The 112,270-nt window shown below is 40.1% G+C and overlaps 1 protein-coding gene and 2 long non-coding RNA genes across 3 annotated transcripts; all 3 read left to right on the forward strand.

Annotated features, from left to right (window-relative positions):
• Positions 1 to 7,639: 7,639 nt before the first annotated feature.
• BCAT1 (branched chain amino acid transaminase 1) lies at positions 7,640 to 72,664 on the forward strand. Its single transcript, XM_031597785.2, has 11 exons — positions 7,640 to 7,814; positions 27,593 to 27,664; positions 42,361 to 42,561; positions 45,776 to 45,886; positions 46,739 to 46,858; positions 49,136 to 49,299; positions 50,122 to 50,264; positions 56,332 to 56,417; positions 58,176 to 58,316; positions 59,512 to 59,586; positions 65,574 to 72,664. Exons 1-11 carry the CDS (start codon positions 7,809 to 7,811, stop codon positions 65,613 to 65,615), a joined length of 1,161 nt encoding a protein of 386 aa, XP_031453645.1. The 5' UTR covers positions 7,640 to 7,808; the 3' UTR covers positions 65,616 to 72,664.
• A 294-nt stretch (positions 72,665 to 72,958) lies between these two features.
• On the forward strand, positions 72,959 to 79,869 carry LOC149919676 (uncharacterized). Its single transcript, XR_016469123.1, has 3 exons — positions 72,959 to 73,492; positions 75,659 to 75,766; positions 79,715 to 79,869. It is a non-coding gene; the product is annotated as an uncharacterized LOC149919676 (long non-coding RNA).
• A 12,317-nt stretch (positions 79,870 to 92,186) lies between these two features.
• On the forward strand, positions 92,187 to 97,615 carry LOC149919677 (uncharacterized). Its single transcript, XR_016463671.1, has 4 exons — positions 92,187 to 92,612; positions 94,230 to 94,346; positions 96,403 to 96,541; positions 97,564 to 97,615. It is a non-coding gene; the product is annotated as an uncharacterized LOC149919677 (long non-coding RNA).
• The last annotated feature ends 14,655 nt before the right edge of the window (positions 97,616 to 112,270 follow it).

Below are 112,270 nucleotides of genomic sequence, written 5' to 3' on the forward strand. Positions count from 1 at the left end.
AGACATTTTTGGTTAAAAAAAAAAAAAATGTCCCCCTCCTTCCATCTCATTATGTCTGTCTTTAAAAGTATGCATCATTTTCCTCTTCAAACAGAATCACAGAATTGGTTAGAAGGTATTTCTGGAGATCATCCAGCACAAACCCTCTGCAAAAAAAGGTTCCCTACCGTAGATTGCACAGGAAACTGTCCAGGAGGATTTAGACTTTCTCCAGAGAAGATGATCCCACTACCTCTTTGGGCAGCCTGTTCCAGTGCTCTGTCATCCTCAAAGTAAAGAATTTCTTACTCGTGCTCAGCTGAAACTTCTTCTGTTCCAGTTTGTGCCCATTGCCCCTTGTCCCGTCACTGGCCACCACCAAGAGCCTGGCTCTATTCACCTGACTCCCACCCATTAGATATTTGTAAGCATTGATAAAATCCCCTTCTCTGTCTTCTCCAGTCTGAACAGCCCCAGGTCTCTCAGCCTTTCCTCAAAAGCAGATGATCCAGGCTCCTCATGATCTTTGTGGCTCTCCCCTGGACTCTCCCCAGCAGTTCCCTGTTTTTCTTGAACAGGGGAGTCCAGAACTGGACTTCAGACATGGCCTCAGCAGTATCATAGAGGGGGAGGGCCTCCCTTGACCTGCTGGCCACACTCTTTTCAAGGCACCCCAGGATACCACTGGTATTCTTAGCCATACGAGCACACTGCTGTATCAGCATCACTGTTGTGTGCATGCATGAGGATGTGCACACGTGTCTCCATGGGACATATGTCATGCCTTGCTACCGGCTGAACTTGGAAAGGTGGGAGCTGCACTTGCACCTATAAGTGTGGGACAGAGACATCCAGGTCTCCAGGGGGAACCAAGCTGGGTTCCAGCAGACAAGCGACAGCAATCGAATCCCCATGTTCTTGAGCTTATCAAAGGCACCAGCATTATAATATCCCTTAATCCTGTCCCTCTAGTATCAGGAAATGCAGGAACTACTGAGTCTTCCTGTGGCCTGGCTGTCTGGCTTTTATGTTGAACTATCTAGTGTATGTAAAAGATGATCCTAAAATTGCAGCCTCCCTTCTTTCCCAACCTCACAAAATAAAAAGACAATAGCTTCGTTTCCCTTCTTCCATTTCTTCCAGCAGCCGTGGCAAGGGAAGAAGCAGCTCAGCAGTTGTGGCATCTTAGGAATTACATCAGATAGAGGAAAATGAGCTGACAGGGAATCATCTCCCTTCTCTGAAAAGGTGGAAGAGTGGATCAGTTTTGACAAACGCTCTGGAATCACTTGGTAAGGATGCATTCAGTGGAACCAGATGAGGTGGGTTCTGCTGCATGCTGGGCCTCTGCCCCACTGCACAGCTTGCAGCTGCTCCCACACCAAGCTTTCTGCCTCCAGTAACACCTAACCTCCACCAAAAAGTTTCCTTGAAGCCCTCAGTCCATCAGCATTGTGGACATTTTCTCTCCTAAGGTGTGGAGGGTGCTGGCCCCAGCCAGCAAAGCCGCATGGCAGGCAGCAGCTTAGGCAGGGTGGTCAGAACCTTCTGGAAGAGGCAGGAGGAACCTGCAAGCCATCATAGCCATGGCTGGGGAGGCTGTGAAGAGAGAGGCAGGAAGGTGAGTGGCTGTAAAATGAGCTGAAATCAACTTTGGGAGCAAACTCTGTTCCTGATTAACTCTTGGGTTGTTTTTCTTGCCTCTCAGAGTAGAAATAAGTGACAGGCTCACAAAGTGCTTATTGTGTAAAAATGCTGTTTTCCCAATGGGTGGGAATGAAGCAGCAGGAGGCATCGTGTTTGTTCCCAATTTCCATTACCCTTGCACATAAAAACCTTTCTCCTTCAGCCTTTTTCTTGGTGTTCTCCTGGTTGTCAGGTGCTCTGTTACCATGTTCCCCTTCATCTTTTTTCATGGTATTTTTAGATGTTTCTCTCTCTGAATTGATTGTGCAATCTGTAGTCCTTTACTGTGATGCCAGCTTAAGCACTTTTCACCCTTCAGCACCTACAACAATTACTTCCTCCTCCTACGCTTTTTATCAGGGATTTTTTAAACCCAGATCGCACCAGTAATCCATTTTACACAACACAGCCCACACACAGTCAAGTTGGTGCATCTGACGAGGTGGCAGAACGACATGAGGATAGGCACGAGGAAGCAAGCACTGGGGAAAGGTGCTACTACAAATAGATCTTCTCTGCAGATTACGCTGAAACCTTACATCTCACTCAAGCACTTCTTCAGAGTGGTGACATAAGCTTGTAACTGAGAGAGGCTCCTGTGCCTTCATCTTCTCAAGAACCCTGTTTGTTTCTTTTCCAAAATGGAGACCAGGAGTTGGTACCACCTGTTTCTTCTGTTTATTATTTCAGCTTCTCTTCTTATTTGATTGTATGCCCAAGATACTAAACAACCTATCCACTGAAATACAAGGACTGCTCTGAAAGGAATGCCTCCTATTTTATTATGTTAGTCCATGATGTCAGAGGCAGATACTGGTGGTATGGCAATGGAAGTTGAACCTTCCCACCAATATCCCATTGCATTTTGTTGCTGTGTGAAAGATGGCAGCAAAGAGGCAGTCTGACAGTATGGCATCTGACATGGAAGTGCATATGAAGAAAAAGTGTGGCACTGAATTCCTCTGCATGCAAAAAACGGCACCTACTGACATTCCTTCACACTTACTGAACATTAATGGAGACCAAACAGTGGCTGCAAACATAGTGAGACAGTGGGTGGTGCATTTCAGCAGTGGTGACAGAGTAGTGAAAGACAAGAAACATTCTGGATGGAAATGCATAGTTGTCACACCACAAAATGAAGAGCTCTTGTTCATCAGTGGCCAAAATGCATACCTAATGGTGGTGACTGTGTGGAAAAATAGCATCTTGTAGCTGAGAATTTGTTCTATCAAATAGTTTTATTGTGCACTTTGTATCTATTGTAGTGTCAGACAGAAATAAATAGGAGGCATTACTTCTGGTGCAACCTATCTAATTTAACCAACAAAATTTTTTACTCTAATGTCTTGTATATATGCAAACATTCACACGTGCACACACACAAATTACAATTTGTATAATACATGGTTGTTTTCTGCTAGGAAACTTCTGCAGCACCAGCCTTATTTGCATCCAGAGGTTTGTCTTTCCCTCAGTAACTTCAGAATTTTAAGAGCTTTCCAGAGCCATACTTACAGTCCTGCAAGGTAGCTATACTGAAACTGCGTCCTGCAGTTACTCGCTTAAATCTTAATGGATTTAGTTTTGTGACTGAAATCAGCCATAGATCTTCCCTGACACATATATTTTAGATGGAAGATTATTGGGGGGGGGAGGGAAGTAGTGAGAAGCAGTAGAGGGACTTTCCTGCAACTACAGAAACTGAGGAAGCTTTATTAGAACAGCTAAGCAGAAGAAAAGTATTTAGAAAGATCAAAATATATCATTCTGGTATTTTTGAAAGTGATGCATTTTGGCATTTGGAATAGCTTTGGAACATATTTCAAAAGAGCTTAATTTACAAAAAACAAAAACAAAAACAAAAAAACAAAAAAACCTTCCAAAATTGAAGAAGTTCAAATTCAAATTGAAACAGTGATTTTGTCAAAATTACACCTTTTGATTGGATAATAATTTCCCCACACTTTACCATAGAAATTTTTAAAATCTTTTGCTCTCATTCCATCTCAAAAGGAAGAAAAAAAAAACAAACACCAAAAAAAAACAAAAAAACACAGAATCCCAGAATTCTGTTAAATGAAAAAACCACAATTTCTACCCATCTGTACCCTATCTTCTTTGGGCAGACATGAGTTATAAAAGGAAACCTTTGAGAATGTATCAGGCTATGGGTTTCTGCTCTTCATTCATTGTAGAACTATGCAATTACATAAGCTGCCTCTTTCAGATTTTCCCATATGGTTTTTATAAAGCTTTTTCATTTTCCAGACAGTAGTTCCTCATATTTCTGTGTCTAAAATGTAAGTTTATTCAGTTCTCATTTAAATAATGTGCATGAGTGAAACCCCTTTGGCCAACTGCAAAACAAAATCTACTCATGAACCCAAAGCAAACAGGAGGAATGCTGTGCTCATCTGCCCACCAACAAAATAAGTGGGATGTACTAATTGCAGGGTTTTGTGGCTGTTCTACATACATCATCTGCACGTAGGGACCCAGGTCTCATAGCTCATGTTCACCTTGTGGATGTCTCGAACTTGTGAAAACTCTTTGGAATGGAAGCATATAAATTACTGAATTCTATCATAGCTGTGAACAACTTATTCATTAAAACTTCTAAAGTTTAACAGCACTGTCATGCATTCACAGAATGCTTTGCGTTAATGGAAAATCTAGCATAGAAATGAACAATGTCCTCAATCGATGTTTGAGGGAAGCTGTATAGCTTCTCTGTGTTTTGGTCTCATTTTTCTGATTTTTATTTCAGTTCAGGGCCATCTCAACTATAAATAAAAATAACACTTTTTCATCATATAGTCTGAAGAATTTGATGTTTTGACTTTGCAGTAGCAAACACTGTCTGCAGCTCAGATAACATTTATCTTTTCCCTTTATTTTCTGGAGGAACAGTAGAAGTTGTAATAAGGAATGGAAAAAGATGTTTGGGTAAATACACATCGAAGGGCAAACTCAGTGTGACTTGTGTAAAAGGAAGTCCTGCCTAGCTAGTCCAGGAATTTCTTTAAAAGGTTCCATGAGTGTGCAGACAGTAGAGGTCTCATTGGTTGAATTTACAAAAGACTTGACAAGGATCCTTACCAAAGCATTCAGGAAGATAAGCTCTCAGGAAAAGGATGCTCTAGTGGCTCCCCTCGTTGATTGGTTAAAAGATGAGAAATAGATGAAAAGGTACGATTGAGAAAATGATATGGAAATGGAGGCAAATAGAGTAGAAACAACGTTTGCTGATGAAATTAAATCCTTCAGGTTAATAGTCTTAAAGAATTCAACAAGACAAGATTTATTTGCAAAGAGATACAGGACTTTCTGGAGCTGAGTACAGGTATGTCAAAATAGCAGGTAATTATGTCTGTAAATATCACGGAATCATAGAATCCTTAGAGTTGCAAGGGACCTTTAAAGGTCATCTAGTCCAACTCCCCTGCAGTGAACAGGGACACCCACAGCTAGATCAGGTTGTCCAAGGTCTGATCCAGCCTTGCCTTGAAAGTCTCCAGGGGTGGGGCACCAACCACATCTTTGGGCAACATGTTCCAGTGCCTCACTGCCCTCACTGTTAAAGACTTCTTCCTTGTATCCAAAGATATAACAAAAGGATATAAGGATACAAAGGAAGTAAGGATATAAAAGGATGCACATAGTTTAAAAAAAAAAAAAGAAAAGCAAAAGCTAAGTTTATAGAAACAGTGATGGATTATGAATGATCTTAGATGACCTTGGAATTATTTTTGTAAAAATATCAGTTCAGCTCAGTGCTCAGGAACAGTTGGATTAGGAAACAGAACATCAGGCACTATTAGGAAAATAAATAGAAAGGAAAATGTGAAGAGGAAACCTGGTGACCTGCAATTTCAATTTGCATCTAGTTCATGTGCCCAACCTAAGGAAAGATCAAAGGCATGTAACTATTCTTATATTTAGACTAAAATGATTGGGACACTTCATCTGGGAAAAGAGATGACTAACAGTGGATTCAAGAGCAGTCTGTAAAATCACAAATGGCACCGAGCAAATGAATATTTTCAGCTTCTTTTCTGTTGATAGTATTTCTCACAATATCAGAAGGGAGAAGGGAATTTTTCATGTGAAATTTTCCAGTGGGTAGTTGAAAACAAAGCAAAATGAGGTATTTTTTTCCACAGAACAGAGGTAAGCTGTGAAACTCATTAACACTAGATATCGTAGATATCAAAATTTACATGTGTTCAAAGAAAAATGGATAAATTAACAGAAGGAAAACCCATGTGCAACCATTAAGCATGAATCCGTCTTTTAGAAAACTGCTGTGGCACAAACATCTTGAGGCTAGGAGACTATCAGGAAATACCCCTAGTTGCCTGTTCTGTTCATGTAGCTTCTGTAGGCCTTGATCCTGCGCATCACCAGAGGCAGCATACTGGGTTAAACGCACTTTTGGACTGTCACAGTATTGCTGTTTTTACGTCGTGCTTGGAATCTGAAGTTAATTGATGGTGAATGGATTGAATTGCCTCATGAGCACTGAACAACAGTTATCACAGAATCATAGAATCGTTTGAGTTGGAAGGGACTTTCAAAGGCCATCCAGTCCAACTCCCCTGCAGTGAACAGGGATACCTGTAGCAGATCAGTCTGCTCAGAACCCCCTCCAGCCTGACCTTGAGCATCTCCATGGGTGGAGATCCACCACGTCTCTGGGCAACCTGTGCCAGTGCTTCACTACCCTTATTGTAAAAACCTTTTTTGTTCAATCCAATCCAAATCTCCCCTCTTTTTATCTTGAAATCATTTCCTTTGCCCTATCCCAACAGACCCTGCTAAATAGTCTGTCCTTTTCTTTCTCAAAGCCTTCCCTGAGATACTGAAAATTCTCCCCAGACCCTTCTCCTCTCCAGGCTGCACAGCCCCAGCTCTCAGCCTGTCCTCACGGGGGAGGTGTGCCATCCCTTGGGTCATTTTTGTGGCCCTCCACTGGACGATACGCATCTGTTTGATGCTTCCTTACTGCTTCACCTTTCTGCCTTGCATCCTTTATTTCATCTTTCTTCTTTCCTAAACAGCCATCACTGTTCCCATGAGCTTTTATTTTGGGTGGCATCATTTACCTGTGTTTCTTTGGAATCAAAAATGATTGTAATTCTGTTGAATGGCACTTTCTTACCTGGCTGAAAAAAAAGTGGTAGATATAAGATTTACTGCTGTTTTTATAACCGGTCTCCAGCACCACACAAGAGAGAATTCCCATACATCACTGGGCAGAACCTGACACTTCTGACAGCAGAACTGAAACGGAACAGCATTCTACAACTACTCTCAGGCAGATCAGAGGGAGAAAATGTTTATGAAAACAGTAATGCATGAAAAGACTGAACTGCAAGATCAGTAGAGATGAAAGGAAGCACACTGTGAACATTACGCTGGGGTTTTCTCTCAAAAACACCCCGTAGTACAGGTGCCCTAGCAGTAGGTCGGCCTTCTGCCGTTTCGCTGCCCTGCCCGCAGCTGCTGGCGACCTGCCTGACGGGTGCCCGAGCAGAAAGGGCAGCGCTGGTAGAGCTGTAGCGAGGCTCGGGGCGGCAGGAGGAGGCCGCAGGGCGCACCCTGGGACGCGTGGCGATGCCGTCTGGCTGCAACCAAGGCGGGCCCGTGGCTCTTTGCGGGGTTCCCCGCCGGTGGGAAGCGGAAGGCCGGGGGAGCTGCCGCGCGATGCCGGCTGCGAGGTGCTCGTTGTCAGCGCGAGCGGGAGGAAATGACTCAGAGCGCGAATTTCTCAGTGCTTGCTAAGGGAGAAGGGACAAAACGACGGCGCTGCCCTCGGCACACGCGTCCATCCCGCCGCTCGGCTGCCTGCCCTCGGTGAGCGCCGCGGGACCGGGCCGGGCGGGGCGGCCGGGAGGTGTGCGCGCCTGAGGCGGCAGCGAGGCGGGGCGGTCGCGGCCCCTCGCCGCTCTCCAGCGCCCGCCGCCGCGCGCGCCTCCCTCCCTCCCTCCGCCCGCTGATGCAATCGGAGCCCGCGAGCGGCGGCGGCGGCCCCGGCAGCAGCAGCAGTCCCGGCCCCGGCGGAGATCGTGTGGGGATCGGGCGGCGCGCGGTCCGCATCGCATCGCATCGCGCGGGGAGCGGCGCCGTTCGGCGGCACCATGAAGGTAAGCGGGACCGCTTCTCCGCGATCCCTCCGTCCATCCTGCGGGAGATACGGAGTGGCAGAGGGACTTTCCTCGGCGAACAAAGGAAGCGGTGGTTTTACGTTTCTGACGCTCTGATGTTGCTTTGCGGAGGAGAATTCTGTCCCCGAGATTGATCGTTGGAGACTCGGCGGCAGGATGCGGCGTGGCTCGCTTTCCGCGCTGTTTCATTGCGGGCAGCGTACGTGGAAAAGAAATACCGAGTAAGGAGAGGGGGAGGGAGAGCGTGTCATTCCTCCGGGGTATTCCTTACACTTTATTTGTACCGTGGGACGCTTAATGACTGAAAATAAGAGAACCATCGAGGGCACGATCTGCCGGCAGGCACTGCGCCTTCGTATGCCCACGAGGTCTTTATGGGTCTCGGGTCTGCCCTGGTACTAAAATAGAGCACGGGTAAAACCCAGTGACGTGTTCAGAGGTTTTGAGTAATTTCGGGGACGGCTTCAGATAACGGAAGAGCTGTTGGGAGTGAACGCTAACGTGAGAGATGAGAATCTGTGGGAACTCTTCTTTTACCAGTCATGCTTATGTTCTGCTTAGCGAGGCTGATCTGAAGATTAAATGGAAGCCTTGCTTGTCAAGGCAAAGGGCATGGAGGTGGCAGGGTGCTTCCCACACCCAGGGAACATCACAGCTCCTTTACATCCTGCGGGGCAGCTTCACCAACGGAAGTCCTTGGGTTTTGAAGGAGGTCTGTGCTGGGCTGACTGTGAACTTCACAGCTGCAGCCTGCTCCCAAAGTTAGCAGGTGAGGAGAACAAGACTGGCTTATTTGCTGTCCTTGGTTAGCTCTAACAGATGGAATGTGGGTACAACAGGTATGTGACTAGCAGGGATCTCCAGCTCTGTTTTGCTGCTGCTGACAGGCGTCACTCTCATCCCACCTGAGGGCTTGCTAGCATTGCTCTTCCATGGGTGGTTCTGGCAGTGATGCAACCTACCAACAATGGCAGGTCTGGAGCAGGTGAGTGCTTTGGAGGAACCTGAGAAGCCCTGATGAGTCCCACTTTCTGCAATTGGAGAGAGTGGTGGACCAATGGTAGCAGAAAAGTGATCTGGAACTGCTCAGGGAAAACTCCCAAGTAGCTTCTCCCTGCCAGAATGTGCTGGGCCAGAATACAAGCCTGCCAAAGAGTGAGACATGTCACATTTTATACCTCTTGTGTTGTTGCACTTGCTGTGTGTCGAGGAAAGAGGGATTGATCCTGTTTTTTTGGGGCATTATCCAGCACCTGACAGTAATGTTAATGGCACACCCATGCAAAAAAACAAGTAGCAAACAAGCCATAGACCTGCTTGCTTTTTCACAGCAGTGCTAACTGTGCTATGTATTTTTACTGTGGAAAATACAATGTGAAGCAACAGCCACAGCAGAAAAAGATTTGTACAGTCCATCACTCTCAAGTCGTGTAGCCTTGGGCAAGTCAGCTCTGTCTGAGCCCTTTACCCTTTATTTGCCTCGTCTGTTCAGACTGCAAGCTCTTCAGGGCTATGGCTGTCAGTGTGTATTTGTAAAGCATACATCAAAGGTGCAGAAAATTACCATTTGACTATTAGTATGTTCTTGGTTCTTGAAAAAGAAAACTGAAAAAACCCAACCCAGTACATTTATAAAGGTACCAGTAAACAACAGCATTATTACAACTGCTAATCCTTTCGCCTCCTTATTTATCATTTCCTTTCTTTAGTCCCATCCATTCCTTTCTCCATTTCCATCCTTAACTCTCTCTTTCAGTCCTGCTTGAAGGAATCTTATGTATAAGAAATGAACTGTGCTGATGGTTTCTGCAGCGCTGCCTTGTCCACTTATTGCACTGATTGTTGCTGACAGGCCTAGTTCTCCTAGCACTGTGCAATCCAGTGGATGCTCTGATTTTTTCCATAGAAACTGAGTGTTGAAATCTGCTACAAAGTCACATGCAAAACAGAAGATTACAAAATTAGAGGACAGCTTTAACACAGTTGTTATCTTGCTAAATTGTGGGTGAGTAGTAGGTTTGAAGCAAGGACCTCTATTGCTGATGATAGAATGAAGGAACTAAAGGGTTAGCTCTGTTTACAGAATTTGCACAATTTGCCTTCGTAGGCCATGCTCCTGGGAACTGGTGTCTTCATGTCACTACAGTGACATACCGTGCATCCTACAATGCTAGATAGTCTCACAGAACCATAGAATGATTCAAGTTGGATGGGCCCTTAAAGACCATTCAGTTCCAACCCCTTGCCATGAGCAGGGCTGCCAACCACCAGACCAGGCTATCAAGAGACCCATCCAGCCTGGCCTTTAATGCATCCAGGGATGGGACATCCGCAGCCTTTCTGGGAACCTGTTCCAGTTCCTCACCACCCTCACAGTGAGGAGTTTCCCACTAACATCTAATCTAAATCTCATCTCTTTCTTAAAACCATTCCCCCTTGTCCTGTCACTATCTGCCATTGTAAAAAGTTGGTCTCCATCTTGTTCCTAAGCTCCCTGTAAGTAGTGGAAGGCCACCACAAAGTGTCCTTAAAGCCGTCTCCTGACTGAACAAGCCCAGCTCCTTCAGCCTTTCTTCACAGGAGAGGTGCTCCAGCCCTCTGATCATCTTTGCAGCCTCCCCAGGACCTGCTCCAACAACTCCACGTCTTTCTTGTGCTGAGTGCCCCAGGCCTGAATGAAGTACTCCAGATGAGGCCTCATGAGGACAGAGCAGACAGCAACAATCACCTCCCTCTCCCTGCTGGCCACCCTTCTTTTGATGCAGCCTAGGACACAGTTGGCCTTCTGTGATGCAGGTGTGCACTGCTGGCTCCAGTCCAACTTTTCGACCACCAGGAGCCCCAAGTCCTTCTCAGGGCTGCCTCAATGAGTTTTTCTCCCAGTCTATACACATAGATGGGATTGTAGCAACCCAAGTGCAATACCTTGCACTTGGCCTTTTTGAACCTCATTAGGTTCTCCTGGGCTCACTTCTCAAGCTAGTCCACGTCCCTTTGGATGTCATCCCTTCCTTCTTTGGTAAAAAATAAATAAATAAATAAATAAAAATTGTATGTATATATTTAGTCCACATGTGAGCCACACACACAGGCCACGAGCCAGCCGCATGCAAGCCATGCACCAAGCATTCAAGCCACTCCATACTGATTGTGACATCTGATAATAAATCATGGGTTCTCAACTGTCTCGATGGCTGTGATGTAGAGATTAAATGTGTGACCTTTTCCTTAAATGTCTAAATTCTGGCGATACTTAGGCATAAATCAAAGTAGTGCGTGACCATAATTTGTTAGTCACTGATACGCCTGCAATTTGATATCTCTACGTTTTACATTGCGGTTAAATGAATGGGTGGTCCCATTTACCTTGGAAACAATTTTATTACTTTATGACTTTGTCCATTAAAAGGGCAGGTAGCGTTACCTCATAGAAAAGAGCACCTGTTGTAGAATGACAATTTAGCAAATGTTACCATATGCTCCTGCAAATGAAAATCCAGTGTTATGCTTATGGGAAGGCATTTAATGTTGCCCGTTGGTGTGTACTAAATAATCTGAAGGAGTTGGTTTCAGTTGTTTAATTCATGTTGCCCTTAACACAATCAAGAAGTTTTACCTATCTGCTTTTTGTACATCTTGGCCCATAGTTTATTATTGTTTCTACAAACTAATGTCATAATGCCCTACAAGAGAGTTGCTCATTTACTTTTCTTCCCTTGAGGACTGAAGTTTGATCCAAGTTTTATTTTGGAATATACCCCATGCATTAATGAAGTGCACCATGTGATTTCTTGGTAGGTACACAGCTACTGCTTATTCAGTTTCCTTGGTAGAGCATTTCAAACACCATTTGAAAAAGCGCTCACTGTAAGCACAGAAGATAGACTGTTTTTTTCTGGCTTATGAGTGAGGTTTAATTCCATCAGGTGCTAACGTTCACTGAGATCAAGGCCACACAAACCATATATGCTTGTTTAATTATTAGGTTGTTGTCTTACAGGTCATCACTTCTGTAATAAATACTTGAATTTGTGTTATCCTTACAGAGAATTACCTTTTTAAACTTTGATGTTGAAGGGCTGAGAGGACTGAACTTCTTCAGTCAGAAGAAGAGACTTTGGGAAGACCTAACAGCTCCCTTTCAGAATCTCTAAGGAAGTGAAGAGATGGAGCTGGGCTCAGCAATGATAGATGGCAGGAGAACAAGTGACTACAGCTTAAACTGAAACAAAAGAGACTTGGGATAGAAAATACTCTGCCCATAATGAGAGTCAAGCAGTAGAATGGGTTGCCAAGAGAACTATGGTCTCCATCCTTGGGTCTCTCAAAACCCAGCTAGCTAAAGCCCTGAGAACACTCATGTGAGCTCAGAGCAGAGTCAATTCTGGGAGCGTTGGACAAGCGATCTCTATAATCAGGTCTTGCTGTGATGTTGGGCTCTGGAAGGAGTTCCTCAGTAGAAAAGCTTATGAACTGAGAGATACATATATTTTTTAATCCAGTCTTAGTCTTTCACACAGTAGTTCAGGTCAGTACATGTTTCTCCAGGGCTCTACTTGCTAGCCTTTTCATCGTTTATCTCTGCACATAGATGGTCTTGAAAGTCACCAATATAGACAGATTTTTTTTCAAAAGGTCATTTCTTTAACATGTCAACACAGTAGTAATAATTTGTTCTTCTTTAATACTTCTATTCTCTTCACAAGATTGCTGCCTTATTTGGACCTTTTTTTTTCCCCCAAGGGTCTTATTAGTTTAATTTTAGGATCCATGGTACAATTGATAAGTGCCTGCCACTGAACCAGGGAAGAGGAATGTACCTCTCTCTTATATTCCTAACACCTTTCCTCAAATTACTGTAATTTTTTCCTCCATCAACTTTGAATAGCCAAGGTAGTACTTTTTCATATAAGCAGAATAAATTCTGTTTTTGCTAGATGCTTTTTTATTGCAGCAATTCTGTAAGAAAGAATCATTGTAGGAAATGGCCATAAGAAGGGAAGAAGTATGGCAAAACTTCCAGGAAAGCTGGTACTAATGTTATGGGAACAGCTAAAAGATTCAAAGGTCTTCCTCTTGTGGCTGATTGATTGATTTATTGCTGCTGGCTTTTTAAATGTAACTTCTTGTTGAAAATAAAATAATGACCAAATTATGTGAAGCACTTGAAAGATTAAGAGACCTTGGGTTCTTCAGAGTATGAAATTTAAGCTATTAGATCTTAAATATAATACAAAAATATGCCATATAAAATTGCATTCTTTTACAACAACATAATTAATTCACAAGGCTTTATAAAACTGCCCATCATTATACAATATGTAGAAAATTGCATGAAGTTCACTTGAAAGTAGCAGTAATAGTATAGTTCCTGTTGAAGTGTGGAGTTTCTCATCCAAATCAAAACAGTAAAACAATAGCTAGCTTTAGTCAAAAGTCAGTCTTTCTGAATCCGGCCCTATGCTGTGGCATTAAACTTGGAGAACAAAACCAAAAAACCCCTTAAAGCTGCTAAAAAGTATTGCCTGAAGCATAGTGGTGAAAGGAATACTGTGGTTGTGTAATGTTGTGAGTGTAACGTGAGCCAAGTTTACTTCTTCCATAGAATGCAGCAGTTGCCACATAGGGCGTTACAGCACACAGTGACTGCACAGGCCTGATTTCTGCCACAGCCGTACAGATCCATGCACACAGAAAAAAAAAAAAAGTTGTTGTATATGCATGCTTATATATTAGAGACACTTATGTGTCATGTATATAGCATTTGCTTTGTTGCTAATTACCTATTGCTAATTACCTATTTAGATGTACATGGGAACTAAATTGCAGACTACCGTAAACTGGATTAACTGTCTTTACAGCAGATCCCCCTCTGTCTTAGCAGCAGTGCAGTTTGGGAGACAAGCGGAAGTAATTTTTCCATCCTAGGAAGTCTCTTGTTTCTGTAAGTGTAAGGGAAGTCCGTTCTGTTGCTCAGCTGTATTGGGTTCGGTTCAACTCTTCTTTCCATATCTTCCTAACTTTTTCTGAATCTGTGTTTTTTTCTAAATGTGATCCTGTGCTGTGGCCCAGTCCGTGGCCATAGCTTAGTTCTCAGCATTTCACAGGGCTCTGCTGAATGCAAAGCCAACTTCTGCAGTCTTTGCCTTTTTTGTATTAACAAGTGTCTGTGCCAGTAGATGATTTGAACATTTATAGGTTGATGCTCTTCTTGAACCCGGAAACAGATCAGTAACATCAGCGTTCATTTCTAGTTCTCCACTGAACTGAAAATGCTGCATTTACAATTGGTTCCTTTCAGTTCCTCTTTTAAGTGGTTCTCACACAGCCAGTGATGTTTTCCTCTTGTCAGTTGGCCAAAATACTTATTGTGAAAGATGCATGAAATTAATGTTCTGTTCTGCCATTCCTAAGTGAGCTGGATTCCAGCAGGACAAATCAGATCCCATTTTGAAAGTCTTTTAAGATACCTTTGACTTTCATAAATTCAGAAGTAATGGAGACATTCCAAGTCAAGAGCACTGATACTGATGTAGGTTGGACAAAATCCTTGTTTCCAGGAGTTGTTATAATAAGTCATTTATCAATTTATAGCATGGGAAATCGATTGTTGATACAAATGTTACAGATCATAAGAGGACAAGCCTAAAATAATTCCAATAAAAAGAATAAGTCTTCTTACCTTTGAAATATTAAGAAATGGAACTAGTACTAAAGTTATTTTTTCTAATAGAAGCTTTATCACTCTCAACTTGTGATGACCATGCCATAGTTTTGGCAAAGGGCTGGTTGCTTTGTGTTCCTAATGTGAGCTTAATGCTGACACCTCTACTAATACCTCATCTGTGACCAGACTGTTTCAAGGACACTTTTAATGTGCTGAGTGTTATTTTGTTCTCGAGTTTCTCTGGGCACAATCCAGTTTGCTCTGGGCACTGTCAAAAAATAATAAGTGATTTCAGATGAAGTACTTGCTCAGAGGGTGTTTAGAAAGGACATGTAGGGTAACCTTGTTGCTAAAGCATTACAGCTAGTGCTATGAAGCAAGATTCTTCCATGTCTTTGAGTTGTTACACAGAGGAATATGTACTTAACAGGTGGAGTATCTGACTTCTCTCTAGTCGAGAAGATTTTTACTTCTTTTGAGCTGACATCATCAATGAAATCATCTTTTTGTGGCTTTCTTATGGTGTTCATTTTGTGTTTTTCCACGTTCAAGCACTGTAGTTTTGCCTTTTCCGGATTGTTATAATCTTCTGTATGACAATTTACATTTGCTTAGTGCGGTGGGCTACACCTACTGCCTCTTACTGAACTCAAAGACTGTAGAACAAGAGAAGTTCGGAGCATATTCTGAGCTGGGTGCCTATCGTGCAAACACACATTCCCACTCTGCAGGTTGTTGTTGATTTGAATAAGAAAGCAAACATCAGCATAGATACTGTCTTTAAGCATGTTCCCAGGACTTCTCTGTAGGTTAACTCTGTTCCTAGTGCCCTTCATGCGAAAAGAAAGGCTTCAACTTTCTTTCCATTTTGTTTTGTCCTGATAATTGAAAATTTAGTCAGTGTTTGAACACACAGCAGAGGACAATCACAAAGATATAACCCAGGCTTTGTGAATAGCCAAAGAGAGATCTCCCATTCCTACAAACCAGTTATGCCCTGTTTGAAACCCATCTGTACTAGTAGAGACAGGATGTCAGCAGCCATTACCTGTGTGCTCTTACGCAAGAAGCATTAGCTTCAAGTGAGGAGTGCACAGCCAAAACCACATCAATAACTTCTGCTTGTTCTTCCCTGGGAAGAGCTGCAATGGATGTGATGGGTATGTCTGCTTAAGGAAGAGGAGCTGTGGATTCAGTTCCTGGGGAGCTGTGCACGCCCTGTGCCGTCATCTGTCAGCCTCCCCAGGAATTCTCTGAAGCAATCGCCAGCACGTGTTGAGGTGTGCCAACAGGGCAAGCTATGTCTAAATTTTCTACCTGTATAAGAGAGAGATTTCCTTCATTTAAGTGTTCTGGCTATGAAACCACTATTCTTTTGTTAGTCTGTGTTCTTTCTCTGGAACAAGCATAGAATAATTGGAGGCGTTGTGGAGACTAGCCCACCATCAGAATTCAGGAAAAAGCACAGTATTTGAAACATCTTAAGCCAAAGTCTGCTGGATTTCTCTTTTTCAGTTTTTCGGGGGTTCTGAGGTTTAGCTTTCATTGTGCATCTCGCATACCTCAATCCACTGCAAGCTTTGACATTTCAATCCAGGGTCTTCCTGCAGCATGTGGCAGAGCAGAGATGCAGGTGTTTGCAGTTCTGCCTGCAAGCCCAAACCAGGGCCTCTGCTCAGCTATTTCAAAAGACCACTCAGGTGCCTAAGGAGGCAGAGTAATAACAAATTCTCCTCTGACTAGATGTGTGGTTTTGAACTCATTCAGATCCCAGGTGAGATAGCTGCTGCTATGCTTTATCAGCTTCATCTGCTGGACATACAACAGCTAAACAAACTGCTTGGGGAACAAGGAATGGGTAACAACTGCACCACAAGGTTAATGCAATTCAGAAATCATGCTTCTCATGCTTTTGCACCGGTGGTATTCGATACTCGGTGATGAATTAAATAGGCTGTGCAAAGTTATCAGGGCAAGATGTGATATCAAGCCAGCATATGTCTGCCCTTTACAGACCAGCAACCACACGCGCTGTTGCATAACATTTTATTGTGCTTAGAGTTACTCAAAAGCCAGCTGCATAAGTTACTGGTTTATTATTTCTAGTGGGAGTGTATGCAGTATTTAAAAAGTTGCTCCAAGAGTTTTGTTTGTTTTTTTTTTAATTATTTCCCCAAAGCTTCTGTTTTCAGTGTGGTATTCATCATTGCTCAGTGTCTTACATAAACCTTTATTCCAGTGCAAAATGGACTTAAATGGGACACGGTCTAAGCACTCAGAGAATAGCTACAAATGACCCTTATACAGGCCAGCGATTCAGGCCAGACCCTGTATTTCTTTTGATTCCTCGGTAGTTATATGCAGCCTGGAAAAACAGGATCGTGACCTTAAGAACAGGATTTCGTCTGCTGGATTTTTCTTTAATCATGTCAGTTCTCATATTGGAATTCATTGCTGTATCTGCTGTGTGTTTTTTTTTTTTTTTTTCTTTTTTTCTTCTTTTTTTTTTTTTTGGTCGCTTGTTTTTCCACCCTTACAGTCTACAATGATTTATTTTCAAGTCGCAGAAGCTTTGGTCTCCCCCACTAAATTATCTGTTTCCAGTCCTGTACCCTCAGTAGCTCTTCAGACAATGAATTTGTTTGTTTCCTCTGTGAATGCATTCATCTTATTCACATTATCGTTTGGTAATTACATCAAGCCACTTGCTCTGGTAATCAGCTGCAAGATCTGTGTGTATTTTCTACCATCAGAGAACTCATAAATAGATTTTAAGCTGTATTTCATGCATCTTTAAATCAGAGCTGTACTTGACCTTTACAGCTGTACGAGTATACAAAACATGGGCAGTACAATTTATGCTGGATCCCTGAGGAAAATAAGCAGAATAAATTTCAGTATGCTTAGGCTCATCTTTGCTAGTATAACAGTGTAGTTAATATATCCCATAGATCCGATCAGTATTACTATTAAATCTTATGGCGCTAATTTAATACCTGGCGGTGTGGAGAGATGATTAAAGGAGAATACTAGAGGAAAGTTAATTAACACAAGTTTCTTCGTGGTTAAGAGCAAAGCTCTTCAACTGTGGTAGCGAAGAGTATAAGGCCAAAAAGATCCAGCTGGCTGCTTTAATATGCTTTTCCTTATGCCATTCTAGCAAACAATGCACTCGTTAAAAACCTAATTAATGCTAGAGCAGGCAAACAAACCAACAAAAGAGGCACTTAGAGGCACTGTTCATAGGAGTTAGAGATGGAAGAGATCCATTAGGTCATCTGCCTATTCTCATAACAGGAGAATAGGGCTGTTTTCTGCAATCAGAAGAAGGTAGTGAACTGAGAAAGGGGGTGAGGAGACGGAGAAGAGGAAATGGTTCTGAAGACCGATAGCAACAGGAGGGTCACAGGAAGGAAAACCAGCAAGGATGGGTTGGGCTTAGAAAACAAGGTTAAAGCAGATTGCATTTGGAGGTTATTTGCAAAGAGGATTTCTTTTGAGTGCTTACCTGTTTCTGTAAAGAAAGTAGGATTGTAGGGTGTGCAGATCATGTATCAGGACAGCACTAACCACTGAAAAAGGGTCACTGAACACAGATGTACAGCAGCTTTGTGTTCTGTATTGAATTGTGTTGATGGTAGGCTTTCCATACTTCCCAAACAGGAATGATCACTCCGTGTTGCATAATTTACAGCTCATTTTGTTAATTTTCTGAAGTATGTGGTAATTTTATCCTGAAGATTAATAGATCCCTACTCAGGTTCTGCTATCTAATCTGTGAGTTTATAGATTATATTAATTTACAAGTTATTTTGTATTTCAGTTGAACTCTTTTCTTTCCACTAGCCTTCTTGATAAACCAGTTTGTCAAGCATGCATTTTTTTGGAGCTGCAGAAGTAGTTCTCCTTCACCTTGGGTAGTCTTCCTGCCTTTCAGGTGAACAGATGCAAACTTTCTTGTACAATGAACTGGGCATTACTGAGCTCATCCAAATATTAATTTAAGCACTGAGTCAAAGAACTGGCATTCTCTCCTAGACAGGTTTCTCCTGAAAGTGCTGACAGCAGTGACTCTACATTGGCAACATACTCTTGCTTTTATTTAATCTCATGACACCAAATTAATCTGCTTTTAGAATTGTGACATAGTTAGTAATGTTACTAAATATGACTCTTGGATAGATTATCCAAATATTTCCATTGTTTTCTGGTCACTGTTTTTAGGTTTTTCTAGCCAATAAGTTGTGTTCAAACAATCCCAATTATTTTATTTAAACATAATAAAAACAGTGGCACTTGTTTTGAGAGAAACACATTTCAGTTTATTTAAGCTACTTAAAATACTTTCTATTAAAGCAAACAAAATACTCAAGCCAGAAGATAAGCGCCTGCATAGTCTTTTGGAGTACTTTAATGATAATGTATTTAAATTCAACCTTAATTTGTATAGTGCAGCTGTCTTGATTAAAAAAAAATACTTGTACGTTCTAAGTTCTGATACTCTCACACTAATGCAAAATCATAAAGATCATCATTAAATTGTGTGGAAGCTTTATTCTTCTGCTCTACTGGATGCCTCGTATCCAATGTTATTACACTGTGTTACCAACATTAGTGCCAGCTCAAGGAGTAGGATTGAAAGCAGCAATGGTGAAGTGATAACACTCAGCTAACAAGACATCAGTGCAGATATGTCAGATAAGAATACTCCTTTTCCATTCCTTTACTTGGAAGTGCAGAAAGCAACGCAAACAGGAATTCTTGGTTAACTAAGTAAAAAGCTAAGCACTGAAATTGCCCATGCTGAATTGTCTGATTTTTTGTTTGGTTGGATTTTAGTGGGTTTTTTTTTGTTTGTTTGTTTTGGTTTTTTTTGCTTGAGACACATCAATGGAGCTGCTCTGGGATTTGTGCTGTATGTGTTCTTTGAATACATTATTGAAGACTGTCAAGCCAAGAATGCTCCAATCTAAGATACCTCAAAGGTATCTGTTTGGCTTGATATGTGGTTAAGAATTAGTCTTCTTGCTCCTTCTGTCTTGTTGATTTTGAAAAGTGTAGATTTAAAAGAAGTTGCGAGAAAAAGCTTCTCTATGGTAGCATGTAGTAAGATATGCTATCATGTAAATGACTCAGCCTGATGAACCTACATGGTGATACTAGCCTAGTAACACACACCTGTGCATGTTCACGTACATACATAAGACATAAAGACACTTAAAAAATATTTTTATATCATGCAGCTGTCTTATGACAGCTGAGGTAAACATGCCTGGCTGTTAGATTCCATGAATGAGCATCCCCATGCTCTGGAAGTCTTTAATCATGGTCATTAAGTAAATATCTTTTTAGTTGATATTAAAAATGGTATTATGTGACTCAGTCCTACAGTATTATCCAGAATTTCTCTATCTGAAAGTGAATGGATCTTTTGTTCAGAGCTATGAGCATCGTTAATGTTGTTTGTTGTTGTTTTGGGGTTTTATTTCCCTGCAAATTCATCTTCTGTGTGTTGTGGCTGCCAAATCATGTTAGCATTTCCTGGGGGTAGATGAAAACAGTTTTAAAGAGACAGAGACACACTGTATGACTGTAGCAATACACAGAATGTGTGTCATTTCTGTGTGTTGGACTCTTTTACATCTGGAATGGAAGGAAAACTCCAATGTTTATAGCTCTGAATGCAGGAGTACCTGTCATCAGATGCTTGATTTGGCTTGCCTTGCATTAAATTTATTGATCTACTAGATTTCTGGAATCTGATAAGTATTTTAATTTCATTGTTCTCACTGTGTAAATCAGAGCATGAAAGATTTCTTAGACACTTAATAACCAGAAGCAAGCAAGGGGAAAAGCAATCAGACAATGTTTTAGCTTGGAGAAATGTCTCAGAAAGGTCTTTATTGAAAACTGTTTCTCATATGACATTTGACTGAGAAGAATGTTCTTTTCCATCTTCACTGGGGCCTGATGACAGTACAGGACTGTACTTGCTTCTGAATTTCCCTGCATGGCAGGAGATGGGGTCACCTTTGCAGAAGGAACTGGACACAGCTGCAGCTGTGTATCACTGGCTTATTTGCTTCTTTGTCTTCTTGCCTTCCATGATGAGCCAAGAGCTGCCAACAAATGACTACCTCCAGTTACTTCCTAGGCAGCAGCATGTTCGGTTTCTGGTGTCCTTGTCCCTGGCAGTCCTCTGTCCTGGAGGCTGGTGCTGTTGATGAAATTCTGACCCTGCAGAGATGTTGGAGTTGCCTGTGGGCTGACTTGGACACGCTGAGTTGATTTGTCGATATTTACAGTGGTTTTTGCACAGAATTTGAGATTAAATGCTTGCAATCATTTTATCAAGAAAGCTGATCTAATTCTTGGTATCTTCCATTTTTGTAATTCTGGGGAAAGACTAGTAGCTCTGAGAACACTGCTGAAGACAGAAATGAACAGTGATGAAGATTGGCAACACATGAGCTCAGTGGGGAGGTGGAACCAAAAAGATGATGAAAGAGTTTATGAAACTGCAGGTCTTGAGCTGTTTGCAAAAGCTGCCAGTAAGAATTTCCTAGCTGAAAATGTGAACTTTATAGAAGTTGCAAGCAATATATTTATTTGCTCCTGCCTTCCACTTAGGAAAGTTTTCTCTTCCCCAGTGGTGAGAAGAGTTAGCAAACATCATGGAAAAATAAGCACAGTACCGAGAAAAGAATCCTGTTTCTTTCAAAAAAAGATAAAGTACATATTGAGGCAATTTTTTTTTTTTTTTTTTTTTTTTTTTTTTTTTTGGTGAACGAGTGCCAGTTTTTTAATTAAATGATGTGTAATACACTGCAGGCTAAGGAAGTGCTATTTGCAGCTTGAGTTGAAAGTGAAGAGGCTTCTCGTCATCTTCAGTTCTTATTTCATAACTGAGAACTAGACTATGGGATAAGGGGATAGCTAAATCCTAAGAACAACAGTTTGATACCACCCCAGTTTATAAAGTGATCCTAAATGAGAATGTTGTCATAGATTCTACCACTGGGTCTCAAAAGCCACCTAGTGTGAGGGAGTAGGAGGAACTTGGACTCATGTGGTCTGGGTCTAGGAGTGTTTAGGCAGAAGATCCTTTCAGCTAGAAGTCTGGTAACCTGACTGCATAAAAAAAGTAGATTCTCAGATTTGAAGAAGCCATGAGTAGCAGGAGGACACCATAAAAGATGAGCATAACTAGAGACATGGAAAAATTGAAATAGTGAAGTTGATTGCAAGTCAGTATTTTGGTTACAGGGTCTCATGTCTGTAACAGCTGAGAGGCTTTGATTGGAACATCCTAATGCTAAAAGATATTGGAAACTCTTATGTGTGATGCGGTCTGAGGACCAAATGCAAGGAGTGAATGTTTGGGTTTGGAGACGATCTAACAGGTGAAAACTTTTGAGTATGAAAAATGCTGATAAGTGTTACACAGGAACAACAGTTCTTTGCATGTTGGAATGAGACTAATGCCTATAATCATAGAATCATGCAATGTCTTGTGTTGGAAGGGACCACTAAGATCATCCAGTTCAACCTCCCTGCCATGGGCAGGACTGCCATCCACCAGTTCAGGCTGCCCAGGGCCCCATCCAACCTGACCTTGAGCACCTCCAGGGATGAGACATCCACAGCTTCACCGAGTAGCCTGTGACAGGATCTCACCACCCTCTGAGTAAAAAATTTCTTCCCAACATCCAACCTAAATTTCCCTTTCTTTTAGTTTAAAAGAACAACTACATATGGCATGAAGAAAATGTTGCCAGCTGTGTTCAGCTCTACAATTTTATGTGACACCTGAGGAAGTACCTTCATCCTTGTGTAATGCCTTGATACTTTGGGCTGATACAGGTTTTACAGAGCTGAATCACTTTTGAGGAGACATTGACCCAGTGGTTTAAATGTATCTTTAGGATAACATCAGTGTTGTAAGGGATGCAGTTTTAAATTTACCATGCTATTAAACACAAAGGGCAAATTTATGCTTGGCACATCTCTCTTGGCAATGTTGGCACTAAACCAGGGAGCAATTTTCTCTATTGTATTTAACAACATGTTTTATATTTAAAAGCCATGCATAGAGCCATTAAAATATGACTCCATCTATTAGAAAGCAATTGTGGTATGCCTTTCTACTACTGTGGGATTAACTCAATATAATCTCAGTGTGGTTAACAAAGGCAATTAGCTACTTGCTTTAAATGTAAGTTAAATCTGTGAAACAGAATGACTTAATGGAAAATGGGATTGGCCCCATGGCACATGCTCAAAAAATGAGCTGTTGACTTCATTGAGTTCAGTGAGAGCTGTGAACTAAATGGCACCTTAAAGACTGAGCCCCTGCAGACCATTCCCATAGGCAATCCACGCTTGAAATTCACCTACAAGCTTTGTATATTTTCAAAGATAAAAGAGAAGATGACACAACATGCAGTTGCTGTCCCTTCTGTGAAGGTGACTTTGTGAAGCAGAGATGGGAAGAAACTGAAAAATCAGGACTGAGTACTTGTCCATGATTGCTATTGCCGATAATTATTAGAAAATCCAATTTTATGTACTAGATATTAGACAGATGTCACAAATGAAGCTAAGGCTACTGGAGAAGTATGTGCTTATCCTGCTGGCAGTTGATGTAAGCACAGCCTCCATTCTGATTCACTGCAGCGCAAATAAAATTCAGTTGGCTTAATTAGTCCTATCTTAGTAGTAAGTCCCATCTTAATAGTTTGATCTCCTATGATAAGGTCACCTGCTTAATGGATTAATGGAAGGCTGTAGATGTAATCTTTCTGGATTTTAATGAGGTCTTTGATAGTATTCATGCATCTTTCTTGACAAATTGTCCATCTAGGAGAGCTCATGAACAAGCTCACACCATGCTGGGTGATCAGCTGGCTGAATGGTAGAGCTCAGAGGATTGTAGTGAATGGGGCTGCATCTGCTTGGTGGTGGTTCACCAAGATGTTCTAGAGCCAGTCCTGTTCAACATTTTTATCAGTGATCTGTATGCAGAAATGAAGTGCATTCTCAGGAAGTTGGATGATGACACTGATCTCGGAGGTGCTGTTGAATTCCTGGAGGAACAAGAGGGTATTTCTTGAAATTAATAGTTGATATTTTGTTGTTATTTATGTATCTCTACAGATAAGAATCTAGAGCTTGGTTCTTGCAGAAAATCAATAAATTGATATTAGAACCATTGCTTCTACTTCCTTTTGAGAGATAAAATTCAATCTGAGATTTCACCATTAGAATAAGTGAATGAATGACTAAAAGAACATGACAACTAAAAAGGTTTATTATTAAAACATTTGATTTCCAAAGCCGTTAAATAAATAAAAACCTGACAACAGAGAAAGTTTATTACTCAAACATCTTTCCAGAACTATCTATGACCTCTCAACTTATGAACCCTGTAAGTGGTGCTGCTGTTCCCGCTGTCTGCAGTGGGTTCTGTGCTAGGGTGCCCAGCCCATCATCTGCACATGCCCTGTGAGAGCTGCAGGTGCAATTTGGGCAGTATGGGACTGCCCATAAGGTGACAATCAGCATGGCTTGCCAGTGTTGCTGTTGCAAAGGATGAGGTAAGGAGAGGCAGGGCTCAAGGAGCATGCAGCTTTGGTGCTTGTGAGTGCCAGGAGATTCCTGCTGCGGTGGGCCAATTGTAAAATTGGGTACTGTGTAAGATGGAGGAGCACAGAATTGCACCCAAGGTCTGGCTGCTACTTGGTGGCAGGAGGGATGGGGCCACAATATGGCACTCTATCCTTTCTGCTGCTGCAGCAGGGTATGGCAGGGTTGGAGCAGTGCTGGATTGGGTGGTGGCTTCCTCATGGTGCTTCAGTGCCACTGTCTCTGTGCTTTCTTCCTTTGCCTTTGCCAGCAGGCTTTTCTCTTGCTCAGCAGCTGCTCTCTGCAAGGATTGGTACCTGGTCTGCTCCTCAAGTGGCTGTATACTTCAAATCTCCCTGCAGGGCACCTCTTATCTCTTCAGGGCTACTCTTTGCTTGCCATGTTCAAGTGGTTGAGGACCACCTCTTTTGAAGCATGGGTGATAGTAGAAAAGTAACTAAAAATGTGAAAGAGAAGAGTTAGTTGCTATCAATATGGGATTAAAGGACGGTAAGATCTAGGAACTAAGACTCTTCTGAAGACCAACTTGTGTATTAAAAAGGTCCGTCAGTCAGTTTAATCCTACAGCTTAGGCTGACTGAAACAAGATATGTTGCAAATTTATTGTAATAAATAAGCTCATAATATCCCAATTTATCTTTCTGTTCCATGCATTCAAACTTGAATATAACTCAAACCCGTTTTATCCGTGTTTCTACTACTTAGCAATGCTACCTCTAAAATACTTGAAAACAACCAGAGAAAGAAATAAAGATCAAAACATGGACTGTCATCCTCATCTCCTCTATTACCAAGGCTTATCTTATTGCAACTCCACCCTTCCCACCTGAATACTGAGTAGGTTTGTGTGTGGAGCCACTAATGTATCCATCTGTGAGCAGCAAATATGTTTTCCTTGCAGAGATTCAGAAATGGAGATCTTTTGCAGTCACATTGTGTTTTGGTGAATCTATACAGATTAAGTTTCTCTTTCCAATGAAACTGTTCTAATCTAACCGATCAGCAGAATATGTAGCTGTTATAAACTGGTGGTACTGTGGAAGTCTACTGTGACTATACCACTGAATTTGGAGGTATGTGAAGAAACAGGGGGATGTTAAGGACCTGTTAATACAGTGCTTAGTTCAGACTGTCCTGAATGTGAGTAATACTTTAGTTATAAAACAGTCCAACTCTAAATGCCGTTGAGCGGACTCTACCAAAAAGGCCTGCCTTTCTGGAGAATCACCTTTATGCTTTTCAGTTTTGGGCCCCTCACTACAAAAAAGACATTGAGGCCCTGGAGCGTGTCCAGAGAAGGGCAACGAAACTGGTGAGGGGTCTGGAGCACAAGTCTTATGAGGAGCGGCTGAGGGAGCTGGGATTGTTTAGTTTGGAGAAGAGGAGGCTCAGGGGAGACCTCATTGCACTCTACAACCTCCTGAAGGGAGGTTGTAGTGAAGAGGGGTTTGGCCTCTTCTCCCAGGCAACAAACAGGACCCAGGGAAATGGCTGCAAGTTGTACCAGAAGAGGTTTAGGTTAGACTTAAGGAAGAACTTCTTCTCTCGGAGAGTGGTCAGGCACTGGAATGGCCTGCCAAGGGAGGTGGTGGAGTCGCCATCTCTGGCAGTGTTCAAGAGGCGTCTGGACGAGGAGCTGCGAGATATGGGTTAGTGCTTGTGGTAGCAGTGGTAGTGTGAAGACGGTTGGACTAGATGATCTTATAGGTCGTTTCCAACCTTGTGATTCTATGATTCTATGATTCTATGGCAAATGAAACTTTTTTTTATCTTTTTTTTTTTTTCTTTCTTCTTTTTTTTAAGGTTTTAGCAGAAATTATGTTGGTACATCATAAAAGCATTTATGATTTCTTTCAGCAGATTTTCCTTTAGTTAATAAAGAGAACTCTGAAGTTGTGATTGCATGCCTCACTGTAGAAGGTTGGGTGGGAAAAACAAAAAAGAACAACAACAGAGGAACGAAAGGGATGAAGCTGATGATGTGAAAAGTCAGGAGGGACATTATGGCCTCTCTGGGATTTTGGGGACAGACAGAGAAGGAAGTGAGATCTGTAGCTGGGAATTTGATACCGCTCTTTTCTTCTGTCTGCCAAACTCCTACGATCTGCAAAAAGGGAGAAAATCATGCAGTTTGTTTTATGCGTGTCCTGCTTTGCATCCCATGCAGCTACAGCTCCCAGGATGTGGTGGCTGCTGAAGATTCTGGGGACCAGGTCTCCCTGGCACTGCCACCCACCGTGCACCCTTGGAGTGAAGTCTGCTCCCTGGAAAGCCCTTGGGGCACCGATCTCAGACTGACCACAGGTTTCCAGTGTGCTTTTCCTTTAAAGAAATGAACTTTTGACATGGGGCTTCCTGGGCTGGGGCTTCCCAGCTGAGGCACAACGCAGCTGAGGGGTGAGGCTGTCTGAGGCAGCTACCAAGTGATGAGGAGCCCAGACCCTTTTATTGCAGGGCTGATGTGTGTCAGCCTTGGCATCACCATCCCTTAGCGCCTCTGTCCTTCCTCACTCTTTCAGACAGCCCTGTGACCAGCCTGACTGTCCCCATGCCCACCCATCCCTGCCACATCTCAGCATCTAGCTCATCCTTCTGCCACCCTCTCCATCTCATCAGTGGCACTTCCCTCTAGCCATTCTCCACCTTCCCGTTGTGGCCCATCCCCCAGATGTCAAAGAAGCTGCTCAGAAACAAGAAATGCTGTCAAGCTTTATTTGTCTCCTTCTGTGCATGCTGTTGGTTTTAATACCACTGGCAAGGAAGGTGGTCCTTGTGCAGGAGGGCCCACAAAGCCTGATGCTGTGAAAACAGGGTTTTTGTTGTAGATGGATGGGATAGATGGCTTGCACCTCTCCTTCTTAGCCTTCTGTTGCTGAACGGAACAACTGTCACTTCTTTTCTTGCAGTTTTTTATTTTAATGTGATCAGTGGCAGGACAGTGAAGTTCAACATAATAGGTAATTCAAAATACGTATTCTTATAGATGAGCGTTCCTTATCACTGCCTTCATTTAATAAAACCTTTCTCCTCTCTCTTCTGTTCTCCTGGTCAGGCTTTTCTGAGAAAAAGGAAAACCAAATCTTCTGGGATGGATGCCTTAGTAGAGGCAGTGCAGTGCAATGAAAATGTGTAAAAACACAATGTATTTACTCAGCATTGAATGAAAGGTGCATGATATTGTCTATAGCCTTACTGCACTTCAGGTTAATAATCCAATCTAAGATGTTGTCACTCCTACTAAAACTCTGAAATACAGCAAAGTAACACAACTGAAGTAAGACTGTAAACCTGGATGATGGAAACTTATGCTAAGAAACTACAAAGAATGATCTTTCTAATATATTTACTGATAACTCATTCAATACAGTCTCTCTTAAAAAGAATTAATTGAATGTGTATCAACCTTTCTGCAACACACACTGAATTTGATTTGTGTTCCTTCTAGGGCTGTCAGAACAAGTGCATGGCTGGAGGATGTTCAGAGGAAGCAACAAAGCACATGACTGAATCTTTCAAGGTACGTTGTTTGCTAGAACTTGAATACCTGGGGGATTTCAATTGATGGTGTCAGAGAGCATCCACAATGTGGCTGTGACTGTTTTGCAGGTGTTTTTTGCTGTTGTTTTTTTTTTTTAAATATTATAGTTCTGTAAGAAATTCTGTAAGTTTTTTCGTGGTTTTGTTTTGTTTTTTTTTTCCCCGAGACAAAGTCTATGTAACACTTTATTATTTGTTAAACTTTAGCATTATAAACAGTTTTCAAAAGTAGGTTTTTTCCATCTGGTCTCAAAATTGCAGACCTAAGGATCTCAGAAGGACAGTAAAACACACCACAGCTCTGGCATGTTTTCAGCACTCAGCTAGCAAACAGTGCTATGACAGTAAGGAATGCTGAGCAGCTGCCAGGAACTGATGTAAAAATGAATCTATTTTTCTTTAATCTTATGCTTAAAACTGGGCTCAGTTAAGATACCATGGTTTTCCTTTGCCTCCTTACTGAATGTAGTGCTGTTAACTAACAATTAATTTTAGACAGTGTATGGACACAGATGTCAATTTACAATTTTCTGTTGGAAACATAAAGTCCATCAACTTGTCCTTCTGAATTCTACCTTATTCCTCATTCCCTTTTGTTCTCTCATTTATACTTCTCATCTTTATTCCCTCCTCTCATTTATACTTCTCGTCTTTATTCCTTGCATCACACATGTAATTTTTCGTCCCCTTGCTTTGTCTGCTCTACAGTCCTTTAAAAGCCTGATCTATCTTTTGCATGTGTTTAAAAATAATACTCCAAAACTGTTGACCTCTCTTGTGCCTTTTCAGCAGTTCCTTTCCTGTTATTCCTGTTATTGTCAGCAGTACATGAGATGAAATTCTAACAATACACTTTGTAACTGTAACATTCTTCCTGATTTTTTGGGCAGTGTCATGCTGTGTGGTCTTCTGAATTATGCTTAAGTAGTTATTTCCCTTTTAGCTGTCGTGCTTTAGCCAGTATGGAAAATAAATGCTGCAGAATACGTGTTGACCTCCTTGATAAGATTTATTCTGCTGCTAATCTCATCAAAAACAGCAAAGAAAACTTTAGAGCCCATGACTACAGGATTTGGGCATGCAGCAACGTGCCATCTAATTTTTTTCCCCTTTTCTCAACCCTTCCCAGTTCCTCGCTTCCTCATTTCTTTGTATTGTGTCTCTCTGGGAGATTTGCACAAGGTTGGTGTTTTAACATGACTTGTTAGCCCAAATATCTGCTTTGGAAAATGTTAACATAAACAGGCATCCATCTAGTTTCGAAACCCCAAGATTGCACCTGTATAGAGTGCAGAATTTTGTGGATTTGCCTTTAGCAAACAGACAAGATAGATCTCAATAGATTCATTCAGCAGAGTGTACTAGTGTATTTAAAAGACAAAAGTTGCTTTACAGAAAGGAGAGTCTTGTGTAACTCTACTGTTTCCTCTCAGTGGTTGGCAGAGTCCAGAAGGAGCATAGACAGAGTGACAACAATCTCTGCTAGCGTTTGGGTCATAGGTGAAGTGGGCATAAATTAAAGTAGACTTGAGACAGATTTAAATTTTACTGCCAGTCAAGAAGGTCCTTTTCCAAAGCTCCAAATATTGAGTGGCACAAAGTTGGATTTAATCCAGTTCAGTTTCCATCTATACTTGTATGTCAGCCAGCACAGCAAATCATTTTAGTATCCTGTGTGAGGGGAAGTATATACTAGCAGGTGGGACAGATGGTCATAAAGGGAATAAAGCTAGAAAAACAGCTGGCCTAGGCTGAAGTCTAATTTGTAAGTCCATTCCTGCCTTCTGGCTGTGTTTCTGCAGATTAGCTGCAGTCACCAGAAAGGGGTGCAGTTTTTCAGAAAATATTGTACCGCAGGGCACGTGTGTGTGAAAGTTAGGGACTATTGCAGCTGATTGCCATGTCATACGGAATTGTTTGCGGACTCTTTAATTTCATCATCAGATTATAAAGAAAAAGGAAAAGTAACATTAGACAATAACAAAATAGCCTGCATTAATTCTAGGGAATTTCACAAGCACATCTGGGAAAGAAGGTTGTTTACAATTAAACAAACGATACATAGTGATATTTCAAAAGAATCAAGTTGGCCCATGAGGCTGACTGTGCTAAAGTAAGCTGCAATTTTGTGCCACTAACTTAGATAATCCAAGTTTGTGAGAATGGAAATGCAGTTAAGAGGGTATTGTATTGTTTTGTGCTTATATAAAACATACTATTTAAAGTGGATGATGCTAGTGTTGGAATACCAGATTATCCTTCATTTCTTTTTAGAATGCAGTGCTGTGCTTTCTATGTAGAGTGAGCTTTTTTGACTTTTACTGTAGTTTCTATCTGACTTTAAAAGGTGGACTCACAGTGTCCCTATATATTTGTAAAGGAAGGAAGGAATGTAACATACAGGATCTAGGGAGCAAAGAGTCACTATGGCAGTGGATCACTGTTTTCAATTCTCATAGACTTCTATTAAGTCAGTAGGTCAGAACTGGCTTTGTTTGTATTAACTGCAACAGTAATTCCTTAAGTTGACTCACTTTTCCAGTTAAAAGTCTAATCTGGACTGCTCTGTGATTTCCAAGATATTAGAGTTGACATATGAGCAGTGATCCTGGAACAGATAAAAAATGTTGAAGGAAACAGCATTTGTGCTACAGTTTCCTGTATTGTATAAAACATTAAATCTCCAGGAGTTACCTGCCCAGCTCCTTCCTTCCACTAGGGTGAAATCTTCCTCTCTCCTTTCGCATGTATGAAAATAGTACAAATGTGAAAATATATATGTAAACTGGCTGTGGTTTGTGACTGTAATGTAAGAAGCTATACTTGAAGGTTTTGTGCATTGTGAGCACTTCTAGGAGGAGCATCTGAAGCCTCTAACTGAACGTGTAGTCATCCTCTGTATTTCAGAATGTTGATCCGAGAAATGCACATATCTGGTTTTGCTACTGTACACCGTTTTGTATTCAGTAGTACCTTGAAACAGCCATTTCTAAGGCACTTCGTGTTGGTGATTCAAAATTTGATAAGCTCTTCAGTGCATTCATTCTTCTCATTGTATTACCACAAGGCAGAGAATGTTGTATGAGTAACACAATGCTGTGTTTCCACACTCATTCTAATTTGCTTTCTCTCAATATGTGTATTAGCTCTGAGTTTGAATTCATAATACCAAAAGCATCTTTGATTGCCTTTTCTTTCTCTCATGTTGTCAATCCCTACAAAGGAAAGATAATCTTCGTTTTATGCAACTGTCATGGAATGCCTTTTCTCTTTGGGAAACTGATACATGAAATACTGTCAGGACATATTCTATAGTCTGTTTTTCCTTATTTTGATTATCTGAAGCAATTTAAAATTAGCTGGAAATCTTAATGGTGCAAATCAACTCTTTTAATTTTTAAAAGCAAGATGGCACAGACCTTCCAGGGAATACTGGCTGTGCCAAAGCAGAATGAAGTAGCTGTACTTCATGAGTGGATCTGGATTGATTTGCTAATCTTAGGAGTTGTGGCAGTGGAATGAAATATATGTAAGTGGAGTTTCTGTGTGTGAATGAATGGCTCCTCATGCTACTCCAAGTAACTACGAGCGTTCATGCACGGTCCCTGTAGGCAGAGCCAGTCCCAGGCTCCATGCCAGTGGGATGCGAGTCCGTGGCAAACTGAAGCTATGTGGGCCAGCCAGGACAGTGCTGGGCTCATATAATCCCTGCTGAGATCTTGGATTTGCTAGGCTGAGAACAGTGCTATGCTAATATGTTTGCACGGCTTCCAGTTTGACACGAGCTGGTGTCTAACTATGCAAGACAGCAGATAGAGTAAATTTGCTGTGATGATGTATGTCTTAGTATTTATTTCTTTCATTGCTGTGACATTTTAGAGCCCAAGCTGTGATCTAACTGTTGTTGTGCTAAATATTTCACAACTTACAGCATGAAGATTATTTCCTCACTGTAGGTATAGCCTGCAGATAAATAGTCAAAATCATTGACAGTTTTTTCCACAGAGATCTAAAGCTGTAATGTATTTTACCTTTGAAATATGAAGAAAATGAAAATGTAATTCCACAGAAGGCAGACACTGCCAATTAAAGCTTTGTGTAAATTGATTTTTTTTTTACAGGGCTCTTAACACAGATGTAGCTGTTCCTTGTAATACAGGACCTTCAGCTGCATGTTTTGAAAGACGTAGCCTTTCACTGAATGACTGTGAGCTTGGATGGCTTTGTGCAAAACACTGTGCTGATTCTGTTTCTCTGCCTTGTTTCCCATTCTCGACAAATAATATAATAGCATTGAAGATAAAGGCTGTATCTTCCTCTGGAAATATATTAAAATTGTAAATAAAGTCATATTACAGGACAAATCCAGGCAGTTGAGATTTAGGTTATATATTACTGCATTATGCAGCATTTCTTCTTAAGTACTATATGTCAAGAAGAGTTGGAAACATTCTTTTTTTTTCTTGCAGAGGAAGATAGCCCTATTTTCAAAACTATATTTCAGTGGAAACCTCCCTAACAGTAGCATTTCCTATGTTTGTATTAATTAGACTTCATTATTTGTTGTAATTCACTGCCATGATTACACCACTGAAACTCAAGTTGCCTATAACTCCTGCCAAATATGACTGCATGCAGGATTCCTTATTCTGGAAATAAGAGTGACCCATCTATTCTGCCATACCAAGCAGTTAAGCTTTTTTTTTTTTTTTTTTAGAAAAACATTGCCTTTATGAAAATGTTGCTGACAAATAAAGAATAAGCAATTCTCCAAGGCTGTTGTTGTTTAAAGAAAAATGTTTCTCTGCCAAATTTTCTTCCTTCCCTTCTAATGCAGCAATTACAAGCATAAAATGTAACGTTTAAAATTGTCTAGTTTGATGAAACATCTGTATAAATTCTGAACTAACTGGCTGTGTCATGGTGACATAACACTGCGACATTGTGAAAGTTCCACTTCTTCAAGAGGTTGGGAAGAACATAGCACTTTTATTCTCTTGTTTTTATTTTAAGTGAGCATATGGATCAGGAGAATGCTGAAAAGTTTTTGGACTTAAGACATACATGCATTGTAGTTAGCAGATCATGCGTAAGGCTAACAAATACAAAGCAGTTTTACGTAGTGTACATATAATTTTTATTTCTTTTCCTCTCTCCCTTGTTTTCAATTTGTCATGTTCTGCTGAAATCAATGAATTATTTACCTGTCAAAGCATATGGGCACTCAATGACGCTTTTCATTGTGTTGCAGTTGTTGATTTTTCTGTTACTTTTTATTTTTTTTTAAATGCCCCATGTTTCCATTTTTTATATATTAAATCTCATTTTGAATGTTAATTGATCAGATGAAACCCAATATGTCATATAGTGTTTCTTAGAACAACATGTCAGCTAGTCCATTTTCCCACTCACAGTGGGACTGTCACAGCACTGGAACTGTGATTTATCTGCTTAGTGCCCTGCTGCCCTTCTCTAAAAAAATGTGAGTTTTTTTCATGACCAGTCTGAACCTCCTAAGCTGAAGCTCTATCAGTTACTGTAGGCTAGGTCATGTCTGTGTAATTTCTGTGGCAGTACACAGCTTTAGCCACTGTTGATCAGGTTACCAAGCTAAATGCCAGATCTGTTGTTGTAGCAGTATTTAGTTTTGTAGCAGTATTCAGTGTTTGTGACCTGGCCATTGGTTTAGAAAAGGTCCATCTGATTTTATCTTGAATCTGCTGACTTAGCCTTCCATCACTGGAAATAATGTTTGCTTTTTTTCACGTGTTGGATTGAAACTATTGGATTGTAATAATATTATTAGACTGCAGTTTCTTAATGATTGTTTATGCACCCTAGCAGAGGGTATATGTGCTGCAGAATTTCTCCAGGAGATTTACGATCAAATATATGTCCTTCACTTTCACCTGCCAAGCAGAAAACCAGCTACAGCAGAGAGAAGATTAAGTACCAAATGGTTTCTGACATTCTGCATCCACACAGACATTGCACAAAGCTGATAGTCACTGGGCAGCGCAGACTCTGTGCACAGGTAGAGGATGCACTAATGTTGGTCAGTATTGCTGTTGTCATTTTAAGGCAGATTGATTTTTTTAAATCAAGACTGTTGTCATCCAGTGGTAGCAGTAGATAGTGTCACCATAGTAGCCAAGAAATGCTGCTGAGCAATGGCAAGTATAATTCACCAGGATTTCTTCGTGATAGGCTGAGGAATGATTTCCCAACAGTCTACAGTTAGGTTTTTTTTTTTTGCTATGGGGTTTGAGCCCATCTCTATGGCAGCACTTGACAGCTGCCACAGCTTTATTCAGTTTTGTCTTGGTGGCATGAAGGAGTTCTGTATTTGTCTTCAGATGTGTAATGGCCCCCTAATCGCTACAGGCAAAAGCAAATAGGTTTTCTGAGCTGTAATAGAGAAACAGATATTCCCATTATCTGAAGTTGCAGGATTTGCAAATAAAGCGAATTGTCTTCAGGAAATAACAGGAGCTTTTAGCAAAGATAAAAGAAAAATGCTGGAAAAACAGCCAAAGAACAGTTTTGCTCAGTTAAGTTACAGCACAAAGAAAGTGATACTTTATCTTCTTTTAAGTAGGACCTTAAGAGCACGGAGATTGTGCAAGGCTCTTAGATAATTCTTTTTGTTTGTGTTTTTTTCTGTACTTATTTTTTCCCAAGGTGTGAACAATAGTTTTTAAAATGCAAAATTTTAGCAGGGATTCCTTATATATAACTATGAAATGTATACAATGTGTGTTGTTCGTACTCGTTTCCAAGAAGTCTTTATTTTCCCCAAATCTCACTGTGTTATGAAGTCCCCTGGTCTAACATGCGATGTTTTCATTGTTGAACACATATAAACAGGAACTGAGATTTAGGAACAGAATTTAGTTTTCTGTTTTTCTTTTCTATTGGACTCTGTTGGCCTTTTTGCTTGCTTCTGAAATCATCCCTATAATCTACCTCTCGTGAACTAATGGCCTACAAGGCTAAAAGAATGTTATCTTAATCTCACACGTAGTACCTCTTTGTAGGGAAATACTGAATAGAAGGAATTGGCAAAACAGGGCAGTTTCTGTGGCAGATCAAACTGTGAGATTTATGGCAATTTATAAAACTTACCTTCTGCCTACCAGCATGAGAGAGATGGAGTAAGAGAAAAAGACAGGTATGGTTAACTGAGATTTTACAATTATTCCTTTAATAATTACACGATGCAGCAGAAGAGACTGTATCGTGGAAGTACTTTATATTCCCAAAAGAGGTTTGTTTTTTTTTTTTGAAATTCCATAGGAAATGATCCTTGTAGTTCCTTTTCAGCTTGGGATATTCCGTGGAAAATTCTGAATGCCTCCTTTCCATAAATCCACCTCCCTGCATGTTTGCAATCTTATTAAACTAGGGGTAAGAAGATTTAATTGTAACTGCCCATTACTTGGGCATGTGAGATTATGATTCTATTCTTGGCTGACCACATAACATGTTTGTGAGTGGCCAGGTCACTTAGGCCAAATATTTCCAACTTCTTTGTCTGAAATTTAGGTTTGCAATTCATTTCTTCTATCAGTAGGGCTTCTTAAAACTAATAATGTGTGAAATAGAAATTACGTATTTCCACAACTCAGGAACAGTAACATCTCTAATTTTTGTGCACCAAATTTATACTTCTATATTTTTCATACAGCATTATTCAAACATCTAAAGCACTGCACTGCTATACAAAATTGTGGTATTAGTGAAATATCACAGATCTTGCTATTCCAGTTATGTGTCACAGGCCTCAGCTTGTGTTAGACTCAAGCCTTCTTCTAGGCAAATGTTCTAAAAATGGAACATTGTGTTTATGCTACAATGCAGAAATACAGCAGTTGTAAGCAAGCAAATAAGCACAGCACCAGTAATAATGTTAACCAAATTGCCAGAGGTTCTGAGAGAGCAGTACATACTAATAGTAAATAACATGAATAGTGTAAGTAGTTAATGTGCTCTTTTAGTAGGATAGGGCCCTAGTCATTTATTTGTGGAAATGTTTGATTATGAATCTGAGAGGACTTCCTGTGGAAGGAATCAGGCTATTACGGAATTGCTGACTGTGATTTCACTTATCATTCTATATGAAATTGCTTCTTTCTGAGCTAAAACCTCTGGTGTATCTACATTGCAGACATGAAGTGCTGTAAGTGCCAAAGAGGATTTTTTTGTAACTAAGCTGACCAGCAGTTGCAATGAGCTGCAGCAAGTGGTCTTTCAGTCTAGACTGCATTAAAGCCTGCTCATCCTTCCTTCCTGCCAACTGACAACTATTAGTAAATAGTAGTAGTTAACATGACCAAAATGTAATAACTGTCTCTATCACTGTCTCATTTTTGTTACCTTAATTAATGGCCCAACGTTGTGGTTTACTTTTTAGGTACTAGTCATATTTTAAATGTTTTATGTAATTCTTTGAAAAATGAGATACTAGATGATTGTTTTTAGTAGATCCAAAAATACCATTAGCTGGAGTAGGGGAGATAGACCCAGTTAAAATGAAATAAGAGTTTTCTTTAAGATTACCTTGATATCAAGCAGAAGATTTCTTTATGATCTGCAGAAGTTCCTTTTCTTCATCTTTCTTTAAAAATAGACTTCTGAAACTTATATCAGTGGAGAACAAACTAATGAGCAAGGGACAAAGACTGTAACAAAAACTACGATGAACAAACAACAACAAAAAATAAACAAGAAAGGATTACTAATCCATTTAAGTTAACCAAAGGAATAGAAGTGGGTGTGGTTGTTAAGATTCAGTAGTTTTGCCTCCCTTATAATCCAAACTTCTGCAAGGATGGAGGAAAGGGCATTGATTAGCTTAAATGACCTTTGGATCAGATCAAGGAGAGTTGGTGCAGGACAACATTTGAGTAAATATGGAAAAACTCAAAATGTAATTACTGTCATTGAAATCAATTGTATTTTGCTGTATCCATGTGCTTGTGTATTTTGTAGGCCTTTTTTTTTCCTGTGCTTTCTCTACAAGCTAGCCTGATTGTAGCTTTCCAGCCCTTTTATGTAACTTCTGGTGCATTGTGGGAGCTTCAGATTGCATTTTGAGCTGTGCTGCGTGCCCTTTTCATCCTCCAAGGCAAGAAGTTTAAGTCAGTTCCAACCACGTATCTGTTACATCACTAGAGCTAGACAGTTTTTTGTGCTGCCTGCCTACTATTGCAAATCAGACATTCCTGAATCAGGGATGGTGCATCCATCAGGTGAGGGGAAAGGTTAAAGAAGTCAGCAATGTGCTGTTCTCTCCTCCCTTTCTTCCTGTTGCTTGAGGGGTGCAGCAGAAGCTCATCCTTTAGTTTGACAAATATTTGATAAGTACCTCTTATGAATAGTTTAGATACATGCCTTGCAGAGGATGGCGTCCAGACAAAGCTAGACAAAGTCCTTCTGGCCATATTTTTGGTTGCTTCCACGATTGATTCACAAGTGATTCAGAGCCTTGTCTCCCTTTTGGTTTGTCACTTGTTCTGTTTTTTATTACCCAGCGTACTGTCAACCTGATGCAATGTTTCCAGGCCCTAGTCCAATTGCATGTGCTAACGAGTATTCCCAAATGGAGTTTCATGGAAGCCTTATGTTGAAAAATTTCTGGGTATTCTCCCTGAGGCTGCAGAATATAGTTTTATATTTTGTTTCTTTCTCTTTCTCTCTCTCTCTCTCTTTCTTTTTATAACAGGAAAATTAGAATTTTCTTCCTGCTTGGCATAATTTCCATTTTCAAGCCTCAGGCTCTGCAATAATTTAAAATAGTAATGACAGTAAAGGGATTGCAGGATAGCTTATTTTACTGTTTATACTTGTAAACTAGTAATAAATTTCTAAGAATTTATTTAATTGTCTTATTCTGTTTAGAGTTAATATCATCATTATTGATCTTATTGTTTATTCTGTAGACTTCATTACTGTGATCAGAGTCGTACTGGTCTTAGCTCTGTACAGAAAGTGATGGTCTCTGCCCCAGAAAACAAGCAGTCTTTTTTAAAGAATGTGACATGAGAAAATAAACAAAAGCAAAGGGCAATGGTTTGCCCAAGATCAGCACAGAAATCTCTCATTTTTTGCTTAAGTAGACTGTGCTGCTGTGGTGTCTGCTAGTGACTAGTGGATAGAGCTGAGAGTCAGTAAGTATGGCAAATTGAAAGCAAAATAAGAACTGCAAGAAGAGGTTGCATCCAGTAGAGCAGTATTCAGTGTTTCTATTTCTAAGGCAGGACTTAGGAATAGGCAAACAATTTAGTGTTTGTTTTGTCCCAGTGGAGGAGAAAATAACTGGTTACCCTAAAAAGATGCACAGCCCTTGTGACCTTTTCCCACTTCCTGCAGCAGCACTGCGGCTGTCTGGTCCAATGCCCTGATGGAAGAGCTGGCATGTCATCCCTGATTTCTCAAGTTTGGCAATGGCTTGGCACAAGCATAGCTTGTTTGTTCAGTACTGGCTATTAAACATGATTCACAACATCAGCCTACAGAAAGTAGGACTATGTGATGAGCACTCTTCTGGATCAGGTTGCTGTTCTCTGTGGTGCTCAGAGAAGCTGCTCTGTGGAAGCACTTCTGTGCTTCCACGTTAGCCTGAACCCTGCCACAGGAGACTGCTGGGCTGGTGCCCAGTGACAGAACAAGAGGCAATGGATACAAACTGGAACATAGGAAGTTCCATCTGAACACGAGGAAGGATGTCATTACTGTGAGGGTGACAGAGTACTGGAACAGGCTGCTCAAAGAGGCCGTGGACTCTTCTCTAGAGATATTCAGAACCACCTGGACACTTTTCTGTACAACCTGCTGTAGGGAACCTGCTTTAGCAGAGGAGTTGTGCTGGATGATTTCCAGAGGTCCCTTCTAACCCCTACAACTCTGTAATTCTGCGAGTATCTAATGGATGAGCTTTCTCAGCCTGCTGAGAAAATTGCTTAGGTCAGCAAGAAATATGGGCAATCTTCTGCCACCTGCACCTTGACATATTGAAGGAGAAGGAGCTGAGTGAGCTACAGAATAAAGGTAGCCATCTGCTCCTTGACACAGCAAGGCCAAAAAAAAACTTGCTAAGATAAGAGAGTATTTCAGATTCCTGAGGTTGTGGAAAGTGGCTTGTTACTTCACCTACTTAGTATCCCTGCCTGCTTCCCCAGCACTGCTTTTCCATGCAGTGCAAGCCTCCTCTCGTTAGCTTGCCACACAGAGGGAGCCTCGTGGTAAGGTGGACAGGCAGAAGGTATTGAGGGAAGAAGGTATTGAGGGAATGGAATGGATTCCAGCGGGAAGAATGGATTCCCAAAACAGAGGTGTGTGTCTCAGGAAGGGTCCAAATGCAATGATGAAGGTGCAGCAGCCAGAAGGGCTGAAGGACAGGAAAACGACATCCTCAGCTCTGGTACCCTCCTCCTCAACCATCCCATTTTGTCCCAGCCTGGTTCTGCTCAGCTCTTCCAGCTACACTTTGTTGCCTCTTCCCTCTACAAAAACTCCCTGTGTTCTTTGTAATCTCTTCCTCAAAATCTGCTCCATGTTTGCAGCCACATTCACAAGAGCATAGCCAAAACAAGTTACTCAATTTTGTCTATGCTTCCGTATCTGTTACTGCATCAGAAGGCCCTAATCTTTCCTAAGATATGCTTAAAAACTCAGCGTAACTAATGAATAATTACAGTTGCATTTTGATTTTGAATGATTCACTTTGACTAGCAGTCAGAGAAGTTACCTGTTTCCTGAGATTACAGTCAGTCTCATGGTGTGTACGTTAATGTTTTGAGGATGTCTGCTGATACTTGCTGTTAGGGTTAGGTAACGTGTAAGCTGCATTACAGCTGAGACTGTTAGTTCTGTTTGTAACTCAAGTAAATGACAGAAATGTTTGGCCCAGAATAGTGCTTTGAAAAGTTCAGGTATGTGAAGTGAATTCCCCATTATTCTCAATATACTGCTCCTCAATATGCTGCTTATGGTCTAGTAGTTTCAGTGTGGTGAAAACAGACACACCTAATGACATTTGGGAAGGAGTAGGATGAAATAAACAATCTCTCACCCTGGACATCTCTGTAGGGTAAAAAAGGTAGAGTTTAGTAATGGGCATAACAACTCTGGACTGTCCAGAGGCTGCTGTCAGCTCCAAATCCTCCTATGCCCATTGCAGAGGCTGGATAGAATGAACACCAAAGTGACATTTAGCTATGGGCACAAGAATATCTTGCTACAGCTTTGGGTAAAATTGACACTGATCAGCATGTCAAGTTAATTTGACTTAGCTCATAATTTGCAAGATGTGCTTTGATCAAATGATGAATTTTAGTTTCAGGAGGTTGTAATACATCTTCATTGTTTGGGCTAAAGCTTTGCTCTGGAAGTCATGTTGGTATCAGCAGGTGCTTCTGAGATAAGAGACTGAGGCTGCACTGTGCGAGGAAGGGATACCCCTAAGGATGGGCTCTCCAACCACTCCCACTCTAACTGGTTTGATTTTGATTGATTGGCATGATTTTATTATCACTCAACAGAGACTCTTTCTAGGGATCTGTTGAACTCCAGGTCCATCAAGCTGGAGGAGTATCTTTGGTGACAAAACTGGGTCAAATAAATACCGAATGCACCCACAGAAGGATGTCTGTGCTTTTGGCTGCAGCTTGCTGTTCCCTCTGTGTGTTCTTGTGGGCCTGTTAGAAGAACCACATTAAAATCCTTCATTGTCCTTAAAAGATACTTGTTAATGCAGTTAAGCTTATCAAGCTGTATAAAGAGCTGTGTTACAACTGGCTGTGGTGCCTCAAATAAGGATGACAAACTGTGGCAAAAATCAGCACATGGATGGGATCTCTAAAGGGTCCAGACTGCATATGATAATTCACATCCTCCCCAGTTCAGTTTAAAGATAATCACCTTAATGAAAGTGACCTGAGCTTAGACGGGAGCCCTGACTTCAGGGAGTACTGTCAATTGCATTGGCAGTATGAATTCTTTTTAAGGTGAGATTCAAACATTTCTGCCCTGAGATGAAGCCAATGATGTAATTGTGTTCTAATTCCTTACTTAAGCCCCATCAACAACCTACTCCTCCATAAGTGTTTTCCTCAACACAAAAGTGCATTGTGTAAAACCGCAAACACTCTTTTGTGGCTTTAATTTTCATTCACAGTGTTCTGTGATATTTTTTTCAGAGTGCATAATAAGAGGTTGTCAGGTACAATTCATTTTTATTTTCAAGGCATCATTATTTCCTGCGTTTCCCATTGGAGCATTGACTGTCTGCAGGATAAAGGGTACTCTCAAGAGTTTTAAGAGTATTTGTTGTTTCCTCAGTTTATGCATTAGTTCAGCCAGGCTAATGCACTGTAATATCCAGACAAGTCCTGTAATTGGAGATAGTTTGAAACAAGCTTTTAGCTACTCATGTGCTCCGGCTCTAAGTTAATTTCACATCTAAGCTATTAGGGAGAACAACAGCAACAAATACTGCCAATATGAAACAGGCCACTGTTCATTAAAGACCTCTTGAAAATCAGGTTATTTACAGAGACGAGTGTGTGTGTGCTCTTTATCAAAAGTTTGAGACTAATCGTTTTGCATTTTGTAAAATGTGTGCTGGGTCTGAAATATCAAAATCAGTGGTATCTCTGGCAGACCCTTTTTTTTTTAGTGCTCATGCAAGTATTTGAACAAGAATCTGGTAACTTGCATTCTAGTCTATTCTGTATGAACACAGAAGAGTAAGGTTTCTTGTGGGGATCTGCAATGTGTTCTGAGTCTTGTTAGGAAAGAAAATGGAGCTTCACTGGGACTGTTTCTTGAATTCTTCCTTGCTCTCTGACTGGAACAGCTTAAATATTTAGATACTGTAGAAATGAGAAGGGAGAAAGTGGATCAAGATCTGTGTACTTCCTAGCCTTCTCCAATCGTTTTACCCCTTTTCGTGTATGAGGGGGAGTGACTTGCTAGAGATCTTGCTTTCCTTCTTCCCGTTGTTCTCTACAATGACTAACACCATCCGAGCTTCTACAAAAAACATTACCTGTCTCCCCACCAAAACCAGTTACAAAAATCTATGATGTATTTCTGCGGCTAGTCACGGCTTGCAAGGGAAAGTCGCTGCTGTTCATGCAGGGAAACAAGCAGCCTTCTTTCTAGGAAAATACAAAGGTGGCAGACGTGCTAGCATGTCCCAAGCAATCTGCTGACTCTGATCTCACACCTGTTTTACACTTTAGAGAAAAATCCATGTAACATGCCTGCTTAGTTATGAGGGGGATTAGGTTCTGATGATCTGTTTGTAATACAAAGCAAGTGAGAGCTTCTGGAGCTTCTGTAGACATGTTATCTAATTGTCATAGAAATTTTTGTCTGGGAATTTTCTATTTGTCTGTGTGTTTTGTTGATTTTACTTTACCTTGTACTGCTTCCTCTAATTAAGAGTGCTTCAGATAATGCTAACACCTTCCAGTCTGACCAACACTCCATGTGTTCATACACAGAAATACTTTACCAGTTACCTAGAGGTAACCACCGTTAACAGTTCTATCAATTAATATATTTGCAGATTTGAAATATTATATTTGTCCATGTTGACTGATGTGGGCTCATTTTTAAATAGGTCTGATTTCATTATTTTGTATACATTTTGGTTTCATGTTCTTCCAGGCTTCAGACTTGATTATCACCCCAGCTACGACTTTCAAGGAAAAACCAGAGCCCAGTGGTTTGGTATTTGGAACTGTGTTCACTGATAATATGCTGACAATTGAATGGTCCTCAGCTTCAGGATGGGAGAAACCTTGTATTAGACCACTTCAGAACCTCTCCTTGCATCCAGCCTGTTCATCTCTGCATTATGCTACTGAAGTGAGTACTGAGACCTCTTGGAAACCTCTATTTTGTTTCATTAGTTTCTGAAACCATAGCTTTGTAATACACGGACAGTTAATCCCTTAGTATCCAGGTACGTTTTGAGCTGTTAGCTGATGTCCTTCCAGAATATTTCCTTATTTATGATAGGATTATGTTTATGTTGATAAAATTCAGATTTGGCTCTGGTGTGTGGGTTCCAGCTCACTTAATTTCATAGCTCACTTGAAGGTGAGCACTTTCTTACCTGGTGTCGAATTCATTTGACAAGGCATTCGACCTCACTGTCAGAGGATCAGTCTAGCTGCTGTCATTGATGTAACTTAGTGAAACCCTGGATAAAACTGTTGAGATTCTAAGAGCAGCTTTAATTTGGGGACTGAATGTGCATTTTGTGAAGCTTATTTTAAGCTGTTTTGAAGGTTCATGGCTTGGATTGTAGAATAGACTATACAGATGCTTGTTTCCAAACAGGTCTGGAGAGCTCCAGACAAGATCTGAGGCATTCAGCATATCCAGCTATATTCAAGCAGAAAATATTCAACAAGGAACTTTGGAAAATGAAATGTTGACTCGGAAACCAGCGTGGTTAATAGTTTCCATGCTTAGCTGCTTACTGTCTAAAGCTGCCTTTTGTGTCTCCGGAGCAGCTTCGGCTATACTCACATCTTGTGAGAGCCTTGCAAGGATACACTGACCTACATGTGAGCATAGAGTAGAAATGGAAGCCTGCTTCTTCTTCCACCTATGAGTAGGTGGGAGTCTGATGTTAGTGGAAGTTCTTATGCATCTTTATTATTTTCTCTTTCTTTTTTTTTTTTTTAATTGTTATTATTTTTTTTAAACCGGTAATGGAAGGGAAGGATCAAGCATTTCCCTTCTTTCCCTTCTTGTTTGAGCTCCTACCTTCACTGTTTTTTGTGTTTGCTGTTTTTTCCCACCTAGTCACCAAGTCTCCAAAAGTCTTATGTCAATTATAATAGGCATTAATGGCATTAATGCTGCAGCTCTTGATCTGCCCAAGGAGCAAGAAACCACGCTGGAGTCCCAAATCTATATTTCACTCTTAGTAGCATATTACTTTAATGCTTGGCCTCTGGCCCAGTTTGAAATCATTGCTAATATGAATATGCTCTTATTTTTTTCCATTTTTTTATTCTTTTACCCTTACTGCATCACGTTTCCTCTAGACAAGAGGACAGACAGAGGAGAATCTGGTGCCAATGCTGTGGCTCAATGAATACGCAGTGGGTATAATAAAAATGATGAATTTGGCATTCCCTCCCCTTTTTCCTTGCCCTTCATGACGCAGTGTGATAGACTGGATCTGCTGAACTTCAGATCCAGCTCCTGTGATGTACAGATGTCAGACAGTATTGTTTGCACACTACTGTAGTAACTAAACATCAAGCAACTGTAACAGTTGCTTTTATTCACGTTAGGCATTTCTGGAGCACATCACTGTCTCCCTTTGTAATGAGCAAGAGGTTTTGCTGAGCTCTGGAAGGTTAAAACTTTTTGGAACAAAAAATTTAACAGCTTGAGAAGACTTTGCGTTTCAGTAATGAAGTAATTCTTATTTCTCTCAAACCACTGATCAAATCTTAGTAGTAACATTCCTTCCTTTTCCCTTTCATTACAAGTTCTATAAATGTCTTTGGAAGAAGGGTGGGGGGAAACAACTGTTCTGTGATAAGAACATGTAGCATTACAGAGATGTGATATTAGCTAATGACACAATAAAAATCATATCCAGGTATCAACCGTTACACCAGCTATGCCATTGCTTACTAAGATAGATATTTGTTTTATTTTGTTTTATTTTATTATTTTTCTTGTAGCTGCAATCTTAGGAACTGCTTAAATTTCAAAACAATGTACAAAACTTTTAGTAAGGTTGGCATTGAGATAGGAATAAGGTACATATTGAGGACAAAAAGTTCTGGGTTCTAATTCTAGTTCTGCTGCATAACTGTATGTACCTAAGGAGAATTGCCAGGATTCCTGCAACCCAGTTACAGCCCAATTAAAATTTGTCATGTGGAAAGACCTAACTCTGTCATGGGACCATACAAAAGTGTTCTGAACACTGCATTTCAGTGGTCCTAATGGGAAAATGTTGTAGAATTTGAAAATAATGAAGCCATGAGTGTTGTATTAAAAAGTACTTATACAAAAATATAGAGTTCTTTTTCCAGAATCAAAAAACTGCATATGCAGTCTTCCAACCATATAGAATGTATTTCGAGCCATTTTGGGGGAAATAAAAGAATAGAAGTGATGCAATTAAATTTATGGAACTTCTAGTGAAATTTACTGTACAAAGAAGTGCTTCAGAAAATAAGCTCTAAAAATCTAAAATCTGTAAGCATGAATGACCCTTCAATCTTAATCTAAATAGTAATTTTACATAATTTGTAATTTTACATAATTATGTAACAGTGTGAAATTATGTAATGCATGGGTGATCTACCTATAACTAAAACTGTAAATTATCAGTCTATAACTGCAAATAACTCTGGATATTCTGTGGGCATTGGGTACCTTTGCTGTTGCTTGGATACACTGTAGAGTATTCTACTGGGAGGGCAGTTTTGGGATGAGTTTCTGGTGAACTTACTGTCAGTGCTAACCGTCTACATTCTACAGTTTGAGGGGTTAATTATGTCAAAGTTTCCTTTAAAGTAGAGAAAAAGCATTCACCTGCATTCTTCCTCTAGTACAAAGCTGGTGCACCTATCTCACGTGCTAACTAAACCCCATTCTACAACATAGGGACATATGGGGGAAATAAGTGACCAAGATTTTGCTGCAGCTACACTAAGAACTGCAACAGAACTTTTCTATAGCAAAGAATGTTATTGTACTTCTGCCTTTAGTATCCGTCAAGCTATGAGGGCACAGTTAAGTCAAACACATGCTACAAATTTTAATGGTGGTAACCAAATTACGAGGTTATCAGTAAGTTCCCCGACAGGAGGATGTATGAGAAGCATGGATAGGTCATCTTTTTTATACAAACATCATAATGCTACTTCACAGGAGTGTGTTGCAAAGATTAAGTGGTTAGCATTTATGCTTTGAGTACTGTGAGCAGGAAAGTGAAGTTTGTTCGTTTCCAAAAAGCATGTCTTACTTTTACTCAGGTCATCATGGGATAGCATGCCTCAATTACTATTTGATTTCTTTTCCCTCCTTTTTGGCTTGGTAGTTGTTTGAAGGATTGAAGGCCTACCGTGGAGTGGATGGCAAAATCCGCCTGTTCCGGCCAGGCCTCAACATGGACAGGATGGCACGATCAGCAAGACGAATGACTCTGCCAGTACGTAGCTAAGGCATTGTACTCTCCTTAAGTCGGAGCATATTTTTATTTTCAGATTGCAAATCTCCTAAATTTTATGGTAGCGTAACACTTCTGAACTACACTAACTCTTGAATGGTTCTCTTAAACTTTAAGAGATCCTATTCAGTGAATGGTTTCAAATTATTTTTTCTGTTAAAAACAGTGTTTTCCTTTCTCCATTGTGCCTCAGATAAATACAGTCTTTTTTTCTGAGGGATGACTATTGTTCTGTAGGTACTTGCATGCAGACTACTGATTAAATTGCCTCTGTCATGACTGTTGTTACTTTTCTTTTTATCTCAGTTAAACCCTTTCACATCTGATTGCCTTCTTTTTTGTTCATGCTGGAATTTGATGCTGCTTTTAGAAGTTGTATATTGGCCAATTAATTTCCTCCTACGCTTACTAGCTTTGCAGTAAATCTGTGAGTCTTAATGTGCCCATTGGAGCCATAACCCAAGGGATTCTCCTTTTTGCAGAAGAGTGGGTTCTGGAGCTCACAGCGCTCCCTGGGAAGTGAAGGAGTTGGCTGCACAGGGAGTTCTCTCCATGTACTTCGAAGGCAAGAAGTATCAGTGGCTCCTTTTTTCTACCTCAGGAGGATGCTTTGTAGCATCAGGAGAACATTAAGGATAGTGTATAAAAAGGAACAGTGTCAAAGACAGTGGGATCTTAAATCTTTTAAGAAATTAATTCAAGGAAGGTACTGTGGTCCTGCAAAAACCTATGGGCTGATGAGGTGTTCAACATAACATATGGATCTATCAAGATGACAGTGTTTGGGTTGTATTTCTTAATTAGATTTTTTTTCCTTTCTCTTTTCCTTCCCAGTGCTTTGACCAGAATGAGCTGTTAGAGTGCATCCGGAAACTTGTGGAAGTGGAAAAGGAGTGGGTCCCATACTCAACTGCTGCTAGCCTGTATATCCGCCCTACCTTAATTGGAACTGAGGTTTAAACTTTCTTTTTTTTTTTATTTTTAAATTTAGTGTATTTAATCATTAGGCAAAAGCCTTCATCCATATAGGAAAATATACAGCAGTCAGTAGGCAAGAGTATTACAGTCAGGGAACAAATTATTTTATGTTTTTACCTGAGTTAGTCACCTGTAGTGCTCCTTAGCAAATTAATGTTGACCACACCACCACCTAGTGGACATACTGGTTCAGAACACAGAGCAAAGTGTTTGAATCTAAGCAATTACAGTAAAATTTAAATAAACTTCATTTTTATACTAAAAAAACAAAAGCCTTTTAAATTTTAAATGTTAATATATGCCTTTAAAATACTGGTAGCCTGGGGAATATGTGAGAGAACAGAAATGTGCTCTGTACAGATTTGGAAGATGTTGTACAATAAATTATGATTCTTTTACAAGAAACTCTTAGCAGGATTAACAGTGTTAATTTGTTCTTGAATCCAGATGAAAATGACTTTAGCTGAGACTTCTTAGCAGCTAGATATTAGCATGTGCTCTGTGAGCTGTATGTGAATATAAGTGAAGCGCATGGTATTTATAAAGTTAATTAGAAACAATTTATTTTAATTAAAACTTTACGGTTTTCTTAGTAGAAAGAGAGAAAGCTATAATAGAAGAGTGTAGGAAAAAGCTACTAAAGAATATATGATTTCCAACTAAGCAGGTCATTCTTCTGCAATATCTGTATCTATACATGGCTAGCCTACTTTAGCATTATGCATTTCACACGTGCTTCAGGACTTCATTAATTTAATCTCTGTTAAGTAGTTGCAGATTTTCACATAGATCACCATTCAGCAACTGTATTAATGTTAAAAATTGATATTTTTTTCCTGTTTTGTTTTGGAAGTTCTTTTGCTGTTGAGCATTCTTTCAAGTTAGCCAGCTGGTCTTTCTACAGTGTCATGTTGTCTCTGAGTTGAAATACTTTGCTAAATATTTTTCAAATTAACCCAGCTGGGAAAACTAATCATTATAGCTACTGAATAGTTGCATTAGAATGAGGCAGTTCTCAACTGTTTAATATTTCTCTTGTTAAAACTTTTGTTGGGAGCGTAAGGTGGACAGAAGTCAAAAGCACCCTCTCTACAACTGAGGAAGGCTTATTTGAATTTTCCAGTAGTTCCATGTTTACACTATTATTTCACCTCCCAGACTAGCTTCATGTACTTCGTGCAGAGTATTTGCTTAGTTTTGGTCCTGTTAAATAACATTTTTTGTTTTAGTGGAGACCTAACCTAAGAAACCAAGGATGAGCTTGTAGTTTCCAGGGGACTAGTTCCTCTGAGAGGAGAGAAAATAGTAAGTAGCCCATTTAGCTGCATACAAGATCCCAAGAATTGCATGTAGTGCATGACCTCCAGAAGTTCATTCCAACCTAAGCCATTTTGTAGCCAGGTTAGACTCAGGCATGGGTGTCCAACTTTTTGGCTTGCCTAAGCCACGCTGAGTTGAAGAGGAATTGTCTTGGGCTGCATACAAAATATATAATACAGTTAATGTATGTAAGTAGCAAAACTTCTTTTATTTTTTTATATAACCTGCAACAGGAGTAGAAAACTAAATGGGTTAGACACATGATCTAGAGCTTTGCTAAGAATCATACAGCTAAAGAGAATTTTGACTTTGACCTATGTCAGACTTTACACCTTCATCTTTAAATGTTGATGATGATGATGACCTGAAGTGTGAGAAGCCATCTGCCAGAGGTGGTGCAGAAAGCAGGTTATCTCCTGTCCTGCTGTGTGAACCATTTACAATAGAAAAATCATTTTAGACTCACACTGCACAGAGCCACCACTTGACTCTCCAGCAGTTCCAGTTCTAATAGGTATTGGCTAATTCTCGTCACTAATACAGCTGATTGTGATTTCTCCACTGTTGTTATTGCTAATGGTGATCCTTCCATCTGTCCTCATATGGCTTCACATGCCACTACTCTGATTAATTCATAAAATTACATAGTGGTTTTTTGAGGTAATTTCTGAATTCTTAAATAGGTTCAAGATTAATATATAAATAAATAAAAAAGCCATAAGTGAATGGTGACAGCATGTAAAATTAGGGCTATATTACTTCGACTGGGAAGGAATTTAGGTAAATATTTCCTCTTCATTGCAGAACTTCACGTTGTTCTGGTAAAAGCACTCCCTGTTGTGGTTCACTGAAAGTGTTTCCAAAGCTAATTATACATCATCTGATGTTTGGAGTGAAGTTCACCAGTAACTTGCTTATATTCTTTATTTTTAGCCTTCTCTTGGAGTGAAGAAGCCAACTAAAGCCCTACTGTATGTCATACTGAGCCCTGTGGGTGCTTACTTTTCAAGTGAATGCTTTGATCCAATATCATTGTGGGCAGATCCAAAATATGTAAGAGCCTGGAAAGGAGGAACAGGAGACTGCAAACTGGGAGGGTAAATGATTCTGCATTTGTATGGAATCTTCATATTCTTCAAAAAAGTGATTCATTTTTCTAGTGATGAATCTAAGCCAGCAAAAATAGAGGTATTAGATATAGCAGTTAAGCAAACAATGTACTGTGACAAGGATTTCAAAACTGTATTTTCTTAATATTTCTTACACAATTCAATTGCATATTTTTTCTTTGGACTTTTTGGAGAGAGAATTATACATCATCTCAAGTTGAGAAACTGGGCCTGCAAATTATCCATATAATACTCTGACTGCTTCCCTTGCAGAAGTTGACACTGAAGATACAACTTCTGTGATAAAGCATTCAGTATAGCAACCTGCTGCCAGCTGGGCAGTCAGCAATGTTGACTGTTGAACTTCTGCCTTAGCAGACTGTCTTTGACAAGCCATCTACAGTAAGCTGGGGATATACAGGTGTCTGTGGAAAATCAAGAGACAGTTATCTGTGTGTACATGACAATGGTCTGGCAGTTTTCTGCTAAACTAGGCCAAAGCACCACTTACATAATGGTTAATGTCCAAGTACTTAAGTTGTCTGAATGAAGCTGCTTAGGACTTGAGCAGAGCAAGCAACTTGGATATTGTTAGATAAAGTGACTTCATTATGTATGCTTGCCTTGTAAATGCAAAATGATTTAGTAAAATACCAGGAAAGTACTTCCAATAAAGTATCTAAGAGAGAAGCAGTGATTAAGCAGAGCACTTGCTCATAAAGCAGATTTGTACTGAACCATCCATAGAAATAAATGAATATTCATCCAGACACTCATTATCTGTTTGCTCTTTCTTTTTGTTTCTGAAAGGAATTATGGTTCTTCTATTTGTGCTCAGCAAGAAGCCCTGGAATTAGGCTGCCAGCAGGTTCTGTGGCTGTATGGAGAAGATCACCAAATAACCGAAGTTGGAACAATGAATCTATTTCTCTACTGGATAAATGAAGATGGAGGTACAGTAACACACAAAATGAAAACTCTAATAGAATAGACAGTTGGGACCAGTTGGGAGTGCATTTATTCATATTATGTGTACAAGGCTTCTAGAAGTGAATTTGACCCCCCAAATACTGTGGTAGTATTTTTGTGGTAGTGGGATAGTTACCTTCTCCCATAATTCATGAAATGATTGTTACGAGTGCAGATCATAAAATTTTTAATGAAAATGGTTTAACAAAACGAATGTCTATTCTGTTCTGAAAACTGGTAGGTGACTGTTAATCATACCATTGTAAAAGAGATGATCTCTGAGCAGCTGTGAGCAAAGCATATTGATAACATACTAATCTGCTGAAGCAGTCCACATGTTCAGGGGAGAGTGTAGTCATACAAAGGATCACACTGCAATTTGCTGTCAATTTTAGATGATGTTTCATCTTGGTGATGTCATGTCAGAAACAGTGCAGCCATGCTAAAGATGCCTTATGGTTGTGCAACTCTCCAGACTGTCCCTTTCGCATGAATGGTTCCCATTATCACTTTCCAGCAAGTGATATGTCCCTGAAGCATAACCAAAAGTGTTTCAGCATCTGACTGATAAAGCACTAAGCTCTTTCTTTAAAGAATTTGCATGTCCAGTGGAGGCAGACAGAAATATATCAATCGGCATTCCGCATCACTAGCATTCCATTGATACTTTAAAGATATGCTATCATTCTTAAATATATTTTTACATTTTTGCATCCCCAGTCACCTGTGAGTATTGTACATGTTGCTTAGAAAACTGTCTAGTTAATGAGGAGCCATTTATTTTGTTGTCTCAGAGTTCGGCATCGCAGAAACACCCACAGTGGTTCAGAAGTGCTGGTTCAGAAGACTACATGAGTTTGAATCTTTGGAGGACTGAGCCAGTTTATCTGGTAGTGAATGGAAGGATGCCTCCTGACTTCCATGAGTGCTTGCCCTCCATGAAAATTGTTAATGAATTTTTGCATGGCACCATATGCAGAGTTTAGTTTCTGATTTAACCAGAGTGCCATGGCTAGCTTTGAAAATTGACACTTTTCTGACAGTGTTCATGGGAATCCTGCTACCTGACTCTCATGCCCAGTTTCTTTTCTTGTTCTTCTGCAAAATCTTTAACATTTCTGCAGGAAGAGAAATTATGTTCCCTCCATGCTGAATGAGTCTGTGAAGTCTTGTGAATGAAACTTGAAATATGAGAAATCTTGTTGTTATAGTAGCAGTGGACTTGTCAGTGTATTTAGATGCCTTGTGTAACTTTGCTAGAGAGACACAAAAATAGATTCTGGCTCATTCTACCCAGGGAAAGGACAGTGAAGGGGGTACATGATTAGAATTCAGTGTTCTTATTGTACTTAAACCAGGAATATGCTGGAATTACCCAGCTGCAGCACCGTTCTTTTCCAAAGATCTGCCAATCACTGTGTTACCAGTGTACAACTGAATAGTGCCATTGTGAGGTGGCTGTAACAAACAACTTGTAATTCATGCCTCCCAAGCTAACTGTATACTGGCAAACCTGCCATTTCATGCGACATGGTCATTAGCATCGTTGGAACAGTTTGCAGTCTTTCAGTGTGGTGATTAATGCTTAATTTGGGATATCTTTGGTTGAAAAATCACTCCTGCTGACAATGTGTGCCATCATATACCTGCTTATAGCCTTACATTGTGATTTAAAGAGCATTTACCATTATTTTCTCTTACTTTGCAACAGATACTTAGGCAGTGCATTTGTTTTGTTATGCAAATTCTGCAGCTGAGAGAGTGATCTAACACAAAAATAGTGAGGCAGAAATTGCAAATGATCATCAAAAGGAAAATGCTCTTGTTTGTGTGTTCAAGGGTCACTGCAGGATAGTCTGAATGTGCTCTATGTGGTGTTGTAACAAACCAAGTATCCAGCTTAGTAAAGTCCAAACTAAGGAACCTCCATACTTCCAATGACAGCAGGCTTTTCTTGTAAGCAATTGCTGTATATTTTCAGCATTGCCTCTAAACATGACAAGTTGTTTTTGATAGCAGAGGAACCTGAAAAAAAATGTCTCATTTATAACATTGTGGAGGCAGTTAGAGGAAACTACTCTTGTAAAACAGTATGCCATGCTCTGTGCTATGTATATGCCCACTGCTCCTCAGGCTGAGGCTTTCTACTGTTCCATAAATAAAGGAGCATGATATTCCACTCATCAGTGACTGTTTACGGTTTATGTTCACAAAATGAAAATTTTAGTCACCCAACTGTGCTTTCCACCTGCCTCTTCAGAGCACATAACAATCCCAGGAAGCTGTCAACATTGAAACTCCTGTTTCCTTTAATAATATCAATTCTTCTGCCTAGAATTTGGGTTTGACTTTGTGAAAAAATGTAGAATTTAAACATATGTCTAACCTGAAGGTTGCTAATTAGAAAAGTTCTGCATTTTCCAAAAATTGAATTTCTTAAGAATGATTTGGAGCCATCTGGACTCTACTTCTAGCTTTACTGATAAGAACGTGAATAGCATTCAAGTATTATTTAATGTTTTTGTGCTGCTATTAAAATGGCGAGAAACAGTGCTCACTTCAAAATAGCACACATTAAGTTAAATGTTCTAAAGGATTCTCTAGAACACTCAGTTAAAATACCAGGCAACTTGATTTTTATTTTTAGTAGTTAAAGGATTATTTCTACTGCAAGAACGCGTTAGGATCATAGAATTTTTTGAGTTGGAAGGGACACTTAAATGTCTTCTAGACCAACTCCCCTGTAGTGAACGGGAACACCTACAGCTCAGTCAGGTTGCACAGAATCCTGTCCAGGCTGTCCTTGAATTCCCATCTAAAAGATGGGGAATCCACCATCTCTCTGAGCAACCTGTTCCCATTATCAGGTAGGCTATAAAGAAAGTAATTATTGTGCCTTCTGCTGCATTAGAAGCTAATAGCAAAAGCATAGTGGAGAGAGCAGCTTGAATAAGGTGCTAGACAGAAGAATGGAAGGAAAAGTAATTGAAGAATGTGTATCAGCTAAGAAGCAAAGATGAAGTGATTTCATGAGGGGAGAGTAGAAGAAAAGCCTAAGGGAAAAACAAGGAGGAGACAGAAATAGAAAGGGCCGGAACAAATTGGGAACAGAAATCAGCCGTTTGTAGTAGTGAAATCAGGGTTTCCTGGGTTCTCTTTGACCCTGAAGATCACTTGGTATCTGTTATAATTTTGGTAAAATATATTATGGTGTATTTCTCTGCATTGTTGTGGTGTGACTAGTACTGAAATCTTCTTACGTTTGGAATATTATCTCACACGTTCATAAATGAAAGTGTATAAAAATAGAAGCTTTGTAAAATGAAAATCTTCATTTTAAAAGTACCTTTGAGCCCTCTGAGGGAGATTCTTAGTTATTGCATGCTGTAGTAATTGGGCACTTTAATATGATGGAAGAATCAATATCATAGAAAGGTGCTATAAGAGAAGGGGAAAAGATTGCTTACTCATATCAGAAGATTGCAGGTTTGCAGAGGAAAGCTCCACCAGGAAAGGATCTCCAAAAAGAGATCCTTCCTTAGTGGCAGTCAGCCCTTAAATGAGGTCTAAGAGGTGCAGCCAGGCTCCACCTCTTCCGGTCACACAGATGAACTGCTTTCACCTGTGCTCCTAGGGCTGACCAGGTCCTTTCCCCAGGTGCTCAATCACTGGTTCAGGCCATGACTTGGAAGTTCCCATATGCGTGCCTATACCATACCTGGTGCAATGGGACATCGGACTGAGAAGTGCTATTACTTCTGATACTGTAACAAGTAATAACAGTAGTCAAGTGAAGAGAAACCTCAGCGTTTTCCTTCAGATTCCTTTTTTCCCTTTTCTTGTTGCTATAAATTTTTAGGCGTTTAGCCCATCAAAATAACTCAGAAGGCAAATTGAGTCTGTGAGCTCACAGTCTGTTTTCCTGGAGATGGACAATCTGATGTCATATGGAGACTGCTTTGGCATCAATTCACAGAGAGAACGAGCTTTTTGGCATGTGATGTTTTTTAGTAGTATTATCATCTCTGCTGGGTACCAGGGGAAGCAGATGTTCCTTGCGTGGCCCCAGGCTGGTAGGCATCATATGTGGGCTTGACAAAATTAGGCAGAGCAGACTATCTGAAACATTAAGACTCCTGCATCCTGTCTGCTCAGTGCTGTTTAGGGGCTGGTTTGTCCTGGCACCTTTTCAAAGTAGCTCACATCACTGAATATATGTTGTTGAGCTTAAACAGGTTCTGGCTAAGATTTGTGGCAAAGTCACCACAAACAGAATGTTATAAGGTGTGTAGGTACAAACTTTGGCATTAAGGTCCGTGTTATTTTAAGCTTTCTGCTAGAGGAATACTCATATGTGGCTGTGTCTGCAGAGTCCATAGCTGGTGAGCTGCAGAGCATCAGCTTTCTAGGCTTCAGAACTGAGGGCTGTGTCTTACTGAATTTTAAATGTCCTCTTCACTTGATAGCTGTGTTAAAATAGGACATGATAGGCATCCTGATTAGGAGTGAAGAACTTTGTGTTGCTCTTGACTGTATGAGAAATAAGAGACAGCTGCTGTACTTAGGAATTTGGGATAGGCTTGAGAATGACATTATTGGTGAGTCAAACCAGAGTAGAATATATAGCTCGTTCTAGAGCAGCTCACTTAGACATTTTGGCATGATAGTTTGTCTATTACATATATGCATATAAGGGACATGGAAACATAAGTCAGAGAATCTTGTAGTTATAATAAATCCATGACTGGTTGCATTAAAACTAACAGATTTTTCCAAGAGAATGAATAATAAGTAACAAATATAGTGAACAATTGTATTTATTATCCTTTGTTTCTCCTATTTCACTCCAGCTCCTGAAGTCCTAAGGAGAGAGCCCAGTTGTCCTTAACCTGTATATGCAGTGGCTGCCAGGCAGTGTTTGTGCAGATTATCTATCTGACAGTTGAAACAGAGTCCTCAGCTGCTAAGTTCAACTTGATCTCTCTCAGTGCAAGGATGAACAGCATGTTTCTCCCTTCTCATTTCCCCAACCTACAGACTGCTGCTTCTTCAATCTTGGTTCAGACAGGCCTGGATTCAATGATTGGTTGTTGGGAGGAGTAAGGATCATAATGACAACATGAAGATGCATATCCTCTTTTTTGATTTGATCTCACCTAGGTGATATAAAAAGCCTTCATGGCTTGTAAATTCTATAAAGAGCTTAATATCTTTATGAGAATAAAAAAGATAGTGGATTCTTACTGGGAAGAGAAAATGGTTAGAAAAAAAATTATGAAGAGTATTATTGAAAGACCCACTGAATGTGAATTTCAGTATTTACCTAGTATGTATCACTGTGTATTACTGCTAGTAATTAGTAAGTGTTGGATCAACATTTATGTAATGTTCTTTGTCTTGAAAGAAAGAACAAGCTAACAAACCAAACTAGCTGAACGGTTTTAGTTGCTGGTGATTTTGGAATTTTATTGGGACTGCTCTTTTTGAGTAAAGACAAAATTAGGAGGAAAAAAAAGACATCTAGACCAAGAGGAAAGATCATTAAGGAGGTGTCTTCTCAAGAAGCATTTACCAAAGTTTTCACTGCTTTGCTAGTTCAGTAAATAAGCCTTAAAATTCCCTGCAGATGTTTCATTTTAATGTTTGGAAGTAGAAATACTGAACCGCATATACCTAAATAAAGTAAAGCATTTCAGAGAGAGTCATCATCTGCCCTGGCATTATTAGGTATGACTTTCTTTTGTGTCTCTGTAGTCTGAATTTGAAGACTGAGCTGTTCCCGATAACTGCACAGTGAATCCATACACTGAGGAATAAATACTGCTACCAGGCTTTAGCTATATATTTATTGATTAATTAAATATATTTCTTCACCATTCAGTCAGATGTATTTGAAAGGTTCCAAACACTCAGAAACAATTTACTGTAGTTGAATTTGTATGATTTTTGTTCATATAGAACTCTGAGAATTTTTCATATTACGGAGTTAAGATTTTAATGTTGATTTTCTAATAGTTGTTTATTTTGCTTTATTTCTCTTGTATGTGACAGAAGATGAACTGGCAACTCCACCTTTAGATGGCATCATCCTTCCAGGAGTGACAAGACAAAGCATTTTGGATTTGGCATGCAACTGGGTGAGTGCTTTGACAATGCCAGTAGTATTTCAACTCTCATAAAATCTACTAAAGTAAGCATTCCTGCTGCTCTTTATCCAAAAGTTCAACTGATATGGTCAAAGCCCCTAGCCTAAATGAGAATTAAGGAGCCCATTGATTCATAGATTCTGGGCATCATCATCAGAAAACCCAACAATACTGAACTTGTTAGTTCTGTATAGTATTTAACATGAACATTCTGCTTAAGTCTACTATCACCACTAACATAAAGCAAGGGTATAAATGATTACCATGTATGATCACAACTGTACTTTATTCATCAGCACCCTATATCTCCACTGATTTCTCATGGTTTCATTCAGAGTTATGTTCGGAAATGAATAACAGGAATAAGGCATGTTGTTATACTTTTCCTCTGGTATTCTCTAAGCTTTCAACCACATGAAAGCTGAAGGACTTCCTGAAACACAGTTCATAGTTATGTCATTTAAATCCAACTCATAATGAACAGAGTTAAGCATAGAATACATAGACATACATAGAATCACCACGGTTGGAAAAGACTGACAGGATCACCCATCACCAATAGTTCTCACTAAACCATGTCCCTCAACACAACGTCCAAATAGTCCTTGAACACCTCCAGGGTCAGTGACTCCACCACCTCCCTGGGCAGCCTGTTCCAGTGCCTATGCTGCATGGGGTAGGTGCATTTGCCACTTGTTCATCTGCATTGAACTGTTATCATCTTTACTCATACTAGTACTCCTGTGGTCTGGAATAAAAGATATGTAGATATGCGTATGCATATGCAATTCTCAGTCATTTCTCCCTTACAAGATAGACAGTTGTTCCCAGTTGCTAGAACTCTTGAATAGTTACTTGTCTCCTAGTTTTTCTATTGTCTTCCTGACTTGTATTTCCTCACCTACCTGAAACCCTTCTTACATGGTGTCTGGTGTCCCAGCCCTTCTCTCCAAATGCTCTTCTATCCAGCACTAATAATATTTTTTTGTTCTCTTAAGCACCTCTGTTCCATATTTAAAAGTGTGCATGTAAAGCAGGGGCTAAGCTTTAGTTTGGCCTGCTAGGACAATGAAGTCTACATAAAACCATGAAATTGAAAGTTCAGTGTTTACTGTTGTTCTTTAAAAGCTTCTCCTCAGTCAGTTGATATTCATTCTTCAGCAGTTACAGAAAGTAAAACATTTCCTTTCAAGAGACTGCGTCCCATGTGAATTGCTTTACTAATACCTACTGTACAGTTAAGTTTTGTAGATGACAGCTGCATACAGGCGTGCATCTAGCTGGCATTACAGGTAAAATTAAAAAATGTATTTTGCTTAGGAATTGTCCAAGAGTATAATGCAAAGTTCTTATACAAAATCGAGTCAAACTTCACAGTGCTGGAGACCAGGAGTTGTCAGGTCTTATGTCACATAATCCATGACAAATTAAGCTGTATTATTCCGTAATACAGTATTGATATTCTGTATCAAGTCAGTGGGAAGTGCTGCTTAATCATCAGCATCATCAGCACTATACCTAGCAAACCACTGGCTTTCTCGAAGGCCATTTTTTTCATTAGTCTATCTTAAATGATACTGTGAGGTTTGAAAGATCACAAGATCACAGCCAAAATTTGACTGATTTCAATTGGGCTAAGTAAAATACTAGGTAGTTTTGTCAGAGATGTTTCAACAATAAAAAACAAACAAAAACACATTTATTTTTTTAAACATTTAAGTATTTTTTTTTTATATTCTTCTTGTGCAGGGAGAATTTAAAGTGTCTGAGCGTTACATCACTATGAGTGACCTGACAGCTGCCTTGGAAGAGAACAGAGTGAAGGAGATGTTTGGGGCTGGAACAGCTTGCATTGTATGTCCTATCTCCAGAATTTTGTATAAGGGCAAGGTAAGATAATATCACTTTCCCTTCCTCTCTAGAATTTTTCTCTTAATTGTTTGCTGCTGGAAAAACAGACAAACAAACAGCAACAACAGCAAAAACCACCATACCAGTGAGATAGAAAAGGAGTACTGCCTGAGGATCATGGGAAAGCACAAGTATGTTGTTTGCTAAGTGAGTTGCTGGTATATTGGCAGAAGAGAAGACTCCCTCTCATCTTCTGATCTTTTTTTTTTTTTTCCTGCTTATAACTAAGCAAAGTCACAAAATCTCAGTTCCTGAAAATGTGTGTAATAGTTCCCAGCCTGATTGGAAATACAGAAAAATACATTTTTCTACCTTTCTTTTATTGAAAGTTTTTTCAAAAATACAAGGCTTCCAGGATAGGCAAGAGAGGAAAGACTTCTGTCTGGAAGCAAATTTCTGAGCCACTGCATTCATTTTTCTTTAGATGTATCTGTTTTTCACCCCTCAGTGCAGGGAACCCAGCTGTGGTAGAGGAGTTGTGTCAGGAGAATGCACATCTGCTTCTACGTATTATGCGCCATATGGGAGATTTCTCCTGTACAGATGGAATTTCACAGGCATTTCTTTAGCCTGTTAGGCAGAATTGATGCTATTAAATCAGCACAAAGTTAATTCATAAGCCTGGAGAATTTCAGGTGGATACATAGGTGTTTTGTTGCATCAAATATGACATGTACAGTAGAAGTATGTAAAGTGATAGTTCTTGAATTAATAAGATGGAATAAATGTACTGATATTATGTGCTAAGATAATATGAAAGACATCCAGGTACTAATCTTATCAACTATAAATGTACTTGTTGCATTTCTGCACAAAATACTCTGAAATGAAATAATACGTATAGGAGTTCTGCTCTGGTTTGTACAATTTATTGTCTGTCTTAGACAGTCTTTTGTAGAGCTTGGATTGGCCTTTGAAAGCAGCAAAACAGTACAGCTAATTTAACTTTTCACTGGCTGAGCATGCTCTCCTATAAAAACATTACAACAAACTTGTGAGGAGGACTAGAAAACTTGATCAATACTTATTAAAATCCCTGTTGTCCCTGTGGTATTTATATATATGTATATAAAGTTATATGTTATTTCATCTCTCTGTCTCTCTCTTTCTCTCTCTCTCTCTCTCTCTTTTCATCCCCGCTCCCCCTGACCTCCTCTCCTTCATTCAATGTCAGCATTTGCACATTCCAACTATGGAAAATGGACCTCAGTTAACCACCCGAATCCTGAATAAGCTGACTGATATCCAGGTAAGATATTTTATCTTCCTTAATCAGATATAATAATAAATGGTGACAATGTGAAAACCTTGAAAACAAGTATTTTTTTAATAATGTTACTGTAGATAATATTATGCCTTTGCTTGGTGTGGTTAATCTATTCATTTTTTTCATTATCTTGAAAAAATGTGATGCAGATTTTTTCCTTGTTCATCTTCCAAACTGGATAGCATTGTTACAAGTCCCTTTTTAAGGGAAATAAATAAATAGATGAAATGTCTTAATAACCACAATCATAAATGAATGTGGGCTAATCAATAAAGATAAACATAAACATTCAGTAGGCACAATACTATTTTCCTCATCATAGAATCATAGAATGATGTAGATGGAAGGAATCTTAAAGACCACCTAGTTCCAATCTCCCTGCTGTGGGCGGGGTTGCCAACCACTAAATTGGACAAAGGTTGTTGCCCAGGGCCACATCCAACCTGATCTTGAACACCTCCAGGGATGGGGCATCTATAACTTTTCTGGGCAGCATGTGCCAGTGCCACAGCATTCTCTGAATGGTGATATCTAATCTCAGTCTCCTCTTTTTAAGTTTAAAACCTTTCCCCCTTACCCTGTCATTATCAGACTATATAAAGAGTCTGTCTGCCTCCTATTTCTAAGCTCTTTTTAGGTACTGGAAGGCCACAATTGGGTCTCCCCACAGCCTTCTCTTCTCCAAGCTGAACAGTCTTTCTTCATAGGAGAGGTGCTTCAGCCCTCTGATCATCTTTGTGACCTCCTCTGGACCCACTTCAACAGCTCCACCATGTCTTTCTTGTGCTGAGTGCCCCCAGGCCTGGATACAGTACTCCAGATGGGACTTCACAAAAAGAGAGCAGAGGGGGACAGTCACCTCCCTCTCCTTGCTGGCTGCCCCTCCTTTGATGCAGTCCAGGTTGCAGTTGGCCTTCTGTGCTACAGATGCACACTGCTGGCTCATGTCCAGCTTTTCAAACCTCCAGGACTCCCAAGTCCTTCTCCTCAGGGCTGCTCTCACTTAGTTCTTCTCTCAGTCTGTACACCCTGTTGCCATCAAACAGGAAGGAGACTAAGAGATGGGGAGGAATGGAAATAAGTCTCAGCTCGACTTCCTGGCCTGGTTCCACCCTCTGACTATTACCCTCTACTGAGAGTTCAGGCTGGTGTTTAAAAAACATGTAAATGTGGTACTAAGGAACATGGTTTACTGAGTGATATTGGCAGTAGCTGAATGGTTGGACTGGATGATCTCAGAGGCCTTTTCCAATCTTAAGATTCTGTGGTTCTACATATCTTGCTTTTCTACATAATTTTAACATTCATAAGTGTTGGTTTCCAGCACAACTGTATTTTAACTTATATAATACTTTTTTTCCTAATATTGGTATCTCAAATTATGCAGCTGACTATTCTTCACTAGGAAGATAACACAAAATCGGTGTCCTTTATTCCTTATTTTAATATTGGATGTTACTGGCTGCAACTCAGGGAGAAAATAAGTCCTAATATTCTTCTGTTACCTTTGTGTTGGTGGCTGAGTCAACTTTCACAGGGGCAGAAAGCAGCACCACTCCTGCACATTTGTCTTTCAGCTGTGCTGACTTAGTGGCTTGAGATCTGGACCTTTCTCTAGGAAGAAACATAGAGATCTTTGGTTCTAACTTCTATTATTTGTTGAGGGGAGGAAGGGGCTTAGTACTCCATGTTCCCAGGTAAATTACATGAAACGTTATCATCTTACTACGTGAGATATACAATAGTTATGCTCTAGAATCCCACATGTACCACGGTTCTGTTTCATCTTTCTTATCCTCAAATGCCAGATACATCACGTCTAAAATCTCTGTTGGTGCCCATCACTTTATGTATTGTCATTTGTCCAGTTTTATGTCAATAGACAGGCTATATACCAGTTCTATCAATATACTTTTCACTGTGATACAAAGCAATCACAGTTTCCATAGCGCTGTGCTCTGTGTTAAAGACATTTTCGTTATTATGTCAAGAATCTATCTTTAAAAGCACTTGTATAATTCTTATGTTACCTTCTGATGTCTAAGTGATGCTTCTGAAATCTGTGTTAGGGCCTTGAGCAATACATGGTTAGTTTGAGTCGCCACAGATCATTTCTAATTGCAGTCCTGAACAGCTCAGCATCAAAAAGAGTTGAAGTCAGTTCTAGCATATTCTTGAATGTCTTGTGTGACAGGGTAGGTACTTAGCAGTTTGTATTACAAGACAAGTAAGTGCCTTCAGTAGAAAAAATGGCTTTTGAAAATCCAGAATTGTTTTGTAAGACTGCACTGGAATGTGGGTCTTTCTCCCTCGGCCAATAGATAGTGAGAGGACTATCAAGACGTATTTATGCAGCCTGTTCCCAGAGGCTGCCTTCCTTCTCAGCTCCTCCTCTTCCCACATCTGTCCCGCATTCCCTCAAGATTCGGGAGGAGGCTGCAGTGTATATTGCTTCTAACCATTATGTTCCTTGGATCTTTACACCTTATAGCTGTGCATGCAGAATTGAATGTATTAACATGTGTTCATTAACGGTAAATCTATCACTCCTGAATTCTGCTGGGTTATTACATACAGAGATGTACATATATTTTACATATATTTCTGTGTCTGCTTCTTTAAAAAGCTCAGGAGAATCTGAACACTGTTAGAAACTTTGTTTTAAAGGAAATCACAGCTGCTTCCCTCTAATAGTCAATCAGTATTTGCTGGTTGCATATCTGCACTTCCCTGTTTGTGGAGAGATGAATTATATCTTATATCCAAGTGGACTTCAGATTCTTATTCAGAAAATAAATTACAGAAAAAAAGTTTCTGTAACACATAGAATGGAGTATATCATATTCCTAAAATCTCAAGAGATTTTTGAGGATCTTTGTGAAAGATATTTTACATATTCCACCAGGACAGGGGGAAACAAAAATCTCTTTGCAGCATCACAGGACTATTGTCATATCATTTGGCTCTTATTCCAAAGAATGTGCAGGTTCAGAAAAATTAAATGCCATGGAAATTACAGTCAGACAGAACTTTGGTCTCTGTACCATGGTCTTGCCTAAACTAAGGCAAAGTATCCATTTCATGTTGGACAATGGGCATTTGTGAGACAGTGCTAACTATTAGTACCAACACTGTCATGCATTTGCACGTGACCAGGAGGTGCAGGGATCCATGTCCAATGTCATTTTACTGATTCTCTTGTATACAATGCATACTTGTTCAACATTTTCAGATTATCTCAATTATGGTGTTTTTAAGTCTGTTTTCGTGCTGCTCATTTTTCATTTGTAAGTCTCCCATGTTCAACAGGATTTCTCTGGATATGCACAGCTGTTCAGTGGCAACTAGAGCTAGAGTGACAAATTAGAAACTCATGGGCAGAACTGATTTCATTTCTCATGCCAGTTGAGAGAGACAGTAGTCATACTGTGATGTACATTTACTTTCCTGTCATCAAGTGGAAATCATGATTACTTAGGCTGATAAAAATTTTAGATTAAATAATTACATTGTCTTAACTAATAGTGTGTTTATGAATGATTTTGTCATAGAACATTGTCTTCTGCAACTGGCTGAGTTAGAAGATGTAGAGAAGAGATTCTTTTCTCTAGGAATAAACCCACTGAAATACCAGTCCAGTGTTTTTGTGATTTTGCATTCCATACTTTGAGAATAAACAGATGTTTTCTGTAGTCTTTAAAGCAGAGATCATGATGTAACTTAGAAAGAGTGGATAGAAGATAAAGTGTACTGTTTATACTACGTGAGATATAACTCAATTAAAAACCATAGTCAAACATAGCAGTGAACTAAGATTTAGTCAAAAAACATAATCTTTTTCAAGTTGCATCATCTAAATGGATAGGCCAGAGGAAAACAGCCAAAGAACAGTAATGGATGTGTTAATTTCTATCTTTGACAGCATCAGAAAAGGAAATTAAATCTTCTTTTATTTCGAAAACAAAAGCATCTTGACAGTGATCAGAGCATCTTCATTCTCTCTTTCGTTCTGGAATTGTGTTCAAGCTATTGTCAAATGGCAACTTAGACCACCCCTTGCAATTTCTGAAATTTTCATCAGAGCAAGATATGGTAGTACCTAAAGCCATCAAAACTTCCAAGTAATCTGCTAGCCTTTCTCTGTTTTCTGATTTATGAGGACTGGGAGAATGACTGAGAAGGAATGACGTGAAGGTCAAAGACATCTCTTTTTTTCTCCATTTACTGTCATCCACATCAAAATTGCCTCACATTAGGGTAATCCAGTGCTTTGTGTTAAACTACTGATACGTCTACTTCTTCTTAGTACAGTTCACAGGGCTACCACACTGATACCTGGGAACATAAGCTGGTGATCCTTTCAGCAAGTAATTTTATCTAAAGTCCTCAGTAGCACCATAGCAGTGTTTAATAAAATACATCACAGACTGCAAAACTAGAAAAGCAGTATCAGTGATACATGCAGAGGTCTTTTAGAGGGTTTACTTGCTGGACTAAAGAGCAAAACACAAGTAAGCTGAATGTCATTTTGTGGATCTAGAATTGTTTTTTTCTGACTCGTTTTGATTTGGAGATGTTCTCTTTTGCCTGCTCTAATGTGCGTTTTTCTCCTTTCCTGCTGATATATAACATGAATTTGGAGGAAATTCCTCTTATTGTCACTTGGAGGGATTATCATCAAGTGGTATTTTCAGCCTACGTGAAGCCTCTAAAAACAGTACTTTATTCTTTGCTTGGAAGTGTTTTCAAGCTCACTGAACATGGTGCTATAAAAGGTGAAGGGCTCCCAACCTACGTCTGCTGCTAGTCTGTCCACCTCTGCTTTACTTAAATACATGAGCCATATGTGCATTTTTGGGGCTCTCTGGAGTGTTGTGTATAGGACTGGTGACAAAGAGCTTTAGAACACAGCGCCAATTCCATGATTCCAAGTGGTTCCTTGGGACTTTATTCTTAGATGGAAGTGAAACAGCTTCATGTAGTAGGTCACCTTCTATTCTGCCTCGTGTATGGGAAGACAACTTGTTTTATTTGGGTTGCAATTCTCTCTAACTGCACTCTGTGGTATTTGTGATTGGTTTTATTTTACATTCAGTCAGAATGTAATAAAAAGCCACCTTAAAAATAAAAAGAAAGAAAAAACAAATGTGTCTGTTTACTGGAGCTTGAGCAGGGGCATAGTTAGGAATAAATTAGTGAACTGACCTCTGGGAATAACTGTATTAAATTGATAGAAAGCTTTAACAAAGCAGGACTATTCTCTGTCATCCCTAGTTGTGTATTTCTAGTTCACTCATTGGAAGATGTATAAAGCTGCAAGGTACCTTTAAGCTTTTCTGAAATAAAAGACAAAAGGCATAAAAAATAATGTAAACTATTAGGGTGGTGGGTGTGAATCTTTCTGAAGATAGATTTAAGAAGTTCATAGAATCATGGAATGGCTTAGAGGGAAGAGACCCACCCAATTCCAACTCCCTGCTGAGGGCAGGACTGCCACCCAACAGCTCAGGCTGCCCAGGGCCCCATCCAAGCTGACCTTGAACACCTCTGGGGATGGGGCATCCACAGCTTCTCTGCGCAGCCTGTGCCAATGCCTCACCACCCTCTGAGTAAAGAATTTCCTCCTAACTTCTATTCTGAACTTTCCTTCTTTGTGTTTTTAAAACCAGTCCCTCTTTGTCCTATCACTATCTGCCTGCGTAAAAAGTCAGTCTTGTTCCTGTTTATAAGCTCCTTTTAGGAACTGCAGTGAGTTCTCCCTGGAGCTTTCTCGTCTCTAGTCTGATCAAGCCCAGCTCCCTCAGCATTTCTTCGTAGGAGAGGTGCTCCAGTCCTCTGATCATCTTTATGGCTTCTTCTAGACCTGCTCCAACAGTTCAATGTCTTTCATGTCCTGGAGGCCCAAGTTATCATCATTATTGTGTACTACTACTTTTAACTTCTAAAACTCCTTTTTTGGTTTCTTTCAGTATGGAAGAGAAGACAGCGATTGGACAGTGCTGGTGTCATGAAGGTGGAAGAGTTCAGACCCTCCAGACAGAATAAACACAAATAATGATAACTTCTGTAGCTGCCTGTGCGTAGCCTAGTTTCTGCATCAGTTTGCTCCCTGGGATGATTGTTTCCACAATCCAGTGAATATGAACACAATCATTTTGTTTTCTACTGTAATCTTGTTAGTAGAAGCCTGTCTTCTTGGTAGAGGTGCTAAATGTTAGCAATAGAACTTTCCTGATGGTTTTCTTAGTGCCTCCTTGTGTCTTATGTACAGTCTAAAAACTTGTAAAATGCTCTTCAACTGCTCTTCAGTTTGTTTGGTTTATTTTAATTGCCATCGCCAGCAGAGCAAGTTGTATAAAGCAGAGAAATTGCCTATTAGTTGTCCACAAGGTTCTATTGCCATTATTCTGCCTTTTGCTCTGTGTTCAAAAAATAATTACGTTTAACCACATGCTCTGTCCTTTTCTAACCTGCTTGTATGAGAATTCCTGAATTTTCGTAGCCTCACAGATTCCTTCATCCATATTCTGTCAGATAATGACTCCATCCTGTAGCCCAGATGCTTAGCATGGATCTAGCAAGCAACATCTACTTGTTGGACTGCTACTTTTACCTCTGTGGAGATAAGCAAAGACTGGTAGGGCAGGACATACCTCACTAGCAGTTGAATACATCCTTCAGTATACAATGTCCAGGGCTGAGCCAGACCATGCTGACACCAGAATTGCCCTTTGTCTGGCAAAGCAGAGATCTGGGAGCTGCTGACATAGCGTCGCCTTCTGGGTGAGCGCGTTAAAAACACAATTAAACAACTGTGGTTGTAGAAGTTGAACCACTCTTCATTTGGTTGAAGCGAGAGCAACCAAGCCTTTGGATTGGTTGCCAACATGATTTAGATCAGCAAAAAGTTTTCTTGTTCCCTTCACCACTCACAGGGCCTTTCTGTTTAAGGAACAAGTCATGTTGTCAGCAGAAATTGACTAGCTCAAGGAGGAAAGGGATTTAATTCAAACTCTGTTTTTCATTTTGATTAAGTATGAAGTTATTCGTATTCTGCTGCTATTTGGGCTACATGCTCTATATTACTTCAGCAGTGAGGGAATTAACTTCTGCAAGGGTTCACTAAGAAATAGCCTGTAATATTTATTAGCTTTCTTTTTTTGCACACAGATTTGTCAAATAGCTTTAGAATATCTCTAGCCAAAAAGATCGCTATGTTCTGTATCAATATTCCAAAGTGCTACTTCAATGTAAAACTGGTGGAACTTCACTGACAGTAACAGAGTTCTATGAGAAGTGAAGGTAAAACATTTATTTCCATGCTTTGCAGTAGGGATGCACCGGTATTAAGGGAAATTCTTAGCACTTTATTTTACTTCTTTTTAAATAAGATTCAACAGTTTCTCTCATGCTTTATAAGTTCTTTGTAATTACTGACATTCATTAACATAATTTTAAAAGGCAAAACATAATTTCTAATAGACCACCCATGCCTTATTACAGCTGTTGTAGGATCATAATGTATGGCTTTTATGTTTAGATTTTTTGGTGGGGGTTAAAGACAACCCATACTTAGCCATCAGTTACTTTGCTTCCTCGAATCATGACTTTTACTGTCTTTCACTGTGACCCAATCTGATTTTTTTTAATGAAGAGCAGTTGGAAGTTCTCTCTGGTAATGTAACTACTGTTAAATTGTTGAACAGTTTTCTCTTTAGAATACAACTGCAAGCACAAAATTTTGTTTCACAGTAGCAATAGTACTGTGTGTTCACTTTCTGACCATCTGAATCAGTATAGTGTGCTGGTCTTTGTTCAGTATCGTAATATGTGCTACAAGCTGCTAGTAGTCTTCCATTTTTCTTTAAGAAGATGGGTGGAAGAATATGTCAAGGTGCAGAGTGGGGTAGGGAGTTTTATCCAATGAGGCAAGTATCGTAACTAAAGAGTGCCTTTAACTAAAGCATGGCATGGAGCTTTCTGTTACTAAAGTATACAGTCCAAACCCTTATATTCATTTTGAATTCAGCAGCATAAGGAAAAGTTGTAATAATCTAACTTCAGATGCATGAAAAATTGGATGTATGATACCTGCACATCACAAAATCTTGTTAGAGTTGATGGGTATCTCGTATCAGAAATCCCCATGAAGGCATGAGTATACCAAGGTTAATCTATTCAGAATGAGTAAGGACTTGTTTGAAGAATTATTTTACTGTGGTGCAGAACTTGAAAGTTATGTAAATCTCTTCTTAAGTTGAATGCAAATAATTTAATGTGAGGAAACAAAATAGTTTCATTTATTTGGTTTGCACTGCTGCCTGTGCTGACCAGGGAGACATCTCTCCTTTTGTTGTACATACTGAACCGATGGAGACTTCAGAATTATAAAGTTGAACCTGGAACTACCCACAGAAATGCACAGGCTTTTCTAGCTGCAAGAATAAAAACATAGCGTATGTATAATCAACTGTTCTTATCATTTGGTTACTTGCTTTAGTCTGGCTGTCAACTCAGCATTGTGGTTGTTGCTAAATCCAAGTGGATAGATTCTAGATTTTAAACTTTAAAGCCTAAATAAAGGGAGATGTCAGGTCAGCATCATGCAGGAAATTCTTCTGATCTTGCATGCTGTCCTATCCCACGTTCTGCCACTGTTTTTTATCCTGTTAACCAAAGGAAAGAAATAATATGTGTAAATAATTGTGTTTGGTATTGTGTTCTTCCTATTTTTGCCTGTAAGATTTAGGAGGGAACTGTGGTATTCCCTGAGCTAGTAATAGATTGCAAAAGAACATCTGCACATCTCTCTTCCATGTGCCCTATTTGTTTAATTGCAGCGAATTTACATAGAAAGTGAATTGTACATCATAACTAGGCAATTATCCATTCTTACTCAGTTAGTTATGGTTCTGTTAATTGATCGTTTAAGACTTAAGATAGTCTAACATTAGAATTTGAGATTGTTCAAAGAAGATCAACAAATTCATATTGTTGTCTGATATTTGCATAATTGGTTGCAATTATTTAATGTCTAGATGGATTAATAATTGAGACTCAGCCTTTTCACATTTGTGCTTTACAAATTCTGATCCTTTAAAATGATAATGATGAACTCTAATTTTCATCTTTCTTTCCCCTTCATTGTTTTGGTTATTATTTTCAGTATTCAGAGTGTCCTTATTTTTCAGTTTGGTGAGCATGATTTATGCTTGGGAAAGAAGTCCTTCAAATGAGAGAACATTTCATAAAATTGGCATTTCATACAGGCCGTTCTGATGCCAAGAGTTATGGTATCAGCAACTAGTGTTACTTAACTAGAGCATTAATAAAGGTCCCTGCTTAGAATAGATAATCTGTTCAGCCCATAATGGTGCAAAGCAAAAATGACTTTTCTGGGATGTAGAAGGAAATCTGACAAGACAAAAGCCACGACAGTGAGAGATCTCTCTACCCAGCTAGTTTACGCTTGTCCAACTATCTCAAGCCTAAAAGGAATTGTCCTCCATTGCTCTTTCTTAGATAAACTCTTGTCTAGGGTGTACCTAATTCAGTAGGGAGACATAAATTGATCACTCCCATATACTTACTTTTCCACAGGCACAAACAGTGGTGGTTTGGAAAAAATGGGTATTTGAAAGGGTGATTTGGAATGTGAGTTCTTTGAAATATCTGTGTAATACATAGATTTCCATGGAGAGATAGAAACAGCTGGGATCACAAAGTGTTTAGCCTGTTTAAAGGAGAAACTCTCTTGAATTCAGTGTCCTCTCCAAAACAATCTACAGAATCTCAGCAGATTGCTTACAGTGAACTGTCTCTGGATAGTGCCCAGCTGCAAAGTAAATCACAAAGATGGTATCCCAGTCTTTAAGACTATGGCTATGCCAGACTTTTCTCTCTGTGTGGGAATCACCCTACTAGTAGTTGTAATGTCCCAGTGGCAGGCTTGTATAGTGAGAGTTGGGCAGGCATATAAATGTTGGCTGAGTACACCCTGAGGTCAACCATTCTTTTCTGTCTTTCTCTCCTTTCCACATAGATTTGCAAACCCTTTTCCCCTTACTGTCCTATCGTGGTGTCACATAGTTTCATGGTTATAATTTAAGCAAATTATTCATTAGTTTTGATTTTAGCAGTGATGACAATTTACTAAAAAAAAATAAAAGTGTTGTATTCATCTTGCAGGTGTGGTCAGGGATCAGAATTGGGATCTGAATATGTAATGACTGAACAGACTGACACTGACTTTGTGACCCTGAACAAAGAAGTTCTAATTTCTTTGTAAGTGCAGAGTAGTAGTAATACCAGTCATATTGCTTTTAACTCTAATCCAAAGTTATTTTGTTACAGAACAAATAAGCTTCCCAGAAAGCTTTCTGAGCAGCAGAGAATGATGCCAAATACAGTACAGTACTTCTAATGTGGAATCATTAAACTGCAAGTGTTCTGAAGGGACACCTTGTCATGTAGCATTGAGACAGACTTCTTTAATTATCTCGGCTGCAAATTTTGTGAATTGCATTCTTTAGCAATTGGGAGATGTATAGCCTCTGTTTTACTATGTTTTATTGCTACCCTCAAAATTTGGAAAAATAATTTATAAGTCTTGAGTCATTGTTGAGCTGAGTCACTTCTGAATAAATATATCTGTAGTTGTAGTCATAATAGCAAAATAGATTACCAGTGTTGCATTGGTGGAAAACCATCTTGCAGCTGTCATTCTGCTTATGCCTTGCTTTAAGCCTAATAGTTACTTGGAACTGTTTTCTCTTAACCATGCAAAATCTTAGTGCTGTCTATGGTAAAATTGGCAAATATGTCTAACTCCATTAACAAAACTTCTGCATTATTTTGAGCTTGAACAGTCAAGTACATTAGGATCTAGCAGGTGTGCAACAACACTGAATTAGAGTTGTCAAGCCTTAGACGTGTAACAAAATTATGGCAGTAGTAGCTGAGATAGAAATAAATATCTTTGACCACACTAGCAAGGTTTACCATACCCAACATTTCTAAAAATAGTGGTGTTTAAAGTTACTAGTAGAAACAGTATAGCTAAATCTTCGTGCCTGCCTTTGAACATGAACTTACACCATTTTTGCTTATCACAAAACTTAATTTATTGTGTCTTATTTCTAGCACAATTCCGAATTCTCATGCCATGCTTTAAAACAAAAAAAGCGTTTCACGTGAACAGGAGGATGTTAGGAGAATTTAAGACCTTTTGTAAAGAATTTTGAAACTCTTTAAAATATCTTCTGGATAAAGTTAAGGTAGGAGAAGATGACTTTATAGAAATAAGTATACACTATAGTGTACCGAATGATTTTCCAATGCTTTGGAGTCCCTCACATTATGTTTCATCCTCTTTTCCAGGATCTCTTTTGTTATTGACCAAAGAGGTGCACAGGGGGAAGTAGATAAAATAAGCTTAGTGCTTTTTTTCTCCCAAGCAAGAGTTGGGAAAGTTTCTAAGAGCTGGTTCTCTTGATTTTGCTAACTCTTTAGGACTCGATTTTCTCATGCTTGTAGCAGTCATTTTAGGTGTGAAATGGAAGAGCTCAGAAGTTATCTCAGGCAGTACTGTCATGAGGGAGCAGATCTGTTTTCACTTTATGATCACAGTGATCAAGATATGAACGATAAGAATTTTGCATCTTTTTAATTAAAAATTGCTTTTCATTTTAGGGCTGTGACGAAGTGTCACTGAACTATTACACTATTATATCTCAAGAGATTACAAGAAGAATGCAAGTGTTCCTTTTCTTTATGTGATCACCTTCCTTTATGCCAAATCTTTTCTTCATTATGATTTGGTCTCTGCTAGAATTGTGGTCTTTTCAGGTGAATTACCAGACTTGTGTTTTGTTTTTTTTTTCTTCTACTATCCAGTTTTAGTGCCTGCTGGATTATTTTGATAAGTTTAAAGTACTGGCAGCAAATACCAGAGCAAAAAGTGAAGTGAAAGTCTTCTGTCTCCAGAGCAGATGTGCTAGGAATTATAAAATTATCTATCTATCTCCTTACTTCAGTCAAAATGGGAATTCAGAAGAATATAATTACCATTCTCATTGAGTCCAAAACAGAGACTACCCAGGTATACCAAATGCCTAGCAGCATGGTAGATTTCTGTTCATGAATGCTCCTATTCAGTTGCTTAAATGCTTACATCTGTGCCTATATTTTCATAATTTTACCCCTCGTAGCATAGCTGAAACCTGCAACATGCTTCTGTATGCCATGAAACCATAAAATAATAGATTAAAACAAACAGGTAGTGCTCCAGACCATATAAAACTGAGACACTGTTTTCTACATGTCAGTGGCCTATTTTGTTCCTGTAATTTCAGTTTCTCTTCTAATGGCCTAATAGCTGACAAGACCTACGAGTAGGAGACCAATATATTATTTCTGTCCCATAGATGAGGATGTTGACAAAGAATGAACCTATTCCTTCTGTCTCCTGGAAGATGGCTTTTATGCTAGCTGGTGTCTACAGTAAAAAGTGGCAGAATGTCAGATGTTCTTTGCCATGATGGAGACTTGAAGCTATTTTAAACTATTTCTGTCAGGCCAGTACATTTGGAAAGATAAAAGTCCCAGTCTACCTGACCTTCAAGGCATTTAGAAGGATGCAGTAGTAGTTCTTGGAATGTAGCATGTAAGCAGTGGGAAATTAGCAACATAAGGGTGAGAAGTAAACACCTCTGAAGGGTCTCTGTTGTTTTAAATGTTAAAGTTAACAGGGTATTTTACAAGGATCTGAGCATATAAAAGCAGTAAAGGACAGATGTGTGAGAAAATACTGGATAAACTAAAGGAAACTCTACCTCATTCTTCTCTAAAGGTTTTGTAGAAGCACAATTAAACACTCCTAACGGCATTGTTACATACAGACCATCTGGCATGAAAGAAACACTTTATATTTGTATGTCTATAAATCCTGTAATAACTGTATTTTGCTGGCAGTAGAAACAGTCTATACTATTTGCAGTTTTCCTCATCAAATCTGTAATTATGCAATGTTTCTGTCTCCAATAAAGGAATTTAATGGGCACCTGTTTGTAGCACGTTATGAAATCATCATTGTTGAGTACAGCTAACTAAGCATAATTATCTGGTAGACAGGAGCAGTTGTGGAATGCATCTCCTGAAGGCTGGATTGAAAGAAAAAAGGATTACTGAATGAAGTGTGGCCTTTAAGAACAGCCGAGCAAGATGCAAGTGGTGAGAGATAAGCTAAGTCTATGGTCAAAATGCAAAGCCTGTGTTCTGGCTTCTGGCTTCCACTGAAGTCCTCGGGTATGGCACTCAGAGGAAGGAATGAAGCCATAATAATGGCAGGCATCCACGTACCCTGCCAAGCCTTGAGGTTGAGACGGTTGTTTCACTAGAGTAAAATGTTGGACAAATCAAGTGGCAAAATTACCTACCCACCAGCCATGTTGTCATGAAACAGCTTATAACATGTCAGGACTATGTAGCAGTGATTGAATACAGCCCCCATTCTAAGGGTTTTCGGGCGTTGGAACACAAGTGAGGGAAGAAAGCCAGAAAACAACTTAATACTTGGAGCACTTACTTCACAAGGCAGTTTTGATAGTCATTACTCTAAAGCATGTCAACCAGTGGGAAGCCCTTTGAAGGTGGAAAGCACTGAAAAGTGTGTCATTAAAATCTTGACATTTGCCATGTGTAGTAGCTATATTTACCAAAATACTTGACGTATTCCCCTCTTTTCAATGCAGGGAATACTGTGATTAAAGGTAGTACTGATCTATGCCGTGGTAAAATACACATCAGGGTAAATTTTCCATCTGGCTGGTTCTGTGATTTCAGAGAAGGCTGGCATGGATACAGGACACTTTGAAGAAGCTGTAGACAGGTAAGTACTAAGAGTTGTTAATTACTGCTGGGAGAATGAGCCTAACATGTCAGAATCAAACTTTATTCCTGTATTTTGACCTCTCCACTTCCATTCTAAGGGACCCTTTCATAACTGTAAACTTGAGCTTCACTAAAATTCCAAAATTCACTTTTACCAAGTAGTAATAATTTGAGAACTGATCCTGAAAGGGGCTGAGTGGGCTTCAGGCACAGACAGACCCACATTTTTAGGTAAAACTTGGACGATCCCTTTTTCTACCCCTTTTGAAAAGTCCAAGTAATTGACAATTGTTTTATTTAATAAAACACTTATTGCAGTACCATCACCGGTACTGCACTCATGCAGACGGAGAGTATTGATTGATTCCGAGGATGCTGACCTGTGATAGTCTCTTGTAAAGCCGATGCAACTAAAAGAAGTTTTAAAGTATTACAGGGGAAGGATGAAGCAAAAACTGCATTCTGTATGTACAGAACAGGACAAAGAATCCAGGTTAGAGATTCCAGCAAGGGCAGACAATATAATAAACAGGCTAATTTAAAGGGTATATCAATGAAAACCTGTGCAACCTGGTCGAGGGTGCCTGCTTTGTCAGAGGGGTGGGACTAGATGATCTCTAGTGGTCCCTTCCAGCCCCTACAGTCCTGTGACAAATTTTAAATTTCAAGGTTGTGTTTTTTCCTTCCTTTTGCTCCGTTTTTTGATATCATATCATTAAAATGCTATTCCTGATGGAGCTGCTGAAGAATTACTCTGTTGCCATAAAGAGCAACATGTTCTGTAGTAGTACCTTTGGTATACTGGGTGCTTCTCCAGAGAGGAATAAATAAAAGACAAAAAATGTGGGAAGCGTCTGCTTCCCACTAACCTGAGGGTGTGATTTGCAGTGCTAGGTAAGAAAATGTTTCTCCTGAATTCTATACATTTAGGATATTAAATTTAAGATACTAAGTTCTCAGCAGTGCAAGTGCCAGGCTATACAAGACAAAACCGTTTGTCGTAACTCATGAGTGTTGTCATTCAAAGAAATTGTGATTTGAAAATAACGTCAGACAACCTCTGTTTTGTGATTTATTTTTTTTTGTCCTGCTCATGCAACAACTCTTTTCAAAGCTTAATTTCTTGACTAATTTGTACTATTAGTAACTTATAGGAAATTACTCTACTTTGGTGGCAGTGTAGGCCATCATTTTTGATAGAATGAGGTAAAGGGAATCCTATACAAGTAAAATATCTAACTAAACTCAGTGTTCATGTGATAAATACCTGACTATAAAGGATAAGCAGGAAAGCTAATGTTTTATATCGATCAGTTCTAACCACTGTGTTAAATACATCCACCTTTAATTTTAGACACTTTACATATCAAAGGGACTTGATAATGACATATTTTAAATAATCTTCTGATTGAGTGAGATATCAATCACATATCCAAAGCACACGTGCATACTTGTGGTTTACAAAACGAGTGACTTTAGAAGAAGAAACTGTTCAAGTTGACACTGATGTGATACGTGGCAATACTGACGAAGTAGGGATTTTTTATGTCCTTAGCAGGCAGGTCAGTCATCCTCAGCACACGGTGAGGATGTACAAAGTAAATAACATGCTGGGAGGATGTCACCAGCAAAAACACTATCACCCTACAACAGCTAGGGCTGTTCTGATTCTCACTTTTTACAAAGAGGAAATGAATCTGATGTACTGCACCTGAGAAGAAAACCAAGACTGACTGACTTGCCTTTTACGTAGCCCATCACCAGGCAAAGCCAGTGGAAACAGTACCATTCTATTCAACTGTACTGGCTCGGACCCTGACTTGACGTGCTTTGAGCTGCTAATGAGGATGGCTCTTCCTATTTCTTGCTGCTCAATGCCTGGTTTTCCCTCTTTGGCAGTATTGCCACTGAAGCAGTTGCAGTCTGACCACAGAAAGGGAGGCATGTGCACAGAATCCACCTATGGGAAGAGCAGGACTGCCCTTTAGCCTTGGCAGAGTTTCTAAGGGGCCAAAGTCTGTTAAAAAGCCATACCCATATGAAATATTAGGACTTGATTATCTTCCAGGTGCAAGCTACTTTTATTATGGCTCTTAAACTTTTATGCACCAGACCTTGCTTAAGTCATTGCTGAATTCTATGTTCGCTTTTTTTGTCTCGTTAGCTCATGCAAGCCTTATTCCAGAGCAAGGACTGTAATATTTGCTTTACTGTGAGGTTCCAGGTTGGAAACGAAATGAAATTCTGAAGATGTTATGTCTTCATCATAAAGGTATGGATGAAAACTAATTAGAACAAACAGTAAAAAACACTTCAGTCTTTTTGGTAAATCTAAATGCCTGAAAATGTGAAGTAAGAAAAAATCTACAGCTCAGACTGCTGATGGAGCTCTGACCACCCTATTTCTCGGATCCAACCAGCTAGGACTCACATTGCTCCCAAGTGCTTATAAACATCATTACCTTCTTCCACAGCAGGGTATGTTATTTCTAATATACCACGCAAATAATGGAAAACCCGAGTGCTTTATCAGCTGCTATTCGTGTCTGAAAATGCCCTCCCACAGACATCAGCCACTAAGCATCACTCATAGCAGCAGATCCCTTTGGTATTCTCTCCATTACATGTGGAATATTTTATGGCTCTTGAGGAAAAACTGTTGTGCTTGAACTTGAGCTTGACTCGGGGTTATAGATCCTTCCTAATCCCTGCTGCCAGTCATTTTTACAGAGCGTTCTGCCCCTGAAGGGGTAGGGTCAGTGACTCACAGTCGAGGAGAGGCCTTATCTGTAATGACCTTGTTGTACTAAAATATTTACTTAGTTATCAGGTGGCAGCAATCCTATATTATACAGGCTTGCAAAGTCATTATGAGTATTGGGTAGGTGAGACGAGAGTTGGTTATCTATGATAAATTGCCTTGCTGAGAGAAATTACATTTTCTCGCGCTCTGTTTCAGTATCTTAATCTACCAGTGGTGATAGTGTTGGGCTGGGAAGTACTAATAGCTGCTATCAGGTGAGTCATTAATCTCAAGGTCTTCAGATTTATCGGTGGCCGTGCCAAGAGCTTTTCAGACTGCAGAGCTTGTTGCCTGTGTGTTGTGTTAAGGTGGAAAGCAGATAAAGATAACAGTACGTATGCTTTTCTGAAGGAGCGGACAGTTTGGAGAATGTGATTTTCATGGCAAGGATTCCTGAGTGATGACCTAACTTTCTGCAGTTTGGTCACACTTTATTTTTAACAAATAAACAAAGTAAAGAAGTAACGTTACCTAATTGATTCCCCGTTTTTCACTATCATGGAAGGAATCTGGAGAGATCCCAGATGATGCTGGACTTTCACCCTTGGGCAGTATGACCTCCAAGGAAGCAAAGCATTACTTTGTTTATTTACTTGTTTGACTTCAGGGAGACCAGACTACAGCCCATCAGTCCAGGCAGTTTTATGGAATGGTTTATGTTGGAAAGCCTTGCAACTGCTGCTGGCTTTATCACACAGAGTGTAACCAATCCGCAGACTTTTCTAGGTCAGGTGGATGTTCTGTGTTTGTAAGATCAGTGTTGCTGTGTTCCTCCCTTATCACTCCTTACCTCTGCTAAGGTGAATCCTAAGAGCTTGGTTGCACTTTTTACAGCTGCTTGACTCTCAGAGTCCCTTGGAAGGATTCTCTTTGTTAATCCATGTGCTGCAACATGAACCTGGCACAAAAGAGGTATTATTCCATATTTAATTTCACATTTCAGCAACAACAACAGCAACAAAAACCAACATGTACTATTCGTAGGCTTTTCCAATAGTAGGACAACATCAAATCAGCATCTGAGACAGATGTTGATAAGAACATTTGTCCAAAAGTCCAAATTTTGGGAACATCTTTATGGAAATTCCAAAAATTTTACAGTATAGAATAATATTTAAACACAAGTTTTATTTTCTGAACATGCACATATCTCTGCCAGACCTTGCAGCCTCCTAGTGGAAACTTTTTCCTGGAAAGAGAGAGTGACATGAACAAGGGTTTATTATCTGTGATGGTGACTGCAGCAGCAGGAAGAAGAGCCAACGTCATCTAACCCAGGGAAGCTATAATGAAGTCATCTGTGAAGTTCGGGGCAAAATTCTTCTGCTGTGGAGATGCTTAACCTGCCTTAACTGCTATGTCATTGTCTTTTTCCTCTCTGATGATAAGACACACACTGTCAGGAAGAAAATAATCTTGTGATTTTGTGGGGAAAAAAAGAAAAGCTATTTTCTATGGAAAAAGGAGAATTATAACTCACAGATCATCAGTAATCAACCAAGTCTGTTTTAACAATTACTGCTTCATTCACTCATAAGATTATGTTTGAGACCTTTTTGCAGGAAAACTGAAAATCAAACTGAATTATGGTAAATTGCTAAAACCATGTTGGCTTTTAACGATTTATTTTTAAATGACACTGCTGCTTTTGGTTTCCTCTGCAGTGCATAATGTAAGTTTATCAGATAAGAAGTGATTTTTCGTTAGGGAAAAATTATAAGCAATCTGGAAAGGAAGAAAAGATTAGTGGTTATCCATGATCAATTCCTTTCAGTGCCTCTGAGCAAGGCAAGTAACTCTCTGATCTCCTATTTTCCAGCTGTAAGAAGGGGGTAATAGTTCTCAGCAAGTGAAGAGATTCCTGTGAGGATAAATGCATGAGAGCAGGCTGTGTGATCAATGAGCAGTGGAGGGCCATATGGAACCGAAGACAGATTCCACCATGGCTGCCTTCTCCACATTAATTTGTAATAGCGAGCTTACTCTTTCAATTAAACCTTACAATCACATTTCTGCCAAGCTTGGTGTTGCTTCCAATTTCAGCGAAACTTCACAAGCTGGAACGCTGCCTACAGCTGACAGGGAAATTTAAATGCTAGAAAACCAAGCTTATGCATGGCCAAACCTTGTACAATTCCAGGCCTTGTCAGTATCTGGTATTGATTCTTGTTTAAACAAATAAGCACCCAGCTCCTTGTCACCTAACCCTGGAACAGTCTGCTTCACCTAAATGCTCTGCTCTGAATCCCAAGGGATTATGAGTGTCCAGTAGCAATTTATAGTGACTAGGAGTATCCAAGCACAGTTGCTTGTCTTTGTGAAAGGATGCTTTGCTTGGCCACTTCTTTTTTCATGTAGACCAAACATAACCTGGACCTCAGTGGACAGAAGCAGGTTGCAAGAGGAAAGTCTTTCTGTGCCTACTTGTTCAGTGGCCGTATATTTTTGCATATACGGTTTTAAACTGAGGACCAGCTGTTTTGCAAGGATAGTTAACCAGCATAGAGTAAAAGGTTCTACACAGCTGAGACTTGAAACATTTACTATGTTTATTTTTGTGATCTTCACCCAAGCCCACAGAACTCGGAAACCCCATGGCCATCTGTGGAAAAAATTGCTTATTGCTTAGGAGAGAAAAGATGGACTGAAGTTGCAGTTCAGTGACTTAACCAAGACCTTTCTGGACCAAAATTGCCTGACTGCATGTGCAGTCCAGTCTGTAGCCGCAAGAGCCCTTTGGTGCCTGTGTATTTTAGGGAAGAATGAAGCATTGTGGCTGGCCGCCGAGCCAGGCCATGCAGGATGCGGTCAGGCTGGCGCTGCATCTGTACCTGCAGCACAGTCCCCCCAACAAGGAGCCCATTCTGCCACTGCCTTCTGGCTCCTTTGTGTGATTCCTTTATTTAGCTGACCACAGCATCTCTGGGCGTTAAAGATGAGGTAAGGTGGCTGACATGGAGAAAGTAAGACCAATGTTTGGCCTCTTCTTTCTTGCCCGCAAGGGAACTATTTTTGATATTTAAACTCACACTGTAGTCCTACTAAAAAAAAAAAAAAAAGAAAAAGAAAAAAGAAAAAGAAGAAGAAGAAGAAGAAAAAGTGAAGAACTTGTTACCAAAAAGCCTTTTCCATGACCTCCACTGTAGAAGTAAGAGCTGACATTTGCCCTGGCAGCCCAGTAGTCAGCATCTGTTATGTTCATGTCTGTATCATGTCCATGCTTTGGCTCTTCCAGGTTAACTCAATTTTCAGATGCCTGAACTCTGATTTGTTCTCTGATAAAACACAGAGCTCCCAACTTTTCTTCATTTAACTTGTGCCTAAAACTTACATTGTCTCCAGAGATCAGGCTGTGACCCCTCTGATTTCCACTGGCATAATAGCTCTAGTTTGTTTTGTCACAATTTCAACTTCCAGGGCAAATTATTATTTTAACTTGACATACATTATTGGATTTTGCTTTCTTCCAGAAGAAAGATGTAGATCAAGAGGTAAGTGCAACCTCCCCCTGCTCTGAAAACTGTTGGGGAGTGCAAGAAGCAGTATTGACTTTCATGGTGGAGAAGGGGAAGGGGAAGGGGAAGGGGAAGGGGAAGGGGAAGGGGAAGGGGAAGGGGAGAAGGGAAGGGAAGGGAAGGGAAGGGAAGGGAAGGGAAGGGAAGGGAAGGGAAGGGAAGGGAAGGGAAGGGAAGGGAAGGGAAGGGAAGGGAAGGGAAGGGAAGGGAAGGGAAGGGAAGGGAAGGGAAGGGAAGGGAAGGGAAGGGAAGGGAAGGGAAGAGAAAAGAGAAGAGAAGAGAAGAGAAGAGAAGAGAAGAGAAGAGAAGAGAAGAGAAGAGAAGAGAAGAGAAGAGAAGAGAAGAGAAGAGAGGAAGAAAGAAGGGAAGGAAGAAAGAAGGGAAGGAAGGAAGGAAGGAAGGAAGGAAGGAAGGAAGGAAGGAAGGAAGGAAGGAAGGAAGGAAGGAAAGAAAAAGAAAAAGAAAAAGAAAAAGAAAAAGAAAAAGAAAAAGAAAAAGAAAAAGAAAAAGAAAAAGAAAAAGAAAAAGAAAAAGAAAAAGAAAAAGAAAAAGAAAAAGAAAAAGAAAAAGAAAGAAAGAAAAAAGAAAAGAAAGAAAGGAAGAGAGAAAGAAGGACAGAAGGAAAGGAGGAAAGAAAATTGCCTGGCATGTTTTCTGTTCTCAGTAGCTTCCTCTGAGTAAACATGGTGCTGCAAAAGAGAACAGTAAACCCTCTGTGAGGTAGCAGTGGGTTTTTAGACACGCTATGCATAATCAACCTCCAAGCCTGGTTACAACCTACGTATGATATACTGTGCTCTTATGTCTATGTTTAGGTGCATTTTATCAGTGTAGGCATACAGCCACAGCTCTACTCTAAAGCTGCAATTTTTGTTTATACTGTAAGCCCATACCTGGCCACAACCCCACACAGGAAAAGCTATACCGAGAAAAGCATACTTCTGCAAGAACAACAGAGTCATTTCGGGCTTTGGCTGGCACAGCCCTGCTGGGGAAATCACAATTCACCATGCTCCTAGTTGGCATTGCTGGTAGCAGAAGTTTGGAACAGAGTTGTAGTCTCACAGGACTCTCATAGCTCAGGAAGAACAGATTGCCTTTAAACTTACTGATCCCAGGAGGCTTAGGTCTTTGGTGTTTTCTTTACAGCCCAGGAAGCTTGTATGAGCTAGAACAGGCTTTTGCAGAGCTTTTGTAATGCAATGTGATTTGTTTAGACTAGAATATCCCTTCTTCACCTGTAACGATTATCTACAGGAGCAGATTTGTATATTGTCCTCTCCAGGAGATAATCTGTAACAATTTTGACTCAGAACCGCTTTTCTTTTTCTCTATTTTACCTGATAAAAGAAGTTTGCCAATGGATTGGAAAACTGGATCTTGTTACTGTTACCTTTGTGGCTTTAAATCTTGTGCAGGAAAAAAAAAAAATAACCTTCCAGACAAAAGAGCATTCTCTTTTTCCCCTGCCATTCAGTACCCTCCTGCAAAGGAAAAAAAAAAAAAAAAAAAAAAAAAGCAAAAAGCAAAAAGCAAAAACACAGAACAGAGCTACAGAGTGTATTTAAACATGAAACCGTCTACATCCATCCTGCCAACAAAAACAACAGTATTAATCCATTTTGTACTAATTTGAAATATTTAGTACTATGTTTCTTCCAAATCAAGCAAAAACTGAAATAAAATTCCTCTTATGCTGAAATAATGTACAAAAGGGAGTGTTTGAGAGAGCCTAATGGAGAATGGACCACAATCATCACTGTCCACTTATGAATGGGAATGGAATGGAATGGAATGGCATGGGATAGGATAGGATAGGATAGGATAGGATAGGATAGGATAGGATAGGATAGGATAGGATAGGATAGGATAGGATAGGACAGGACAGGACAGGACAGAACAGTTCCCCTGAGAGGCCATCGAGTCAACTGCCTGACCACTTCAGGGCTAATCAAAAGTTAGTTTCATTTTTCCCTTCTTCTGGCAGTGCTGATGAGCCAACCTGATTGTTGCCATTGCCTTTATGGCTGCAGACCCTCTGGAGCAGTGTTGCTTCAGTGATTTAAGGTTGGGTTGGATAGGACCCTGCCAATCCGATCTAGCACTTGATCAAGCAGTTGTCAACCCTGCCTGTGGGGTTGACAGAGAGGGGTTGGAACTTGATGTTTCTTGAAGTCCTTTCTAACCCAATTATGTGACTCTGATTCTTTTCTCAGTAATTTTCATAGCCGTATCTATTGAAGACAACAGCCAGACTACACACTTCTTGTATTTGCAGGTGATATATAGCAGAACCTTGGCTTAGTGTTTTCAAATGTCTACCCATCCATCCCCCTGACTTGAATTGTCATTACTGTGAACAGCCTTTACTGCTTCTTTTTTTTTTTTTTTTTTTTTTTTTTTTTTTTTTTTTTTTTTTTGTGAAAAACGTCACAATGTGATTCATTGATTACAGCGAGAAGCAGAGATTAGCAGCATTGTAACTTGGTGCTAACATGTCATGCAGCTAACACACATCAATTCAGATGTTTTCAAAAGTTACATATGGCACCATGAAAAGACTCTGCTCCTGCCATGGAAATTGACACACTCTAGTCTCTAACTGTTGTTTCTCTATAGGATTTGTCAGGGTTCTTGTCTTATTAGGGATATGCATTTGTAAATCCCATGCAAGTAGAAGTCTCAAAATCTCTGAAAAAAAGACTATTAGCTTCATTAATGACTCTTCAGAAGCAAGGTCCTCTCCTCACCAGCCAGCAATGCTGAGCACTTGGGCTTGGTCCCTTTACGTTGCGTGTCTTAGTAGGACAGGTGATAGAGGCCATGTTACCAAGGGTTGGGGCCTGCAAACTGAGCAGAGCCCAGCTTTGTTGGTTGTCTGTGGTAGATGTGCAGGGCAGAGGATTTTTACCAAGGTACACATGGGATAATAGATGGAGAAAGACATGAATGTCATAGTATTTCATGACAAGTTTTAATCAAGAAATCTTAGAAAGCTACAAGAAAGCTGGCTCTCACAGTAGATCTCCAAATGAAGAAATGTAAAAGGGTCACAGCCCAGACCTATGGACGCCTTTTCAAGAGAACTACAAAGCTTCACCTATCGGTTCAAAGCAGAAGAGCTCCTGGTGGACACGAGGGATGCTTTGGCTGCGTTACTGAAATCCTACTGACAAGGCTACCGTCAGGAAAGGGCCTATCAAGCTTTCTCACTATACTAGTGTTTCATTAGCTAACGATAGATGGCGCTAAATTTCCACCTGTCCAACGCTGTCAGCCAGAAAATGTATTTGAAGTAATTAGGCCTGCAAGATAACACTTAAAAGGGTTACTGCTGAAGTTGATGAAAGTGTGTGGGCATAGAGAGGCAGGAGCGCCAAGATGCTTCACCAGCTGGAGAAGTCTTAGGTGAGATAGTCTGGCTGCCAGAACAGGCTGCCAAGATAGTCAAAGGGAAGGAGCCAGGAACTGGAGAACGATTTGCAAATTCTTGAGAACAGCTATTGCGATCCTCTTGCTGGCTGGGTCAGGTAATGCCTGTCATTATCAGTGATTGAGGATCCCGGGCCAGAAGTATTAAAATCCCACTAGAGATTATCAGTCCAGTGGGTGGCTTGCCACAAGCCCTCTGGTTCTGGGATTAACCCACCCACAGCACTCAGGTCGTGTCTCAGCAATGTCTCTTGGAGTGAGGCCATGCTGCAGGACCAGAGGGAAGGACTTAGGGAACTCTCTGGCAGTTCTGCTGGCTCTCCACGTATGGCTTCTGGTGAGGAGTGGGGAAGAGGTGAAGTTGTTTCTTGCTTGAAGCAAATGGGAGAAGAAAGAGGCTTCCCTATGGAATTTTGCACTCCTTTTCTGGAGATAGCAGGGAACACACCCCTGAGTGTGAGGCTCGGTGCTTGCAGTTTTCATTGCACTGTTAATTTCTTTTGTATGACAGTCCAGCATCTTGGAGGGGGCAGGTACAGGTGAGGAAAAGGACAGGACAGCATACTGCAATAGCAATTCACTCTCATGCACACTGTGGAAATGAGATTCATAGGAAAAGAGGTTGTCCTGCTGGGAGCTGGAGCACAGCTGGTGCCATATGGCCTTTTCCATACTGCTCGGTTTGCTATCCTCACCTGGCCACTCCGAGCAGCTGCCTGCGGCCCCCCAAGGCTTTCTTCCTGCTGCTCAGGCTGCCCTCGTGCAGAATCAAGTCGAGAGCCTTGCCTTTTTAAAGTGCAGATGTGATGTTACTTAGTGAAGAGTGGATTAGGGAGAGGAGGGGTGTTTGCCCTGCTTACTTGGGAGGAGTACATATCACACGCTACTGGGCACCTGTGGGTGTCATTAGCCTTCAGTGCTTTCCCAGTGACGCATATCACAAAGACTGCTCACAAACTTGTTTTCCTAAACAGCTTTTCCCTCACAGACACACCTAAGCATAACTTGCAGGGCTTTTTTTCTTTTTTTTTCTTTCCTTCTTTCCTTATTATTATTATTATTTTTCCTCCTGTGACAGATAATCTCTTCCTGCATTTCTCAGATGGCTTCTCCTCAAAGCTGTTTTGTACAATAGAGTTTTGTGGATGATGGGTGCACTGAATGCACACCTTGTGGTATGCTTGCTTCTTTATGAGGAGGGCAAGGGCTGGCACTGCTGGAGACAACACAAGTGAAGGTGTGCAGAAAGAAAAGGAAAAGCCCCACAAATAAAATCCTGACCAAGGATGTGAATCGGGAATGAAAGATGCAGAGACAGAGCAAAGAACATGGACACATTTTTCTTGGAGATATACTGGTACTAAATGAGGAAGCTTTTGGCTCCCCTGTTTTTGTTATTTTAAAATGAAAAGCAAAAAATGGAAGCCTATCAACTTTGCAAAATAATCAGAATTGGTCAGATCTGATTCTCAATGCAGTGGCACCTCAAGAAGAGCACCCACTTTTGCAGCCCAGCCATTCAGAATGTGACTTGTTTTTACACAAGGAAAAAGTTTACGAAGCTCATCTGGACTCAATCCTGCATCTTTCCAGACACTTGCATGCTTCAAGATCTAAGAGTCCTCTTCCTAAATAATGCCTACTTGTTTAGAATGTGACTGTTCACCACTTTTGCACCATAAAAGCCTATATATGCATAGTGAATCTGATGCTTGCAATGTGTAGCCCAGAGGGTTGAACATGGAAGCCAGTGCTGTGCTCTGCTCCTACCTTTGCCTCTTGTCCCTCAGTAGATCAAAGAGTCATAGAACCAGAGAATGGCTTGGGTTCGAAGGAACCTTGAAGATCATCCAGTTCCAACCTCCTGCTGTGGGCAGGGCTGCCATTCACTAGATAAGGCTGCCCAGGGCCTCAGGCAACCTGGCCTTGAACACTTCCAGGGATAGGGCATCTGGGCATCCATCTACCCACATCTTCTCAGATTCCTTCACTCAGGGCTTCAGTTCTCTCTCTCTGTTCTAGCAGTACAGCAGTACCTTGCAACAGTGGTGTGAAAATGATTGGTTGCATCTCTGTTCAAAGACCTAGTTAGAAGTATTATTATTATTGTTATTACTAGGCAGTAGCTCTCTGAGATACTTTGTCAAGGAAAATATTGCCAGAAACTGAGGCCAGAGAGTTAAATGAGTCCTCCTGCCATTAGCACAGCTTCCTGTCTGCACTCACAAAACCGTCCTGCAGCAGCCTGTGGAAAGACTCTCCTGTCTTCTTTGGCAAAACCTTAGAAGCCCCAGTGCAAAAGGTCCTTAAAGCCTCTCCAGCATCAAGGGATTTGTTTACAGGAAGGCTGTGGGTGGTCATGAGTGGAGTCAGGAGCTGGACTTGATGATTCTTATGATTCTTCCAACTCAGAATATTCTATGATTCTATGCTTCTGTTTAAAATGAAGAAAACTGCAGGCACTCAGCTGACTGCAAGTGAAGGCCGATGCTCTTGGGCTGCCTGCCTGTGGCTCTGGGAGCTCTACTTCAGCATCAGGATTAGGAGCGCTGCTCTGGGCGCTGGCGGCTCGTGCTACTCAGAGGGGACAAGAGGCAGCTGAGCCACTGAGCAGCAGGGTGCTCCTCTGCTTTTTCATATCCTCAGACAAAGGGTGTATAGAGCGGAGACTAAGACCCATAAATCCGGTGTAATTAAAATACTAAATGTTAACCGTTAAAAGCAGTGTGAGCAAAAAAGACTCCGAAAGAGTTATTTTTTTTAAAAAAAGCACAGTTTTCAATTACTGCTAAATGAAGCAATAAATGCACGCACAGTTAGTGATGTATCTTAATTATTATTCCAAACTTCAGCATTATTAGTAATGCACTCTGGCGGGTGAGAGCAACAAGCTGCACAGGCAGCAATGGTTCTCCAGTGCTCTCCGGCCTCCAGGAGGTGTTGCTGTTACACAGCTCTCTTCGAGACACTCAGCACTGTGTAGAAAGCAGGGTGGAATAAAATGTGGTAAGGCTGGATAAAAAATGTAAACCATACTAAGTATATAGAATCCAGTCACAAGGATTTCTATTATGTGGGGAAAAGAGAGCCTTTAGTGTAATATGTGTCCGCAGTATAAATAGTTCAGCAAAATGTAAACACCAAATATTTCCACCAGAGATCTTTGCAACCTCACATACAGTAGCCCTACTTTTCTTTTTCGTTAAGGACTTCTTTTAATAAAGGGGCTTTTGTGGACCGATTTGGGAAAAATAGCGGCCACCTGTAACTTTTTTTTTTTTAACCTAGCAGTACATACAGTACATCTATCAAAAGCGAAGGAATTTGAAACCTGCAGACTTTTTAAAGAAGCGAGTTCCACACATGATATAAAACAAATGCCATGTGTGCACCAAGCCAAGCAAATTAACAAAAGGGCAGGGGCATTTCCAATATTGCTTAAATAACTCAGGCTTAATAATGGGCTCTTTTCACACATGCACACAAAAGCTGAAATGTGTTTAAGAAGAAAAACATGCATTTTCATTGTGTGCTAAGGCAAGAACCTCGACTTTTTTTAGGAAAGCCATTAACCCTGAGCACACAAATTCTCTGTGGGCTTTCTTAGGGGGTGAAGGCAGCACCTTGATGTAGAGCTGTTCTCTGCAGGTAGAGGGGGAAGACCAGTTTGCTCAGACTGTTGTGCACTGCTTGCCTTCAGGAGTGCACTCCTGAGGCTCCTTCCTCACAGGGGAGGCATCACAGACTGGTGCTGCTTTCAGTGATCAGAGGGATGTGGAGCACTGTGTGGGTGAAGTGACTGATGTGGAGTTCAGTGTTCAGAGGAGACGAATTCTGCTCCTGCTAGAGTTGGGCTGCTGGGTTTGGATGCTCAACAGTTCTGCACGTTAAACCATGAAATGTTCCTAAAGGTGGCACCTTAAAGTAGGGGAAAGAGGGTTCAGTTAAGCTACTTTTCCAAGCCAGTCCCTTATTTTCCACAAACCTGGATGAGTTATTTACCCTTCTCCCTGTGAGAGCGGTCACCGTCAGCTGCTGGTGGTCAGCGTGCCAGTGGTGAGTCTTGGTGGTGCTCCACAAGGATCCAGATCTGTTAGGATTTCCTTAAAAAGGAAAAAATATTTTTTAACATTATGGTGCTTGTGTTTTTCAGTCCAGTGGAGACTGAAGAGACAAAGAGAGATAGGACAAAAAGATACCAAAAACGTGACTCATGCAGGAAATTTAAAATTAAGCGTTGGTTGATATAAACAGCCTTTTGTATAGAACTGTTGTTCTCAATCTTCACTGGCTTTGAATAAGCATACAGCACGCCACACTTTGCTTTTCCTGTTGGCCTCCATTTAAACTTCTCAATTTCCTGTGGCCACAGCAACATTGAAAGGTCCTGTGAATAAAACCTTCACCCTCCCTCCGTACAAAATACAAAGGGCCTCTACCACAGATCCAGTGGAGATGAACTCGGACTTCTCTGCCACAGTGATAGAGAACTCCCTGTGACCACAACACTTACAAATTCCTGTCTTTGGACTCCAGCCCCGCAGATCTGATTGCACTCAGCCTGAGCCTAAGGAGCGAGGTGCCTCTGCCACTGCTCTACTTGCAGGGTATCTGGAGCTGTTGGTGACTTGTTATGTGTCTGAGGCATTATGGACTCTCTGAGCCAAACTGCTCGGTCACAGCAATGCTCCAGAAGCTCCCCAGGCAGCATTCTGTCAGTGCTGAGGGGCATCGGTGTGAACAAGAGCCACCTACACCCACAGAGGTTATGTCACAGTAGGGAAACCCTGAACAGTCAACTTGGGTTTATTATAGTTCCTTTCTGCAGCCAAGATTTTCCCTCTAACTAAAAGCACTTTGCAAACGTTATCAAATAGCTCTATGATTTAAGATTTTGTTCCCGTTTTGAAAACACAGAATTATGCCAGAGAAGCTTAGTTGTCCAGGAATCACAGAGAAAGTCACACCAGGGACGTGAACAGAAATGAGTGGATCCTCATTCCTCTTTTCTAGCCATTTTTATCCTGCAAATTTTTCTCAGTGGTCTCCTATTGTCTTGCCATGAAATTAGATTTGGGGTTTTGAGATAGGGACCTCACCTTTCTTTTTGCCTGTTACAGACCTCACAAATCGTTACTCCCAGGGAAATAATGAGCATTATTGGTGGGTCAGACATTCACCTGCTTAGTTATGTGATTCCAGTGCCCATCAGTTAGACCCTGAACCCTGACTGAGCCTTGATTGCAACAGTTCATACACACATCCACATTTACTGGGGATCAACAAGCTGCTGTGCATCAGCTGAGCAATGGCAGCTTAGATGCTGAGGCCCAACACTACACCAGCTTTTCAGTTTCACTGGTTATTTCCAGAGGATCTGGCTCAGTAGACTGGCTGATGTGGCATTTTCAGCCTACAAGAAGAGCAGCTGTCATGGCTATTTGGTGCTATCATATTAAAAAGAAAATTTCTATAATTAAGTGTATTGGAAATAAAAATTATGTTGAATAATGTACGTTGCTCTGAAAGTAATGCCTGCTATTTATTTCCATGGAAACTACAACAGATACAAAGAGCACAGTAACACTGATAGAGCAAATTCTCAGCTATAAAACACTATTTTGCAACAATCTCCACCATCAGTTATGCATTTTCACCTGTGATGAACAAGAGCCTGCATGACACACTTGTAAAAATGAGAGCAGAGATGACACACTGTTTCACAGCTGCTATGATGGCATCATTGTTAGGAAAATGTTGCCCATGCAGTCCAAATTTCAGGGAATATTTAGATGTTGTGGGTGTGTTGAGGGATATGGTTAATAGAGAATTATTGATGATAGGTGGACAGTTGGACTGGATGATCTTATAGGTCTTTTCCAACCTTGATGATTCTGTGATTCTATGATTCTATGAAATTTCTCTATGCTCATATCCAGTTGGTCTCTATAAATGTTCAGCAAACATCAGTGAACGCTAATTCATTGTTGCAATTTTTTTTCCACATGGAGGAATTCAGTGACACACCTTTGCTTCATACACACTTCCACGTTAGATGTCATTTTATCAGACTGCTGCCATCTGTCACATGGCAACAAAACGTAATGGGATATTGGTGGGAAGGTTCAACCTCTCCTACCATACCATCAACATCCAACTCTTACGTCATGGGCCAACATAATAATGTAGGAGGCATTACTTTCAGAGCAACCCTTTCATAATATCCTAGTAAACATGAAACACAATTGCCTTCAGTGGACAGGTTCATGAATATTTAACTTTATCCTGTACTTATGCACATGTCCTGTGTGCACTGCCCTGAAATGGCTGATCACCAGCAGCCAATCTCTGCCAAACACTGTCCTTAAAAAGGAGACCTATGCACCCTGTCACCAGCTGCTCTGGCACAGTTGTATACCAAGAAGAAGCTCCTGGATAGGCATATATTTGTTATGGTGTTCATTAATATCAAACAAGATAGATAGCTTAGTGTAACATCTATGCTTGTATGTAAACCTATGTAATTAAAAGGAAAGAGCCATTACAGCTTTCCATTACTTAAACCTTCTTCACTTGTTCTAGTTTAGTAGTACTGGGTTCTTTTTAGATCCAGTTCTGGCAAAGAGCTGGATAAATACTATACTGTTCAAGAAACAAGATATCAGACTTTGGAAAGGACCTTTTGCCAGCTTCAAAAGAGTGCACTAGTTTGGTATTAGACCATTTCATTCAGTACTCTGAAGTACAGCTGGTTGAAATTCAGTCATATTTTCCTTCATTTATTTCTTAAATTTGTTACTTTTTGAAACAAACAGACAAACAAAAAGAAATAGGAGATGTTTGTCCATTTTAGTTGACATTTTTCGTTTTCAGTACAAAAAAAAAAAAAGAAAAAAAATGTGAAGAAAAAGAAAGGGAAAAATCAAACAGATAAAAGAAAACACTAAATTGTAAAAGTGAAGAAATTTAAAAGGAGATGACACTTATTTGCAAAACAGTCATGTTTTTAATGAAAAAAAAAGTATTTTTTTAATATCAAAAAGGCCTTCAGAATAAAATAATCCAGCAGCTTTTCTACACAGTTACCTGCGTTGGTACTGATTTCCCTGACCTGATTCTCCATTACTTTCCTACTGTGATGAAGTTCAAACTGTCTTTGGTAGGTACAGAGTTTTCCCAATGTGGCTGGCTGTGTTCTTGACCTGGTGTTTGGTCTGCATGAATCTGAGACAGCTGAAAATAATGACTGTTGCAGAGCTGCAGTAACCTCCTCCTGATCTGAGGCTGCTCCTCACTTCTCCTCAGCAGGCAAGTCCAGCCTCAAAAACCAATAGACTGAATATTTGAAAGGCCGCTAATGGGCAATTGTGTCAATGGATCAGTCAGATTTCAAAGCAATCTCTAGGCTGTCTGTAGCAATAAAATGGACCTTCTTGAATAGCCCAGTAATAGAGCAATCCCCAGTCTCCTGTATGACCAGCACAGGTCACTACCATCTTTGGCAGCCTGCATGAATAAGGAAGCTCACTACGCTACCAGCTGGCAAAGCCAAAGCAAAACAATTTCATCACATGGATATTTTTTGTCCTGTACAGGAAGGAAGAGTTTGTGAGTAGTCATCAAGCTGCAATCTGTAAGGTTTTGGGTTGTTTTTTTTTTCAGTGCTGAGCAATCTGATCAGTCATCCATACTCAGTGACTGAACTCGGTGTGTCTCAGGGCCAACTGCTTGTGGCCTCTGTGCCTCTCCACTAGTCATCACTTCAGCAATGTGTTTTGTCCTTCTCCAGACCAGCTAGATTTTAACAGGCTGCCTTTGAGCTCTTCCCTCAGCAGTTTCAAATGTATCCCTCATGTATGAGGGCTGCATGTGTGACATGTATCCTTCTTCCTCCCTTACCCTACACCCTTGCAGCACCTCTTGCAGGGTGCAGGCTGAACCTTGCTCCTGCTGTTGCTTTCCCTGGTACCAAAGAGCACCCTGGCATGCGAGCCTTCCCCATAGCAGAGAGGGAGGGAGGGAAGGAAGGCAGGAGGAAATCCCTCTAAAGTTTTCAACAAATAGGCAAATTTTGCTGGGGAAATGGACCATACATGGCTTGCTGGCAGGCCTCTGCAGCAGGGGAGCCCACAGTTAATCAGCCCTGCCTTCACCACTGGGTTTCACAGCAGCTGGAACCATGACCCAGGGGAGGCAGGGATGATTCAGCTGTAGGACAAACAAGGAATTAGTATAATTACAGTAAGAAAGAAATATCACCACGATCTCCTGTGTATTAGCCCACTCCCCTTCTGTAAGGCTGTATTGAAAACAAGACCCTGTCTAGTGGTTTAGAGAGGAAAGTCTGATGTGTCAGGATGAAAGATAGTAAGAACTTGTGCTGGGGCTGCCTTTAGGCCGGGCATAGCAGTGAGGGAGCAGTGGAATTCCCCTGCACTGCATTGCAGTGCTAGAAGCCTGTCACAAGGGCCAGAAGCCTGCCACCAGCAGCTCTTTGGCATACCTGGCCCTCTGGCCTTCTGCAGGCAGCAACAGCAGTTTTGAGGAGAGGCTGGAGACAACCTCTGTCTGTGATAGGGGTTGAAGAGAGTGCTGAGCAGGCTGCACAGGGCCTGAGGGAGAGCCCTGAGGGAAATGGCTCTTCCTCTCCAATGGCCCAGCTCATCATCCTTTGCAAGCAAAATGGCAAAAATCCATTCAGGGATGCAGCAGCTTTGGTGGGAAGGCGACAAACTTGTTGTCCATTCACTGGCTTTTGAACTTTCAGTGCACCAGAAGTGTACTCTGCACGCTGATCTGTGAGAACCCTGAGAACCTTCTGTGGCTGATAAATAAATTAAGAATATCTCGGCCTGACAGCATCAAAAAAAAAAGACAGAAGAGAAACATCTGGCACTGCTGCTCAGTTCTCAGTCCTAGTATGTAAATGCCTGGTGAAGTACCTGAGATGTTTCTTCATCCAACATGCCACAGGATATGTCTGTTATCTGAATGATGAAACTGCCACCTGAGGGCAAGATCTTGTTGAGGCAGGAGCTTGAGATGGGGAACCCACTGACCAAGATAAGGCAGCCTCCCCAGGTGCTGGTCCCACCACGTTCAGGTCAATGTGAAGCACCTGCACTGTGTTGAAAGTCCTTCTCACTCAGATAATACTGGAAAGCTTTAAGTATGTGTATGCTGTGCCGAGGGCCTTATGAAGACAAACCATAGAAAAACCATCTCCAAGCCAACTAAACTTACTAAAGTGGTAAAAAGAGAGGAGGATTGCAGTTGTTATCTGACTAAAAATGCCTAAAAGCACTCAGATGCTGGATATGATCTGTATTTACATGGATTGTTTCAAAGTGCCAGTCAGGAGTGACAAGGTGGGTACCTGAGGGACATGCATTGCCTTCACTGTTGGAGGGAAATCATTTGTGATCCTAATTGTCTTTCATTCCTTCATTATTGCTTAGTGTTATTTAATCCTTCTATTTCAATAATGCCCTGAGGCTTTGATTAAGAACTGGCAGTGAACTCGAGTGCAGTAAAACTGTTTTCACTGTTACTGCAGTTGTTCCCCATCAATGGAGGAATCATCTTTCCCTTAAGTACTCTCCTGTCAGCAGCTTGCCCTCTGAATGATGAGATATGCTTACTGGACATTTAGCCATGGCCTTCTAGAGATCAGTCACAGTACTTAATTTTGGTTTGTATCTGCTTTTGGAGATGCAAAATGCTGAGCAGTCAGTGCAATTGCTGTCATTGTTTGATTTCAGACACAGGTTTGTGCTCGTGGCTCCCAGCTGTGGTTTTTGAGTACTCTTGGTAGGTGACCTTAGGTTTCTCTGGAGTCTTACTCTGCTTTGTACAAGCAGGAGAGAAAAAATATGGCTCTATATCTGTAGCTCTGAATTTCAAAACTGCAATATATTTTTTGAATTTAACTCTTGTTCTTTAATACCTATCACAAGCATATATGTTATAAACAGTAAGTGTCTCAGGATTTGGGGATACATTGCTTGTGTTAATTATTCTTGTCACATCTACTTTGTTTATAAACATTTGTAGTTCTCATGTCCATTTTTTTTCTTCTGCTGAGTCACTGTTATTGAAGTGAAATATCCCAAGCCTTACTCTTAACTGTTGACTCAGTGCCCTAGTAAAGTGTGGGCAGCAGTAATTCAAGTTCATGCAGTTTCCATAAGAAAAAACTTCACTCACCTTGTCAGATTAAAATAAATAAATAAAAACCCACCACATGAAATCATAAAATTAATCAAGGTATTTTAAAAGGTGAAAAGATTGACCTAGTTTAGCTGAGTTTGACCACTTAGCATATCTCTTTGAATATCGGTATTTTCCTCATGAAATGACATCATGCGATTGAAAAACTGTTGTTGGTAAGCTGATTATTTGGGCTTCAGGACTTGCTTAAGTTGCCATATTACATTCCCAACCCAAGAAACCTGGATAGATTCAGTCCCTGCCAAAAAGCATTTAGTGGTTCATCTCGTAAGTGGAGCTGCTGTCTTCTTTGTCCTCCACAGCCTACAGTTAATTAAACTAGGATAAAAGAAATACACCAATCCCTGTGTCATATCTACTTGTGAAAATCATTCTAGTGCAGACCTCTTGTCTTTACACTTAAGTACATTTCTACCATTAAAGAATGAGCTATATTCAGTGTCCGTAGAAACTAAGGGGATTGTTAGCATCAATTATAATGTCTTTATTTATTCTAAGAAAGAATTAATTGAGAATAATTATTATTAACTCACTATAACTATCGCATAGGAGCCCACTTTATCTATGAATTATTTTTAAAATTTATTAGGCAGTTGTGAAGCATATTATCACTCTGGAATTACAAACCCCACCCGCTGAGGAAAGTAAGTGTTAAAATTTCCCAATTTCAATGGGAGAAATGGAGACTGAGGGGATTAGTTTCAGAATGGAGACTGAAAACCAAGCATTTCTATTTCCTTTTTCTTTTTCTGTAGGCCTTAGCCCATCCAGTGAAGCTGTCCTTGCCTGTACAGAAAATATGGGATGCTAAAAGCTTTCCTGAGAAGTCACAGATGATAGTTCAAAGAAAAAATTCACAGATGCTGTAAGCAGTAAGTAGTTACACATCCAGTATTTTCCACATTTTGCTTTGTTCATAGATATTGATCCAATCTCATGAATGTACGAAATGCTTCAATAATTTCTGATCTCTAATTTTAGTTTCTTGAGTCATGAGAAAAGTTTGGGATCTTAGCACCCCAGAAACAGTTTTTCTTTGTTTTGTTTTTTTTTTTCTCTTTCCCTCTCAAGTAATACCCTAAGGCTAACCAAACTTGAAAACATTTTGAAAGTCAAGAAGCCAAGGGGTTAATTTAATTTTTTCATGTTTAGGATTTGCTTATCACTTACTTAGCATCTTAGCCATTTACAACTGCTATGAGTTCATGGAAAACTCTGATCTAGTAGTATTTAGATAGTGACTTTTTTCAGTTTTAGGTGATTACTGTAGTGAAAATCAGATCTTGTCTCCTCCCAGCACTGCTAAGGAATGGATGACAGTCCACCTTGATAATAATTCAGTGTCACAGAGTAGTTGCTTTAGCTGAGTACATTCTAATCAGTGTTAGCATAAAAATAACTTTCTATTAAGTTAGATGTTCCTGACTTTTGAGGATTGTTTTTTTGTTGTTTTTGTTAGGTTGGAGTTTTTTTCAGTAAATGTTGGAACAAATAGTATCCCATATTGGTTCTGTAATTAAGATATGCATATGTTGACTCCAAAGATCCCTAATTACATCTGCTTTAGGGATGCTATTTGAGAGAAGATAATTGTATACAGTTGCTGCAAAGACAGTAGAGGAGCTTAATCTGAAGTGTAAGAAAAATTTAGAAAAGTAGCTCTGTATCATCACTTATGGTGTGAATTCTTTTCTGCAGATATTACTGAAAATGTGCATTGTCTGATATATTTTACTACAAAGTTATAGATATTTAGATTTTAGATGTAGATTTTAAACTATCAGCTTCTTCTTGATTAAATAAAGGACAAAATTTCCATAGATTTTAATTGTGCAATCTGAAGTCCCTGAATAATAGATGCACTGAAATGGCTTTCAGCAAGTAGTTGTTGTTTTTTAAAATCCAAATATTCCTGAGCTGTCCTAAGCTTCATGAGCCAAATTCAGCTCTACAAGCATATTCTTAAGTCTAAACATAAAACGTAGTGAAAAAAAGACAGGCAGACATGTCAGGTGCATGGTAGAACTCTTCCATAGAGATTCTTCCTTTGGATTTGATGTAATAAATCAAAACAAAAGGTCTGTAAAAATGTATAATTTGAATAAAAAGGCATAATGCTGTGGACCTTCAAGCTGCGGCATACTAGAGACTTACAGCAGGCTGCAGAGAAAGAGGTGAAAACAGGATTAGAGATAGCAAAACAAAATGGCTACAGTCTCCATTGACTAAGAGAGTCATCCTGAAATGATCTGTGATTGGATGCTGCCTGGTGATATAGGCAGAATTTGAAGGAATGCTTCCCGCCTGGCCACTGGCAAACTTGCAAACAGCTAGAGTTAAAAATTAACAATCTGACAACAAGTCAAAATACACTTGTCTGTAAATCAAAAAGTACTGCTTCAAACTCAGCCAAATCTGGCTGCTCCTTTATCCCCCACAACCACCATCATAATTACAGCAGCTGATTTTCCTCACACCCACCTCAGTGATTTCTGGGGGTTTTGGCCAGGTTTTCATCCCCATATGATTCAGCCTACTTTTACTTATGTTTAGTGCATTGTGTAATAAGCAAAGCTTACATAAGCTAGGCACTGTGGCTCCAGCTTCAAAAACCTTCATCAAAAATAGGAGATCAGAAGTGAGATAACAACTCATGCAGTTGCCTTCTTTCAGCGTGGATACAGATTTAGCTGTCTTTGGGCTAAGTGCTAGGCTGATTCAAATCTGTGTAGAATCATTAATTCCTATCTAGTTCAGGTAATTTACATCCTGCTACAGGTCTGGCTTCTCATCAGGAAGGGTCCCAGTATTGAAACCTTGAGACTAACTAGTCAGAAAAAAAAAAAAAAAAAAAAAGAAAGAAAGAAAACAACCTAGGATGAAATTTTGGCACATTAAAGTGAGGGGGAATTTCCTCATTACCACCAGATAAGCCCCCATCTTACTCCAGAACAGCCAACTCTTCAAAGTCAAGAACTGCCACTACAGTGTGCTTCTGTTCCTGCCATGAATCTGTCCCTGTCAGAACACGCTGTGGTTCCTGCTCCAACTCACTTATCTGGAAAAGGTAAGCAGAAACAGCCAGTTCTCACAAGAAGATGTCTGATTCATTGATGGAACTGATACAAACTGGATTCAGTGAGGTTTAGGTACACAGAGCATTTTCATATGTCCAGACTGTAATAAAATTAATCATATTACTCTGCCATCTTAACAGCAATGGATTAGGGTATTTTACAATAAGTATTGCAAAAATATAGAGTAGGAAAAGGTTATGGGGCAGTGGATATTATCTACATGATATCCAAAAGCCTGAATGTGCTCTTTTCCAAAGGTTAAGTTAATTCCACTGGTATCATTTTGAGTGATTTTTTTTCTAAAGAAAATACGTTTTCAGTTGTTGGGTAAGGCTGTGATCACTGCTACATTGATGCAGACCCAGAATTATGCTGCTAAAGTTAGTAGAGCTATTCCAAATTTTGGCTGCAGTAGAGATCAATCTCTGCTCCTGTATTTTAGAATGTCTGACTTCTTATAAAGCAGGTGTTCCACACTTAGTGTAAAATAAAATAATGAGGCACTGATATTAATGAAGGAATTAAATGAAAAAGCTCCCCTCAGAAAAATGCTGAGTTACAACCCTGGAAATTTCTGTATTTAAGATTGGGGTTTTTTCAGTGTCTCTGCACCTTCAAGTTTGACCTTTTTTTGTTTGTTTGTTCTCTTTGCCTTTTGTTGTTGTTTGGGTTTTTGCTGCTGTTGGTTCATTTCATTTTTACAGTCTAATCTTTCTCATAATGGGACAGACACATAGCCTTCGTTGGAAGATTCCCCCTATCCTGTTGCAATATTCATAAAGCTGTGCTTTTAAACATGCTGCAAGATAGTCTTAGTAAGACAAAAGACATCATAATTTATTGTTCCAAGATTGTTCATTCAATAAACTAACAATAATTTCCATGGAGATTAAGAGTCCTGGGACTGTAAAAGTCTGTTTAACTGAGCTTTAACTAGCATTGATTCAAGTATTCAAATTGTCCCAGCACTATATAATTGTTCTTTATAGGTAAAATGCCCTCTGCTTTACAGGGGACAGTAAAATAAACATTCAGCCAGAAGTGAAAATGGCTCCTTTAAAAGGTAGGATTTTTTGGTTTTATTTTTATTTTTTAAGAGAGAAGAAAGAATTTGTGCAATGCTTTAAAAACAAGGCCAGCTTCGGCCAGAATACCTTGTTACACTGCAAGGACAGGCATGCAAAACATTGCTATTGTTCTGAAAGATGCAAGACATAAATATAATACTTATATCCTTGTATTTGACTGTATCCAAATGAGAAAGCCTTTTTCTGTTGTTGTTCTCAAGTGCCTTTCCACGTTGCTCTGGAACAGCAGGTGGAAATTTTTGTTGCATGCACTTTTCCCTTTCTCCCTTTTGTTTCTGAAGTGCCCGCTGAACCTGTTCAAGGTAAGTGTGAGTCCATGTTAATAATTCAAGCAAAACAAGCCATACATCCAGATTCACATTCACCATGCTGAGTTATCCAGAAAGGAACATTTTGCCACCAGGGTGAAAACAGTTGATTTAGTCCACAAGCAATTGTTTTGTTTTAATGTTGAATACATAGGACAGTTACTTTCTTTTAGGCAGATTTATGATACATTTATCTTCTGATATGTATGATAACACTGCTTTTATTTTACAGCTCTGTTGATGCAAAAAGATTAGCAGTACCTTTTCCCTCCTTTGGTTTTAATAAAACATTCAACTGCTAGAAATGTCACTTAGAACCATGAATTTGCAATAATTAAAACAAATTATGCATCTTAGTAACCCAAGGTAGATGATTAATGCAGGTTTTACATGATTGTTTGTATTAAATTGTTTCTCCAAATGCAATTCAGGAATTTGAAGTTGTCAGATTAACTGCTGTATTTACTGGCCTGTTTGATTAGGTGAGCATAGTTTTATATTCCCTCTTGGAGACCTAAATAGCAACCATTTCCTACCAAAACAGCACATGAAACAAAGGCCCCATTCAGAGGACTAGTCAGAGTGGGCAATGCTCTATGGCCCTTTGTATCCTGGAACAACATAGTTACTGAAGTGCCTCTAAAAGGTACAACAATTTTTTTTATTTTTATTTTTTTTAAAGAAAGTAATAATGGCTATTATAATAATAGTTGTAATATTACATTTTTGTCTAAAGGTAAATATTCCATCATAAATTAATGGGTTAATTTCATTACCGAGCTTAAAGACATCTCTCAGAGGTCTTTATGATTAATACTGTAAAACAGGGTTTAATGAATGCTGTTAAAAGAATGGCTAATATTCATTTGAAACTTTAATTCACACTGCCAGAGTTTGTGTCCACTCTGAACTCTTTTCATGGACATTCATGGAGTTGAATTTTAATAAGCATTCATAGGAAATGAATCCTAAGCTTGGATGTGTGATTTCTTAACCAGAGTATATTATATTTTTTTTCTTTTGGGGCTTTTTGCACCAGAAACTTGGTTATAAAAGCCAATCAAGGAACAGAAAAAATACCATGTGACTTTACCCATTCCCCTCCTTAGAAAACAAGTGCATAATAAGCACAGCTTGAACTTTGATTATCACAGTTCAAATATCAAGACAAATGAAGTGTTTACAGAAGGTTTTGATGAAAACTGTTTAGTGCTTTTTTATGTCCAGAAGAGATACTACAAAGATACTACACATTTTTCTCTTAGTTTTATGATATATTTTTTTTTAATCTTCTCAAGAGCAGCTTTGCTGGGATAGTGGAAAAACACTGAGGAATACTGATATATTGTTAATAACTTCTTGATATTTCTGGGCAAAGCTAACCTTACTGCCATGTCATTCCTGAGAAGGGAGGGAAATGGGAGGAAACAACATCCTTGGCTTTCTTTTGATGCAATGTCTCTTCTTCCTTTTGAAAGGTAACTTGAGATAAGAACAGCTACAAACATCAGTGGATGCTGGATGGCTCTGCCTCCAGCATCTTGTTCTAATGGTCAGTAGCATGCCTGGAGGGAAGTCAGATATATATGGGAAGACTTTGGTAGGAGCATGTTTATACGCAAGTAGTTTGCTTTAAGAAGCAGAAGAGACAAACTGTTAGGCTCATTGTTAGCTTTACAGTGTGAAGAAAGGACCAAGAGATGGCTTTTTTGGAAGAGAGGACATAGTTTCATCAGAGCAGGAAGTTTCTGAGTAAAAAATTGTTGGAAGCTGGGAGAGCATTATGGAGAAATATCCCTTTCTTGCTCTATTTTTATACTCTTTCCCAGGCATTCAACTTCTGGCCACAGTTGGAAACAGGACTGTGAGCCAGATGGTCTGACCTACTGCAGCTTTTTGCTAGTTTTTTTTCTTGAGAATATCTACTCTGGAGAAATGTGGTCCCTTTGTCACTCATGTGGCCATATATAGACTAAAGCTACATTCACAACATGGGTTTTCAAGACATCAGAAAATACCTGCTGTCACAGTGCTTTATTATGCTGGTTTGAAGGAGTGAATCATCATGTATGATAAATACCAATGAAATTCAGATAAATTATTGTAGCTTTCCAGCTCAGGAAGCTGTGAAGTCTTCAGCAGCACTGAATCCAAATAGCTTTGGTGAGGAGACTTGGCTACTTCTTTTTCCTCATCCTTATGCAGAGGTGCATGATGCTCTGCCTGGTTAGCAGGAGTGATGTACCTCTGGGAAGTTCGTGCAGCTCTGTACCCTGGATTGCTAAAACTATTTTAAGGCACTGAACAATGAACTGCTGGAAAAATAGAGTGAGTATGTTCTCAGCTATGAAGACACATGCTTCTCCTCCATAGGCATTTACAGGAGATGCCACTGCAGCATGTTTTCCTTCTCGGATCCCAGGTAAACTTCAATAAGAGGCTGTCAAAAATGGGCATACTACACCCCAGCCTGTCTCCAAGACATAAGCAGTAAAGAGGACACAGCTGGGATGCTAGCTACATCACTATACCAGGATTGAGACAAGGATGGTCTAACTAGATATAGCTGTAAGAATTGGAAAACTGTTTGTTGGAGAATATCCATAAGGTCTCAAAAATATCCTGGATGTTGGAAGAAAAGAGGTGCTCAGAGAGAGTCTCTGACTCTGAAATACGCAGTGGGCTTGATTCAATACGCTGTTATTCTGATAGTCTTGGGGACTAGATGGCTAATTACAAATATATAAACAAAGGGAAGAGTCTTCAGCAAGTAGAGCTGTTAGAACACTGAGGGGGAGGGAGGGAGAAATCTTTTAATTCAATTTATTAAATTTCAGTTAGGAATTTACAGCTCATAAAGGCCCATACTCCTAGTGAAAATATATTTTCAGCTGGTGGCAAACTATTCCTCGTCCTTTTCTGCAGTGCTCTGCGAAAGCCACTTGTATACCAGCCACATACAGAAAAGTTGCCAGGGAAGCTGGACTCTGATTTTAGTTTGAAAGAAATACAGATGCTAGGAAACTGCTGTCACACCCAAAGATCATTAACTGTACAATGGTGCAGTATATTCCTGACAACCTTGGTGGCTCCACGGGATTTCAGTGACTTCAGAAAATCCATGACACAAGCTCCAAGTGCTCCATCCAGATGAGCTTTACACTGCTGCAACCGTTCTCATAAGAAGCCTGTGGGAGCTACTTGAAATCTTGGAACAAGAGGCAAAACAGCTCTGGTTTGTCTTGTGTTGCTTCCAGAAGGCATTACTGGGAAACGGAGTAACCGGTGTCAGTGGGACATTGTTTGACAAATTGGGACAGTTAGTAGGAACAGCAGCGAAATCTTCCATTCCCGTATGCATCTGCCTTGAAGGCTTAACATCCTTAAGGTATGATTTGAAGTGAGGCATAAAGCCACAGTTGCAATCCTGCCAGATTTTTCTCTTGTGGTGGTATCTTCTGCTATTTTTATTTAAATTCCAAGAACAATATTTCAGAACATGTGTATTTTTAGAGGCGCTTCAAGTTGAGCAGTTGAACATCTCTTTTGCAGGAAAGCCTGGTTTAATCCCAAAAGGAGCCCAGCCTGCTGGGTGCTCTCAGATCAGATCCTTGCCATACACCCACCCACTGTCTTCTTGGGCTTCTTGAAAAGTTGTCTGAGCTTGTCTTTAGAGATGTCTGTCACCCACCTTTTTGTTTCACACATCACAGCCTATTGATTAGCATACCTGTTTCCACTTCCTTCTGAATGACAGTCCTTTTCCTCACCTGATCACTGCATGTAAAACATTGTCCATTAGTGGGACCAAATCCTAGCTCTCCTCTCTCTTGAGCAACTGCCCAGTTGCTAAGACATTAACTCACTGAAAATGCTTTTCTTTACCAGAGCAAAACAAATCCATTAACGCCAAAGGCACTCAAACAATTTCTGAAGTCTGTTCCAGAAGAGCAATAAAACACTGAAATATATAGTTCAAAACCTGGTAAAACAACCTGCAAATATGATGCAGAAGTTGCACAGCCAATGAAGATTATGCTATTTTGATTTTATTAGCATTGAAGCATCCACAGATGACATAAGAACTTTTGACAAAAAACAAGCAAAGAAAACGCAAAAAATGATAACAACAAAAAGAAACAAACAACAAAATCTAAGGTGCTTTCTACGGAAGTTTTTCAGTTTTCCAGTGGATGTTGATTTCTTTCACTGCACCACAAATCTCTAAAATGACTAAATTCCACAGAAGATGTCAATCTCTAGGTCACAGGTGGCAATTATTTTCACAGTACTGAAAAAAACATGTGTACTCAAAAAAAACCATGCGTACTGAAAAGATATGTATTCTTGAAATTGAATTCTCAGTGCTACCAACTGAAGTTAGACACTAATCTGCTGCTGCTGAATGTCACTGTATTTTGGAAGCAAATTTCCTTTGAAAATCCCAGCACAAAGGAACATCAAAGAGCAATGACTGAGCATCATATTATTGTGAAATAAAAGAAGAAGGGGATAGGTAGTGAAGAGCTTTTGTTTGTTTGTTTGTTTGTTTTTCCTGCAAGACTCCATTGGCAATGGAAAACTTAGGGAAAAGTACAGATGATAGAATCTATTAAGTAGAGGTAATATCAAAACATTTGTGGCTTAAAAACTCAAGTGTTTTGTCTCAACAGGGTTCAGTGTTTTTTAAGGAAAGATAACTCTATTGCAAATGATGACTAGCAAAAAATCAATCTTCTAACAAACATTTCAGTGGAAATCTTTCAGCTATTTAAAGACTTGCTATTGTCCTAAGGCAGGGACAGGAGACTGTGTTGTTTCTGACACTAGCTTGATCAACCATCAGCTGGAAGAGAGGGTCTTAAAACTGATCTCAATGGGATGGATAAATTCCCAGAAAGAGGAAGTAACCTGGGAGGTTTAGGAAAAGATGAGGAAGGTTATTTTCCCTTTTCTGGTCTCCTGCAGGTTGAAAGGAAATAAGACACATCCCAGATCAAATCCTGCCCAGAATGAACAACCTGACTGCATTATCCTGGACACTTTATTCCAAAACAATCCACGCTGGATAGTGCTGTTGCTGATGGTGGCCTCAGATGGCATAGAAATAGCTCAGCTCTCAACAGAAAGGCTGATTTTTGGAGGGTTAATAGGTTAAAAAAATCTACTACTGAGATTTACAAAAAGAGATATTTTTGTTGGTTTTAGTCTGCTTCCACTGCCTGCATAGAGTGAATTTTTTCCTTCCCAATTTTCATGGGATCAAAGGCCGGTCAGTATTGAGCATCTGGAGATCTTGTTCAGTATCATTGAAAGATGAAAGCATTTGGTAAAGAAATCGTTAAGTGTCTGTTTTTACCAAAGTATTAACAAGACTACTGCCCCTAACATGAATCTTACTGACACAAAAGGCTTCTTAGCTATTAATATGAGTTGTCTGGCTGATTGTGGAAGAGAGGGGGAATTTGCTGTAGTTCACACACCTCATCTGTCGCTAACCCCGCAACAACTCAAGTACTATTTTTTGGCATGGCTATTCTCACTTTAGGCTTGCCTAGCTCTAGAGGCGAGTAGGCAATCTGAGCTAATTCTGGAACAAATATATAACATGAGATGGCTAACTTTACTGAATTACTTTACAGTACAGCATCCTAAATAATAGCTCTTGTTGCATGAGCCCAGCTTTACACATATTTATTTAAAATACTAGAGCAAGCAGAACAATTTTAAGAGTTTGTGAGGGACATATAATTAAGAGTTATGAATAAAGAAATGGTAGAAGTAGTTAAGGTATTATCTCTATGGTGTCTGACCTTATGCTTAGAAGGGCAGAGTTTGTATCTCTGCTGGAATTTTTGTGGATAACCATAAACAATGATTGTTGACTGGGTTAACATGCTGCCTTGTCTTTTGCTGTTACTGATGACCAAAAATGGTTTGCAATTGTGGAATGTTGTGATATATACAGTCCTGGAGCTCAGAAGCTTTAGATGCGCTGGTAACGATTGAATCAGTGAGTTAATGAATCTGTGAGATCTGGCATTGGCATCCTTTAGTTCACAGCAGTCAGTAATATATAGACTCAGTGTGTATACATGCCGAAGCTTAATTTGCAATCCTATTTAGAGTGGAAAAAATGCCACACTTAAAAAAAAAAAATTGCAAACAGGGTTCTTTTCACAGTGGACAGAGAACACTTTTAAACAGAGGAAGCACAATATCCCTTTTCATAGCAAGAGATCAAATGTCTGCAGAAGAGTTTAATTTATACTTCTTCATGTGCCAGAGCTGTGTCTGAGACATTGCAGCATTTCAGTTCCTTCAATCAGGTCATAGTTTCCAGCACAGATGACTTCATCCCTTTTAAAATAGAACAAATAGAATAAATGGAATTCCACATAATCATGGTAGGAGCTGGGATTATAGGAAATTAAAACACATATTTAAAAGCAGAGGTCTGTGCGGTAAATAATCACGACACAGAGTTTGGAAAGCAGTGCTTGGTCTCTTCTCAGCAGTTAATGGGCAACCGGGGTCTTTAGCTCAGCAGCTTTCTGTAACGTGGGGGACGTGGGTGTTTCCTAGAGGAGGATGATGAACGAGAGTGATGGTGGATAATGTGCAGTATCACGTTTTTAAAAGGTGCTCCCTTTCCAGAAGATATATTAAAATAATGCCACACGACTCTGACGCAACATGGACAAACACTGGCTGGTGTGAATTGGGTATAGGCTCCATAGCCCATGCACTGCCACGTGGGGAGCACTGTTTTCATTGCTTTCCTTAGTTAGGTCCTCTGTTCCTTAGCTGCTACAGAATATTTCACATCTCCCTGCCACGGCTCTGCGTTGGCAGTCGGAGAAAAGGTGTTGATGAATTCTGTCTCAAATTTCTGCCTGTCTGAAGAACGCCCTTATGAAGTACCAGCATATATTATATTGATATCCCACAAACAGAGAAGTAGCTGACTGCAACCTGGAAAGCTTTGAACTGGTGCTGTAAGACAAGTGGTTTGCGTATTTATTACAACAGGAGAAAATGAAACTAGAAACATGTTTTCCTTAATTATAGAATTTGCCCAACACTGCCTTCATTGTGATCTATGTTTGGCATAAAAAAAGAGCTATCAGTAACTAATTGTAACATGAAAAAATTGCATCAGAGCTATTTTATTAGGCAACATACAAACACACAGTGAAGATAGTCCTTGACCCCAAAGGACTGTTTTGTCTATGTAAGTGAATGAGAGACTAGGCTATTACATGTATTATCTCCAGTCACAGAAGAATTCAGTAGCAAGGCTGGGAATCAAATTCTATTTTCTAGAGACATAGCCCCGTGCCTTTAAAGATAGGATCACTCTTGTCACGCTTGTTTTATGCATGCGTATACAATAAACGTGAATACATTCACTTTTGTCTAGTATAACATTCAGGCAGGACTGAGAATCTGTATCTTGCATATTTATATCTTTTTTTTTTTTTTTTTTTTTTTTTGCAGCATGTCTCACTGTGGTAAAGATTACACTGACAGACTAATTCCGTTTGGGAAGGTTTCTGCTTAAAAGCAAGTAAAACTCTGAAAGGAAAGGCAAATTCATCACTGGTGAGTTGGCTGAATCCAGTCACATGCTATATAATATAACTTATCCTTAGGAATTCATGCCTCTGGTGGGCCTGCCTACCAGATAAGCTACAAGATGAAAGTGAGTTGCACAAGATTCTGGTGCCCAGAGCAAGCAGTTCAGTCTCTGTTACTCCTTTGTTCAACCAGATGCTATACAAGAAACGACATTCTCTCTCTCTTTCAAAAAGAAGTTAATCGAGGGGAGATACACAGGTAAAAGTTTTATGCATGCTGCTCTGCTAATGCTGCTGAACATTTCAAAAGTATACTTTGAAGTAATTTGTGTTGTCTCAGCTTCTCTAAAAGTTTACCCTGGATTCCTTTAGTCGTGGAAAACAGAACTCTCTTGCTTGATTTTGGTAAATGCGGTCTTCAAAAATCTCAGCAAACACAAGTCACTGGTTTGCTTTTGTAGCTCCAAGTTGATGAAAAGACTTTTAATGTATTCTTGTAGGTGTAACCATGTGTCATAAGTATACCCACCAACAAGAGACAAACCCTAACTCAAAAATAACTGTTAATTGATTACTGAAAAAAAAAAGAAAAAAGAAAAAAAAAGGGCAAAACTGAAGTGAATAATGTTAAGAGGTGTTAATTTGTGGATTTCTGTAGGCTTTGAAAAGCCAAATTGAGACTACATGGCGTTATGGATGTGTAGCATAGACTGTGGGTCATGTGCCTTACTTGTATAAATCAGCATCATTACACTGAGAGCCAGGAAAACTGTGCTGCAGCCCAGCTGAGAGAGTGGCTCATGACTCTGAACACATGGTGATCAACAGCAATTTCTGTTTGGTTTCATTTATTTGAGGAGTGGGGAGAGAAATGAAGCTAATGGGAATTTGCTGGACTATTACTCAATCTGTAAGCATTTTCCTTTTCTGTGTGAAGGATACTGCTGCTCCTGAGTAGTGCAAACTGAGTAAGAGCAACGTTTCATGTCAATATTGAACTCTAGACCCCTAAGCCTTGGGGACCCTGGCAATGATGCTAGGAGATCATATGATCCCCAGCAAAGTGATTCCAATCAGGCAGCAGACAGTAGCCAACATTGGCAGCCAAGAGGGGCAGTGCTGGCAGCTCTCTGCAGTGTCCGAGCTTGCTAAATGGACCCTCTTGCCATGCAAAAATGCAGGCAAGCGCAACGTGGCTTTTCAGAGCCAGGCAGAATTTTTTGCAGTACAGCTTCTTTCCAGCTCTGTATATTTAGCTCCAGAAGAAACAACATCACAAATCTGTCAAAAAATTGAGATTTTGAAATTCCAGAAGAAACGTTTTGACATTTTTATTTGAAATGCTATGCTTTGTTTGTTACATTTTACATACATTTATAATTTTAAAAAACAATTATCTCAACAAATCCAAGTGCAAGACTTCTTCAGGTAGAATAAAATTCCTGGAATGTAAAATTAGATGAAAAAATTGCTTTTGGTCTGGGCAGAAAAGTGAAAGATCATTGTGGTTAAAAGCTTCTCAGCTTGCCTTTTCTTGCTCTGCTCTCCCCTGCATGATTTGGCAACGTGTACAGGGACATTCAATGAGGAACAAATTCAGAGAAGGGCCATTAAAGTATTTGTTGAGATGGATACAAGATGACAACTGTCTCTAAAGTACTAGCAATCTAATGAGAATGTAGGAAGTAAGGTGAAGTGTGCCTTTGCCTTTGGATTTATGGCAGAACTGTAGCAGAGAATGGCAAAGGAGGAATTAAGTGAGGGAAAGTCAGAACCAGGATAGCTGCATGTATGTATATGTGTATTCATTTTCAGTACTTCAGGCCTGCTTTTGGGATATATCTGCAAGGCTTTCGAAGCTTTTAGCCTATAATTGGTAGCAAAAAAGGTAGTTACCATTATGAACCATGGCAGCTATCATAGTTAACACAGGGTATGCAATAAAATGTGCTACAAACACCAACTAGCTGAAGCTCTTCCAATATACCCCAAGTGCTGTAAAACAATAGCAAGCTCCTTGAGCATGGGGTATGACTTGGAACAACGTAAAGCACCTCTGTATCAAAGCCTTCACTTGTTGTAAGGGCTGTAGTCTTCCTTAGGGTGAGAGAAAAGTACTTACTAGTAATCAACTGAAATTGCTATGCAGTTATGGAATCTGGTATGCAGGCTGGAACTGGTGCATCTGAACCATTGATTTCTTAAAGTGACAGCACATGAAGCCATGTAGCACCACACAATCTCCACTTCTTATTTTGTAGGTATGTCTATGTCTATTTTGTAGATATGTCTATGTAGATATGTCAACCTTATTGTCTATAGACATTTGCCTCCCAGCAGAGATCCAGGCTGTTGTACGAGGGAAAAAAAGGATCCTACTACAACTGTTAGCTGATCTCAAGGTGCACTGCAAATTAAAGCTTTGTAACTCAGGTTCTCTTTGGACCCTAATGTACTGGATATCTCCTTGACTATATGGACATCAGCTTGACATTTTCACCATACTGTACAATCAAGACGTAGCAGAGGAAAGGGTAAACGCGCTTTTTACACATTAATGTAAAAGACAAAGTATGTGCAATGTGTCTGAGTTAATTGTGCAGGAGTAATGTGGGGCCAGATGCACAGCGATTAATGATTGAACTGGAGCCAGAGACTCAGCCCTTAACTTTTCAGAACTCTGACTCCCTGATGTTGCCTCTCCCTCTATCGCACTGCATTAGCTTAAAGCATAGCTGGAGCGTTCCACGGTTGCTTACAAAAAAGGATCTGTGTGGGAAGGTGAAGGAGGCTGGTGGGGGCGACAGGCAATTCATGGGGAGGGAAAAAAACAGGGCTGGAAAAATCAAGAAATAGAACATAAGGGGGAATTGCATCTTTCCCTATAGCTGAGTGGGATACTCTTGGCATTTCTGCCACTATGAAGTGCTGTGTGAAGTTATATATTGGCTCACCTCTTATTCAAATCATTTAAGATGGCATTTCAGAGGCTGCAAGCATTTTGTTATCCTGTCCCTAGCTATGTATTGCTCCTTCACAAATGGTGAAATGTATCTTTTTAACTCCATGCAATGTTGTCCAAGAGTTCTGAAATATTCTGAAGCGTGGATGACATATTTTTTTGTTGTTGTAGTAACGAAGTTGGCCATTTAAGAACCCGTTGGCCAATTTGCATCACCTTGTTTTTTCATTGAGGACTATAAGAACTGAAGGAAATGGAGTCTGAAGTTTCTAACTCCAGACATTTCTTAGAAAATGACATTTGAAACTTACAGCAAAAGTGTTTTCCATCCTATTCTCACAACATGAAATCGTGATGCAGACTTAAGACCAAACTTTATAGATGTTACCTTTCACTGAGACCACACATGGAAAATTTAAGTGCGGAATCCGTTTCATAAGACTCACAGTAACAAGAGATTAGAGTGGAATCTGAGAGTATTTAACTGAAGTGCCTACTCTTCTCCAGATTTATGTCCCTCTGACACACACACATATTCACACGCATAGAGATCTATTACAACGATGCAAAAAACACAATTTGCTAACAAACAGGGCAAGCCATTTTCATATTAGAGCATATATTTCAGAGCAAGCGAGGGAAACAGGGGACTGTCAGACCCTACTGTGTGATAAATAGTGGTTAGCTAACAGGATCTATTTTTTAACCTTCAGAGTGTGTGTGCATATACTCACAGAGGTGGTATGCAGCTGCATCTGCAGGGTGAATTTGGAAGCCACACAGATAGATATATACCCATGGGCAGAGCCAGAAAGATAGGCAACTCCCAGAACATGTGTTCTGGGGGAATGGCTTCAGGGAGAACTGCTTTGATGCCCACTGTGGGTTTGCATAAGAGATGGCTGCTGAGAGTGGGAGTACGGTAAGGACTGAGAATTCCAGATTTCTCTTTATAATCTCCTGAGAAGCATATAGCAAAAGATCTACTATAGCATTCTGTCCATCTCTGTGAAGTTGCTGATTTACCTCCTCTCTAGAAACTTGTGAGTTTTCAATGATGTTTGTAAAACTTTCCATGCACATTACCGTGCGACGGTAATGCAAAAAAAAATAAATAAGCTGCCCAGTGTTGGAGCTTTGAGTTATCTCTAGAGCTTGATCCAAAGCCCACTGGCTTGCTGAAATCTGGCACAGGTCAAATCATTTTTGAATGCTAAACTGCACTGCAGTGCCGCAAGGCCGAGCTGCCTCTCTGGGTGTCTGACCCCAAGTTACACAGGGAGATAACGAGGCTTTGAGCTGTGCTGCTGAACATCTTGTAGGAAAATGTTGGATATGGTTGGGGCTGACGGTTGTCTGTGCAGCTTGCTACGTATCTCCATTAAGACACTTCTAACTAGGAGAAAAATCTAAGCTGTGTCACAAAAAGCTGTGTGCCAGAATGGATTTGAACACAGGGGGAAACCTTTTGCTCTCTATGGCTCCCTGAAAGGAGGTTGTGGTGAGGGGGAGGTCAGCCTCTTCTCCCACGTAACAGTGATAGGACACAAGAGTTAATGGCCTCATATTGCACCAGGGGAGGTTCAGGTTGGATATTAGGAAAAATTTCTTCTCAGAAGGTGTGGTGATGCACTGGAACAGGCTGTCCAGGGAGGTGGTGGAGTCACTGTATGCAGACGTGTTCCAAAAACATGGAGATGTGATAATTAAGGCCATGGTTTAGTGAGCATGGAGGTGATGGATTGACAATTGGACTAGGTGATCTTCGTGATCTTTCCCAACCTTAATGATTCTGTGATTCCATGATAACTGTGTCAGTGCAGGCAGCGATGCTTGATCACACCACCTCTGAGCGAGGCCCAGCCACCAGGGCTGTGCCCAGGGCCTGGCCCCAAGCACTGGCACTGCCGCAGCACTCGCCAGACCCTGGCCTGCCAGGAGAACCTCTGCAAGGTGCAGCTGCTCCTCCCAGCCCCTTCCCGCCCTTCTGCGAGGTGTTAAGGCAAACATCGCCCTGGCCAAGCGAGTTGCGTTATTTATTGGGGGCAGCTTTTCTGGCAGCTGAGTCCCAGACTTCGTTAGCTTTACCAGAGCCAAACAACTGGATGTATGTCTCCAAAGGTACCATAAAAGCTTGGGCAATATGGCTATTGAGTCTGCATACAGAGCACGTTGTGAATGTAATCTCTTGTGAGTGCCAGAGTCCTGTCTGCCAAAGGAAACAGAGAGAGCCTTCTCTGGAAAGAGGTGCTGACACTGACAGGTATTAGTGCATTGATTACAATGGAAACATTTGTATGTTAATTTACATTAATTGCAAACTCCTCTCTCCATCCCCCACCTTGTTTTGCTTTTAAAAAAATTTTTTTCTTATTTATTTATTTTCAAGAAAAAGGTGGAGGAGGGAAGTTTTTATTATTGCTGATCAGGGAGTATTACTGCATCTCTCCCATGGCATATGTTCATACGCCTGTGGGCTCACACACACAGCGTTCTCATTTCAAAGCTAGAACAGCTCTCTTAGCTATTTTTCTTTTCCCTTCTTCAGGACTTCAAGGAGCGAGTAGGATGTAGTCTCAGAGTGAGGAGGCTTGGTTCTGTGCCAGGCACTACTGACTTACCATGCTTTCCCTGAATAAGTCACCTCACCTCTTTTATCCTTCATCTTGCCACCTGTAAATGAGGGAGTGTGATATTTTCCTTCCTTTTATTAATTAACTAGTGGCACTTTAAAAATTCATAGACAGAAAGCTTTCACGACATTTTTTTTTTTTTTTTAATTAAAACCTAATTGACTTCAGGGCATTGTAGAAATCTCCAGAAATGTGCAGTATGAGTCTTATCTTACATGATTCCTGCAGCCTTGTTGTTTTAAGTAACTTCCATCATTTGAAATGCTAGTCTGCCTGTTGCAGGGGGTGTGACATGGAGGCAGCCCTAATCCAGCAAGGTACATCAATGGGACAGCATTTAGATAGACCTCAGCTGAGCACTGGGTGAGGAATTCTGCTTCACTGAATGCTTGGATAATAAGATTTCACCTTAAGTATCAAGAAATGGGCATCTTCCCAAAGTGGGATTTGAGTTTGTACTGTACTGTAAAAGAATCCAAGATGCAGGGAATATGTGGGGAGAAAACCACTGACATCTGCCCCAGCTTTGTGCTTGTTGCTTATCTTTTCACTTGTCTATATTTATATCATAGAGGCTTACAAATTAGGGATGGAAAGGGATACCTGGGCCATTCTAGTTGCTTTTTTGTCATTGCAAAGTTGTCTCCTACAGCATATTTTCTGTTTTATGTGACTGTACAAGTCAGAAAAAGAACAAAAATTAGAACAAAATGAGGGCAATTGCCCACCCAGAGCTCTCCATTCAGGCTTTCCTGCAAGCCCTTCTTTCAGATAGAAGAAGGATCAGATGCTGCGATTCCTGCTAATTTGAATATAAGCCATTTTTGTATGCAAAGGATTGCTGACACCAGCAAGTTTCACTGTAATGATTACTATGGAAACGTTTATCTATAAATATAAAATTCTTTAAAGCTTAGCCTTTTATCTTTATAGAAAAAGGCCTGTTTATGTCACTTCTAAGCTTCCAGCTTTAATGTAGACATGAGCTGTTCTCATGCCAAACAAGATAACCTCAGTGTTAGAGCTGTGTGAGCTTTGAAACATGGGAATTTGAGCTAAAACTATTATTTTTTTAATATAATATTAATAGCTGAATGGAAAGTATTTTAAAATGCCTTTCTAAGTCCAAAGCTGTAGTTCACTAGCAT

This window comes from Phasianus colchicus, chromosome 1 (genome assembly GCF_987193195.1).
Source record: "Phasianus colchicus chromosome 1, bPhaCol1.hap1.1, whole genome shotgun sequence".
Classification (NCBI taxonomy): domain Eukaryota; kingdom Metazoa; phylum Chordata; class Aves; order Galliformes; family Phasianidae; genus Phasianus; species Phasianus colchicus.

What these genes read in the sequence shown, in the direction of transcription:
- BCAT1 (XM_031597785.2), top strand. An exon ending in CTGGATAAATGAAGATGGAG is followed by an intron (nt 50,265 to 56,331) that starts GTACAGTAACAC and finishes TGTATGTGACAG; the next exon opens with AAGATGAACTGGCAACTCCA. An exon ending in ATAAGCTGACTGATATCCAG is followed by an intron (nt 59,587 to 65,573) that starts GTAAGATATTTT and finishes GGTTTCTTTCAG; the next exon opens with TATGGAAGAGAAGACAGCGA.